The sequence below is a fragment of the Gigantopelta aegis genome, chromosome 1, assembly GCF_016097555.1.
Source record: "Gigantopelta aegis isolate Gae_Host chromosome 1, Gae_host_genome, whole genome shotgun sequence".
Taxonomy (NCBI): Eukaryota; Metazoa; Mollusca; class Gastropoda; order Neomphalida; family Peltospiridae; genus Gigantopelta; species Gigantopelta aegis.
In genome coordinates, this window is record NC_054699.1 from 5763677 (window position 1) to 5907855 (window position 144179).

At 38.1% G+C, this 144179-nt stretch overlaps 3 protein-coding genes and 1 long non-coding RNA gene across 5 annotated transcripts in view; 3 read left to right on the forward strand and 1 right to left on the reverse strand.

Moving 5' to 3' along the window:
* Window positions 1-6437, forward strand: part of LOC121386802 — a 7465-nt gene extending 1028 nt beyond the window's left edge. Inside the window, exon 3 of the long non-coding RNA XR_005959715.1 lies at window positions 5080-6437. This is a non-coding gene — a long non-coding RNA (uncharacterized LOC121386802). The remainder of the gene's footprint in view (window positions 1-5079) is intronic.
* A 3305-nt stretch (window positions 6438-9742) lies between these two features.
* On the forward strand, window positions 9743-109139 carry LOC121369795 (tyrosine-protein kinase SRK2-like). Its single transcript, XM_041494872.1, has 9 exons — window positions 9743-9842; window positions 86848-87259; window positions 91832-91935; window positions 93012-93176; window positions 94350-94514; window positions 96383-96642; window positions 98890-99043; window positions 100514-100645; window positions 101218-109139. The coding sequence occupies exons 2-9, from the start codon at window positions 86859-86861 to the stop codon at window positions 101388-101390; spliced, it is 1554 nt and encodes a 517-aa protein (XP_041350806.1). The 5' UTR covers window positions 9743-9842; window positions 86848-86858; the 3' UTR covers window positions 101391-109139.
* Window positions 109140-116592: 7453 nt separating this feature from the next.
* On the reverse strand, window positions 116593-124258 carry LOC121386861 (ragulator complex protein LAMTOR4-like). Its single transcript, XM_041517924.1, has 4 exons — window positions 124133-124258; window positions 123162-123245; window positions 119934-120051; window positions 116593-117493 (listed from the first exon to the last, which is right to left on the reverse strand). The coding sequence occupies exons 2-4, from the start codon at window positions 123237-123239 to the stop codon at window positions 117396-117398; spliced, it is 294 nt and encodes a 97-aa protein (XP_041373858.1). The 5' UTR covers window positions 123240-123245; window positions 124133-124258; the 3' UTR covers window positions 116593-117395.
* Window positions 124259-124467: 209 nt separating this feature from the next.
* LOC121369804 (UV radiation resistance-associated protein-like) overlaps window positions 124468-144179 on the forward strand; it is a 46328-nt gene continuing 26616 nt past the window's right edge. For both annotated transcript variants that reach the window (XR_005957654.1, XM_041494881.1), the window contains exons 1-10: window positions 124468-124622; window positions 127000-127120; window positions 128278-128312; window positions 129285-129348; window positions 133098-133195; window positions 134525-134635; window positions 136048-136151; window positions 138566-138671; window positions 141408-141534; window positions 142739-142823. Coding sequence is in view for 1 of the 2 variants with exons in the window: in XM_041494881.1 (XP_041350815.1) it covers window positions 124563-124622; window positions 127000-127120; window positions 128278-128312; window positions 129285-129348; window positions 133098-133195; window positions 134525-134635; window positions 136048-136151; window positions 138566-138671; window positions 141408-141534; window positions 142739-142823 (911 nt within the window). In the remaining variant the exon portion in view is untranslated. The remainder of the gene's footprint in view (window positions 124623-126999; window positions 127121-128277; window positions 128313-129284; window positions 129349-133097; window positions 133196-134524; window positions 134636-136047; window positions 136152-138565; window positions 138672-141407; window positions 141535-142738; window positions 142824-144179) is intronic.

Here is a 144179-nt window from a genome sequence, read left to right on the forward strand (position 1 = left end):
AAATCGTATTTGACAAAAAAACATGAAATATCCTCTCTATATATATATCCATCCCTTCACCTGTCGCTCCATTCATCCATCCATCCATACTCCACCCACCGTCCATCCATCCACCCACCCATCAATCTATATTTATCTACCTCATCTGTTACTATCTGTATGTCTGTGTGTCTACCTATCTGTTTTGCTACCTCACATGCCTACCTGCCTTGCTACCTCACATGCCTACCTGCCTACTAGCTAGCCCGAGTATTCACACTGTAAGAGAGTTAGACGGATATTAAAGGGACAGACCCTAGTTTCAGCCAATTGAAAATGCATACTAAGTTTAGTTAATCTACAAACCTGTAACACATTTGGATAAAGTTACAAATCAATGAAACATGAGTTTGTGACTTTGAAATGGTGAAATACCCTCTAAAAATAGACTAAAACTCGACTCCATAACTGTTACTTCTCAGACGCACGTGCGTTTTTAAAAATATGAGAAATGCATTAAATTTAGTGATATTAAAAACACCAGGATGATCAAAAACACTTCGAATGTACGGAATTGGGTAATATAAATGTAAAGTATGATTTCAGTTGTCAAAAACGGCTCCAATAGGAAAACAAATATGACTTAGTGTTTAAAAACTAGGGTTTGTCCCTTTAATGAAAGCGTCATAACCGTCGAAATGTCCGTCTAGCTGTCTCGGGCTACATACCTATTACGATATTACGACACAAGCTGACCGTTGTGGCGACCTATTACGATATTACGACACAAGCTGACCGTTGTGGCGTGCTATTACGATATTACGACACAAGCTGACCGTTGTGGCGACCTATTACGATATTACGACACAAGCTGACCGTTGTGGCGTGCTATTACGATATTACGACACAAGCTGACCGTTGTGGCGTGCTATTACATTATTACGACACAAGCTGACCGTTGTGGCGACCTATTGCGATATTACGACACAAGCTGACCGTTGTGGCGTGCTATTACGATATTACGACACAAGCTGACCGTTGTGGCGTGCTATTACGATATTACGACACAAGCTGACCGTTGTGGCGACCTATTACGAAATTACGACACAAGCTGACCGTTGTGGCGTGCTATTACGATATTACGACACAAGCTGACCGTTGTGGCGACCTATTACGATATTACGACACAAGCTGACCGTTGTGGCGTCCTATTACGATATTACGACACAAGCTGACCGTTGTGGCGACCTATTACGATATTACGACACAAGCTGACCGTTGTGGCGTGCTATTACGATATTACGACACAAGCTGACCGTTGTGGCGACCTGTTACGATATTACGACACAAGCTGACCGTTGTGGCGACCTATTACGATATTACGACACAAGCTGACCGTTGTGGCGACCTGTTACGATATTACGACACAAGCTGACCGTTGTGGCGTGCTATTACGATATTACGACACAAGCTGACCGTTGTGGCGACCTATTACGATATTACGACACAACTCACCGTTGTGGCGTGCTATTACGATATTACGACACAAGCTGACCGTTGTGGCGACCTATTACGATATTACGACACAAGCTGACCGTTGTGGCGTGCTATTACACTAGTGGAAAAGGATAAGTTATGGCGCACTGGCTGGAACAATAAGTGTACGAGACCGGGGGGGGGGGGGTTGTCCCTCTTCCTTCCCCACCCCCTCCCCCATAGTGCTGGAGCAAAATCTCAAATTCAGGCAAACATTATAGAGATTTTCGGGGGAAATGTGCCAACCAGAGACCTTTTTACCATGTATTTCGAGCATTCTACCCTCAAAATTAGTTGTAATCCATATAAAAATGCGTAGTGATTCGTTTGCAACACTATATAGCTGTTTGATAGTAATTACTACCAATATGAATAAATGATATCCAGATTCGGGCATTCTCGTTTAATTCGGGTAAAAACCAGCCTGCCCCCTATAAAAATGGGAGCCCGTACGTCTATCGCTGGAACCCTCTCCTGCCCCCCCCCCCCCCACCACCACCACACACACCTCGACTTTCACCTAGCCTACATATAATTATATTATTTACGGTGTCCAAGCACGATATGGCGGCTTTCTTATATTAACCCAGTATAATTATATATATGAGAGAGAGAGAGAGAGAGAGAGAGAGAGAGAGAGAGAGAGAGAGAGAGAGAGAGAGAGAGAGAGAGAGAGAGAGAGAGAGAGAGAGAGGGAGGTTGCCATGACGTTACTTTCTCAGACTCTATTAAAGTCTCGAGTCTAGACTCTAAGGGCCGATTTCATATGTCTAGGTTATCGGTGGGTTTTGGAAACATTATGGTTTAAACCTAGGTTAAACCCTGGGTCATGTTTACTGTGCATTTCACATGTCTGGTTTTCGGTAATCCTAGTTTAACACTGGGTTACAATTGTATTGCTTGTTTAAACCTGCCCTTGAGGTGGTTTTTCGCTGGGTTTGCTCAAAGTAACTTTTCTTCATGGATAATTGCGGCAGCAAAATCGTGTTTTACGTCAGTATTGCAGAGCCATGAAATGTGAACGTATTTTAGAGATCATTTGAAGCCACTACAGAAACAGTGGCGTAGCCGGGGGGGGGGGGGGGGGGGGGGGGCAGGGGGCCATGGCTCCCCCCAATCCCGGCAAAATTAGGGGTGATCAGTGGCGTACTCAATATCATTGTTTACTTGGCTGCCAGGTGCCCCCACCCCCCCCCACACAATACAAAATCCTGCCTACGCCACTGTACAGAAACGAATACAGGGTGGGGGTAGGGGGGTTCGACCCCCCTCCCCCTTTAGACAAGATGCCCTTTTGCCTAGGTTTTTTTTAGCACGACTGTATAATTAGATCCACCCCTTCACCATGTTCGTGGCGAATGAACAACAAAGTGCCTGAGATATATAGAGGATAATAAACGAGATACCAGTTATTATCAAAATTATGTCCCGAATCAAATCAGTTTTAGTTGTCGCGAGCTTTAGCGAGTGACAAATGAAAAATATTTCACTCGGGACATACATTGATAACAACTGGTACGGAGTTTGCTATTCTGTTTATTACCCCAACTATGTTTTCTCTAAACGCCTTTATTTTAGGCGCACATGCACGTACATGTAGGCTATAGAAACAATGTAAACCACTTTACACACTGTTCTGGGTATTGCTATAACTTTGCATTTCAATCACATTCACAGATAATTTTCAAAAACAAAAGTTATCGTTATTCTGCTAAAAATATAAATAATGATTTGCATTAAAATGACATTTTGTTATAACTTTAATATTAAAACAGTCGTGAACGCAAACTCATTAAAGTACATGACGTCATTTTGTGATGTTATATTTAGTACCGACAAAGTCATTGGTTTGTAAGCGCCAAATCACCCAGTAATATTATACGTCACAACACTGCATAATATTTCTCATTGAGAAAATACGGAAAATACTTTCCCTGTTATGAGTGGTCACTGGGTGTAATAAATATAGTTATTTATTAAATTAGTAAAAATAAAATTTTCTTCATGGTGTATGAACTGCACGAAAACAGGAAGTATTAGTAATGAAAGTTGATCGGTTACCACCGGTATCAAAGCAATAAACGTCTGTCATAGACTGCAGTCTTATAATGACATACTTTCGTGTTTGTCTCGTCTTAATAAAGGGGGAACAAGGCGGTACAGGCCCACAGTTTTGAAAATTTGACCATACGTTATCTCGGTGCCCTCAGGCGTACACGTTCCATGTTTTGTTTTTTAATATTATGTTAGAATTACAGGGAAATGCCAATAACAAAACGTTTATTCATATTTGCATTATTACCAACAGCTATGTAGGGTTCTGTAAGCATTTTTGCATTATTACCAACAGCTATGTAGGGTTCTGTAAGCATTTTTGCATTATTACCAACAGCTATGTAGGGTTCTGTAAGCATTTGACCTGGATTATAACTAATATTTTGAGTAAAATGATGGAAATACATGGTGAAACGTTTTCAGGCCAGCTCATTTTCCCAAATTTGTCCATCATTTTTGACAGAATGTGAAGGTTTGCTCCACATTTGGGTGTGTGTGTGTGTGTGTGTGTGTGTGTGTGTGTGTGTGTGTGTGTTAGCTAATCCTCCATCTCGAACGCGAATGCTAATAATATATCGGTAACGAGTTTCAACTACAAAGTGATGAAGTGTAAGCTATTCCTCGCTTATGTCCCTTTCCAAATTTACGGGTAACCCATGTAAAAAGCGTGGTTTTGTAAACACGGGTAAAACACACACATGTGAAATACACCACGGGTGTGTCTTGGTCAGGTTTTTCATTGTTTTACGTAAACCAGTGTTAAACCTAGGTTTTGATATAACCCGGTGTTTCGAAACCCAGACATATGAAATCGACCTTAAAAGTTTTATAAGAACCAGACCAGATCTCGACTACATAACCGTTAGTTCCCAGACGCACGTGCGTTTTTAAAAATATGAAAATGTATTTTGTGATATTAAAAACACCAGGATGACCAGAAACACTTCGGATATACGGAAATGGATAATCTAACCAACACAATATAAGTAATGTATGGTTTCAGTTATCAAAAACGGCTCTAATAGTGAAAAGTATGCCTTAGTGTTTAAAAACTAAAAAAATTACCAAATGTTTGACACCCAATAGCGGATGATTAATAAATCAATGTGCTCTAGTGATATCGTTAAACAAAACAAAGTTTAACTTTGAAAACTAATCGGTCACTGTAACGTTCAATTTCAGATACGTTTCATAGATTTTCTTTTATTAGTGTTAGTTTTTTTGTGTGTGCGTTTTTTCTTTTTCTTATCCATTCCGAGCCGATTTGTTTTTCTTGTTCCAACCAGTGCACCACAACTGGGCAAAAACCGTAGTATGTGCTTTCTTGTCTGTGGGAAAGTGAATATAAAAGATCCCTTGCTGCATTAGGAAAAATGTAGCGGGTTTCTTCTGATGACTACGAGTCAGAATGACAAAATGTTTGACATACAATAGCCGATGATTAATTAACCAATGTGCTCTAGTGGTGTCGTTAAATAACACAAACTTTATAACTTTCTTTTTCTGTAGAACTACCTGACAATGGGGTGTGGTTCTTCGGTGCCGGAAGAGCACTTTCGCCTACAAGCTTTTGACTATAGTGAATTTGACAAACAGCAGGAATCGGCGCATGAAGACGTCGACGTCAATCGCGTCGGCGACACCGTCGACAACGTCAGCACGAACGGAGAAGATCGTCAGACATCGGATCAGAAACAAGATTGATGACCACGTCAGTCAGTGGCGGATCACGGGGTGTGTGGAGAAGTGAGGGGTGGGGATGAAAGGTACAGTCGCCGACTGCTAAAACGAAAGATCATATTCTGAAGGAAACAACGCGCGAGACTTGTCGTATCTCACGTATAGGAGATTGATCTAAACACACAGATCCTGTTGGCTACTCCACGGCGATAACCTAAAGGTGAAAGCCACAGCATCCAATGAAATTTACACTACGGCAACTGATTTTTCTCTAACGTATAACTGAATAAACGCACGAATGCTCTGAAAATAAATAGTACAGTGGGAAAGACGTTTATTTTAAATCGTCTTGTTTTTTCACGATAGGTATGAAAGAGAAAACTACAAACTGTCTTTTTCAGTTACATCTGAACTGGATATAATATAGTGTCGAACTCACATTCACTCGTTAGATAAAGTTTTAAGAAACTTGATTAATACATCAGAGTCGTAGCTAGTGGTGTGTGTGTGTGTGGGGCAAGAGGTGCTCCCCCCAAAAAAACAAATCTGGTAAAAATAATAGAAACTTTTAAAAAATCCTCTTCTTAACGGTTTGATGAGTTTTAAGTATGTATCCTCCCTGAAATGGCTGCAAAATGGTATTTCAGTCTCTAGATTTCAAAATGTTCCTGGGGGCATGCCCCTGGATCCCCTAGTGTCTTGCGCCTTCCATGCCCGTTCATTTTTCGCTCCAGACAGTGCACCACGACTGATATGTGCTATCTTGTCTGTGGGATGGTTTATATAAAAGATCCCTTGCTGCTAATCGAAGAGAGTAGCCCATGAAGTAGCGACAGCGGGGTTCCTCCCTCAATATCTGTGTGGTCCTTAACCTTATGTCTTATGCCATATAACCGTAAATAAAATGTGCTGAATGCGTCGTTAAATAAAACATTTCCTTCCTTCCTTCTTCTTCCATGCCCGTTCATTCCAAGAGATCGTCTGTTCCCTCCACAAAAAAACCCTAGCTACGTTTGATGAGTTTTAAGTATGTATCCTCTCTGACATAGCTGCAAAATGGTATTTCAGAGTCTCTAGATTTCAACATTTTCCTGGGGGCATGCCCCCGGATCCCCTAGTGTCGTGCGTTTTCCATGCCCGTTCATTCGAAGCGTTCATCTGCCCCCTCCACAACAGAAATCCTAGCTACGGCCCTGTAAATCATAAAAAAAAAAGAGAGAAAGAAATGTTTTATTTAACGACACACATTTTATTTACAGTATATGGCATCAGACATATGGTTATGGACCACACAGATATTGAGAGAGGAAACCCACTGTCGCCACTTCATGGGCTACTCTTTTTCGAGTAGCAGCAAGGGATCTTTTATATGCACCATCCCATAGACAGCATACCACGACCTTTGATATACCAGTCATGGTGCACTGCCTGGTACAAAAAACAGCCCTATGGGCCCACTGACGGGAATCGATCCCAAACCGACCGTGCACCGAGCAAGCGCTATACTACTGGGCTATGTCCCGCACTTTGTAAACGATAAATGCTATTTAACGGCATAGTCGCTGATTCACCAGGATGTAAAAATTATAACACTGATGTGTTTAACGACACCAGTACATGAGACTGACTCGTCACAATCATACATTGTTCAAAAATATATACATAACGCCCACTCATCTGTACATGATTCAATGTAAATTTTACAAATCACAAATACTGTGGAGAAGAAAAGTTAGTTTGTTTTGTTTAACTACACCACAAGAGCACACTGATTTCTCAATCATCGGCTATTGGATGTCAAACATTTGGTATTCTGACATATAGTCTTAAGAGAGGAAACCCGCTACAGTTTCCTCTTAATAGCAAGGACTCTTATTCCATGCATCATCCCATAAAACAGCACACATCACAGCCTTTGATATACCAGTCGTGGTGCACTGGCTGTGACGAGAAATAGACAATGGGTCAATCGACAGACACTGATCCTAGACCAAAGACCTCTTTACCAAACTTAAAGTTCGTTAGAGCACATTGGATTGACTCTCACTCTTAGAGGAAACCAAATACATCTTTCCATTAGCAGCAAGAGATCTTTTATATGCACTCTCCAGTTGACAGGACAGCGCATGGGCGGATCCAGGAAATATTTTTAGGGGGGGGGACCAAAAAAGAAGGGCACATTGACTCGTCAAAAGGGCACCTTACTACAAGTTTTGATATTTACAATTAATATGAATTCCTACAGTTCTACGTCATAATATACTAGCAATAATGAAGTAAATTGGCGTCACTCGCGTTAGAACCTCAATGGGGCCCCATTGAGACTCAATAACACAGACACATATCTGCAAGCTTGCGCATGTACACGAAAATCTTGATTTCATTTATCTACAATATAATTATTGTTTACTTAAAAAAAAAAAAATTCTACAAACAAAAAGGGCACTTGGACATTTTGAGGGCACTTGAAAAATTTTTGGGGGGGACGCGTCCCCCTGGTCCCCCCCCTTGGATCCGCCCATGCAGCGCATACCATGGCCTTCGATATAGCAACAGAGGAATAGACAATGGGTCCAGATACATTTTCCCATTAGCAGCAAGGGATCGTTTATATGCACTCTCCAGTTGACAGGAAAGCACATACCATGGCCTTTGATATACCAGCCGAGGTATACACAATGGGTCCAGATACAGTTTTCCATTAGCAGCAAGGGATCGTTTATATGCACTCTCCAGTTGACAGGACAGCACATACCATGGCCTTTGATATACCAGCCGAGGTATACACAATGGGTCCAGATACAGTTTTCCATTAGCAGCAACATCTAATAGCCGATGATTAATAAATCAATGTGCTCTAGTGGTGTCGTTAAACAAAACCAACCATTAGCAGCAAGGGATCTTTTATATGCATTCTCCGGTTGACAGGACAGCGCATACCATGGCCTTCGATATACCAGCCGTAGGACTAGATCCAGCCTCCCTCCTCACCCAATAAAACAAGGTCTGTACAGATCTACCAGAATGATCATATATGTTTGAAACACGAGGGGCGAATCCACGAGTTTGTGAAAGTGGATTGGACATGGTAAGAATTCTTGGAACAGGTTTTTAAACAGTATTTTTCATCACGTCCGAAAAAAGAAGGGTAGGGGAGGGGACACGCGCCGATGTCAACATCCCGTCGACTAGTGTGGGCAAAATACCATTTCTGACTGAGTCTCAGTGTTATCGCGGTTGTTTTGCATTAACAACTTAACGCTTATCTCGAATCATGCAGCATGGGCCCCCAAAGAGATTCTTCTGGATCCGCCACTAGTATGTGTGACGTGTCTAAACGGTGATGAAAAAGAAAGAAATGTTTCATTTAACGACGCACTCAACACATTTTATTTACGGTTATGTGGCGTCAGACATATGGTTAAGGACCACACAGATTTTGAGAGGAAACCCGCTGTCGCCACTTCATGGGCTACTCTTTCCGATTAGCAGCAAGGGATCTTTTATTTGCGCTTACCACAGGCAGGATTGCACAAACCATGGCCTTTGGTGAACCAGTTATGGATCACTGGTCGGTGCAAGTGGTTTACACCTACCCATTGAGCCTTGCGGAGCACTCACTCAGGGTCTGGAGTCGGTATCTGGATTTAAAATCCCATATGCCTCGACTGGGATCCGAACCCAGCACCTACCAGTCTGTTGACCGATGGCCTAACCACGACGCCACTGAAGCCGGTAAACGGTGATGAATGCAGTTTATAGGGGGCCGAGTCATGCTGCCCTGAAAGCCATATTGGAATAAAATGTCTGCTTCACCATAAGGGGGGGGGGGGATTTTTTTTTATCCCCGACACCCCTCCCCTGCGCACGCCTATGAGACGAGATAATTGCCAGAGGCGGATCGGGGGGGGGGATTTTGCGACACTTATAATTTTATTATATATATTAATTTTAATTTTTTCTACGATCCCCTCCAAACATCCCCTCCTCATGTCATTGCCCCCCCCCCATAATGGATTTTCTGGATCTGCCACCGATTGTCAAACAAAACCCCAATACACCATCATTTGGTAACCCACTAATTGACAGACACACAGGCACACACACACCACATCCTCGCACGCACACGCATTGTGCACACACACGGGATGTTATGTTATGTAACTGCAGAACTCCCCCGTCTGTTTTACAGGATAACTTACTTGAAGTGGTTCATGTGCACGTGGGTTGGGCGGGGAGCAGCTATCGTCTTGTAATCGATACTCCAAATGAAACAATTATTTACACTTCAAAAACAAGTGAACTTTTATAAAAAAAAAATCAATACGAACTAATCCCATATATACACATCAGTCAAATATCAGTCAAATAAAAAATAATTATAAATTATATTGGCGAGCTTAACTTCGAAATGTGATATCCCCCAAACTTTTCGCGGGAAATCTTCGACAACGTCACATGGGGAAATCCCTCAAACTAATGACCCTGACCTCTACCTTTAATTTACATGGACATGTCCAAAGCACGAGCCATAATTTCCTGCCTGTCGAAATGCTCTATGTAGTTAATAACAGATATCAAGAACACCAGAGGTAAGGCGACTAGATTGTATGCTTTTTTATTCAAGCACCATTGTTTATGAGTATTTTTTTTTTACTCACGTCTGCTGAATACCCTGACGAATACACGTTCTTCTCGCTAGTGAATTATGTCAAATGCCAAAATGGCGTCTTCCACTTCCTGTCGTGTTGCTTACAGTTTTTATCTTCCTGTAAAACCCGTCCACCCGTTCACATTATTTTGTTTCTATTATAGCGTGATGATTATTTGTGTCAATATAATTCCAAAACGTTAAATTATTTCACAGACTTTATGCAATCTGCATGATTTTTTTTTTTTTAGTAGGCAAAAATAAAATACACATCAGCCACAGCAGGTGACAAAGTGGGTAGGCCTATAGGCTACTTAATAAATAGTAAAACACTGTAGTCTTCAATTGAATTATGGGTGTGTAAAGCCCATCCACTATTTTCAAATACATGTGCACATTATACACTACATATAAAGCTATTCTAATTCATAACTTCTTTTTATTTGAATATACATGTATGTATCGTACCGTCATACAATTTCGATCGACATGTTTTCGATACTTTCTTTATAACTGCATGTATCGCGAGATTATGCGAGATATTACGTCACTATTAGTCTGAACATAAACAACGAAGTGTCTTTTTTCCTCACAATATTAAAAATGCTTCAAGTCAAGCTGCCAACTTTATGTTTTAATTATAATACCATATATAGTGTGCATGTTATCGGTTTTTCGTAATGCAATATTTTGGTACTAATGAAATGCCTCACATAGCGAAATCCAGGTATTACAAATCCCTGCAAAGTTATCGTCTGCAACACTGACATCTGACCTGCCAAAGTTAGAGGATATACTACGTGATCATTACACTGAACAATAAAATTTATGGAAGGCTGGTTGGGTTACCTCTTATGTCATTCACAGCAAAGTTCTTTTAGATAATTTCTGCTGGGGGCATGTTTACATGTACATTTACATTTACTACAAACAAAGGTGGTTTAGTGGAATTAGATTTTTTGAAAATATAATTTTATAGTTCTGTATCTCTGTTAGAGTACTTAAGTTGACAATCTGAATTTTGGTGTCATTGATACGTATAACAAGAGGATTAGACATTAACCTATGACAAAAACATAATGTAAATATGTTTTAAGTGAACACTGTCTATTGGTCTGAAGATTATTCAATATTTTTTTACAAGTTACAAACATTTTATGATTTTATTTTCAAATGAAGATTTTGATGTAAATTATTAAACGGAGTATAGACCCTTCACTGCCATAACAAGGACAAAAATAGACAGCCAATGAAAGTATCGAAAACATATGACGTTTGTAAAAATATAGCAGTAACACCTGTACGACTCAGCAGCTAGTGTTTATGGAGGAAAACTTGGCGTTCATGGGAAATTATCACTTTTTTTCACAATAAACTAATGTGACTTGAGAAAGGTAAAATATTATTTATGTACGAAGTACTGTTTTTATTATAGTTTAATTTTTTGCTTATCGTATCGAAAACATATGACGCCAGGATACCATAATATTTATCGTCAACGTCCCTAACTGCGTTATGTAGCGACCACCAAGCAAAGGGCCGCAACTCTAAACGCTTTTTATCATGTCGCCAAAAACGCGACCCCGAATACCTACATGTCGATTACGGCTTACCAGTCATTAACGGCCGACTTAATCGTTAAAAATCGGTAGTGTTCGTAAACTAGAATGATGAATAAATTGGTTTACGTGAGTCTAGCATCTTAGTTGCAAATTAAAAGTGGTAAAATTATTTTTCCAAATATAGGTTATCAATTTGTAACCCTTTATCAGCCATAAACTCCATTTATATGTATATGTTATTATGTGCAGTATTTTAAAGAACCGATTTATGTCACTAACATAAATATAAACCACCGTAAGTAAAAGAATTGATTTATTAAAGTAATTATGATTGACCTGGTTTTTATATACCAAGGGACATAACTTTTGAATTTCTCGCCACTAATTTTAAATTGTTTCGTTCATAGCGCACACAGAATCTCAAACTTGCATACATATTGTTATTATAAACAAGACTGATTGATGCCAAAAATAAAATAAATAAATTGCAAACAAGATTTAATAAGCATAAATCATTTCCAGTCTAGATTTTGCCTAATATTTGACTAAATACAGTTATGGGCCAAAGGTTTTCAGTGTCACAGTGGTAAACCAAAAGTATAAATGTAATACATAAACATGACAATTTGGTATATTTATAATGTGAAAATGAAAGACAAGTATGTACTTAAACTATACATTAAAAAAAGGTATTGCAATTTGTTCACATATGAATATTTATAGTTCACATTTATTTACCTGTAAATTAATTTTCACCGACAGCCCATAATGACTCCATACTAACGTCTCAATGCTTTCTTTATGTCATATTAAAAATACTCTACACCAAATAATTGGTTCCCTACCCTGGGTTTCTGCTAGAGGGTACGCAGGTAGAGGGTACAATTACATGCATGTACTAAAAAATCTCGGAAATTAATGTATATGTTTTGTTTTAATTTTTTGATAGATTATAGTAAGATAATTGCTGTTTAAAATTTGTAAAATTGCATTAAATAAAATGGTCCAATAAAACATTTAAAATTCATAACTACCCAATATATGCCTTTGAATATATTTTGTTTTTATTACGTAACCTCGAATTATGTTCTGGCAGAAAGCCTGCTATCTTTGACAGAGGTTAAAACAATTGGTCGTCTAATTTTCGACTGTTACCATAAAGTAATATACTTAATCACTTTTGGCATCTAGCAATTTAAAGCAAATTTTACAATAGTTAGCACTTGGAATAAGCATCAAATATTATTTTGTTTTGTTTTACCTGTAATATATTTTACCTGTAATATATTTTCACCAGGACTTCCTTCTTTCTCCATGAATGATTAAAGAAAATAACACTGGATATATTGTAGTTATTTTTGTTTTATTCCAATATATAATAACAAATGTGTTTTATGTCAGTATGTGGAGCAAACTAGCTGATACAGTTGGTTTGAAATCATGATTACAAAATCCTAAAGATAAAAGGAACTGGCTCCTAACGTCAGCCTCTACATATTGTCCACATCTGTACCGGCCTGTAGGAATGATATTTGAAGTGTGTGTGTGTGGTGGGGGGGGGGGGGGGGGGGTATACAGTCTCTAGTGAGGGATACAAACTAGATTTTCATTTTTATATCATCTTTATTTATGTGGAGTAGTGAACATTTTAAACATACATTTTTGTCCTCAAGTGTGGGATGGAAAACAAGCCCCTAGGCCTGCCCCTCACACACCCACCCCACCCCACCCCATCCCAGTTCCTACGGGCCTGATGTATTTTATATTAATAAATACAAAGATTACACAATGATATTGTCTACAGGACATATCAGGTGATTGTCAGCATGTGACAACATTATAATATTTTCCAACATTTCTGTGTTTCTGTGCCCGGCTGTGGACAGTTTTGGCAGACGGGTAACACATTTGCTTAATAATTGAAAATACACAGTTTAACCAAACATATTAAAACTTGGAGGATAACTAGCTAAGATAACAAAAAAAAAAAAAAGTGCTAATTTTAGTTTTTTGTTAAAGTATTATATCTTGCTTTGGTGAGGAGGGGACGCTTTTTAGCAAATTTGCGAAATTGGCCTCTGGAATATCCATTGACGTGTCATGTTTACATCTATGCTGGACAAGATTTATGATGAAATGTTATTACATTTTGTGTGTTTTTCTTCTAATTAGGTCCATTTGCTTCAGTTTACATTATAAAAGTCATAAAAAAGTATGTTAAAAAAAATGCTTGTTGTATGCTACATTATGCTTCCAACTCTGTTCAGTTTGGTTTCTCATGCATGGTTCATGTAATCATCCAATTTGGGCAAGACTTCCGAACGTTCCAGCATTTAGTTCATTCAGGCTTAGGGTAAGGGTTAATGATATTATTAGCATGCATGCAGGAATGTTCAGAAGTCTTTCCCCAATTTGTTGTCGTCTGCTTGTGTTTCATTTGTAAGGTTTTTCTTCACATTTCAAGAAATTTGCATTAATAATAAAGTTCAGACAATCTAAACATAAAACTTTACAACCCCCTATAACCATTAATTTTATGAAGTCGTTTTTGTTTATTCCTGAAAATTACCGATATCGGGTTCACATGACTCGTAGAAATTGACTTAAAATGGAGGAAGATGTATTAATATTTGGTGTGTCAGACTTTCGTTTTTGAAAAACCCAGGTGTGCTAAAAATCGCACTCCTCCTCAAAATGCTTACGAGGGGGTGGAAATAATACTCCTCAAAATGCAGAAGAGGGAAAAATCGCACTCCTCAAAATAATCAGAATTTGAAGCAAGAGACCGAGAGGAATCGCACTCATGAACATGATTAAGATTGAGGAGTAATAGTTTCTAAATTAAATATCTTAAAGGTTAATATTTTGTGTTTTCAAAATAAATATCCTAATTTAACTAATGTGATGGTTGTTCTCAAAGATGAAGGAATGGGTCATTGCAGTCTTACACAAGAAAACCCCCCACCATGAATACAACATTTATCGATTTCTTATGTATTATATGCATATTATGTTGCATTAAAATTCTGAATCATGATAACCTGTTGACTATTTATGAATAAGGAATTGAAACTGATTTGTTTGTGCTTATTCTGTTTTATTTAAACAAGTACAATAATTTTATTTTTAATCGCAGAATGATATGATTTCTCCATGGACACAAACCTGTGTACTGAATGTAAAAGTGTAACAACCACATGGCACAGGGTTATCACATTTATCATAATTTCATAATATGCATGTTATGTACCTGCAAATTCTCTATTTTAAAAACATAATAATGTCATAACAGAGAAAATGTCAACATCTATTGTTTTCTACCCAAATATATCTTACTACAATTTTTATAAATATATATTTTTACAAACAGGATTAACTTTGATTATCGGTGTACTGTAGTTAACACGTCATTTATTATACTACTAACTCGAATCATAGCAACCCATCAAAAAAAAAAACCCAACCTAATGTAAATTTAGTTTTAAAATATACATGCTTTACACTAGCTAAATTCGAATTACTGAGTTACTGAATTAAATCGGTGTAGGTTTGTTTCAGGTGCCCGACAACCGATTACATGTACTAGGAATCTGACTCTACAAAGGTCAAAGTCCTTGGCTTTAAATCACGTGGCAGTATCGTGAAATAGAAAGTAGAAATATCTGGAGTATACATGTCGCTGTGCTATTAAAGAAAACAAAACCTGCTTTACTAAATTTGTTTTTTGTTGGTGTACGCGTTTAATGTGATATCAACATGTATTATAAACATTATACGCATCATAGAATTATTGGACAACGCACCTACCGTATTATGTTTTCTGTACGTGATCAAAACGACGACAGTGTAAAATATATTTTGTGATGTTACCTGCATTGTACGACATTAAAGACAACAAAACCGACAGGATCTTAATAATAAGTGAACTCCTAGCTGATTGGCTCAGTGTAAAGATTACCAACCAATCGTGTTTCAATTTATAAAAAGTATTCTAGGAAGTTCATTGTAAACAGAATGGAAAGGTTTTTGGCGTTGTGGATTGGATTCAATAAACAATTAAAATGAGAGTTAAAAAACAAAACAAATACAAGCGTGATTTGTTCAATTTAGGGGCGTTATTTCGCACCCGTCAGATTGAGTTGACGGGGTTTCACGGGCGTGATAGCGCTCGCACCTTTCAAAAACGAAAGTCTGGTGTGTGTCACATAATGTCGCACTTGCCAGATCAACAAGGCCAAATCAGTTAAGTTTTAAAATTTTTAAGCCCCCTGTTGTTAGAATTTGTTTCAATTATTAATTTTAATCTGCAAAAGATATGCTACATGTACATTTTTGTGCCTCTACTGTATTGAATAGTATTCATAATCCATTCATAACAATTGTAAATAATTTTGAGTGTATAAATTGTGTTAATTAATTAAGAATCAATTCATCAGAAATATAATTTTTTACAAACTATTCTCTGATATGAATGTAATGCCTATCCATATTGACATCAAGTGCTAATGATGGGTGTTGGTAAAATGTGGATGCTTGACAAACTGAAGTTTTCCTTTTTAAAAATATTAAACAAAGTGTTTGTTAATTGCATAGTTAAGAAACATATTTTTTTCATGTAATGACCTTTAAAATGGAAAATGACAAACTGCAAATGCTCGGTACAATACTTTTTACAATCGCATACACTTGAACGCAGTTAGAAAGGCTACACTCTTTCCTGTTTACTGGAGGGTGCTTCACTTTTATTTACTTGAATTGATTTGTTTTATGTTCACATTGTTGATTTTTTATTTAAACTGATTGCAATCTATTTTGTTTCACTTATTGTAGCTGAAAAATGTAGAATAGTATTTTTATAAATATCGTATCCCAGTTTTTGTCATTAAGTGAATGCAGTTTGGAACGTCAATGGTATATATTTACTCTTTTTCTGGCACACGGTCTGGTTTATCATTATAAGCACATCCAGTAATTCATCGAACTTGGTAACCCATGCTTATAACACCAATATGACCGCCGTGTACAACGTAGATAGCCAGTATATAGGTGATGGCCTCCATTGCTATTGAATTTATAGATTTGATATTTATACGCAATATCTAGCACAATGTATATAGGGTAATCGACAGGACCTAAGCATGAAACGATCCTTACGAAGTGTGGCATCACGTAAGTACAAAGAAGGCTGTCAGCAGTACAGATCAAATAAGGAGAAGTGATCAGAACGATGGGAAAATGTTAAAACAGCTGTATGTAATATTAATTATATTATAGATCAGGGCCCGTGCTTATAAAACTTTTAAAGTCCAAAATCAATCTGAAATGATGTCACATGCATGCAATTTGTATGGTGTTGCCATGACTATAGGGTGTATACTACCAAATCAAATCCCATAGACGACAGTAGTAACATATGTGGCTAAAACTCCTACCTGCAACGTATCAATCGACATAGACACCACGGATATAAATACTACCACCCCTCACCCTTAAAGTGAATCACAAAAAAGTGGGTGTCAAGCTGCTCATTTCTGAGATAACGGGTAGCGTCTATGACTACCCTAGTTCCGCACAAAATTTTAGTACTTTTTTTTACAGGTACCCCATACATGTTCCAAGCACAAGCCTACTTGACACAGTGGTACTAGATGAAATAAAATTGCACCCTATAACTTAGCACCCTATAAATATGTCAAAATGACAATAAAAATCAAGTTCTTTACACATTTGAGTTTTCAGAATTTCATACATGAAAAATTAACTATGTTAATGGAAACTAAAGACATTAACCCACTATTGACACATGCTATTTTTAATATAAAAATAAATTGGTTTTAAACTCTTAATTCAGGTTGCCTATATATAACACCATATTTAAGAGCAGTTGTATATGGCAAGTCTAATACCATGTAAAAAGAAATTATTGAAATATTTACAATATGAATTATAGGCGAAAACCAACTTTTCCTCAGTGCTAACTTTGATTCAAACTCCATTCAGAGCCATGTACAGTGATTAGTGTCAAGGTCAAGGTCATTGTGAACTTGTGTGGTCCAGTGACGGCTAATTAATCAACCAGTATAGTTAATTAAATAAAATCACAAAATCATAACATTTTTTATTATGCACTGAATATGTGCTATAGGGTGTATACTACCAAATCAAATCCCATAGACGACAATAGTAACATATGTGGCTGAAACTCCTACCTGCAAAGTATCAGTCGACATAGACACCAAGGATATAAATACTACCACCCCTCACCCTTAAAGTGAATCACAAAAAAGTGGGTGTCAAGCTGCTCATTTCTGAGATAACGGGTAGCGTCTATGACTACCCTAGTTCCGCACAAAATTTTAGTACTTTTTTTTACAGGTACCCCATACATGTTCCAAGCACAAGCCTACTTGACACAGTGGTACTAGATGAAATAAAATTGCATACTTTTTTTGTAGCCCAGATGAAACTAATTTTTTTTACAACCAACACACTCACATTTATAACCAATCACAGGACTTGTGGTGTTCACTTCTCTATTAAAAGTTGGGTGCACCTCGAACTTTGACCCAGCCGGAAGTTATTTAGTTTAGTACTACCTATACTGATAACATACATTTTTCAAAAAGTGTCCAGCTATGTGTTTTTATGACAACCAGGATCTAGTGTATTCTGACATAAAGTGACAGCCTCACTGAAACTGTTGTTTCTACAGTGCAACCTAATATAATGTACACCTCATAAGGCATATATATTGTATACAGTTTTGTACAAATGCAATATGTCATATTAAACAACAAAATGTTTTTAAAAAAACTCCTGAAGATATTTACTGTGAGTTGGGTGTGTGTACTCAGGTATATATGTAGAGACAACAAAGATAGTCAGAGTACCTCTACTCCTTTAAAGTATTCCATTAAAACACATGCACTTGACTGACCCCTAGATTAGGAGACCTGAACAGGTACATCAAAGAAATATCAGTATTAAAACAATACACTGTCTGAGGAAAGAAACACAATCATGACTGTACCTGTATGAAGTAATAACTTAATGTCCTGGACATTAGTGTTGGGAGGAAATCCTGTATGCAGGGTGTGGCCGTCTTCAAGTTACCAGATGTGGGAATTTCAAATCCATCGGCCATGCTGATTTTCATAATGAACCATCAAAACCATTGGGAGCCACCCATATTCCTGACTATATTTTATTTGTAGCCTACTGTAGTTGGAGCTTTTAATATTTGTGATATCTGGAATTATCATCCAGCTTTCACACATTTATTTTTGATTAATTACTGAAAAAAACTATTTTTAAATGACATAAATACCCGAACATCTATTTTATTGCATTCTTTTCTAATCCAGATCAATACAATATGTATATTGGATGTATTCCTACAATCAGTAATCAAGCATTTTATTTAGCTAGTAACATTGGGTAATACAGCTTTAACAATAAAATAAATTATCAACTTACTCCAAGGCAGATAATCAAATCTAAAAAAAATTGGTTCTGAATCCAGTATAAACCTAAAATGGTCTTCATGAGAGCAAACTAAGTGATTATTTAAAAAAATATTTGATCTGGAGATCTAAAGGTATCTTTAACAAGCTTATTGTTATGTACGTGTATTTAACTAAGAACAGAAGGCACAATAGTGACAACAAATTTAATTATGTCTTTGGTGAAGTTTTTCTTTAAATTTATTTTAAATTTTGCATAAAACTACAAATTTGTCTAAAATATAACTTAGCACCCTATAAATATGTCAAAATGACAATAAAAATCAAGTTCTTTACACATTTGAGTTTTCAGAATTTCATACATGAAAAATTAACTATGTTAATGGAAACTAAAGACATTAACCCACTATTGACACATGTTATTTTTAATATAAAAATAAATTGGTTTTAAACTCTTAATTCAGGTTGCCTATATATAACACCATATTTAAGAGCAGTTGTATATGGCAAGTCTAATACCATGTAAAAAGAAATTATTGAAATATTTACAGTATGAATTATAGGCGAAAACCAACTTTTCCTCAGTGCTAACTTTGATTCAAACTCCATTCAGAGCCATGTACAGTGATTAGTGTCAAGGTCAAGGTCATTGTGAACTTGTGTGGTCCAGTGACGGCTAATTAATCAACCAGTATAGTTAATTAAATAAAATCACAAAATCATAACATTTTTTATTATGCACTGAATATGTGCTATAGGGTGTATACTACCAAATCAAATCCCATAGACGACAATAGTAACATATGTGGCTGAAACTCCTACCTGCAAAGTATCAGTCGACATAGACGCCAAGGATATAAATACTACCACCCCTCACCCTTAAAGTGAATCACAAAAAAGTGGGTGTCAAGCTGCTCATTTCTGAGATAACGGGTAGCGTCTATGACTACCCTAGTTCCGCACAAAATTTTAGTACTTTTTTTTTACAGGTACCCCATACATGTTCCAAGCACAAGCCTACTTGACACAGTGGTACTAGATGAAATAAAATTGCATACTTTTTTTTAGCCCAGATGAAACTAATTTTTTTCACAACCAACACACTCACATTTATAACCAATCACAGGACTTGTGGTGTTCACTTCTCTATTAAAAGTTGGGTGCACCTCGAACTTTGACCCAGCCGGAAGTTATTTGGTTTAGTACTACCATTAGTGTCTCAGACTCTATTAAAATCTGGAGTCTAAACTCTAAAAGTTTTATAAGCACCAGGCCAGGTGTTGTTTATCATTAATTTATTAATATATCCAACACCATGTCAAACCAATGTAGATGAGTCCTTTCTGAGGGGTTTTAATTGTTTATCATTAATTTATTAATATATCCAACACCATGTGAAACCAATGTAGATGAGTCCTTTCTGAGGGGTTTTAATTGTTTATCCTAAAAGAAACCTTGCGGTAAATAATGTTCGAAATTAAAATGTTAAAAAAGAAGTTTTGGAATTTACCAAGATGAAGAACTTGGCACTACCTGAAAAATATTGCTGTCCTTGTTGTTTGAATTCCCCCCGATTCCAGCCAGTGCTTTGCGGCTGATATATATCAAAGCAGAGTTTGTCGGATTGTACAGAGGGTGAAATTATGTACCCTAAATTTTTTGTTATTAATGGATACATTTTAATAATCTAACTAAGAGAGCTGCTGTTTAAAATTAATCTAAGTACATGAAATTAGATGATTCAAACCAATTGCCTAGAGAGAGACTCTAATGATCTGTTTTGTTTTTATTATGTACTCTCAAATTGTGTTCTGGCAGAAAGCCTGCAAAGGCCGTGATATGTGCTGTCCTGTCTGGGAAAATGCATAATAAATGATCCCATGCTGCTAGTGGAAAAATGTAGTGGGTTTCCTTTGAAAATTCAGTGTTATCAAATTTTTCGCATCCAGTAAGACGGGTGGGATGTAGCCCAGTGGTAAAGCGCTCGCTTGATGGGCAATCGCAGTCCTCTACAAAGCAAGTTCAAATTTACTCTTCCCTGGCCAGTAAAGTATAATATTTTAGTCGCCAGACACTTATATTTAGTAGCCAGTTAATATATACTTGTAATTAAATCGATTCATCTGCCATTTTACGGCACATTACTGATGCACTAATTGTTATTAGGACTGCATTCGAATGAACTCGTGAAGAGGTGATTCCTAGTTGTTAAATAGTAATTACAAGTTACTGTTTGTGTCCGGTTCCACTAAAACAGTGAACGATCATTATAAAATTCCGTACCCAATAATTTTATTAGAAGAATTTAAGCGAATTACTATTTTAATGGCACTGCTAAGATACGCATTTAAATTTCAGTACTTATTAAAAGTTAAATAAAATCATTGTGATAATATCTACCAGGCTTCAACGTGTTACTAGTAGTTACCAATCGGCTACCTTACTTTTGATTTAAATAATATTTATTTTCGTCACATACTGCCTTGTAAATCTATAAATACTGTTTTGTAAATAGTTGTGTCTTTAAAGCCGTCTAAAGTCGAGTCATGAAAATAGAAACATGCTTTCATCCTCCACTGGTGAACATGACTAATTCCGATTTGATTAAAACAACATTCACAACTGGAGACATCGTTATCGTGGAGGGACGCGTTATCACGATAAGCACGAGACGATTGAAGCGCCGCATAACACATATATAAGTCGACATTTAAAATAATTAACGTTTGAGTTTCAAACAGACAAGTAAAGACACAGTGGCTCAACAATCTCATTTTAATACATAAATAAAACCTGGCTCTAAATGGGATAGGACCGACTTGGTCCAAAACTGAACTGGAGTCGAATTATTTTCAAAGGCTTGATATTCAAGTTAAGGGAGATAACATCATAACGAAGTACTGCTTCCCCATTAACGTCACCATGTTTACTCTTGAATACTGGAAAATTGTTACTCATAGTCCGATTAACATGTGTCAAACTTTTATTTTTCAAACAAACTACTGATAGAAAACATGTTTTATATGGAAGATAAATTGCTACTAGTCCGAATGTGATTTTATTTTTTAGACACCAGGGAATGTTTTTAATCGTCATGGCGAGTATTTTACTCGCTTTGTAGAGCATTGGGTCGGTCTGGGATCAATCCCTGTTGGTGGGCCCATTGGGCTATTTCTCGTTCCAGCCAGTGCACCACGACTGGTACATCAAAGGATCGTGGTATGTACTACCCTGTCTGTGGGATATATCCCTTGCTGCTAATCGAAAAGAGTAGCCCATGAAGTGGCAACAGCAGGTTTCCTCTCTCTATATCTGTGTGGGCCATAACCATATGTCTGACGCTATATAATCATAAATAAAATGTGTTGAGTGCGTCTTTAAATAAAACATTTCCTTCCTTCCTTACATAGCATGGCCTGTTACACTGGTAAGAACTGGAAAACGGAAAATGGATCCACTGAAAGGGTTTGATCCTTTGATCCAAACACCTTAGGAAAGCCGTTTAATATTAACTAAGGGACATAGATCATCCTGCCCATTTTACCGAATAAGATACAATTGTCTGGGTCCCCCCCCCCCCCCAATGTAAGCCTTGATATATTTTGTGGTCTAAACTGTAATTCAGGTAAAAAAAAAAAAAAAAAAAAAAATATATATGCTACATTGATTGTGAGTGAATGCACATAATGAAGATAACATGATGAGAATCGATATGTTTTCCATTAGCTCCTGTTGATAATCCTGGCAGCAGGTGAATGTTGATTTAGATAATAACCTTGGGAACTAATTAACCTACATACAGATACACCAACCATCGTTAGTTTTACAGCTGATGCCAAAATCCTTATTCTTATTTCCATACTTATATTGAATTAAGGTTGAAGTACACTTACCTGGGCAGACACCTCAGCTATCTGACAGTTTAGCTTAGTAGTTACCAAGTTGAGTATGTGCTTGTTTCAGGTTTGATAAATCATGGTATCGAGCACTCTACCCACTGAGCTAGAGCCCATCACCAGGTTTTATCAAAACGTGCATGTATTCAGCCATGTAATAGTCATAAACACAGACCTCTGGAAATTGTTACAACGATCGTTTCGTTTGTGCCGCAGTCATGCAAATCTAATTAGAGCGTAACCTATTTTCCGTTGACACATTAAATTTTGGACATTACAGTTATACATGGGACACATGGGACATTAGTTATACATGGACATAATGGGTTACGCAAGAAGATAATGGGGTACCTTAATTTATTTTTGCATAACTGATAAATGGTTTATACTCTAATATTCACTTCTCAACGACCTGAAACATACCTTTGTTTGACACTTACTTTAGCCAATTTTTTATATTATTTTTTAATTTATCACACTGGGGTGTGATTAAACATTCATTCATTCATTCATTCATTCATTCATTCAAGTTATGTACAGGATTAATTTGGTATTACATGTAGTTTGATTTGTGTATCGGGTGTATGTGTTGTAGCCCATTGGTAAAGCGTTCGTGTGATGCGTGGTCAGTTTAGGATTGATTCTCATTGGTGGGCACATTGGGCTATTTCTCACTCCAGCTATGCAGTGCACCACAACTGGTATATTAAAGGACGTGATATGTGCTATCCTGTCTGTGGGATAGTGCATGTAAAATATCCCTTGCTACTAATGGAAAAATATAGTGGATTTTCTATCTTAAGACTGTATGTCAGAATTACCAAATATTTCACATCCAGTAGCCAACGATAAAGAAATCAATGCGCTCTATACTAGCCTCTAGTGCTGTCGTTAAAGAAATCAATGTGCTCTATACTAGCCTCTATACTAGCCTCTAGTGGTATTGTTGAAGAAATCAATGCGCTCTATACTAGCCTCTATACTAGCCTCTAGTGGTGTCATTAAAGAAATCAATGTGCTCTATACTAGCATCTATACTAGCCTCTAGTGGTGTCGTTGAAGAAATCAATGCACTCTATACTAGCCTCTAGTGGTGTCATTGAAGAAATCAATGCGCTCTATACTAGCCTCTATACTAGCCTCTAGTGGTGTCGTTGAAGAAATCAATGCGCTCCATACTAGCCTCTAGTGGTGTCGTTGAAGAAATCAATGCGCTCTATACTAGCCTCTAGTGGTGTCGTTGAAGAAATCAATGCGCTCTATACTAGCCTCTAGCGGTGTCGTTGAAGAAATCAATGCGCTCTATACTAGCCTCTAGCGGTGTCGTTGAAGAAATCAATGCGCTCTATACTAGCCTCTATACTAGCCTCTAGTGGTGTGATTGAAGAAATCAGTGCGCTCTATACTAGCCTCTAGTGGTGTGATTGAAGAACTCAATGCGCTCTATACTAGCCTCTAGTGGTGTGGTTGAAGAAATCAATGCACTCTATACTAGCCTCTAGTGGTGTCGTTGAAGAAATCAATGCGCTCTATACTAGCCTCTATACTAGCCTCTAGTGGTGTGATTGAAGAAATCAATGCGCTCTATACTAGCCTCTAATGGTGTCGTTAAAGAAATCAATGCGCTCTATACTAGCCTCTAGTGGTGTCGTTAAAGAAATCAATGCGCTCTATACTAGCCTCTAGTGGTGTCGTTGAAGAAATCAATGCGCTCTATACTAGCCTCTATACTAGCCTCTAGTGGTGTGATTGAAGAAATCAATGCGCTCTATACTAGCCTCTAGTGGTGTGATTGAAGAAATCAATGCGCTCTATACTAGCCTCTAGTGGTGTCGTTAAAGAAATCAATGCGCTCTATACTAGCCTCTAGTGGTGTCGTTAAAGAAATCAATGCGCTCTATACTAGCCTCTAGCGGTGTCGTTAAAGAAATCAGTGCGCTCTATACTAGCCTCTAGCGGTGTCGTTAAAGAAATCAATGCGCTCTATACTAGCCTCTAGCGGTGTCGTTAAAGAAATCAATGCGCTCTATACTAGCCTCTAGCGGTGTCGTTGAAGAAATCAATGCGCTCTATACTAGCCTCTAGCGGTGTCGTTGAAGAAATCAATGCACTCTATACTAGCCTCTAGCGGTGTCGTTGAAGAAATCAATGCGCTCTATACTAGCTTCTAGCGGTGTCATTGAAGAAATCAGTGCGCTCTATACTAGCCTCTAGCGGTGTCGTTGAAGAAATCAATGCGCTCTATACTAGCCTCTAGCGGTGTCGTTGAAGAAATCAATGCGCTCTATACTAGCCTCTAGTGGTGTCGTTAAAGAAATCAATGTGCTCTATACTAGCCTCTATACTAGCCTCTAGTGGTGTCGTTAAAGAAATCAATGCACTCTATACTAGCCTCTAGTGGTGTCGTTGAAGAAATCAATGCGCTCTATACTAGCCTCTAGTGGTGTCGTTAAAGAAATCAATGTGCTCTATACTAGCCTCTAGTGGTGTCGTTAAAGAAATCAATACACTCTATACTAGCCTCTAGTGGTGTCATTAAAGACTATACTAGCCTCTAGTGGTGTCATTGAAGAAATCAATGCGCTCTATACTAGCCTCTAGTGGTGTCGTTAAAGAAATCAATGCGCTCTATACTAGCCTCTAGTGGTGTCGTTAAAGAAATCAATGCGCTCTATACTAGCCTCTAGTGGTGTGATTGAAGAAATCAATGCGCTCTATACTAGCCTCTAGTGGTGTCGTTAAAGAAATCAATGCGCTCTATACTAGCCTCTAGCGGTGTCGTTGAAGAAATCAATGCGCTCTATACTAGCCTCTAGCGGTGTCGTTGAAGAAATCAATGCGCTCTATACTAGCCTCTAGCGGTGTCGTTGAAGAAATCAATGCGCTCTATACTAGCCTCTAGCGGTGTCGTTGAAGAAATCAATGCGCTCTATACTAGCCTCTAGCGGTGTCGTTGAAGAAATCAGTGCGCTCTATACTAGCCTCTAGCGGTGTCGTTGAAGAAATCAATGCGCTCTATACTAGCCTCTAGCGGTGTCGTTGAAGAAATCAATGCGCTCCATACTAGCCTCTAGTGGTGTCGTTGAAGAAATCAGTGCGCTCTATACTAGCCTCTAGCAGTGTCGTTGAAGAAATCAATGCGCTCTATACTAGCCTCTAGCGGTGTCGTTGAAGAAATCAATGCGCTCTATACTAGCCTCTAGTGGTGTCGTTAAAGAAATCAATGTGCTCTATACTAGCCTCTATACTAGCCTCTAGTGGTGTCGTTAAAGAAATCAATGCACTCTATACTAGCCTCTAGTGGTGTCGTTGAAGAAATCAATGCGCTCTATACTAGCCTCTAGTGGTGTCGTTAAAGAAATCAATGTGCTCTATACTAGCCTCTAGTGGTGTCGTTAAAGAAATCAATGCACTCTATACTAGCCTCTAGTGGTGTCATTAAAGACTATACTAGCCTCTAGTGGTGTCATTGAAGAAATCAATGCGCTCTATACTAGCCTCTAGTGGTGTCGTTGAAGAACTCAATGCGCTCTATACTAGCCTCTAGTGGTGTCGTTGAAGAACTCAATGCACTCTATACTAGCCTCTAGTGGTGTCGTTAAAGAAATCAATGCACTCTATACTAGCCTCTAGTGGTGTCATTAAAGACTATACTAGCCTCTAGTGGTGTCATTGAAGAACTCAATGCGCTCTATACTAGCCTCTAGTGGTGTGGTTGAAGAAATCAATGCGCTCTATACTAACCTCTAGTGGTGTCGTTAAAGAAATCAATGCGCTCTATACTAGCCTCTAGTGCTGTGGTTGAAGAAATCAATGCGCTCTATACTAGCCTCTAGTGGTGTGGTTGAAGAAATCAATGCGCTCTATACTAGCCTCTATACTAGCCTCTAGTGGTGTGATTGAAGAAATCAATGCGCTCTATACTAGCCTCTAGTGGTGTCGTTAAAGAAATCAATGCGCTCTATACTAGCCTCTAGTGGTGTCGTTAAAGAAATCAATGCGCTCTATACTAGCCTCTAGCGGTGTCGTTGAAGAAATCAATGCGCTCTATACTAGCCTCTATACTAGCCTCTAGTGGTGTGATTGAAGAAATCAATGCGCTCTATACTAGCCTCTAGTGGTGTGATTGAAGAAATCAATGCGCTCTATACTAGCCTCTAGTGGTGTCGTTAAAGAAATCAATGCGCTCTATACTAGCCTCTAGTGGTGTCGTTAAAGAAATCAATGCGCTCTATACTAGCCTCTAGCGGTGTCGTTGAAGAAATCAATGCGCTCTATACTAGCCTCTAGCGGTGTCGTTGAAGAAATCAATGCGCTCTATACTAGCCTCTAGCGGTGTCGTTGAAGAAATCAATGCGCTCTATACTAGCCTCTAGCGGTGTCGTTGAAGAAATCAATGCGCTCTATACTAGCCTCTAGTGGTGTCGTTGAAGAAATCAATGCGCTCTATACTAGCCTCTAGTGGTGTCGTTAAAGAAATCAATGTGCTCTATACTAGCCTCTATACTAGCCTCTAGTGGTGTCGTTAAAGAAATCAATGCACTCTATACTAGCCTCTAGTGGTGTCGTTGAAGAAATCAATGCGCTATATACTAGCCTCTAGTGGTGTCGTTAAAGAAATCAATGCACTCTATACTAGCCTCTAGTGATGTCATTGAAGAAATCAATGCGCTCTATACTAGCCTCTAGTGGTGTCGTTGAAAAACTCAATGCGCTCTATACTAGCCTCTAGTGGTGTCGTTGAAGAAATCAATGCGCTCTATACTAGCCTCTAGTGGTGTCGTTGAAGAAATCAATGCGCTCTATACTAGCCTCTAGCGGTGTCGTTGAAGAAATCAATGCGCTCTATACTAGCCTCTAGCGGTGTCGTTGAAGAAATCAATGCGCTCTATACTAGCCTCTAGAGGTGTCATTGAAGAAATCAATGCACTCTATACTAGCCTCTAGCGGTGTCATTGAAGAAATCAATGCGCTCTATACTAGCCTCTAGCAGTGTCATTGAAGAAATCAATGCGCTCTATACTAGCCTCTAGTGGTGTCGTTAAAGAAATCAATGCGCTCTATACTGGCCTCTAGCGGTGTCGTTAAAGAAATCAATGTGCTAATGCGCTCTATACTGGCCTCTAGCGGTGTCGTTAAAGAAATCAATGTGCTAATGCGCTCTATACTGGCCTCTAGCGGTGTCGTTAAAGAAATCAATGTGCTAATGAGCTCTATACTAGCCTCTAGCGGTGTCGTTAAAGAAATCAATGTACTAATGTGCTCTATACTAGCCTCTAGCGGTGTCATTAAAGAAAACAAATTGTAACTTTTTTGTTTTCGTTTTTCTTTATCTTACTGTAGTGTGTTTAAATATTCATTTATTTGTTCATGTCGTGTAAAGGATTAATTTGGTAGGCATATTACATATATACATATATATATATATACTATAGCTTGACATAGTATCGGTGCCGTGTTGGTACAGTACTTGTATGTGTGTATTAAACACGACTACATATAGTGGTGAGTACTCACATGGCTAATGTTACCATTACTACTTGAAAATCCAGTCAATAGTTGTTAGTTGTCCAGACCTTTAATTAGATGGTTGCTACGGCAACGGTCTTGTGGTCAGTGTTGCTGGTGCAATGTTGGTACCTATTTTCATGCATGTGAGAAATGGATGCCAGCGATGTTGACTTGAGTGGTGAGATATACGAACCCACAGAGGAAGAATCTACAGGTATATCATGTGGTATATACTTTGTTAATTAGCCCACCTGTATGCATGACATAGGTGTACATGTATGCATGGATAGTGTGTGTATGTGTGTGTGTGTGTGTGATTATGTCAATTTATGTGTGGCTGCAGTATTGCAGATTTTCGTGGATGATAGTTGACACTATTTGGCACTGGCCTGAGTAGTGCAGTGGTTAAGCCATCGGACTACAGGCTGGTAGTTACAGGGTTTGCAGTTCTTAAGGGCTCAATGGGTAGGTGTAAGGCCACTACACCCTATTTTCTCTCACTAACCACTAACCAACTAAAAACTAACCCACTGTCCTGGACAGACAGCCCAGATAGCTGAGGTGTGTGCCCAGGACAGTATGCTTGAACCTTAATTGGATATAAGCACCTTAATTGGATATAAGCACCTTAATTGGATATAAGCATGAAAATAAGTTGAAATGAAATGACATTATTTTCTCCATCAGTCATACAGGTTGTAGCTTGATGGTATCAGGGATTGAAATTAACTGGGATCAAGAAAGCAATTGCCACTCAAAATACACTATATAATATGTAATAATCAGGTTCATGGGCAGCAGTTGATTGCTATCTTTAAGTATCAAGCAAAGCAGAATTTATATCAATACCTGTGAACTGTAAAAATATGCTGTTCAATTTTTAGCTTTTGCTTCAGGATTAAACTTTGAGACGCAAAGATTGGTTCCCCACTATATGAATTTTGAGCCTTACGTTTGAGTATATATATGGATGTCTTGTACTAATTACCTAGGTCATTCTCCACCAGGTGGGAATGGCAGGCAGAGTTTATGTGGGGTGGAGGGGGCTGAGCGAAATACCCTGATAGGCTAGTGAAATTTGCCAGATTCAAAAATGTTATTTATAAATGACTTTCAAGTCAAAATTGGTGGAATTTTAGGTAACCATATTAGTGATTTCCCTAGAAATTTGGCAAGGCATGGTAGACAACACACTTTTGGGGCATTTTCACCATTTTCGGGGCACTTGTTTTTCATTAAAAATACACAAAAATTAATTGAAATAAACATTAATGTAATTTATGTGCTTGCTTTAATAAATGAATGGCAAAAGATATAAAAGGCATATTTTATTAATTAATAATACCTTTTTGGGTGTTTTATAAAGGCAAGTTTAGAATTAATTAGTGAAAACGGCTTGTTTAATCTCAGGGCAGCATGCATGGTGTTGATTAAGGCAAGATGGTGCTAGCCTATTGAGGCCTGGTGCTGCACCATGCTAAAACAAGCTAGTGAAAACACTACATATAAATAGTATTTGACACATATATACATCTACTGTTGAAGATTACTGCACAATGGTTTTAAGGATTCCAAAATGGATCAAATCCTCTTTGAGACCATCTATCAAAATTATCAAATGTTTGACATGCAATAGCCGATGATTAATACATCAATGTGCTCTAGTGGTGTCGTTAAACAAAACAAACTTTAAACCAACTTTAGGTTTGTAATTTAAAAAAAAAGTTTTGTTAGCGACACAACTAGAGCACATTGATTTATTAATCATCACCTAGTTTTAACATATAGGTCTTAGAGAAAACCTGATTCATTTTTCAATTATTAGCAAAGGATCTTTTATATGCATCATCCCACAAACAGGACAGCACATACCACAGCCTTTAATATACCAGTCGTCGTGCATTGGCTGGAATGAGAAATATCCCAATGGGTTCACTGACGGGGATTGATCCTAGACCAACTGCCCATCAAGCGAGCGCTTTACCACTGGACTATGTCCCGCCTTTATTATGTCATGCATATCACAACCACCACCGGCCTCGGTGGCGTCGTGGCAGGCCATCGGTCTACAGGCTGGTAGGTACTGGGTTCGGATCCCAGTCGAGGCATGGGATTTTTGATCCAGATACCGACTCCAAACCCTGAGTGAGTGCTCCGCAAGGCTCAATGGGTAGGTGTAAACCACTTGCACCGACCAGTGATCCATAACTGGTTCAACAAAGGCCATGGTTTGTGCTATCCTGCCTGTGGGGAGCGCAAATAAAAGATCCCTTGCTGCCTGTCGTAAAAAAGAGTAGCCTATGTGGCGACAGCGGGTTTCCTCTAAAAAAAATGTGTGTGGTCCTTAACCATATGTCTGACGCCATATAACCGTAAATAAATAAAATGTGTTGAGTGCGTCGTTAAATAAAACACTTCTTTCTTTCTTTCTTTATCACAACCACCTTACAATAAACATATTTTAACAGCATAATGTGTTCTTAAGTCATTCATAATCATATGAAGTGCATTTTTCCTGTCATGAAATACAAGGTAATTGATACACTTGTTGCATACACGAGGCTGTAGATACATAGTTTTGAAACCCCCATTTGGCGGGTGATTTTTTTTACTTATTAAAAAAAAGAAGAAAGATTTCCTGTGGAGTTTCTAGTGGCTACAAATTGTTAAACTTAGTCTCCTTGATAACAGAGCCAGTATTGCGGCATGAATGCGAGTGTTTCCTGTTGCATTGTGATCCGCTGTCATTGATAAATTGTCGTGAAATGGGACCCAGTCAGTCCTGTCCTCTGATAGTACAACCCTATCGAAGTCTTGTTTCTTGATAAGTCGTAAAAATCATAAAGCATAAAATGTAGTGTTTTTTTTTCTTCTGTACACCTCATAAAGGCAGGATATATTGTGTGCATGGCTGTTTTTATGTCATTGAATTAAAGGTAAACCTCAGTTTATATGATGCAGTTTTCAATGACATGTCACCCATGCTTCTCCCACCCCCCACCCCATCCCCTTCAGTCCTTCACAAGTGAGGTGTGCGATTGCACTTGCATGCACTGGCACACATTAATCTAGTTACAGCCAGTGCACCACGACTAGTATATCAAAGGCCGTGGTATGTGCTATCCTATCTGGGATGGTGCATATAAAAGATCCCTTGCTACTAATTGTGAAAAATGTTGTAGGTTTCCTTTCTAAGACGCCATGATTCTGCCAGAAATAGATTTTTGGGAATGGCACTATGGAATTGAATGCAACCACAGTCAACAGAGGGTGTGTGGAGCCTCCCCCAGAAAGAAAATGGGTTAAGTTTAGGGTTAGGGTCAAGAAAATCATACAGTAACAATAGAGTAATTAATTTTTGTCAAATTGTGGGTTTTTTTTTTAAATACAACTGCATAAATATTTAGGTATGGTGTCATATCTGTTTTACCCTCTGTGCTCTAGTGGTGTCATTAAACAAAACAAACTTTAACCACTACACCACCCTAGGCTGTTCAGGATGAGTTCCCATCGCCGTGACTGTAGTGAGTAGCCGGTACATTAAAGCGGTGGAGTGAAGCATCTGGTGTTTGTTTATACTTCTTTTCTCTTTTTATATGCAATTAAGGCTCAAGCATGCTGTCCTGGGCTCACATTGAGAGCTAGCTGGATTGTCTGTCCAGGACAGAGGGTTAGAGGTTAGTTGTTAGTGAGGGAGATGTCGGTGTATAGTGGCCACATGACATTGAGTCATTAAAACTCTAGGTGGGAGCTGGTACTGGGATGAGAACCCAGAACCTGCCAGCCTTTAGTCTGATGGACTGAACCACTTCACCACCTAGGCTGGTCAGGATGAGTTCCCATGGCTGCGACTACATGTTACATACACACAGTGAGTAGCCAGTCCATTAAAGCGGCGGAGCGAATCCACTGGTGAACTGTGGCCGTTCAACGGTGTGTGAAGGAATGTCACAGTCCGTTTGACTATTCCCCAGTTCACTGCGTGACCTCTGATTTGTGTCAATGGTTGTGTGCTGTTGTGTGTGCGTGTTTCAAGTTCATCGCCAGGTGCTCTTATTCTGCTTGGCTTGACAGCCTGCCACAAGCCCCGCCACCGCAGTGTTAACCTCATCACGGTACAGGAGGGGTGGAGAATGCTGGCGGACATCTGAGCCGATTTAGGCTGGATTTTAACTAATTCACTATAGACAGAGGAAAACTAGCCATCCATGTACTTGTGTATTTAATTGAGGTGAAGATGTCATTGGCTGGATTTTAACAAATTCACAATAGATGGAGGAAAACTGGACATCCAGATATTTGTGTATTTAATTGAGGTACAGTGAGGTTAAGATGTCATAGGCTGGATTTTAACAAATTTTCTATAGATAAAGGACAACTGGACATCCAAGTACTTGTGTATTTAATTCAGGTGAAGATGTCAAAGGCTGGATTTTAACAAATTCTCTATAGATGGAGAACAACTGGACATCCAAATACTTGTGTATTTAATTGAGGACAGTGAAGTGAAGATGTCATGGACTATTGTTTTGGACACTTTACTGTAGATTGTTGTAACCTCATCAGTAAATTGGAGAATACTGGATACTTTAAATATTTTATTCTGGAGATTGGGGTAAAGCCTTCTTAGGCTGTGTTTTAGCCTCACCCACAGATTGGAGGATACTGGTGGCTTTGAGCATTTTATTCCAGACATTGAGGTGAAGGCTATACAATTTTCAGCTATATAAACCTTTGATGCTGAGATTTCGAGGAATTTATACACACCGTTTTTCAGAGTTAAACCCATACATGCGGCCATTTTGATGCATTTGAATCGACAATGTTAATATAATAATGTAAGTGATTTGAGCTTGGTGTAACTGACAGTAATAGTTAGACTATTTTTTGGAGATGTTTTGTTCATTTTCAACTTGCACCATTTAATATAAGCATCCGCTGGATCTTACTGAAGACTATGCCAGTGATTTGGGCCACCTTAAGGTATGTACAGTTGAACGTTACACTATATCACACAGGGCTCGAATTTAACAATTGTCCAAGCGGCAAATTGCCACAATGACCTATATGCCCTAATGCCCTGAACATTAAAGAGAGTATGATGCCAAACTGGCTGTGCCTTATTTTACATGGTACTAGCTGGCTGTGCCTTATTGTACGTGGTACTAACTGGTCGTGCCTTATTTTACGTGGTACTAACTGGCCGTGCCTTATTTTACATCGTATTAACTGGCCTTCATACTCCTCTCCTTCTCAATGTTGTTTTATTATGAAAACATGAAACCATTCACACTTCTTTATTATCAATTGGGGGGGGGGGGGGGGGGGGAAGGGGGCATAGCCCAGTGGTAAAGTGTTTGCTTGATACACGCGGTCTGTCTGGGATCAATCCCCGTCGGTGGACCCATTGGGCTATTTCTCGTTCCAGCTAGTGCTCCACAACTTGTGTAACAAAGGCCGTGGTATGTACTATCCTGCCTATGGGATGGTGCATATAAAAGATCTCTTGCTACTAAAGGAAAGGAGTAGCCAATGAAGTGGTGACAGCGGGTTTCCTCTCTCAATATCTGTGTGGTCCTTAACCATATGTCTGACGCCATGTAACCATAAATAAAATGTGTTGAGTGTGTTGTTACATAAAACATTTCATTCCTTATTATCAATGGGTGCTGTGGTTATAATAATGAAAGTTGCCTTACTGCCCTGTCTTCTGGCCATGATGCCCTAAAAACCATCTCCTTTAGTCAGATTCGAGGCCTGATCATAGTACCAAATTCAGCCACCAAGGACAGTTATGATGCTACTGTTTTATTACTATTTTCCCCCTTTTATGCTTGCTTAAACCATAGTGGACATTTTAATTGTATAACCCTACTTTTTAGGGTACACATAATACCTTTTTTCAATTCATGATACAATTTATTTTGAGCTGCTGTACAAGTATTACAAATTTTTTTTTTAGAACATATTGATAAACGTCTGTTGAATGTCAACCATTTTGTGATTGTAACATAGTCTTAGAAATGAAACCTGCTATATTGTTCCATTAGTAGTGAGGGATCTTTTATATGCACCATTCCACAGACAGGATAGCACACCACAGCATTTGTCATACCAGTCAAGGTGCGCTGGCTGGAACAAACAATAGCCCAATGGGTCCACCGATGGAGATGATCCTAGAAAGACTGCACATTAAGCAAACGCCCTATGACTAGGCTATAGCCCACCCTACCACTAGGCTACAGCCCACTTTACCACTAGGCTACAGACTGCCCTACCACTAGTCTACAGCCCGCCCTGCCACTAGGCTACGTCCCACCCTGCCACTAGGCTACGTCCCACCCTGCCACTAGGCTATGTCCCACCCTGCCACTAGGCTACGTCCCACCCTGCCACTAGGCTACGTCCCACCCTGCCACTAGGCTATGCCCCATCCCTGAGATTTAGCTTAGTTCATAGACTGCACACCTGAGGTGATTTGGTCATAGGTACGTTAAAACCGGTGTCAACCAGTGAGTGAGATTGAACCGACAACCTCAGGCACATGGTGTGAGTGATGTATATCACAATGGTGGTAGACTGTAGAACTCGGGTTCGTTTAAATACTGGTGTCATCCTCTGAGTAGGATTGAACAGAGAACCTCATGCACATGATGTGAGTGATGTATATTACAGTGGTGATAGACTGTAGAACTCAAGTATGTTAAAATATCGGTGTCATCCACTGAGTGGGATTGAACAGAGAACCTCAGGCACATGATGTGAGTGATGTATATCACAGTGGTGATTGGCTGTAGAACTCAAGTATGTTAAAATATCGGTGTCATCCACTGAGTGGGATTGAACAGAGAACCTCAGGCACATGATGTGAGTGATGTATATCACAGTGGTGATTGGCTGTAGAACTCAAGTATGTTAAAATATCGGTGTCATCCACTGAGTGGGATTGAACAGAGAACCTCAGGCACATGATGTGAGTGATGTATATCACAGTGGTGATTGGCTGTAGAACTCAAGTATGTTAAAATATCGGTGTCATCCACTGAGTGGGATTGAACAGAGAACCTCGGGCACATGATGTGAGTGATGTATATCACAGTGGTGATTGGCTGTAGAACTCAAGTATGTTAAAATATCGGTGTCATCCACTGAGTGGGATTGAACAGAGAACTTCAGGCACATGATGTGAGTGATGTATATTACAGTGGTGATAGATTGTAGAACTCGGGTATGTTTAAATACCGGTGCCATCCAGTGAGTGGGATTGAACCGAGAACCTCAGGCACATGATGTGAGTGATGTATATTACAGTGGTGTTAGACTGTAGAACTCGGGTACGTTTAAATACCGGTATCATCCACTGAGTAGGATTGAACCGAGAACCTCAGGCACATGATGTTAGTGATGTATATCACAGTGGTGATAGACTGTAGAACTCGGGTACATTTAAATACCGGTGTCATCCAGTGAGTGGGATTGAACCGAGAACCTCAGGCACATGATGTGAGTGATGTATATCACAGTGGTGATAGACTGTAGAACTCGGGTACGTTTAAATACCGGTGTCATCCAGTGAGTGGGATTGAACCGAGAACCTCAGGCACATGATGTGAGTGATATATATCACAGTGGTGGTAGACTGTAGAACTCAGGTACATTAAAATACCGGTGTCATCCACTGAGTAGGATTGAACAGAGAACCTCAGGCACATGTTGTGAGTGATGTATATCACAATGGTGATTGACTGTACAACTCAGGTACGTTAAAATACCGGTGTCATCCACTGAGTGGGATTGAACCTAGAACCTCAGGCACATGTTGTGAGTGATATATATCACAGTGGTGATTGACTGTACAGCTCAGGTATGTTAAAATACCGGTGTCAACCAGTGAGTCATGCCTGACAATAGTGTGAACTTTGGCGCATTAATTCACCAACCTCAATGGCATTCCATTGATGAATAACGTGCTGGTTCAGCCTATAAATGTATACGCTGAAGGAAAACCGTAGACGTAGACCAGTGGTAACGCGCTCGCTTGGTGCACGGTCGGTCTGGGATCGATCCTCGTCGGTGGGCCCATTGTTCTATTTCTCATTCCAGGCAGTGCACCACGACTGGTGTATCAAAAGTTGTGGTATGTGCTGTCCTGTCTGGGATGTTGCATATAAAAGATCTCTTGCTACTAATGGCAAAAGGTAGCAGGTTTCCTCTCTAAGACTATATGTTAAAATTACTAAATGTTTGACATCCAATGGATTACTGTACAATGGTTTTAAGGATCCCAAAATGGATCAAATCCCCATGGTTGATATAAAATGTTGCGGGTTTTCTCTTTAAGACTATTTGTCAAAATTACCAAATATTTGACATCCAATGGCCGATGATTAATAAATCAGTGTGCTCTAGTGGTGTCGTTGAACGAAACATTTTTTCTTTTCTTTCAATTATAATCAATCATTAGAACATCATTGTCAACATTTCATAATTAATATTAGCCTCAGTCAGTTTGACTGGATAGTAACCGAAGATTACTAAAACAATGTGCTCTAACACATTTTAAAAGGAAGGAAATGTTTTATTTAACGACGCACTCAACACATTTTATTTACGGTTATATGGTGTCGGACATATGGTTAGGACCACACAGATCTTGAGAGAGGAAAGCTGCTGTCGCCACTTCATGGGCAATTTTTTTCGATCAGCAGCAAGGGATCTTTTATATGCACCATCCCACAGACAGGATAGCACATACCACGGCCTTTGTTATATCAGTCATGGTGCACTGACTGGAGTGAGAAATAGCCCAATGGGCCCACTGACGGGGGTCGATCCCAAACTGACCGCGCATCAAGCTAGCACTTTACCACTGGGCTACATCTCCCCTCCCTCCCCCCCATATTTAAAAGTAAATGTTATGTACCGGTAATAATTATGCACTGACACAGTATAATACATATAGTAGAAGAGTAACCTGTTGTGACAGTGGATTTCTTGTCTCGCAAACAAGAGTCGAAATAACCATATGTTGGAGTTTAAAAATGTATGGTATACAGAGGTGTCTTCAGACTAACATTCCTTTCCTTTAAAAATGTGTCCCTGTCTGTCGGAATGTGCAAATAAAAAATGCATTAAGAAAGATGTAGCAGTTTCCCTCTCATGACTACGAGTCAGAATTACCAAATTACCAGTAGCCGATGATTGATTAATCATTTTGCTCTAGAGGTGTTGTTAAACAAAAGAAACAAACTTCGTCTTCTTTAAAAATGTGCTGAGATGACAGGATAGCACATACCATGGCCTTTGATGCACCAGTCGTGGTGCACTGGCTGGAGCGAGAAATCCAGAGGTGTCGTCAGACTAACATTCCTTTCTTTTAAAAATGTGCAGAGATGTTCATTGTTAAAAGAAATATATATATTTTTTTTGCTGCCATTTTGACCTTATCTCTCAATTTCCCCCCCCCCACCCCCCCCAATACTAAATTTGACGGAAAGATTTTTTTTTTTTTTTTTTTTTTTTTTTTTTTTAAATATCTAAATGAATACCTTTTTTTCTTTCTTTCTTTCTTCAAAGCATGCCACATTACTTCATTTATGGCCATTTTTAGGGTAAATGCTGCACAAACGGGGTTTCCTGGTGGTTTGAAAAAGTATCTTGTACCCGGTCACCTGGGTGTGGTACAGTGTTCTGTTTGACGGCTGCCTTTGCGCGTCTGCTTTATTGAGATTGATTCTGCCGATTCGTCAAGCAGACGTCATCATGGCAAGGACACCAGATGCTGTCACTGTGCTTGATAAATTGACACTTCTTTGATATTTTCGCTTTCTTTCTTTCTTTGGATCCTTTCCTTTTTTTTTTACCTTTTTTTTTGTTGCTATTGTTCTAAGCATTACCTGATAAGGACTGTTGTTTTCTACATTCCTGTCATTTCAGACATTAGTTAACGTGACAGTGTTTACCATATATATGTAGGTTGTTATTGCTATTTTGTATACCGTTATTGACTGTGATTAAAATAGGAACGGAATTTCTTGTTTTTGTGACACCTCTAATATTGGTGGCCTGGATTTTGTTTATTTAGAGGGGAGGGATTTATAGCTCAGTCGGTTGAGTGCTTGCCTGGGGCGCTTGTGTCGCAGGATTGAATCATCTCGGTGGATCCATTCAACTGGTTGGATTTTTTCTCGTTCCAACCAGTGTACCACATCTGGTGAATGGCCATGGTATGTGCTTTCCTGTCTGTGGAAATATGCATATAAAGGGAAAATGTAGCGGGTTTCCTCTGATGACTACGAGTCATAATTACCAAATGTTTGGCATCCAAGAGCCACAGACCCCAAAAATGTGTGACGTCCAAATTAGTGAGAGCAAAAACACAGAATTAAACAGTTTGTTTGAATGTCGTTGACAAACATTTATTTCTTCTTTAGGTACATAAAGATCTTTGTGACTGCCAACTGGTATATCTTATGTGTTTCATTACACTGTGGTTTTACATAATTATATAAATAATATTTTCATATACCGGTACTTACCATTTGTGACACACAATAGCCGATGTGTAGTTTTGTGCTGGGGTGTCGTTAAACATTCATTCATTCATTCCACTTAAGATATTTTAACGTTTGCTTACATATATTCATTCATTTATTCATTCATTCATTCATTCATTCATTATGTGTTACATTTGCATTTTTAAAATTGTGAACTCTTGTGGTCGTAATCCCTCAAACATTGCATGTAGTTTAATGTGTGCTTGTATCTTATCACATTAGATAGCATTTATCGTCAACTTATGCCTTATCACTGGCAAATTGTGATGGAGAATTTCACATCAACTTGTCATAGAAATTTTGATGTTTTTATCTCTTGCTAATCTTTACACTAATGTATGAAATTGTATTCAGTGTGAATTGGAAATATTCTACAAAGGTGTGGTCATGTCGACATGGTGGTTATAAATTTATGTATGCTCAGTACAAAAATTAGGACAAACAATTTGAAAAGTTTCTTTCTTACCTGCCCTGCCCTAAGGATAAAGACTCACATTCAGTTCAGTTTTTTGTTGGTATTTGCTTTTTTTGTTGCTTTTTTTTCTTTTCTTTTCCTTTTTTTGGTTTGTTTTTTTGGGCTAAAAACTATTTATTTTTGTCCTTTAAGCGCTTATGTTCAATGTGTGGATTTTCCAATGTCCTGAAAATTTATATAAAATAAAAATAATTAAAACAAAAAATTAAAATGTTTTGGCTAAAAACTATTTATTTTTGTCCTTTAAACATATGTGGGTTTACGATGTCCTATTTTTTTTTTTTTTTTTTTTTTTTTTTTAAATAAAATTACAATCTAGCATTTATTATAGCCTAAGCTCCACAGAATTTCTGTCACTTAGAAATGGTAATTATTAATTTTTTTACCTTTTTTTGTACATTAAATCGGCAGTTATATATCTAAACAAAACTGCAATGCTTCTATTTTTACTTTTAAAACTTAATTTTAATTTTTCCGGTGGACATGCCTACGTACACATCAATGTCATATTTCAGGTGTTCAGTATACACACACATGCAGCGAGCATTTCTATTTATTTCTAGTTTTGAAGAATTATTTCTTGTTTTGTCTGGAATGCCCGTTTTATTTGTGCCGAGACCGATGTCTGGTTAACGGTGCTAACTCGACAAGCCAGACCGTGTGTGTTGATGGTAAACAGATCTCCCACACATCTTTGCGTGCACACACACTGCCCAAACCGCAGCGTTAATCTGATAACCGAAACACCAACGATGACAAAGCCAAAGATGTTAATCTCATAACCGAACCGGGATGATGACACGGACCGCAGATGTTGTCCCGTTTGTCGTGGGATTGTCATACCACGGATAGTTGAGATTTAACCACAGGTTTAGATTCCCCCGAAGAACTCTTTCTAAACCCCTTGATTAACATAGCTCAAATCGCCAACTTGCTACTTTCGAAGACACTCAGAAATGGCCCTGGGTGTGGACTGCACATTATATAAAGATATGGGTGTGACACATAACTTGATTTTAAAGTGAGTGGGGATGGATGTGGATGTTAAAAGATCCACCCCCTCCCATTGATTGATTGATTGAAACATATTTTATTGCATATAATGTACAAATGGATTGGGCACAAATTATCTAACTTACGAGGCCCCCTCCCATTCCTCCTCCACCCTCCAAATTATAAATTGTTCAAAATTGTCCCATAAATTAAATACACCTTGTCTCCTCCCCCCCCCCCCCCCCCCCTCCCCACCAGAGACGGGCACATGCTGGATATTCCTGAATATTGGATATATAGGCACGTTAATACAGTTTCTCGAAAACCCCTCCAGGACAAATACCTAATGCTTGAACTTTAGTTACAGAGGATCACCATTCCATATCAAATCAATCAAAAACGGGGTAAAATTTTCATGACCACCTGCTATTTTGATGAAACTTTTCAAGCCAAACCTGACTTTTCCTTCCAAAAATACTAGTCATCAGTGTTGTTAACCCCATCTTGACGACCTCGTGACCTTCTGATGCTATTCTGAACACTGATATGTATTGTGAACAAGAAAGTGTATTTAGTGTGTCATTTTATTTGTTAAAATACTAGTCATCAGTGTTGTTAACCCCATCTTGACGACCTCGCGACCTTCTGATGCTATTCTGAACACTGATATGTATTGTGAACAAGAAAGTGTATTTAGTGTGTCATTTTATTTGTTAAAATACTAGTCATCAGTGTTGTTAACCCCATCTTGACGACCTCGCGACCTTCTGATGCTATTCTGAACACTGATATGTATTGTGAACAAGAAAGTGTATTTAGTGTGTCATTTTATTTGTTAAAATACTAGTCATCAGTGTTGTTAACCCCATCTTGACGACCTCGCGACCTTCTGATGCTATTCTGAACACTGATATGTATTGTGAACAAGAAAGTGTATTTAGTGTGTCATTTTATTTGTTAAAATACTAGTCATCAGTGTTGTTAACCCCATCTTGACGACCTCGCGACCTTCTGATGCTATTCTGAACACTGATATGTATTGTGAACAAGAAAGTGTATTTAGTGTGTCATTTTATTTGTTAAAATACTAGTCATCAGTGTTGTTAACCCTATCTTGACGACCTCGCGACCTTCTGATGCTATTCTGAACACTGATATGTATTGTGAACAAGAAAGTGTATTTAGTATGTCATTTTATTTGTTAAAATACTAGTCATCAGTGTTGTTAACCCCATCTTGACGACCTCGCGACCTTCTGATGCTATTCTGAACACTGATATGTATTGTGAACAAGAAAGTGTATTTAGTATGTCATTTTATTTGTTAAAATACTAGTCATCAGTGTTGTTAACCCCATCTTGACGACCTCGCGACCTTCTGATGCTATTCTGAACACTGATATGTATTGTGAACAAGAAAGTGTATTTAGTGTGTCATTTTATTTGTTAAAAGATTGTATTAGTCTGAAACATCTTACGATGGTAGTGAACTCGGGACAGTCCCTTTAGCTCTTTGTTTTCTTTTTGTTTTCTTCTCCTAATTAAAATAGTAAATTGCATAGACTTATTACCACCACCACCCCACCCCACCCCACCCCACTCCCCCACACCCCGTACACATCCCCCAAGAGGATGTGCCAAAACATTATTCCTTGAGATATAATTGTAAAAACTGATGAACAGTGTCAAATAAGAACTAACCAGCTTGCTTTTTTCCCAGGGTCACTATGCTAAAGTGAACTGGCCAGCAGGTGGCACTGTTGACAACGTTAATAAACATGAAGTGGAATCGACAAAGAGGTCACCTTTGCACCTGTACCCCGGACTAACACCCACAGGCTATTTAATAAGCAGACCGGTATTATTTATGATTCACCTGTCTGGTGGATATGTTTTCATTTCAAATAATGTTCAACAACATATTTGTTGTTTTTATTTTGTGGGCTGTATAGGGGTTAAAAAACATTTCTTCATCATAGTAGTGCCCTGTGATAATTTGAAGACAAGTTTCTTCAATTATTATGATTTTTTAAATGTGACCAGTGTTTCTGCAACAGGGTACGGAGGGTAAAAGTGTGTACCCTAAAATCTTGGATATTCATTAATACATTTTTACAATTTGTAGATAGATAATAGTAAGAGAATTACTGTTTAATATTTATCAAAGTATATGAAATGCAGTGTCTAATTTAAAACTGTCAAAGAAATAACCACTATAGTTGTCCCATCACAGTGTTTCTGCCAGAAAGAACTTTTTGAGTATGGCACTATGGAATTGAAGGCAACCACAGTCAACAGAGGGTATGGAGTTCCTCCCCCAAAAAGAAAATGGCTAATGTTTAGGGTTACGGTTAAGAAAATTATACAGTAATGACAGTATGCATCATACCCGTTTTACCCTCTGGCAGAAACCCTTTATCCTACAAATTTTTATTTAAAAAAAAAAAAAAAAAAATCAGTTTTGAAAAAAGGCATTCCCTGTGGGACGGACTATAGTAGGGTCACTTATCGGCTGTTCTGTTTTTCTTACATACATGTCCCCTCTAATTATATTCTGGCAGAAAGCCTGGCAATCTAATAGCCAAAAGTGTTTTATACTTCCTGATAAGTATAGGGTCAAAAGATTGAATTCAATTGATGATAGGTTTTCTTCCTGAAAATAATTTGAGAGTATGTAATAAAAAAACAGCTGCCAACCAGTGCACCACAACTGGACAAAAAGGCCGAAATATGTGCTTTCCTTTCTGTTGAAAAGTGCAAATAAAAGATCCCTTGCTGCATTAGGAAAAATGTGGTGGGTTTCCTCTGATGACTACAAGTCAGAATTACCAAAGGTTTGACATCCAATAGCTGATGATTAATTAATCAATGTGTTCCAGTGGTGTCGTTAAACAAAACAAACTTTTTTTTAAAAAGACAACTGATCCCACATCACAATTAGTGCCCCTACTAGGTGGTCATGGGTTTGAATTGTTTTAAAATTGGACACTGCATTTCATGCACTCTAAGGGATGCTGATCGAGTGGGTCCATTGCGCTATTTCTCACTCCAGTCAGTGCACCACGACTGGTACATCAAAGGCTGTGGTATGTGCTATCATGTCTATGGGATGGTGCATATAAAAGATCGAAAAGATTAGCCCATGGAGTGGCGACAGCGGGTTTCCTCTCTCAATATCTTTGTGGTCCTAAATTACCTACATGTATAACCAATAAATAAAATGTGTTGAGTACGTCATTAAATAAAGCATTTTTTTTAAAAAAAATTTCATGCACTCTAAAATATTTTTAACAGCAGTTCTCTTAATATATTATCTATCTAATAATTATAAAAATTAAAAAAACATTTTTTTTAAGATTTAAGGGTAGGTAATTTTATCCTCAGTACCCTGGCAGAAATCCTGATTAATTAAATATTCATTAATGCATAAATGTTGCATCATAAAATAAATTATTCATGTACATACTGCACTGGCATAGGAAGCGGGAGGCAAGAGGGGCATGTGCCCCCCCTCCCCCCACTTTTCAGATAATTTGCTTTATATTTGCTTTATAATAGTGTAAAAGTGTATAAATATTAAAGTGTGCCCCCCCCCCCCCCCCCTTTTGGCACCTTCCTATGCTCGTGTACTGCCTCATTATATAGTGCTAATAATATTTTCTGCTGATTCAGAATATTTTCTGATTTATATAACCATTCTCTTAACGAAGTGGCGACTTTGTTTCCAAGGGTTCACAGGAAACACTTGGTCATTTAAAACTGACTGTGGTCTGTGTGTGCCACTGTGTGTTCACAGTGTACAAAGGGCTATTTAATGAAGGGCCCGCTTGTAAATGTGACCAGCCCACTTCCTGTTTTCCTACTGCTATGACATTGGACAGTTGTTCCCCGATCTCAATTGATCACCGTGACACGAGCAAACACCCAAGGTATGGGCTCCGTAACCCTCATTCAGTGATTACCCCGCCAATTATGGGTCTTCTCAAGAGCTCTGTTTTCGTCTTTTTAAGACAGGAAGAAGAAAGAAAAACCTCTAAATTTCCCTTGTTGACTGCATTGTACATAAGAACACTGTAGGGCTTCCCTCTGTTTGATTACTCTGTGCTGTTGGCTATACCATCAATGTAACCTTGTTCAGTGATTTTCCCTCATGGCACCCCAGCAATTATAGTCCTTTTCAAGAGCTCTGTTTTTGTCCTATAAAACTGAAAGAAAATCCCCTTGTTGACTGCAAAGGCAAAATATAGCTACATTATACATAAGAATACTGTTTCATCACTGATTTTGGCTACACCATCACTATATCCATATTAGTGATTCTCGCCCACCCTTCCCCAGCAATTACAAGCCTTTTTAAGAGCTCTTGTTTTCGTCTTTTAAGACGGGAAGAAGAAAATGCCCTTGTTGACTGCAAAGGCAAAACATACATGCAGCTACATTATACACAAGAACACTGTACAGGGCTTTCCTTTGATTATTCTGTGCTTTTGGTTATTTTTTACCACCTCTGTAACCGCTGTAACCTTGTTCAGTGATTATAGGAGCGGGATGTAGCCCAGTGGTAAAGCGCTCGCTCGATTCGCGGTCGGTTTGAGATCGATCCCCGTCGGTGGGCCCATTGGGCTATTTCTCGTTCCAGCCAGTGCACCACGACTGGTATATCAAAGGCCATGGTATGTACTACCCTGTCTGTGGGATGGTGCATATAAAAGATCCCTTGCTGCTAATCAAAAAGAGTAGCTCATGAAGTGGTGACAGCGGGTTTCCTCTCGCAATATCTGTGTGGTCCTTAACCATATGTCTTGACGCCATATAACCGTAAGTAAAATGTGTTGAGTGCATCGTTAAATAAAACATTTCTTTCTTTCTTTCTTGTTCAGTGATTTTACCACCATTACCAAACACTCCCACTCCACCCAACAAATACAGTCCTTTTCAAGAGCTCTATTTTTGATAGAAAGATATAGCTACATTACGGTATACTAAGAATGTAGGGACTTTCTCTGTTTCATCACTGTGCTGTTGGATGTACCAGCACTGTGACCTTATTCACCGATTCAAACCTCTACCACCACCACCACCACCACCAACAGCCCCTCACTGTAACCTTATTCACTGATTCAACCCCCCACCCCCACCACCACCCCCCCCCCCCCCCCCCCCCCCCCCCCCCCCCCCCCCCTCCCAGTAATTACAGTCCTTTTCCCAGAGCTCTGCTTTTTGTTATTTTAAGACAAGAAAAAAGCCCCCTCATTGACTGAAAGGCAAAAGATAGTTACATAAGAAAATTGTGTGAGCCATCCCTTCTGTTGGCTCATGGTTTGCTGCTGGCTATATCAGGGAATCTTTTTTCTTTTTCTTTTTTTTTTTTTTTTTTTTTTTTTTTTTTTTTTATTATCTGACTTCCTAGCTTTTACAGCCTTCCCTGTTGAAGTGATTGTTACCTGTGATAGCCTGGCGAGAGAATCAACGAGAGAATCGCTAAGCTGGGCAGGAAGCTTGTGCTAGCTTTCGGCATCCGGTGTGTGCGGGCTGTTTGGAGGGAAACGTTTTGTATGGTTTACCTGCTCGCCACTGATTTTTACTACCTGGAGGAAAGCAGTCGATCTTCTTTTCAATTTCTCGGGTTATATATTGGTGCAGTTTTCTTCGTTGCTGTATGAATTGACACTGGCAGACTGTATAGTTTGGTGGAGTGTGGACAGAATTGCCAGAGATGATCATTATATTCATGGTGTTGAAAGTTTAGCACAAGTGTATTTTGACAAGATTTGACAGATTTACATCTTATGGCTATATACAGACTGAAGTGTACAGTGAATGAGGATTAATTCTTCTGATGCGATTTCCAGATGAATTGTTTTGAAAAAGATTTGTTAACTGTACAGTGTAAAACATACATCTGACGTCTACAGACTGAAGTGTACGGTGGTTGAACATTATTTCTTGTGATATACTGATTTCCAAACAAATTGTTTCAGAAAAGATTTTTTAACTGTACAGGATAAAATCTAAGTAACAGATACTCAAACACTTACATTTGTGTTTTAGGTAACAGTTATTAAAACACTTTGTATGAAATAGAAGAAATAAGAAGTAAAGCATAACCAAAGGCCATCTTGAAAATATATTCTATGTTGGAAAAAAATAACTGAAATGAAAGATATTTGAAGTGAATTATGTTACAGATAAAAAGATCCAGATATATTTATGTTTTTAGTGTGTGTTACATGATATATTCAGTTCTGGCTTGTTAATACTGTATTTAGTTCTTGAAGAACTGTATGTGGATACACAATCATCCACATTTGTTCTTAACTCTCTCTTCAGTACCACCAATTTGTTTTTCGGCTATCCAAGATTGTGCTGTACCTATAACTTCCTGTCGAGAAAGCCATGTTTTATCTTACCAGTTGTTCACTATTAGATAGTACGGGCACCGAGTTACGCAACACGAACAGAAAGTGGTTTCCATCAATGATCCCATTCCTAGAACATAAAGGTTTTATAAGTGAGGTGGTGATAACGTGACAGACGCACCAGTGAAACTCACAGACGGACAGACAGACACTCTTTGTGGTTGCTTTGTGTGTGTATATTATATATACTTCCGTTTGCCATGAGAGGAATGGATAACTTGACTCCAGGGATTAAGTTGTCTGGTATTCTTAAGGGTAAGATTTTAATACATTTATGGCATGCAGTAATCACATTTCCTGAATCCTAAGGGGATGGGGTGAAGGGGGTATGTGGACTGGATCTAGCTTTGTCAGACCAGTGCTAGAACTAAAGAATGTTTTACCTACATGTATAGCAATTTTCAAATGGTTTTGCCACAGGCAAAATGCTCAACAGCAGCAATTTTGAGTCTGTGTACAGCAATTTTAAACCAGTAATGTTTGCAACAAGTAAACAACAAAATTAAAAACCTAAAATTATGCCTTTTAACCATCAGCAAATAATTTTTATCTAGTGACAATTGCCGTTTGTAAAGCTCATTACAACTATGGCAAATACCTTCATGCAGTGAAGTTGTTACATGTACTTTTGAGCCCATCTCATCTGATATACTAGGATCATAAGATCGAAGCCCATCAGCAGAACCATTGGATTTGTTTCCTCATCCCAACCTTGCAGTTTCCCATGACTGATGAATATCAAAGCTTTTGTAGATGTATTTGTGGGAATGAGTGCTCTAGTGGTGTCATTAAACAAATCAACTTTATCCATTCAATTGACAAGCTTGAGTTGTACATGTATGTCAAACCATCTTGGTGGACTCATTTTCTGACTGGATTTTCCTGTCCTTTTATATGTATGTGCTGTTCTTTGCAGCTAGAGGAAAAATGTAGCAGGTTTTCTCTTAGACTGCATGTCAAAAATTACTAATGTTTGACATCCAATATTTAATGATAAATCAGTGTGCTCTAGTGGTGTTGTTAAGCAAAACAAACTCTTTAAAAGGACATTCCTGAGTTTGCTGCATTGTAAGATGTTTCCGAAAAATAAAATATTTCTACGATTAAACTTACATATTAAATATATGTTCTTGTTTAGAATATCTGTGTCTGTATATTCAATGTGTTTCTGGTCATCTTAATATTTGTAAGAAGCCAAACTGGATTTTGTTTTCAATAATTTCATACGTACGAAAAAAATATATATTAGAAAATAAAATGAAATACAGCTGGTAATATTTTATGCAGAAAAATATATTTAATATGTAATTACAATCGTTAAAAAAAGTCTGTTAGCAAACTCAGGAATGTCCCTTTAACGTTTCTTTCAATATATACATGTGTCTATGTCTCAAAATCACAACTGGTAAAAGGCTGTGGTATGTGCTTTCCTGTCTGTGGGAAAGTGCATATAAAAGATCCCTTGCTGCATTAAGAAAATGTAACGGGTTTCCTCTGTTGACTACAAGTCATAATTACCAAATGGTTGACATCCAGTAGCTGATCATTCATTAATCAATGTGCTCTAGTGGTGTCATTAAACAAAACAAACTTTACTATGTCTCAAAATTAACAAATGTTTGACATCCATATTAATCTTGAATCCGGGTTTCTGCGAGAGGATATGGAGGGTAAAATTACGTACCCTAAACAAATCTTGGAAATTAATGGATATATTTTTAGTTTTAAGATAGATGGTAATAAAAGATCTTCTCTCAAACCCATAATTAATCAATGTGCTCTAGTGGTGTCGTTAAACAAAACAAACTTCTTTTTTTCTTTGATTTTTAACTTTGTTTGATGCCCGTAGATATATATACACAAATATGTACCGACATCGGAATAGGAAGTCAGGGTTTTAATTATCTACTTTAATGTATATTTCTTAATTATTAAGTGATGTTCCAGACATACCGGCCTCGGTGGCGTCGTGGCAGGCCATCGGTCTACAGGCTGGTAGGTACTGGGTTCGGATCCCAGTCGAGGCATGGGATTTTTAATCCAGATACCGACTCCAAACCCTGAGTGAGTGCTCCGCAAGGCTCAATGGGTAGGTGTAAACCACTTGCACCGACCAGTGATCCATAACTGGTTCAACAAAGGCCATGGTTTGTGCTATCCTGCCTGTGGGAAGCGCAAATAAAAGATCCCTTGCTGCTAATCGGAAGAGTAGCCCATGTAATGGCGACAGCGGGTTTCCTCAAAATATGTGTGGTTCTTAACCATATGTCTGGCGCCATATAACGTAAATAAAATGTGTTGAGTGCGTCGTTAAATAAAACACTTCTTTGTTCCAGACATGATATGGATGAGAGGGGTTGAAGAAAATCTGAAGTATTTTAGCAGGAAAACATTTATATATGGGTCTCCTGGAATTAGACTAAAACAATTATAATCATTAAGGCCAGAAGGGCCAGTAGACGTTTTTCTTTTTTAATTCAGTTTTTGCTACAGGAGTTCTAAATTATTTTTAAAAAATTAAGAATAAATTTTGACCAGCTGGTTTTTGCAAATCTAAAAAATTGCTACACAATTTTAAAACATTAAATAGTAGATGCCAGCCAAGCCCTGTTGTGATGTCACTCGTCATTACGTAACTGGGTGTGTAGCTTCGAGTGTTTTTTCCAGAGAGGGCAAAAAATATTATCAATTATTAAGAATATATATATATATACAAATTGGCTTGTCAGTTCTTTTTGAAATTTGGTAGGACTGATATATATTGTAAATATGATATATAGGTACCAAAAGATAGCAAAATACGTGTTTTGCTCTTCAAAATATTGAAAACTATTCCCTGAAATATCTATTGGCCATTTGTTAATTTTGTTAAGTACATTTATTGTCCATGAAGCCAAATTGTTCAGTGCTGTCGTGTCGTCCCCCCCCCCCCCCCCATGCCTTACATCCACCATGTTCAATTCTGTCTCCCCTTGCCTCACCTCCATCATGTTCAATTCTGCCCCCCCCCCCCCCAAACACCTTGCCTCACCTCCACCATTTTCAATTCTGTACCCCCTTGCCTCACTTCCACCATATTCAATTCTGTATTCCCCTTGCCACACTTCCACCGTGTTCAATTCTGTCCCCCTCCCTTGCCTCACCTCCATCCTGTTCAATTCTGTTCCCCACCCCACCCCACCTCACCTCCACCCTCCTGTGATTGTTTGTGGAACAGCCCTGAAAGTTGAAAAACCTGAAAGGATTCCTGGACTTCCTGCCATTCAGCTTATTACCTGTGTGTTATGTTTGTTTATTTTCAAATTGAATTGCCCGTGAGCCAGGCGGGCCTCAAGTGCCTCCACTGTTTACCCTGATTCACAAGAATGGAGTAGCATTTCCTGTTTGTGCCACACAGTCAGGGGTTGCAATACACCAAATAATTTTGCAGTGGTTACAACTTACATATATATATAACTGATACAAAGGGCATATTAATTAATAAATTAATCATTGACGCAATAGATATAAAAAAAAGAAGAAATTTTGGAACCTAATTCAATGCCATTAGAAGCATGGAAGAACATTAAAAGTTTGTTTTATTTAATGACACCACTAGAGCACATTGATTTATTAATCATCAGCTATTGGATGTCAAGCGTATGATCATAGAGAGGAAACCTGCTAAACAAATTTATTAGTAGCAAGGGATCTTTTATATGCACCATCCCACAGACAAGATGGCACATACCACAGCCTTTGATATACCAGTCATGGTGCACTGGCTGGAACAAGAAATAACCCAATGGGCCCATGAACTGGAATCGATCCTAGACCGACCGTGCATCAAGGGAGCTCTTTACCACTGGGCCAGGAAGAACATTCAAATTGCAGGTCTGCGAACTGTTGAACATCGTCACTAGAGCACATTGATGTATTGATCATCAGCTATTGGAGGTCTCATTGTTAGAAGAAACCCTGCTACATTTTTTTTTCCATTAGCAGCAAGATATCTTTTATATGCTCTTCCCCACAGACTGGACATACCACACATTTTTGAGTTACCAGGTGTTGTGCACTGGTTGGAACATGGGGGTGGGGGTGGGTGGGGGGGGGGAATCAATAAGAGAATAGGTCCACTGAGGTGGTTTGATCCTACGATGTAAGCCCTTCCAGCGAGCACTCTACAGACTGAGCTAGATCCCGCCCCTATATTTCAATAAAAAGAAGTATGCATGCATCAAATTGACGTCATTAAGTCGAGAGAAATTCCACAGAGGCAGGAAGTGTGTGGTTCGTTGTAAACCGGGGCAGCATATAATTCTTATAAACTGGCATATAGTCAAGGTGTTCCTCAACACACTGCACTTCCCGCCGCTTGCTGTTGAGAAAATTATTGCCAAATTCCACAATTACCATCCTAAGGTGTTGGGTGGGGTGGGGGGAATTCATAAACGACGTTTGTGCTTGTCTTACATCAAAATTACCAAAATGTTTGACATCCAGTAGCCGATGATTAATTAATCAATGTGCTCTAGTGGTGTTGTTAAACAAAACAAACATTTTAGATTTATCCAAATGTGTTTCAGGTTTGTAGATTAAACAAACTTGGTGTCCATTGTCATGGGTTGAAACTACATGTGTGTTCTATAACTTTAACTCGTAGATGTTTAACAACACCACTAGAGCACATTGATTAATTAATCATCGGCTATTGGATGTCAAACATTTGGTATTTCTGACTCGTAGTCATCAGAGGAAACCGGCTACATTTTTCCATTAGTAGTAAAGGATCTCTTTTATATGCACTTTCCTACAGACAGGAAAGCATATACCACGGCCTTTGTCCAGTTGTGGTACACTGGTTGGAACGAGAGAAAAAACCAATCGGCTGAATGGATCCACCGAGATGGTTCGATTCTGTGATGCAAGCACCTCAAGTGAGCACTCAACCGACTGAGCTAAATCCTGACCTGTAATGATAATCAGTGCCAGTGTTTATAAAGCTTTGTATAGTCTAGATTTAACTCTCTAATGACATGCACACATAAAATTAATTTGAATGGCAATGTCATGGCCTTGATTAAAGCCTCAGACTCTATTAAAGTCTTGGGGGCAGGATTTAGCTCAGTCGGTTGAGTGCTTGCTCGAGGTGCTTGCATCATAGGCAGGGCCGTACCCTCCGGGGGGGGGGGGGGGGGCAGCTGCCCCCCCTGAGAATCTTGTCCTTTTTTCTTTTTTATATATATCTCCAGTAATAGCATAGAAATGTTTAATCTTTATAGTATGTTAAAAATTATTTATAAAATTTAGTGCCCCCCCATGGATTTTGGTCAGGGTACGGCCCTGATAGGATCGAACCACCTTGGTGGATCCATTCAGCTGATTTTTTTCTTCTCGTTCCAACCAGTGCACCACAACTGGACAAATGTCGTGATATATGCTTTCCTATCTGTGGGGAAAGTGCATATAAAAGATCCCTTGCTGCATTAGAAAAAATGTACCAGGTTTCCTCTGATGACTACAAGTCAGAATTACCAAATGTTTGATATCCAATAGCCGATGATTAATTAATCATTGTGCTCCAGTGGTGTCGTTAAACAAAACAAACAAACTTTCTATTAAAGTCTTAAGTCTAGCCTATAAAAGTTTTATATAGTATGGGAGCCAGGTGTGTTAAAAGTTTGCTGACAGCTGGCAACCTACAGGTACCCGCGGCTTTGACGCGAAAAGAAAGTAATCATTCATGCTCCATCATCTCCACACTGACCTGGAAAATTTGAGGAGTGTGGCAACTTGATCGCCTTGCAATAAAATGTTTAATAAACTTCATGTGGTTGCTGGTGGGACGAGATCTAGTTCAGTCGGTAGAGTGGTTGCCTGACGTTCTTTGGTCACAGGATCAAATCTCTCTGATGGACCCATTTTATGAAGAAAAAACCCAATTCAATGACCCAACCAAGGCTGTGTATGTATATGGGAAAGTGCATATAAAAGATCTCTTGCTGTTAATGGAAAAATGTAGCAGGTTTCCTCTGAAGACTACGAATCAAAATTACTAATTGTTTGACATCCAATATTTGGTGATAAATTGATCGATGTGCTCTAGTGGTGTCGTTAAACAAAACAAATTTTAACTTTGCGTAAAGTCTCAGGCTCTGTTAAAGTGTGGAAGTATGGAAGCCAGGTCTATTAATGTCGCGGGTTTCCTCTGAAGACTTCGAATCAAAATTACCAAGTGCTTGACATCCAATACTTGTTGATAAATTAATCGATGTCCTCTATAGTGGTGTAGTTAAACAAACCAAATTTCAACTTGATGTGATTGCTTGCCTATCACCATTTCAGGAGAGTGATCTTCAGTTTGCCATGACCTACTGGGCTATTTCTCGTTCCAGCCAGTGCTCCACGACTGGTATATCAAAGGCTATGGTACATGTACTTGTATATGTTATCCTGTCTTTGGGATGGTGCATATGAAAGATACCAAGCTGCTAATAGAAAAAATGTAGCAGGTTTCCTTTCTAAGACTACCAGGTGTATGTTCAAATTAGCAAATTAATCATAATGTTTGACATCCAATAGCCGATGATTAATGAATGTGCTCTAGTGCTGGTGGTAAATAAAACAAACTTGAACTTTGATTAATAATTTAACGTGCTCCCCCCCCCCCCCCCCCACCCTGCACCCTGCCCTGCCCCAGATTTGACGGATGATGATGTGGCGGGTTTTCTCTGTGACCAAAAATGTGACAGAATCATTTCGATTCCACCCTGAAGTTTTTACGAGATACTGATTTTTATGTGAAGTTTTAACATACTTAACTGTGATACTTGCACATTTGAACAGCTCTTTACACTGTGTTTTTAAATTTGAATTTAGAATTTTTATTGTATTGATGTTTATCATCAATTAACCTTTATATTTACCATTGTGTGACACCCAACAGCCGATATATTGTTGTGCTGTGGTGTTGCTAGACATTCATTCATTCATTCACTTTAGTTGTGGTTCGTTGAACAAAACAAACTGACTTTAATTATTATTTTCCTCATCAAGTGAACACTGTACTCTGTGTACCTGCTTGCCATTGGCTAGAAACGAGATCACTGCTTAAATATGTTTCCACTTGTAAAGAAATATTTACATGCAAGAGTCATATCTTTGGTATCCTAAAAGTCTGCGAGATGTAAAGACGTTTTATCTTTGACACAAATTCCTATCTACCTGCTCTTCCTCTGATTAAGATAAGCTATCCTTCCCCGGTAAGTGTCTTGATTAGCTACCTTGGCAGTCTACAGCTTCACCCGTCTTCTCACAGACCACACAGGAAATAGATATAATGTACTCTTCTAGGACTTATTGCAAAGTCAAAATTTGGATAACTGGAAAAGAGGTTATAACAATTCCCAAAGCAGTTTGCCTTACTCATAGATGATAGTTGGATGTGGGGTGCAACCCTAGTTAAGAAAATGTCTATGGAAAAAAATAATGCCATGGGGAAAACATTTTGCTGTGGATAATTAAAAACTTCACATTATTGTCAATTGCCATGGACAGGATTTCACTCAGTTGGAAGAGCATTTGTCTCAGGTGTTTATATCATAGGATTGAATCATGTTGGCGACACATTGTTAGTTTGTTTTGTTTAACAACTCCAGTATAGCATATTGATTTATTAATCATCAGCTATTGGATGTTCCAACATTTGGTAATTCTGACATACAGTCTTAGAGGAAACCTACATTTTACCACTTAGCAATGATCTTTTTATATGCACCAGCTCACAGACAGGATAACACATACCCTAGCCTTTGATAATACAAAGTCAAAATTTACATAACTGGAAAAGAGGTTATTCCAAAACAATTGTCTAGTGATTGTTTCTTAGAATTGTATCTTGTTTTGGCAACCCATTTGGGTTTTTTCATCCCAAGCAGTCTCCGATGTCTGGTACCATATACCAAAGGCTGTATAGTATGTGAAGTCTCATCTATGGGAAAATGCATGTAAAAGATGTCATCCTGCTAATGGACCGGCCTTGGTGGCATCGTGGTTAGGCCATCGGTCTACAGGCTGGTAGGTACTGGGTTCGGATCCCAGTCGAGGCATGGGATTTTTAATCCAGATACCGACTCCAAACCCTGAGTGAGTGCCCCGCAAGGCTCAATAGGTAGGTATAAACCACTTGCACCGACCATTGATCCATAACTGGTTCAACAAAGGCCATGGTTTGTGCTATCCTGCCTGTGGGAAGCGCAAATAAAAGATCCCTTGCTGCTAATCGGAAAGAGTAGCCCATGTAGTGGCGACAGCGGGTTTCCTCAAAAAATCTGTGTGGTCCTTAACCATATGTCTGACACCATATAACCATAAATAAAAATGTGTTGAGTGCGTCGTTAAATAAAACATTTCTTTCCATCCTGCTAATGGAAAAAATGTGTATGTAGCAGTGAAGTATGAAGGTGCCAATAAGTGTGGGGGGGGGAGGGGGGGCACACTTTTATATTTACACACTTTTACACTATTATAAAGCAAAATATCTGACTTCCTACGCCATTGTGTAGTGGGTTTTCTCTGCAGATTGTCCGAATTACCAAATGTTTAACATCCAGTAGCCGATGATTAACAAATCAGTGTGCTCTAGTGGTCTTGTTAATAAAAAATTTTTTAACCCATTTTGGTTTACATAAACTTTTTTGTTTTATTGAAAAATAATACATTGTTAGGTCTAATAGGTCTAAGTAACTTCTACACAAAGCTGATGTTTAAAAATTTAGTATGATTGTTATGCATCACACGTGAGGTCTTATTGTGCACTATATTTTACACAAACCTGATGTTTAAAAATTTAGTATGATTGTTATGCATCACGCGTGAGGTTTAATCATGCATTAAATTTTACACAAACGTGACATTTTAAAAATGTATTATGATTGTTCACTTCGGAAATGCCCAATATATAAAACAATTTGTGCACATCTTCAATTTGTGAAGCAAGTGATCAGTAAGACAGACTACTTGTACAAGTGGTGTGGTGCAGGGGTGGGGAAAAATAAAATTGTCAATCGGTCCCACTTGATATCGTCACTACCATGGGGGGGGGGGGGGGGGGGAGAGAAAGGAATTTAAATTTAAAAAAAACAAAAAAAAACAACGATATTTGCCAAATAGGTTTTTTAAAAATCATAGTGATATTTGTATAGTTTTATCTTGAATCATGAACACGAAACGATAAACATGAAAACATGAACATTTTTTAAAAATTAATCACATATCATATGATCAATAAAAACCCCCCACAAATTCTTGAAATTGTATATATTTTACATAATAGAATAAATACTATAAAAAAGGAATGAAAGTTTTAATTTTAATTCCCATATATGTATAAAAAGTACGAGTATTCAGTACTGTGTCCTGAAAATTAATAAAAGATGGCACCGTTGAAGTGTTTGACAGCCTGAGCTAGCACATGTTTAGACAGAGAGTAATAACGTCATCACTGATTGGATGAAATTTGACCTCTACTAGCTCTTGAGATAACAGTACATGTAGCTGTTCTGCTTACTCCCACTTGTTAAAAAAAAAAGGTGGAAAACTTTTGTTAATTTTAAAATCCTTTATAATTATTGGATACACTACATTGAACAGTCAACATTAAATACATTTATAGATTATTTCATTATATTTTATGCTATTTTAAGCAGTTTGTATTGCACAAAAGCCTCTTGCTTCAGACTAGGACATTTGACCCGACATAGCTCCGTACATAGGTGTTGACAGGTGTTGATTGTAACCAGTCGCAAATTCTGGGTCCTTTGTTTTAATTGGAGTGTAATACCTTGATGGCTCTCTAAACCAAGAATGGTGCTATCGTTAATGTCTGTGTAATCTCTTGACCGGCTCAGCGACTTTGACAAATGTCTAGCCTAGTGGCAGTCGATTGACACTACTGTAGGTCCGACTTCAGTGACTGGCGATATACTTAGGCAGACTTTAAAATCACAAACGCCTGAAACACCAGCCATATTGACCACTATTTATTTATTATTTTAAATCATGCACGAGATACCGATGTCTGGGCTGGCCGGACCACTTTACCCATAGGAATTTGTTCCAAAAATAGAAATGGACAGGTGTTTCGGACCGACAAGAATGACAAAAGTGGGACCGGCAAACGCGCGTTTTAAAAAAATAATTTCGGTTTCGGAAACCGGGAATTGGTCCCAGACCGGAAAAAAAGGGCTTTCCCCCACCCCTGGTGTGGTGTATTCTTGTGCAAACTAAGCGAAGACATGGTATGTGAAGTTCTGTATTTATTATATGTAGCCAGGATTTTATTTCTCAAATTTGACTTGACACCCACGGCTTTAACTTTGGGAATTTTAGTGTCATTATAATTGTGTTTTTTTAGGAATTTTCAGTTTCATTTTAAAAACTTAAAGTTAAAATTTCAATGAGTAATACTATATATACTTGTAATTTATTCAAGTTAATATATCGATTTGGCGTTGTGAAATGTTATGGGTGAGGGAAGGGGTGTTTGTCAAGTGTTCTGTTTCATTTTAAAACATATATCTTTATATATAGTAATACAAAAAGGAATTATTTACATTAGGATTGGAAAATTTTTAGTCCAAAATTGGGAATAAAAAATGACATAGCCTTTTGTGAATGGTGGGGCATGGTGCTGATTATCGGAGTCTAGAAACATAGGTACTAAAACCCTGATACCTCAATTTTTTTATTTATAAAAAGTGTCTTTAATTTAACTTGAAAACTACACTTTCTTAAATCTATGATCAATACTACTTTCATGATGGATTTACTGGAGTTCAAGGATTATACTGTCCACCAATCTTGTGTTTCAAATACAATATGACATGACGTAATTTGTAAATCATAATATAAGACTTAAGTAACAAAAAGGCGCTAGTTATTCCGGTGAAAATAAGAAGGGGTGGGGGGAGACAAGAAGTTTGTTTTGTTTAATGACACCACTAGAGCACATTGAATGTCAAACATTTATTAATTTTTGGTCAGAGAGAAAACCCATTACATCATCATCCATCAAATCAGAGGAAATCTGCTACATTTTACCATTAGCAGCAAGGGATCTTTTATATGCATTTTTACACAGACAGGAAAGCACATACCACAGCCTTTGACCAGTTGTTGTGCACTGGTTGGATGAAAATAAGAGAATTCCCCATTTAAAAATTTCGGTCCAGATTGCTCATACATATACATGTATGTGTGATACAAGATATATCACACAGTCTGAAAATGTCTTTATCACTGTATAGTAATTTTAGACTGACTAGGTATGTAATAAAGAGTATAAATGCTGACTAATTAAGCGTTTGTTAAGGGGTGGGTGACTGGTCTCTGGGTCTGGCTTGTTTACAGGATTCCTTCAAACTTGAGATTAGATTGAAAATTTGCCAGTTCTCCCTGGCATGATTAATGGCAGCTTTAATAACGTTGGGGCGGCATGCCCTTCCCTGATGGCAGGTTTATGGCTGTAGTCTTCTCATTGATAACAAGTTTGTTTTTATATACATCCATCTTAATTGATGGGTCATATATTCTTGAGCTTTATGTAGTCTTAAAGGGAAATATTAATGTGTGTTTGATCATTCATTCATTTCAACTTATTTTCGTTTTTATATCCAATTAAGGTTTAAGCATGTTTTCCTGGGCACACACATCAGTTATCTGAGCTGGCTGTACAGATTTATGAGACACAAGTCGGTGTAGTGGTCTTACACCTACCCATTGAGCCTTAAAACTTGCTCTGGGTGGGAGCCAGTACTGGGATGCAAACCCTATACCTACCAGTGTTGTGTCTGACGGCTTAACCGAGACACCACCGAGGCCGGTGTGTTTAATCATTACAATCTTTGCTGTTACTTCTGCCATATGAATACGGTGTCACAATTCTTAACTAACTAAATCCACCAGCTTTTCGGATAGATTTGGAGAGCGAAAACAAGTCTTCAATGAATAATAACCTTTACAAACGCTGTGTCATTTACTGCTGAATGAAAGTGTCACCACCCTGTGTGTGTATAAAGGGATTTGTTGTCCTTCCCTATCTCTCATTTACTCCTGTCGCAGCATTTATTACCAACACATTTCATTGAAACAAAACCCACATCTTATCCCCCATTCATGACTTTTTCTTTTCTCCCAGACTCTGCATTATCAGCGAGACTGACAGATTTTTCAGCTGTGTGCTAATTCCCACAAATCCTTCTGACAGGAAATGAATGTTTATTTGATAGCACCCCAGCACATTGTTTAATCGGCTTCTTTTGTTCAAGAAATGGTTATTTGTGAGACTTGATAAATGCAGAGAATGTTTTGTCCAGTGTCTTCTATTACAAGAAATATTATCTTCTATTTACTTTTCTTTTTTTTTAAATGTGTATCATATACATTTTTTTAGGGGGTGAGGGGGTATGTACATAATATGCCCTACATGCTTTTTCCAGTAGTAAACAGCTCACCTGATGTGCGGTCTGTCTAAAGTCGATTCCTGTGGGTGGGCCTGTTGGCCTGTTTCTCCTTCCAGCCAGTGCACTATATAGAGGATAATAACGAGTTACCAGTTATTATAAAATTTATGTCCCTCGTGAAATAATTTTCATTTGTCACTCAGCTCGTGACAACTGAAAATTATTTTAAGAGGGACATAAATTTTATAATAACTGGTACCGAGTTTGTTATTCTCACAATTTATTACCTCAGCTATTTTTTCTCTAAAAACCGTTATTTTTGACGCACATGCACGAAGGCCAACCTGTATAGAAACGATGTACCGGTAAACCACTTTACGCACTGTTCTGAGAATTACTATAGCTTTGTAATTTAATCACTTTTATAGATAATTTTCAAAAACAAAAGTTCTCTTTATTCTGCTACAAAATCTATAATGAATTGTATTAAAATGACATTTTGTTATAAATTTAACACCAAAAACAGACAGCTGTAAATGCAAACTCTTTAACCTACATGACGTCATTTTGTGTTTGTCAAATCGTGATGACGTCATATTTAGTACCGACAAGGTCACTGGTTTGTAAGCATCAAATTGTCCAATAGTATTGTTGGTTAGACCAATGCAGAATATTTCTCACTGAGAAAATATGGAAAATATTTTCCCTGTTATGAGTGACCACTGGGGTAATAAATATATATATATATATATATATGACTGGTATATATCAAAGTCTGTGGTATGTGGTAGGTTTCATACCGATGAATTAATATCAATAGACCACCCCAGATATCACTTTGTCAGAAGAGTTATGTTAAGAGTGCCCATTATAAGCCTGCTACAAACATCAATTGTTTTTGTCCTTTCACCGGTGTTTTTCCCCCATCGCTGGGCTATTTGGCTTATTTCTCATTCCAGCCAGTGCACTATGACTGGTATGTATATTAAAGGCTGTGGTATGTGCTATCCTGACTGGGATGCTCCATCTAAAAGATCTCTTGCTATTAATAGAAAAATGTAGCATGTTTCCTCTCTAAGACTACCAAGTATATGTCCAAATTAACAAATTAATCATATTATCATAATTGTTTGACATCTAATACATGTGTAGTTGATGATAAATAAATCAATGTGCTCTAGTGGTGTCATTAAACAAAAACAAACTTTTGACTTAACTGTCTGTAGGAAACAGATTCTTTGCTGCTAATGGAAAATGTTTAGCAGATTTCCTCTCTGAGACTATATGTCAGAATTGCCAAATGTTTTACCTCCAATAGCCGATAATTAATAAATCAATGTGCTCTAGTGATGAAATTAAATAAAAACAAACTGGGTTGGACTGGGGCGGAGTGTGGGTGGGGTAGGGAGAGATAGAATCCATTAAGTGTGTTTAATCCTGTGACCCTATCGGACCTCAGACGAGCTCTCCTGCACTTAGCTGTTATACACCCCGCCCCAGATTTGACGGATGATGAATTAGCCCCCCATTGTGGTGTAACACCCGGGTGGAATGTCAACGAATGGGACTCTTTGATAAACAAGTTGGCCACATGTATTACAGGATGTGCCATTCAGTTGCCAGGTGGGTAAGTGGACGTGTGGAGGAGATTGTATAATGGCCACTCCACTGGACACTTCACACATCGCGGGTCATGTAATAAACTAGCCCGTGTAAAGTAAAGTTTGTTTTATTTAATGACACCACTAGAGCACATTGATTTTGTATCTTATCATCGGCTATTGGACGTCAAACATATCATTCTGACTGGTTTTTTAGAGGAAACCCGCCGTCGCCACATAGGCTATTCTTTTTGACAGGCAGCAAAGGATCTATTATTTGCACTTCCCACAGGCAAGATAGCACAAACCATGGCCTTTCTTGAACCAGTTATGGATCACTGGTTGGTGCAAGTGGTTTACACCTACCCACTGAACCCTGCAGAACACTCACTCAGAGCTTGGAGTCGGTATCGGGATTAAAAATCCCATGCCTCGACTGGGATCCGAAACCCAGTACCTACCAGTCTGTAGACCGATAGCCTAATCACGACACCACCTAGGCCGGTTAGCCCGTGTAATAAACTAGCCTGGGTCATGTTATAAACTAGCTCGGGTCATGTAATAAACTAGTCCGTGTAATAAACTAGCCCTGGTCATACAATAAACTAGCCCTGGTCATGTAATAAACTAGTCCGTGTAATAAACTAGCCCTGGTCATACAATAAACTAGCCCTGGTCATGCAATAAACTAGCCCTGGTCATGCAATAAACTAGCCCTGGTCATGCAATAAACTAGCCCTGGTCATGCAATAAACTAGCCCTGGTCATGCAATAAACTAGCCCTGGTCATACAATAAACTAGCCCTGGTCATACAATAAACTAGCCCTGGTCATACAATAAACTAGCCCTGGTCATACAATAAACTAGCCAGGGTCATACAATAAACTAGCCAGGGTCATCCAATAAACTAGCCCTGGTCATGCAATAAACTAGCCCTGGTCATGCAATAAACTAGCCAGGGTCATGCAATAAACTAGCCAGGGTCATGCAATAAACTAGCCCTGGTCATGCAATAAACTAGCCAGGGTCATGCAATAAACTAGCCAGGGTCATGCAATAAACTAGCCAGGGTCATACAATAAACTAGCCAGGGTCATACAATAAACTAGCCAGGGTCATATAATAAACTAGCCAGGGTCATATAATAAACTAGCCAGGGGTCATACAATAAACTAGCCAGGGTCATACAATAAACTAGCCCTGGTCATGTAATAAACTAGCCAGGGTCATACAATAAACTAGCCCTGGTCATACAATAAACTAGCCCTGGTCATGTAATAAACTAGCCAGGGTCATGTAATAAACTAGCCAGGGTCATACAATAAACTAGCCAGGGTCATATAATGTAATAAACTAGCCCAGGTAGTGTTATAAACTAAACCTGAGTCCTGGAATAAACTAGCCTAGGTTGTGCAATAAACTAGCCCGGGTCATGCAATAAACTAGCCCGGGTCATGCAATAAACTAGCCCGGGTCATGCAATAAACTAGTCCAGGTCGTGCAATAAACTAGTACAGATCATGCAATAAACTAGCCCGGGTCGTGCAATAAACTAGTCCGGGTCGTGCAATAAACTAGCCCGGGTCATGCAATAAACTAACACGGGTCGTGCAATAATGATGCAGATGCTGAAGCACTTGTAAAACAAAAATAGGCTTTGTAAGTTTGGCCCTGTAAGTTTCCACTATAGAACTACTGAACAGTGTTTTTAGAGACCTATGGACCTTTAAAAGTCCTAACTGCTGAATACATGATGATTTAAAAGAAGACATCAGTGACTACAAACTGTGATCGGCTCATTTGAAAAGCGATCTTCCAACGAGACTCACTTGAAAGGGATACCTAGTCTTCACCTAAACCTCCATCATTCACCTAGGGTCGAGGGTCATGTGTACACAAGCGTGCGAGATTAAACTGATTGAAAAGTTGATGAAGTGTTTATTTAGATGGGAATTAATCCACTGGTTGTTGCGGAGCTTTCTTAATTGTCGGATCTGTACCATACCATCTTTCAGTAAATCTGTACATACCAGCTACCCTGGTGTACAGAACAACTTTAGCCTATTATTAGTTCCCTTCAGGACCCATGCTTATAGAGTCCAGACTCCATCTCTAATGATGTCGCAGGCATACAATTTGTATGGCAGTTGCCATGATGTTCAAGTCTCAATCTCTATTAGAGTCTTGAGTCTAGACTCTAAAAGTTTTATGAGCACCAGGTCTGGTCCAACTTGAGGGAACTATATATAGGTTTCATCTCTGTCCTTCTGTTGCTGTTTCCCACTTATAGTTTTCTGGATATGTTTGTAACAATATCTTGAGATATTGAGCTGAAATGTTGTGTATAGCTTTATCATATACTATTACAGATGAAGGTTGACTTTATCATATACTATTACAGATGAAGTTTGACTTTCATGACCATTTACCCATTTTGGACAGAGTTATGGTCCTTTGAACTTTGGATATAACAAAATTAGTTTTCTGGACTTAATTTGTTTAGGAGATATGAATTTTTTTATATTGTTTTAACAGTGTCCTCAGAATACTTTTTTTTAAAGTGGCAATCTCAACTATATCAGATTTTAAAATAATAGATCAACTTTATGTTCTTTCTGTGATGTTTCATTCTCCGATGTAAAAGAAATCTTAATGACAATCTAGGTCAGGTTCAAACACTTTGAAATGTTTGACGTAATATAACCATAAATGAAATGTGTTCAGTGTGTTGTTAAATAAAACATTTCTTTCTTTTTCCTTATTGCAAAAATGCTTGGGAAAATATCTTTGTTCATGAATACATGTATATCTATATCTATATATTGCAATTATAAATATGTTTTAAAACTCTTTTTTTTAACAGTCTATATTTTATGTTCTGAATGTGAATGACCTTGTTAAGGAAAATCAAATATACAAGGGCAATAAAACAGAGCATTGCCAATTTTGTTTTAAGATAACATCTTTTCATTGACACGACTGGAGAAGTTTTCTTTGATCTTTAAAAGAGAAAGCCTTAATGTTGCCAAACGAGAAAATTAATGTCTTTGCCCTTTTGACAAGGTACAAGTGGGTTTTTTTTTTAAATACAAGTACTCTGTCGTTATCTCCGGAAGTTATGACAAACTTCCTCAGTTTCTGCCATTTTATTGCAAAAGACGGCAGTATTTATTCGAAGATATATCCTAGTGCAATTAATTGATATATCTGACATCTGGTACTATATATTGGTAACACATGGTCTTCAATGTAGACCCGGGTCTAGCTCAGTTGGTAAAACACTCACCTGAGGAACTTGCATCATAGGATCGAATCCTATCAGTGGACCCATTCTCTGATTGGGTTTTTTTCCCCATCCCAAACAGTGCACGAATACTGGTATATCAAAGGTCATGGTATGTGCTACCCTATCTTGTGGGATGGTGTGTATAAAAGATACTAATGGAAAAATGTAGCTGGTTTCCTTTCTAAGACTATTATATCATAATTACCAAATGTTTGACATATCATAATTACCAAATGTTTGACATCCAATAGCCAGTGATAATAAATTTATCAGTGTGCTCTTGTGGGATCGATCCCCCGTCGGTGGGCCCATTGGGCTATTTCTCGTTCCAGCCAGTGCACCAGGACTGGTATATCAAAGGCTGTGGTATGTACTACCCTGTCTGTGGGATGATGCATATAAAAGATCCCTTGCTGCTAATCAGAAAGAGTAGCTCATGAAGTGGCGACAGCAAGTTTCTTCTCTCATTATCTGTGTGGTCCTTCACCATGTGTTTGACGCCATATAACCGTAAATAAAATGTGTTGAGTGCATCGTTAAATAAAACATGTCTTTCTTTCAGTGTGCTCTAGTGATGTTAAACAAAACAAAGATCATGTGTCTGAATTTAGACGAAAACAAGATGGTCATGATGACATATGGTGTAATTTTTTTTATTTTTTTTAAAGTGACTTTGAATATGTATCTGTTTTAAGTTTGCCATCTCTGAAGCCAGGTACACTTGCATGGCCAGGTCACAGTTGGTAATCTTGTTAAGTAAAGCACCTCAGTGGGCATTTGTTTAAATGTGACCTGTTTACTTAGGACTATTTGCCCACATTCTGCTGGTTGATGTAAAATTAGAACACCCTGCTGTTAAAGGATGGCAAACAGGATTACCACTGTAGCAGTTCTAATGCAGTGATCGGATAAACAAACACTCATACTGTTTCATCTTTAGATAGGTGGGTGGAGTGGGAAGTGTGTGGGTGAGGTTGGGGGAGGGGGGTTTGAGGAAATGTTAAAGTGAAAGTATAGATGTATACTACTCAAAAGAATTTAAGGGTCAAAAATTTATAACCAAATAAGTTTCAGAGTGTATTAGATTGATGATGTAAACTACACCAAAAATTTAATTTATTGTTCCATATTTACAAAAAACACACAAATAAACGTCACTGTATACAAGAAAGTCACATGACATGCTGTCAAAGTTGAAGGTTGTCAAACATGGATTTTACACATTAGAACATTCGTTTAATAGTGTGTGAATCCACCCCTGGCGCGAATACACTCGACACATCGTTGCCTCATGCTGGTGATCAGACATCTGAAGAACTCTTGGGGAATGGCCTGCCACTCTGCCATAAGAAGTTGACCCAGATCATGAAGGTTGGCCGGAGGGGCATGGTTATCCCGAACTCTCCTGCCTAATTCGTCCCAGGCGAATATGCTGGCCAATCCATCCTGGCGATACCTTGTTGTCTGAGAAAGTCCGTTACCACCCTGGCGCGGTGGGGTCTAGCATTGTCATCCTGCAGAACTACCCCGCCGCCAATCTGCTGAAGGCCTGGGAGAACCAACGGCCGGATAATCTCATTCAGATAGCGGATTCCATTCAGATTGCCATCCACCACATAGAGGGGGGTCCTGTGGTGGATAGAGATGCCGCCCCACACCATGACGCTGCCACCACCGAACCGGTGACGTTGTCTAACGTTAACGTCAGCGAAGCGCTCCCCAGGACGTCTGTAGACACGAACCCGACCGTCGTTGAACTGGAGACTAAACCTGGACTCATCAGTGAACATCACTCGACCCCACTGAACACGTTGCCACCGCAGATGAAGTGTGCACCAGTGACATCTGGCCGTTCTGTGACGTGGTAGGAGTGGTGGTCGAACAGCCTGGCGACGGCAGCGTAGATTATTGGCTCTCAGACGATTGCGTATGGTTTGATCAGACACTCGAGTTCCAGTCGCCGTCCGCAGATTGTCACGTAATCGGCGTGCAGTGGTTGTGCGTTGACGTAGAGCCATATTGGTGATGTAGCGGTCCTCTCTATTTGTAGTGCTTCGGGGTCTTCCCGAACGTGGACGATTTCGAACAGAATTCGTTGCTTGGTACCGTTGCCACAGTCGGCCAACGACACTCTGACTGACACCAAGTCTCAGAGCAACATTTCTTTGTGTATTGCCATCCTGAAGCCAAGCAATAGCCCTTCCTCGATCTTCGATAGTCAGTTGACGTCGTACCATTGTCGAATTTGGAGTGTGCACCGTTCACGAACGCAAGCTCCAATTATACGGAAATTCAGCATTAGGAACATGGAATACACATGCAAAGCGTGCAAATGAAGCGCTTTGTGAAAAAGCAAGTTATGGGCACTTAGCAGACCTTTCGCTTTCGCCCTAATTTACGTGCAAATGTAAGCATGTTTTTGCCATTAGAACTACTCGACAGTGTCATTGACAGTGGATTTTAATTCATTTATGGGTTGCTTAGACCCACTTTCGTCAAAATGGAACAATGCCATGCGTGACATTATGGTCTAGCTAATATAATTGACATTCAGAAAATAATGTCGAAAATATCGTCTGACCCTTAAATTCTTTTGAGTAGTATATATTTAATTCAGACTGGGGATCTTTTATGTGCACAGGGGCGGTACGTAGCCCAGAGGTCAAGTGCTCATCTGATGCACGGTCAGTCTGGGATCGATCCCCGTCTGTGGGCCCATTATGCTATTTCTCATTCCAGCCACTGCATGATGACTGGTATTTCAAAGGTCATGGTATGTGCTGTCTTGTCTGTGGGCCCATTATGCTATTTTTCATTCCAGCCACTGCATGACGACTGGTATATCAAGGGTCATGGTATGTGCTGTCTTGTCTGTGGGATAGTGCATAATATTTCTCATTCCATCCACTGCATGACGACTTGTATATCAAAAGTCATGGTATGTGCTGTCTTGTCTGTGGGATGGTGCATACTATTTTTCATTCCAGCCACTGCACGCCGACTTGTATATCAAAGGTCATGGTATGTGAAGTCTTGTCTGTGGGATGGTGCATATAAAAGATCTTTTGCTACCAATGAAAAAATGCAGTGTATTTCCTCTCTAAGACTATATGTCTATGTTAGAATTACCAAATGTTTGACATCCAGTAGCCAGTGATTAATAAATCAATGTTGCCTCTAGTGTTGTCGTTAAATTACACTTTGTAAAAATGTGCTGAGGTGTCCTTCAAGAAATATTTCTTTTCTTTTCTATTTTGCTGCCAAGGGAAGTGAACGTGTCTGTTTATCCCATAATAAAGATGTGGAAATAAAAAGCACAAGTTAGACTGAATTTCAGTCACTATCAGCACTGATGAAGGAAGGAAATATTTTATTTAATGATGCACTCAACACATTTTTTATTTACACTTATATGGCGTCCGACAACTGGTTAAGGACCACACAGATATAGAGGAAACCCGCTGTCGCCACTTCATGGGCTACTCTTTCCGATTACCAGCAAGGGATCTTTTATATGCATCATCCCACAGACAGGATAACACATACCACGACTTTTGTTACACCAGTTGTGGAACACTGGCTGGAATGAGAAATAGCCCAATCGGTCCACTGACAGGGATCGATCCTAGACCGACCACGTATCAAGCGAATGCTTTACCACTGGGCTACGTCCCACTGTATTGTAATGACTGCATAAAGTACACCAAGGTAACATGGATTGAATGTCCGTATTTACTGATGTGAGATTGAATGTCAGTGACACGGTTACCTTACTGACACTGTAGATGAGGGTTTTGGTTGCAGTCGCTCTTGTCTTGGTGGTGGTGTTGGGATCCCTTTTGTCTTATCAGTATGTACACACGTACAGTGTATGTTGTATACATGTGTATCGGTGTCACTTGGTGCATGTTTTTGTAGTGATCCGTCAAACTGGTCTGTTTTTTAACCTGCTCCAGGTTAACAAACTCCACTCCAGGATTATATTGCCAAGTTACTTTGACCTAAAGATAGTAGGTTGGAAATTTAATTTGTGCACATGTTCTTGGGAATGCACATGCACGTGCATGCAGATGCACACGCACACACAGATGGACAAACAAACAGGAACACAACACAAACATATGCACACACATGCACACAGAAACATACAGACACACACACGCTCACACAGACACAGACACACACACTAGAGCACATTGATTTATTAATCATTGGCCTTTTGATGTCAAATATTTGGTGATTTTGACAGTCTTAGAGAAGAAACCTGCTACAATTTTCCATTACTAGCAAGGGTCCTTTAATATGCATCATCACACAGACAGGACAGCACATACCACGGCCGTTGATATATACCAGTCATGGTGCTCTGGCTGGAACGACAAATAGCCCACTGGGCCCACCGACTGGGATCGATCCTGAACCGACCGCGCATCAAGGAAACCCTTTACCACTTAAAGTGATGCCTCTTAGTTTATCAGGCTTGGCATCCCAAGACTAGCCAGATACACATGTAGAGGAGCTACTTGGACAAGTTCTGATTTTTCACCCTTCGTTTCCACGCAGCATCTGTTCCTTTTGATTAAATCGACAATAAAAAAGCAACCAATCTCCATGTTGAACCAGCTGTGTCATTTTTAACATCTGTAATCTTGAAGATTGATTTACACGATAACAGGGAATGTTTGGAAACCATCTTGGAGCCTGTATGTACTGGTAAACTGGCACCAGAGGTTGATAGCATCTAAGAACCATTATTTACAAGTGTTCATGACAGTAAATGGTGGATAAAAATCTGTGAAACAAACCTATTATGGTATGTGCATGCACTGAATGCTTGATGGACATCTGTTAACCATGGGGCAGGACGTAGCCCAGTGGAAAAGCGCTTGTATGATGCTCGATCGGTCTGGGATCGATCCCCATCAGTGGGCTTATTGGGTTATTTCTCATCCCAGCCATTGCACTACAACTGGTATATTAAAGGGCTAGGTATGTGCTATCCTGCCTATGGGATGGTGCATATAAAAGATCCATAGCTACTAATAAGAAAAATGTAACGGGTTACATCTGTAAGATCAAATGTCAAAATTACCAAATATTTGACATCCAATAGCTAATGATTAATAACTGTGATCCAGTGGTATTGTTGAACAAAACAAGCTTTCACTTTTAAGTTTACAAAATCATGTAATGTTACTTAACGAAGGTGTAAACTTCTGACTGTAGTGTAGGCATTTACTTGACCTTTTAAAATGTGAATGTGAACTCTGTAACCCAGCTGTGCCCCAATTAATTGGCTGGGCAGCTAGTATACAGCCTGCTCCTAGACTGGTAGTACTACAAGGAGGACTGCTATGATTACATAGCTTTGGGCTCTTTCTCTGATGCTTCCAAAGACCGGAAGCTTTCTCAACTTGAACACTGCACCACCGCTACCACAGCATGGCTTGGATCACAGTGGTTCTGTCTTCACACTGGAAACCTGTGTTGATCTACTTGGCAAAATGTCCACGACCATTGCTGCCAGTTTTTAACAGCTCCTCCGAGGCCCATCTTTTTAAAACTGAAGCGGAGTTTTCCCAGGCGAGAGATTGAGAACCAGAGAGAGATAATATTTTTCAGTTTTTGAACGGTGATCACAGCTGTTTGCTTTGGTGGTTGCTGTGATGTAAGATTTCCCCATGCCTGGCTCTCTCCACACTGTAGATGTTGGCTGGCTCATTATGTAGAGGCTCATTCAAGCAGATGGTGGACAGAACTTCCAAAGCTTTTCTGAAATTCTGTTGAAGATTTTGTTGATGGGACGCACTCGTGTATTTCTCGGTGCAGTTGTTGTTTCACTTCCTCCACACTTTGCCAAGTCTTGTTCATCGTGATCGTCAATATAATTACACTGTACACACTGTTCCAAATACATTGTAAGAAAAATAACTTTGGAAACGTTTCTTTAACTCTTGTTGAAAAAAGAATGGTTGATTTTTGTGTCAGCTGTTGCAAAACTGGGTACACAGTTTAGGACGGTGATTTTATTTCTACCGAAAATGCACGAAGACATTCAAAGATTTAAGTGGAGTGACGAATTACTTAAAATTACTTATTTAAGATATCTGGAAACAAACTATACTGTACTGGATAGTTGATTATTGGATGTAACGCATGTGAAAAGTGATTATTTTATTATCCCATTCAGAGGCTGTGTTTTCTACGTTCGTTTTCTAGGTTGTGAAATTGTGTCGGAAGATGTTTTACTAAAGGCTTTATATTTTCGTTGGTTTTTGGAAAAACAGTTTACTGGTATGCACCCACATACAACTGGTTTTGAAAAGTCTTCAATGTGTATATCTAGGAATGTTATTATTGTCTCCATTCTCTGATCTCAAGTTGAAATTTAACACATTGCTGCTGACTTATTTTACTTACATAAAGTCTGCAAATTAATTAGAAAGAAAATTTCAAAACATTATTCAGAAAGTAAACTAGAATTGATTCTCCTGTGAAAACCATCATCTTTCATCTACAGTCATTCAGTCCATTCAGAGATTTATTTCTGTTCAAGGAAGATAAGTCTAAGAATTGAATTTCCTATTATCAGGAGATACATGTATATATATTTTCATTTTTTTTCCCTGGATCAAGTTGTTTTGTTATTTCCATCACTGAAGATTTCTAATTCCTGTTTTGAGATATGCCATGGTGGCAATAGTGAACATGTACGGATTTCTGTTTGGTAAAGTCAAGCGAAGACCGAAGACTAATTCTACAGCATCAGGTACATCATATACATGTTTAGTGTGCAGGGTTTCTGCCAGAGGGTACGGAGGGTAAAATTACGTACCCTAAAATCTTGGAAAATTAATGGAAACATTTTTATGATTTTTAGAATTGTTATAGTAAAAGAATATCTGTTTTCAATGTAAATGAAATGCAGTGTCCAATTCCAAAAGATTTCAAATCCATAACCACCGTATACATGTAGGATTTGTTTTGTTTTTATTACATGTATGTACCTTCAAATTATTTTCTGGCAAAAATCCTGGTATGTGTATATACATGTATTTGTAAAAAATATTTTCAAATTTGTGAGAAAATGATCCCTGTGTTTTAATATTCTGACTATAGTCAAGTATTTCTAACTTTACCCATTTGACCAATTAATAGATTTTTGTTTTTGTTCTGTTTAATTCAGTAGACATTGGAAGATAATATATGCCAGTAACTGGTATGGCCATTAATGTATTTATTAATTCTCCCCCTGCCCCCCTGCTTCTGACTCCTATAATCCTATATTAATAATATACTTACCTTGATTTTATTTATTGTATTATACTTTTTCTCCAATGAGTATTAAAGGAGTTACACTGTGATTTTACATAAATATATATAAATATTTTCATAGACTTACTATTTGTGACACCCAATAGCTGATGTGTATTTTTGTGCTGGGGTGTCGTTAAACATTCATTCATTCATACATACATACATACATACATACATACATACATACATACATACATACATACATACATACATACATACATACATACATTCATTCATTCATTCATTCATTCATTCATTCATTCATTCATTCATTCCCTGTTAGAAGCTTCTGACTGCTATGTGACGTCTTTTCTTATAATGTAATGGTATAAAAGTTGGAGAGCCCAGGGTCCCGTTCCACAAAGTGATCTTAGCCCTAAGATCAACTTAAATGCATAGCTACCTTATGCACTAAAGTGATCTTAGCCCTAAGATTAACTTAAATGCATAGCTACCCTATGCACTAAAGTGATCTTAGCCCTAAGATCAACTTAAATGCATAGCTACCTTATGCACTAAAGTGATCTTAGCCCTAAGATCAACTTAAATGCATAGCTACCTTATGCACTAAAGTGATCTTAGTGCTAAGATCGCTTCGTGGAATGGGGCCCAGACCAATTTGTTTTCTCAAAAAGGAAAATAGAGGTTTCACTTGTTGATCTCAATTCCTAAGGAATTTTTTATTTCGTAGATGCAGCATGAGTTTTCAACATTGTCACATTTTTTTTGTGGCCAAAAATAAAATAAAATATGTAGCCATGTCTTCTTGTCTGAGCTGATTGGGACTTAATAGCTGTATTATAAAATAAGTAGGGGTTTTGCACTTAAATCCCCACCTTTTCCCTCCCTAACTTTCCTCCTGTCTTGGATGAAAGGGCTGGCACAGGCCAAAACAAGTGCCCAAGACAGCCTTGTTTGAAAAAAAATATCTTGTTCTGATGTGCACATTTACATTAAATTTAAACTACCTGACTTGACTAGCACAAATATATTTTACCTTTAATAGGACGTGCTCGGTTTAATATAGAGAAATAGTTAGTAGTTTACAGGTTTTTTGATTGCAGTAATTTGGGCTTTTTGTCTCTTCCAAGTACACTGAGGTCTTTTTTAGTGTAGTGATGTTAATAAAAGCTTTTAAAGAGTTGTACATAACCAGAAATACATTCCAAGTTATTTTGATCCAATTACAGCTTAACATTCCATTGATTTTGAGGTTAGAATGTTTGTACTTATTTTGGGCACACTGCTTATTTTGGGAATGCTTATTTTGGGCACATCCTTAAATTTAATGCCTCAATTTTGGTGCAGTCTAAAGCCCTGGTTTATTTTCAATTGAAAAAAGAAAGAAAACAAGTTTGTTTTGTTTAATGACACCACTAGAGCACATTGATGTTTTTAATCATTCTTTTGGATGTCAAACATTTGGTAGTTTTTGACATTTTGTCTTAAAGAGGAAACCTGCTGGGGTTTTTTCCCCATTACTAACAAGGGATCTTTTATATGCATCATCCCACAGACAGGATAGCACATACTACAGCCTTTGATATATACCAGTCATGGTGCACTGGTTGGAACAAGAAATAGTCTAATGGGCCCACTGACAGGGATTGATCCCAGACCAACCATGCATCAGAGGAGCGCTTTTCCGCAAGTCACATAAAAAAAACCTCCACCTATTGTGGGATCATAAAAATCAAAACAAAGCCATCATACAAGGACTCCATCCATCTATTACGTTGGTCCCTCGCATGCCGAACTTCAAACAGGAATGTTATCTTCAAATTGAGCGTGCCGAGTTGCTCGCCCTAGACCCTGCTTTAACGGATGTACAGTTTTCCTCCATCCATTTCCATCCCATAAATTGTTTGACTAAATTACTCACAAGAAGCTTTGGTGCACACGTGGGTCAAACCGGAGCTAATTGGCCAATTTCCTTACTGGCTTCAGTAGTTAGGGAGTGTTCTGTTAAAGCTATTTTCTCCTCCAGCAGTGTTTCAGCTTATAATATACCCATTAGGAGGAACTATGTGACCCCTCTCCTTGTAGAGTACAAGACTATACCTGAATGAATGTTCGTCATTCATTGCTTTCTCAATTTGTTGTGCAAGTACCAAAGTATTTGTAACTAAAATGTCTTTAAATTTTTCAAAGTTCCAGACAGTGCTCCACAACTGGTTTAACAAAGGGCGAAGTATGTACTATCCTGTCTGTGGGATGGTGCATATAAAAGATCTAGGATCGATCCCCATCAGTGGACATATTGGGCTATTTCTTGTTCCAGCCAGTGCACCACGACTGGTACATCAAAGGCTGTGGTATGTGCTATCATGTCTGTGGTATGATGCATATAAAAAAGATCCCTTGCTGCTAATTGAAAAGAGTAGCCCATGAAGTGGCGACAGCGGGTTTTCTTCCTCAATATCTGTGTGGTCCTTAACCATATGTCCGATGCCATATACATGTAACCATAAATAAAATGTGTTGAGTGCATCGTTAAATAAACCATTTCCTTCCTTTTACTTTTTCTCTTTGAATACCTCATGACTGGTAGACATCAAAGGCCATGGCATGTGCTGTTCGGTGTGTTGAAAAGTGTATATAGAAGATCCTTTTCTGCTAGTGGAAGACAAATGTAGCTGGTTTCCTCTAAAACTGAGTGTCACAATTATCAGATGTTTGATATCCAAAAACTGATGATTAATCAGTGTGTTCTAGTGGGGTTGATCTCAAAATAAAATAAACGTTTAACTTTCTCTTGACCATACATTGAAACTGCCATATTTTAATTGTTACACCGCCACACCATATGTAGAGGACAGGTAGGCTAGTTTATAAATGTGCTGAGGTGTTGTTAAAAAAAAAAATTCTTTCCTTTTAGCTGGATGTATCAAGTTGAATATAAAACAATGTCATATACAGTGAAACCCCTGTAAACCGGACACCCCATGGACCAAATACAAATGTCTGCTATTAAGAGGGATTCAGTTTAGAGAGGTTAAGTTCTCTCCTGGTTTTTAAAAAGTGACTGTGTAAAATGTCCAGTTTTGAGGGAATTCTGGTTTACAGAATGTGCAGTCTTGAGAGTTTTCACTGTACATGGGAGTGGGATCCACACGTAGCTCAATTGGTAGAGCACTCGTCAAATCCCTTTGATGGATCCAGCGAGTTTCTTCACCGTCCCAACTAGAGACGTATGACTGGTGTTTATCAAATGCTGTGGTATGTGTTGTCATGTCATTGGGAAAGTGCTTGTGCTTTTTTTTTTTTTGCTGCTAATAAAAAATATAGCTGTGACCTAATTCACAAAGCTCTCTTAGGCTCTGCTAGACAACAAAGCATCCTCTTTGCAAGTCATTTAGCATTGCACTGCGAGATCGCAAAGTTGCAAGAGTTTAGTGAATTAGGCCCCTCACAAAGCTCTCTTAGGCTCTGCTAGACAACAAAGCATCCTCTTTGCAAGTCATTTAGCATTGCACTGCGAGATCGCAAAGTTGCAAGAGTTTAGTGAATTAGGCCCCTCACAAAGCTCTCTTAGGCTCTGCTAGACAACAAAGCATCCTCTTTGCAAGTCATTTAGCATTGCACTGCGAGATCGCAACGTTGCGAGAGTTTAGTGAATTAGGCCCCTCACAAAGCTCTCTTAGGCTCTGCTAGACAACAAAGCATCCTCTTTGCAAGTCATTTAGCATTGCACTGCGAGATCGCAACGTTGCGAGAGTTTAGTGAATTAGGCCCCTCACAAAGCTCTCTTAGGCTCTGCTAGACAACAAAGCATCCTCTTTGCAAGTCATTTAGCATTGCACTGCGAGATCGCAACGTTGCGAGAGTTTAGTGAATTAGGCCCCTCACAAAGCTCTCTTAGGCTCTGCTAGACAACAAAGCATCCTCTTTGCAAGTCATTTAGCATTGCACTGCGAGATCGCAACGTTGCGAGAGTTTAGTGAATTAGGCCCCTCACAAAGCTCTCTTAGGCTCTGCTAGACAACAAAGCATCCTCTTTGCAAGTCATTTAGCATTGCACTGCGAGATCGCAACGTTGCGAGAGTTTAGTGAATTAGGCCCCTCACAAAGCTCTCTTAGGCTCTGCTAGACAACAAAGCATCCTCTTTGCAAGTCATTTAGCATTGCACTGCGAGATCGCAACGTTGCGAGAGTTTAGTGAATTAGGCCCCTCACAAAGCTCTTTTAGGCTCTGCTAGACAACAAAGCATCCTCTTTGCAAGTCATTTAGTATTGCACTGTGAGATCGCAAAGTTGCAAGAGTTTAGTGAATTAGGCCCCTCACAAAGCTCTTTTAGGCTCTGCTAGACAACAAAGCATCCTCTTTGCAAGTCATTTAGTATTGCACTGCGAGATCGCAAAGTTGCAAGAGTTTAGTGAATTAGGCCCCTCACAAAGCTCTCTTAGGCTCTGCTAGACAACAAAGCATCCTCTTTGCAAGTCATTAAGCATTGCACTGCGAGATCGCAAAGTTGCAAGAGTTTAGTGAATTAGGCCCCTCATAAAGCTCTTTTAGGCTCTGCTAGACAACAAAGCATCCTCTTTGCAAGTCATTTAGCATTGCACTGCGAGATCGCAAAGTTGCGAGAGTTTAATGAATTAGACCCCAGGTTTCTAGTTTTAACTGTTTAGCCAGTTTTTCAGTTAGATGTAAAACATTTCCCATACAAAAGACGATATGCCAGTCTGTTTTTAACTATAGTTGGTTTCCCATATGAAGATACAAAACATTTCCCATACAAAAGACGATATGCCAGTATGTTTTTAACTGTAGCCGGTTTCCCATATGAAGATACAAAACATTTTCCATACAAAAATCAAGGTGCCAGTCTACTTTTAATTGTAGCTGGTTATTAATGAGAAGACACGATTCCAGTCTAGATTTAACTGTAGCCAGTTCTTAACTGGATCTAAAACATTTTCCATACGACAGACCAGATGCAAGTCTAGTTTGAACTGTAGCCGGTTTCTCAATTCTTGTGTAAAACATTTCCCATACAACAGACTAGATGCAAGTCTAGTTTGAGCTGTATCCCATTTCTCCTTTCTTATGTAAAACTTCCCCTACAAAAGACGGGATTTCAGTCTAGTTTCAACTGTACCCAGTTTCTCAACTGGATATAAAATATTTCCCATAAAACAGACAAGATGCAAGTCTAGTTTTAATTAGCTGGTTTCTCATTTCTTATGTCAAACCATTTCACTACAAAAGACGGGATTCCAGTCTAGTTTGAGCTGTAGCCAGTTTCTCAACTGGATGTAAAACATTTGCCCCATTCTCCAGCCTTTAGGCCAGGTGCCAGCACACTACCATTCATGTGGTTTGGATTTCCTGCCCATTTTGCCTCCATCTGAAGGTGACTGGGGGAGATACTAGCAGGATGCTGTCCATTCATCAAACAGCCAGTTCTCAGCTCCACATCTGTTAAAAATAGACACCGATAGCCACAGGTAGCTGGGATGTTCACCTCAAATATGTGATATATTCCTCTTAAGGTTGGGGGGGGGGGTGGGGGGGGTTGGGAGGGGGAGGCGAATGGCCTTGGTCGTTCAGTAGTTTGTCGTATATGGCCGTTACTATGTAATGTACAGCAGGTGAGCCATACCTTCAGCTCAAACACAGCCCTACCCCCCATCCCCTACCCACTACCCCCACTCCAGTACTGAATTAAGAAAACTGATTGGTGTTTATGAGCATTTGTCATGATGAATATCACTTTGAGAATGCAGGAAATTCCATTACAGGATATCTTTAGGGGGCGGTATGCATGTAGCCCAGTGGTAAAGCGTTCGCCTGATGCATGGTCAGTCAAGGATCGATCCCCATCAGTGGGCCTATTGGGCTATTTGTTGTTCCAGCCATTGCTAACTGCTAAGACTGAAATATTATGTCAAAAATTACCATATGTTTGACATCCAATAGCCGCCGATGATGATTAACAAATCAATGTGCTCTAGTGGTTTCATTAAACAAAAAACAAACTTTAACTTAACTTTACAGGACTTCTTTAGTTTGTAAGTTTTAAAAACAATTCTATACACCACCCAACCACACACCCCACACCCCTTAGAAATTCTGGCACTTTGTGCCCTTGATGTCGGTCAAAGTCGGTCGGTCGGTCAGTCAGTCAGTCAGTCAGTCAGTCAGTCAGTCAGTCAGTCAGTCAAAAGTCAATCAGTTAGCCCAGCAATGTTCATTTGTCTCCACTCTGCCTGTTAATTCATGGATTGTATTCACTGCACAATGGATAAACATCACTTGTCATTTGTAGCAGATAATAAATTACATATGAACCGGTGGGGCATGGAGGGTGTGACATAATGCGACATAATATGACAGTTACTACATCGCAGTGCACCTATTACAACGTGGCTGGAATTGTTGTCATGTTTGTATGTACAGTTCTAATGTGGCTTTCTTATCTGATTTTACTTGTCCGCACATTGCGGTCTCCCATAATGTATGGCAGCTGTGTGCATGTCAGTGAGTGATGTTGGTTGGGCATACACAGTAGGTCTGAATTTGATTTTCGGGCTTGTGAACAATTAGCACATGAAAAGGCCAGACTTGTGTGTCTGTTTGTGTATATATAGTGCACACAATACTTGGCAATGTCATTATGTGGACTGTTTGAAAATGTATGTCATTCCTTTTAAACAAAGCTATTTTTAAACAGGTCTCAACCTTGGGAATGTTGTGGCCCAGGTAGCTGTTATATGGTTAACAGGTAATTGTACTACAAGTACTGTTCCATTTTCATGTTTCTTCTTTTTCTTCTGCGTTCAGACACTGCTGGTTACGGCTCTTAATTTAGATCAGGATTTGTATGTTACTGATGAACTGTGTGGTGTTGGTCAGTTCACATTTGGTTCCCCATGGCTTGTCTCTGAAGTGCATCGGTATTGGCCAAGAGCATGTTTGATTTATTAGTACCCTTCTGGTCCAACCCCACCAGAGGGCATTATAGGTTTCATCACTATCCTTCTGTCCATCTGTCTGTCTGTCCATCTATCCCATGTATAATTTTTCAGATGTTTTCGGAGCAATGTCTCAAGATATTCAGCTGAAATGTTGTTTATCCTGTCATGTACAGTTACAGATTATATTTACCCATTTTTTTCTCACAGTTATTGCACTTGAAAACTTAGAAGATACCAAAATTTGTTGTGCCTATAGTAGTCTTAAGGATTGTCTGTTATTTCTTTTATGTTCATAAAGGTATGAAAAAAATATCGTCTTCAACTTGTGTGAATCGGCAAAGCCTTTCACACATAAGTTTGTTGATTATTTGTTTGGTTCATACTGGGATGAACATAAAAGAAATAAAAGATAATACTTATAATTAAATTTCAAACACCTAGACTAATGACACTAAAAAAACACTAAAAAAAACACACCCCAAAAAATAATGACACTAAAAGTTCATATTTTACTTTGAATTAATTTTTGGTTCTAAATAATAACACTCAGTATGACAAAACTATCATTGTAAAGTGATGTCATCAGATTTGAAGTTCCCTGCCAATGTTATTTTTACGTTCATCAAGAAATGAACAAACTCACGGCTGGACCAATCTAGGATGACTTAAATTGTAATTAATATAACGGAAATTTAATTATAATATGAAAAAAAAAAATTGTTTTGTTTAACAACACCACTAGAGCACACTGATTTATCAATCATCGGCTATTGGATGTCAGACATATGGTCAGTTTTGACACAGTCATAGAGGAAACCCGCTACATTTTTTCATTAGCAATGACAGTAGTGGTTTCACATACTGTGGCCCTTGATATACTCGTCATAGGACACTGGTTAGCACTGGGGGAGGACAGGAGGGACAGTCGGAGAATGGGTCTACTGACATCAGCACCTCAAGCGAGTGCTCTGCCAACTGAGCTAGACATGTTTGCTATACAGCTGTGTATTGAAGACTAAATAACCATAGTTTAAAAAGTGCTGATTGACATTAATCAAACAGTCCTTTCATTTCATATCATTTCATATCATTTTATTTTATTTCATTTCCATGCAAAGAAAGTAGAAAAACGTGTTGTGTAAATTCGTTAAAAAGCAAATACATTAATCCCAGCCTTTAAATCTGATGACACGACAAAGGCCATTGATGGCGACTTGCATTTACGTGGAAAACATTTTTATCATGCTTTAAATCTGAAGTCCTTCAGCCCTTGTGAGGATTTTGACATCCTTGCGGAGATTACAGCAATCTGTTTGTTGGAAGCTATTGAGCCATGTACTAGTCAAACCGCTGATTCATTGTGTTGTCTTGTATTAGTATGTGCTTGCGACGAATTCTGTATGTTCATCAAACCATAGGGGAAAAAAAAGAAAAAAAATCCCCACACTATTTCTAGAAATTTTGTTCGCTCATTTAATCCCTGACCTTTTTGACATTCTTTTATGGGTGGAACGTAGTCCAGTGGTAAAGTGCTTGCTGGATGCGCGGTACGTCTGGGATCATTCTTTATACAGCGAACATCTGTGCCCATGACAGGCGTGCACTAAAATGGCTTGCTCTGCATGTGCATGTTAATCCCACCATAGTTTTTTAAATGTATTATACTATTTCTTCTAGGAAATACTACTTTTTATACCTTTTTAATACTTTTTTCAAATGAAAATACTTTTTTAAAAACTTTTTTCTGCAAAAAATAACTTAAGAAATCCAATTTCAAATTTGACTATCATAAGATTTGTGCTTTGCTAGTCTTTTTTCAGGAGTGGTTTGTTCTTTGTTGAGTGTTTGTAGAGCTCTCTGATCCTGCTGTTCTCAGTGACCAAGTGACAGGGCACTGAAATATGCAGAACAGAGTGTTCTACAATCACAAATCCTCACATGGTACACACCATTCCTTGAGATTGGTCATAAGCAGCAAACATTAGTAGGACAAAGGTAGCGAATGTAATATGGTCACCTATCGGGGTAAGTTGATATCATTTCATTTCATTTTATTTCATTTCCATGCAAAGAAAGTAGAAAAATTATACTTTTTTTAGATCATTTTTATACTTTTTGGGGGGCAAGATTCCATACTTTGTTTTAAAAATCCAGAGTGGCAGCACTGCTATATCTCGCCCCAGCCAGCGCACCACAACTGGATTATCAAAGGTTGTGGTATGTGTTATCCTGTCTGTGAAATGATGCATATAAAAGATCCCTTGCTGCTAATGAAAACGTGTGGTTTCCTCTCTAGGACTATATGTCAAAATTACCAAATGTTTGACATCCAATTGTTGATGATTAAAAGTCAATATGCTCTAGTAGTTTGTCCAAATCTTTTTACTTGTACATTCTCGTTGAAAATGTTGGTAACTCTGAACATGCAGTCCTTTGTAACTGTATCAACAAACATCAGTGTTTCATCCTTGACCGGTTTTTATTAAGTACCCTTGAATTCTTTTCTGGCAGATAGCCTGCCTTTATAACTGTATCAACAAACACCAGTGTTTCATCATTTAGTATTGTAGTAAGCCGCATGTGTTACATAACCTTGGTATTTCACCCGTGTTATATATACATGTATGTCATACACTGTAACTTAATTTGGATGCTCGGTTTGCCTCATTAGGATGATACACTATACAGAGGATTAAGATCCTGCGGTCCGATTGCCGACATATATTTACAATGATGGATCATTTGTGCTACGTACAATGTAAAGGAATGATATCTAGAGCGTTATCGGCGTCGATGTAGAACTTTACATCTCACTAATTTGGGCGCAGCAGGGTTGGGGTTTTTGGTGTGTGTCTTAGTGCTGCAGTGATAAACCGGTATACTGGTATATCGCGATGTTTCATCAGCTCGATACGAACAGCGGTACAGTTTTGTGTATTGCGATTTTTACACGTTATTGTTTTCTTATATCTTATTTGATAGAAAACAGTCAGACAAACAAAAAACCCAGCATTTTATTAATTTTGGCACGAAATGGCAGCAATGATGCTTTTTGTCCTAGAAGATCTTATGAAAGTCGATATAGGTGGCCATCTAGTATTTGGAATCTTTGGCATTGTAATTGTATTTTCACGATTTTTTTCTGGACAAAATGTGTGTTTGGGGGGGGGGGGGGGGGGGATTTACCGGTAATTAAAGGTAGGAGAGTAATATGTGGTTTGTACTTCAGAGCCAGGAGAGGTCAAAGTCATACAACCAGCGACTAATATTGTGTGTGTGTGGGGGGGGGGGGGGGGGGGAGATTTACCAGTAATTAAAGATAGGAGAGTAATATGTGGTTTGGACTTCAGAGCCAGGAGAGGTCAAAGTCATACAACCAGCGACTAATATTGTGTGTGTTGGGGGGGGGGGGGGGGGGGGGGGGGGGATTTACCGGTAATCAAAGGTAGGAGAGTAATATGTGGTTTGGACTTCAGAGCCAGGAGAGGTCAAAGTCATACAACCAGCGACTAATATTGTGTGTGTGGGGTGGGGTGGGGGGGGGGGGGATTTACCAGTAATTAAAGGTAGGAGAGTAATATGTGGTTTGGACTGAGCCAGGAGAGGTCAAAGTCATACAACCAGCGACTAATATTGTGCACATATTGTGTAAAGTGAGACTTGATTAAAATATATGGGGTGGGACTTAGCCCAGTGGTAAAGCACTCGCTTAATGCGTGGTCGGTTTACGATTGATCTACATTGGTGGCCCATTGGGCTATTTCTCATTCCAGCCAGTGCACCACGATTGGTATATCAAAGGTCACTGTATGTGCTATCCTGTCTGTGGGATGGTACATATAAAAGATCCCTTGCTGCTAAACGAAAAGAGTAACCCATGAAGTGGCGACAGTGGGTTTCCTCTCTATATATATGTGTTCCTTAACCATATGTCTGATGCCATATAACCGTAAGTAATATGTGTTGAGTGCGTCATTAAATAAAACATTTCCTTCCTTCCTTTCAAAGCAGGCTAAAGTCATGGGATGTACCTGTACAGTGCAATCCAGATTTAATTCTGAAACGTGTGCCCAGGACATTATGCTTGAACCTCGAGTAGAGATAAATATAAATATTACGTGTATACTACATGTATGTGCCGTGTTAAAGTTAGTTACTTGAGAATATTTGGATTTTTTTGGGGTGGGTGGGAGCGAGTTGTGGGAATACCCACAATATTATTATAAATATGAAATAGAACTGAAAGAACATTGGGTGCTGTTTAAGTCACAGTTACCTGAAAACATTATTTTGGTGTTTTGGGTTTGTTTTTGTTATATTTTTTGGTGTTTTGGTTGTTGTTGGTTTTTTTGTTAATAATGTTTGGGGTTTTTTGGAGGGGGAATAGGTTGGGTAGGATGAATGCACTGCAGTATTACTCCAGTCTGGCTTCAAAGAAATCCTGGAATCGCTCAAGCAGAACCAGTTCATTCATGCCAGCTGGCATTTCACATCAACTAGTAACAAAATATTTCATGGGTTGTTGCTCGTGGAGGCTGTCTACCCAGTTTTATTGTGCTCCACGTACAATGCTACCTGTCATATTTGGACGTTTTCAAAGAAAGAGGTTGTTTTTTATCCTTAGCTGAATGAAATGCGGCTAAACCTGTGAATTTGCTATGGGCGAAATTATCCACAAAATATTTAGTGGCAGACAAAACCGTGAAAAGATGATTAAATCTTATTTTTGAAAGTACGGTATTCATAAGAGGCTGGTTAATACTGGCAATGTAATGTAGCTTCAGCAGAATGTTAGGATTGGTATGCAATTAGATTGGGATGTGTATTAGGATTGGTATGCAATTAGATTGGGATGTGTATTAGGATTGGTATGCAATTAGATTGGGATGTGTATTAGGATTGGTATGCAATTAGATTGGGATGTGTGTTAGGATTGGTATGAGGATGTGTATTAGGATTGGTATGCAATTAGATTGGGATGTTTATTAGGATTGGTATGCAGTTAGATTGGGATGTGTATTAGGATTGGTATGCAATTAGATAGGGATGTGTATTAGGATTGGTATGCAATTAGATTGGGATGTGTATTAGGATTGGTATGCAATTGGATTGGGATGTGTATTAGGATTAGTATGCAGTTAGATTGGGATGTGTATTAGGATTGGTATGCAATTAGATTGGGATGTGTATGATGTGTGGCTCATGTGGAACAGAATACATGTATAATATAATCTTTGTCATGGTTTGAAGGGTGGATTAAAGGTGGGGTGAAAGGTATGATTAGAGATGCAAATCATTAGAGCCATTGGGGTTTTTTTCCCTCTCCATTGCAACCATGGCTGGTATTTCAAAGGCTGTGGTATGTGCTGTCCTGTCTTGGGATTTGTATGTGGTTCATATTAAACAATACATACTAGTTTGAAGGGCGGATGAAGGATACGTGGGGTGAAGAGTGATTAGAAATAAAAATCATTGGAGCTATTATCTGATTGTCTCTGCCCCCCCACCCCCACCCTTTAACCAGCATATGACTGTTATATACATATATCAAAGACTGTGATATGTGCTGTCCTGTCTGTGGGAAAGGTCATATAAAAGATCTCTTAATGCTAATTGAAAAATGTGGTGGTTTTTTTAAGACATATAACAGACCTGACGTGAAAAAAGTTTTGGGAGTGATTAATTGCTCTCCTAAGATTATGGGTAGTCATTTATGGTTTATGGTATCGAATGTATAGTTAAGGACCACAGAAATAATTAGAGAACAAACCCACTGCAATCACACAATGGGCTACTCTTTCCGATTAGCAGCAAAGGATCTTTTGTATGCACCATTCCACAGACAGGACAGTACATATCACGGCCTTCAGTGTTCGAGATTAACGGTATCCCGATATCCCGGGGATACCAGACTTCAAGAACCCAGTATCCCACCGGGATACCATATAATACTAAATTCTCAGGTGGGATACCAGATTTTGAAATGTTAGTATCCAACTGGAATACTGCCCAAAATTTTTAATCTCGAACACTGGCTTTTGTTACACCAGTTGTGGAGCACTGGCTTGAAAGAGAGATAGCAAATGCTTTACAACTGTGCTACATCCTGCCCCATTCTTGAACAAGAAATAGCCCAATGGGCCCACTAACGGGGATGCATTCTCTGCTGACTATGCTTCAGGTGAGTGCTTTACAACTGGACTACGTCCATTCTTAAGGTTGAAAGAGAAATAGCCCAATGGGCCCACTAACGGGGATGCATTCTCTGCTGACTATGCTTCAGGTGAGTGCTTTACAACTGGACTACGTCCAATCCTAAGATTGAAAGAGAAATAGCCCAATGGGCGCTCGCACCGACGGGGATCAATTCTGTATTGACCGTGCATCAGGAGAGCGCACTACAACTGGACTACATCCCGCCCCTCTGATGTCTGGAATGCAAGAATGTTCATTTCACCCCAGCCACTTGTTGATTATTATATAAACTGCCTGGTCTGCACCGACTGCCACTTTCTGTCAGACCGGCAGTATGTGTTCTAAACTTGGCCTGCCACATTCTCACTTCTGTTTACCAGGTGCTAAAATTGTAAGTGGACTGTGTCATCTTGTGGGGCGAGATGTTGCCCAGTGGTAAAGCGCTCGCTTGATGCGCGGTCGGTTTGGGGTCGATCCTCGTCAGTGGGCCCATTGGACTGTTTCTCGCTCCAGCCAGTGCACCACGACTGGTACATCAAAGGCTGTGGTATGTGCTATCCTGTCTGGGATGGTGCATTTAAAAGATCCCTTGCTGCTAATCGAAAAGAGTAGCCCATGAAGTGGCGACAGCGGGTTTCCTCCCTCAATATCTGTGTGGTCCTTAACCATTTGTCCGATGCCATATAACCATAAATGAAATGTGTTGAGTGTGTCGTTAAATAAAACATTTCCTTCCGTGTCATCTTGTTAGTTACAAGAATTTGACTTGTTTCTTGTCTTTAATTATAATTGTAGGGTGTTTTGTTCACTGGTACACTTTGCATGTTAGAGTTTATTGGGATGACACGTAGTTTATTTAGTGATAGAGCATTTCTTTGAGGTGTGTTGCCTCATAGAATTATGTAACACCCCCCCCCCCCCCACACACACACACAAATATAGCTTTACCCTTGTTAATGGCTGCTTGCTGATACAGATATTCCAAGCCTGCATGGTATATTAATTGTGAATATTAGCACAGTAAGAAGGCATGTATCAGGGATGTAACAATGGAAAAGCAGGGGTGCAGAAATGGAAAATATTTCACTAGCCCGACATACCAAAACGAACAAAAATTTACTAACCCGCCAGTATTTCTACTTGTCCACCAACCTATAGAACAATATATTATTGTTTAACAACATTATAAGATACATTGTTTTCACTTCAAATGACAAAATGTTTGATAAAAAAACATTATTAAGGACACTTAATTGGTTGGCTAAGTGTTCAACATCCCATGGCAAACGAAATCAAGCCCCAAACCTTGATTGACAATTTAATACATTTTTTAATATTCTGGTAAAGACACAGTTTTTCACATTTCATTCATATAGATTTATAAAATCCAAGTGACATTCCGCAAGTATTTAACAGAACAATCTGTTCAAAATACACCAGTATCAAATTAAAAAAATAAATAAGCCATTTCTAGAAAGTATTGACCTTTGACCAGTTCTGTTTCCGGAATGTTGTGTTTGTGCAGTTCGGAACTCCGGAGTCGTTTATTGTCAATGTGATACATGTATTGCGTATTTCTTCAAAATTCTAAACTGTTTCTTTGAGTGGTTTGGAATTCTGACATGGATTTTGCAGATTTGATGAAAAGAAAAAAAATTCGGTCAGTCAGAAAAAGACAGATCGCCCCGCTCCGTCAAAGTAGCAGTTAAAATTAATTTAATTTTTTTAATTTGTAATAAAAAAGTTTAATTGAAAACAAAATTGGAGAAAACGTGGAATGTTTTAGTTTTTTCTCTTTTATAGATGCATCACCTGTCCTCAAGGGACTAGTTTCGAGGACAGGTGTTGTTGAAAAGAAATATTTATTGAGTGGTTTGGAATTCTGACATGGATTTATGCAGATTTGATGAAAAAAACAAAAAGCGGTCACAGTCAGAAAATGACAGATCACCCCTCTCTGTCAAACTAGCAGTTAAAATTAAATTAAAACTTTAATTTGTAAGTAAATTTTTTTTAAAGTTTAATTAAAAACGAAATTGGAGAAAACGTGGAATGTTTTTTCTTTTTTATAGATGCATCACCTGTCCTCAAGGGACTAGTTTCGAGGACAGGTGATGTTGAAAAGAAATATTTATTGAGTGGTTTGGAATTCTGACTTTATGCGGATTTGGTGGAGAAAAAACCCCCAGTCACAGTGAGAAAATGACAGATCACCCCACTCTTTCAAACTAGCAGTTAACATCAAATTTAAACTTTAATTTATAATGAAAATTTTAAAAAGTTTCTCTTGTGTTTTTTTTTTTGTCAGAATGGCTAACGATGGCCAAGTCGACGACGAAGCAAGGCTCTAACTGCGGCAGCCTGCGCGACAAGCTTCAGGAGGAATTCCTCTCGTGCAAGATCTGCCTGGAGCCGATCCGCCGGCCCAAGGCCCTGCCCTGCCTGCACAGCTTCTGTGAGCACTGCCTGCGGGACTATGTGCGCAGACACCCGGGGGACAAGCCCGGTTACTTCCCTTGTCCCATGTGTCGCAAGGAGACATTCATTCCCCAGGGCGGGGTCGAGGACTTCCAGGACAACTTCCTGCTGCTGAGTCTGTCCGACACGCTAGATGAAGACAACTGGGAACCCCCGGGAATCGCCCGGCTCAACCACCAGATGTCGCCGCCGAGGCATTTGTGTCCACCGTCACCACGAGAGTCGCATCTTAGAAGTTATGAGTAAGTAGTCTTTTGTTGCTTACATCCGACACCATATAACCGTAATTAAAAATGTGTTGAGTGCGTCGTTAAATAAAAAACATTTCCTCCCTTTCCTTTGTTGCTGACAGAACTAGCTCTGGGTGGTCAGAAACGTTCGCCAAATCATCTGTTTGAAAGTTTAAAAATTGCTAAAAGCCCAGGTATTTTCTAATAAAAAAACAATTATAACAAGGAATTTATTTGTCAAATTAAAATAAATTTAGCCAGTTGTTTTTAAAATTCGCAATTGCCGAACTTGGCGACTGCCAGAGCTAACCCTGGCTTAACTTTGTTTGATGCCCAAAGATCTACATATAGACAGAGATCTACATATAGACAGAGATCTACATATATACAGAGATCTACATATAGACATAGATCTACATATAGACAGAGATCTACATATAGACATAGATCTACATATAGACAGAGATCTACATATAGACAGAGATCTACATATATATAGACAGAGATCTACATATAGACATAGATCTACATATATACAGAGCTCGAAATAGGAAGTAAAATACATGGCCTGCTGGTTTTTTTAAAAGAAGCAGGCCTATTTAAGAAATGTGGCCTGCTAATAAGAAATCTGGCCGGCTGGAAGAAATGACTTCAAGGGGTAACAGGAGGGTTTGGGACAATGTGTGGGAAATTAGATCCTCTGAGCTGTATTTTAGCACATTATACATAGCAGAAGAGATCATTGTACATACATCCGTCTCTTAAATCAATGCAAGCTAGTGCACCACAACTGGTGTAACAAAGGCTGCGGTATGGTGCATATAAAAGATCCCTTGCTACTAATGGAAAACTGCAGTGGGTTTCCTCTCTGAGACTATATATCAAAATTTACAAATGGTTGACATCCAATAGCCAATTATTAATAAATCAATGTCCTCTAGTGGTGGTGTTAAACAAAACAAACTTCTGTACATGCATGTACATATGAAGAGTTCAGGCGCAAAATGCGATATCAACCATTTTCTTTCTAGTTTTTAGTTAAAGCCATTATTGTATGTCAGTAAGGGCTAATCGTAGGCCCGGTGATTTGCTGCAAAACGTGATTGATCCTTATCAAATTGTATTGGGTAAATACTGGAGTTTTTTTTTTTATCCAAACGCGATATACGCCAATTTAAAAAATCACTTTTACTGAAAATTAAAAATGGATATATCGCGTTTTGCACCTAAACTCTTCCTATATATACAGAATTACATGGCCGTACTGTCACAGCTGGTCACGGTAATAGAAGCACATAAGTACATATAAGATAGCAGATGAGATAACGGCCATGTTTTATTTCAGTTATCAGAAAATATGAGTAAGTACTTTATTTTATTGCCACATCTAATTTGTGAGAACCGTCATAAAAACCTTCACTCAGTTTTCTTTGGGGTTTTTGTAGGACATATTTCTGTGATCATATTTCTGAAATAATTTCGACATTTTTTTTTCTTTTCTAAAAACATTTGTTAAACCCAGAAACAACAAATTTGGAATTTCACCCAATTTTTGTGTACTTATGTTATTTTATTTTTATTTTGTTTGTGGGTTGGAATTTAGCTCAGTCGTTTGAGCACTTGCTTACGTCGCATGATGAAACCACCTTCGTGGATCCATTCCACTGATTGGGGGTTTTCTCATTCCAACCAGTGCACCCCACCTGGCTGTGGTATGTGCTTTCCTGTCTATGGGAAAGTGCATATAAAAGATCCCTTGCTGCTAATGATTTTTGTATTCTCGGGTTTCCTCTGACGACTACAAGTCATTATTACCAAATGTTTGACATCCAATAGCTGATGATTAATTAATTAATCAATGTGCTCTAGTGGTGTCATTAAACAAAACAAACTTTTAATTTTTTCGTTTTGCTTCTTTCTTTTTTTCTCTAGCACATCTTTCTGTGATCTTATTTAGGAAATAATTTCTACAGATTTAAAAATAAATAATTTAAAAAAAGTTTATTGACTCCATGAACAAATTTGGAATTTCACCCAATTTGTGTTTACTCGTTGTTGAGTATGTAGATTTTTTTTTATTTTTTTTTTCTCTTTGTTCTGCTGCACTTCTTCTTTCTTTGATCATATTTCGGAATATTTCTATGGATTTAAAAATATATATATTAACCCCAAAAACAAATTTGGAATTACACCCAGTTCCTGTGTATTTGAGTACAGCATGGAGAATTTGTTTTTTCTTTCTTTTTACATTTGTTTTTTTCTGCATCACATCTTTCTGTGATAATATGTCGAAAATAATTTATACAGATCTAAAAAAAAAAATTATTAACCCCAAAAAGAAATTTGGAATTTCACCCAGTGCCTGCATGTATATTTTCTTTTCTGTTTTTTTTTTGGGGGGGGGTGGGGGGGGTTTCTTTTCTCTTTTTCTTTTTTTCTGTGGCACATCTTTCTGTGATCATATTTCGGAAATAATTTCTACAGATTTGAAACACATGTTGTTGTCATCAGATGATGGGAACTGTGGGTGAGAGATAAGTCTGGTGAAAAAAATCTGTTTTAGTGCTGGCACAAGGAGAAAAAAAATCTCACGTAACACAAGCCTCCCACTGGGGCTGAGGGAAAATATGGCTTTAAAAAGCAGTCATTTCCAAGGAAATATGGCAAACAAATTGACAAGCTGGAGATAATAGGCAGACTTTAAGGCCCTGCTATCTGACCTTCATCAGATATGATATCAGTGTTCTTGTCTTCATGTGTTTTGGCTGGGCGAGATGTAGCTCAGTGGATAGAGTACTGGTCTGAAGTGTGAAGGGTCACAGGATTGATCTTCAATAGTAGAATGGAGGTTTTTTTTCCTTCTATTCTGCTATCTGACCTTCATCAGATATGATATCAATGTACTTGTCTTCATGTGTTTTGGCTGGGCGAGGTGTAGCTCAGTGGATAGAGTACTGGGGCCCTATTTTCGAAGCCATCTTAGCCTACGAAATCGTAAAATCATCGTAAGCTATGACGTCACTATGGCGTGTGCTGTAGTGACGTCACACCCTACGATGGTTTTACGATTTCGTAGGGCTAAGATGGCTTCGAAAATATGGGCCCTGGTCTGAAGTGTGAAGGGTCACAGGATTGATCTTCAATAGTAGAATGGAGGTTTTTTTTCCTTCTATTCTGCTATCTGACCTTCATCAGATATGATATCAATGTACTTGTCTTCATGTGTTTTGGCTGGGCGAGGTGTAGCTCAGTGGATAGAGTACTGGTCTGAAGTGTGAAGGGTCGCAGGATTGATCTTCAATAGTAGAATGGAGGGTTTTTTTCCTTCTATTCTGCTATTTGACCTTCATCAGATATGATATCAATGTAGTTGTCTTCGTGTGTTTTGGCTGGGCGAGATGTAGCTCAGTGGGTAAAGTACTGGTCTGGGATCGATCTTCCATAGTAGAATGGAAGATTTTTTTCCTTCTGTTCTGCTATCTGACCGTCATCAGATATGATATCAGTGTAGTTGTATTCATGTGTTTTGGCTGGGCAAGGTGTAGCTTGGTGGGTAGAGTACTCGTCTGGCAGAAACACTGAATGTAGATCTACAAATACATGTATATATGTATATGGCTCACCCTGCCCGTTGCCAAATTAGCCAGTTTTTATACAAACTGGCTGTAACATTTAGTGTTTGCCTAATAAAATCTTGTTTAAATTGGCCATTTAAAAATATTTTTCAAAGCAATATTCTCCATATCTGAAAATTATCTAAACTGAAATTATTCCTTATGTGAGCCCTGTGAATATAGATGGGTGTTTTTTTTAGAATAATATTCTGTAAACAGCAATATTTTGTGTTCGTTCAGCCTATTGGGCTATTTCTCGCCACAGCCAGTGCACCACATCTGGTATATCAAAACCCTTGGTATGTGCTATCCTATCTTTTGAGATGGTGCATATAAAAGATCCCTTGCGACTAATGGAAAAATGTAGAGGATATCCTCTTTATGACTGTCAAAATGACCATATGTTTGACATCCAGTAGTCGATGGGGGCGAGACGTAGCCCAGTGGTAAAGCGCTCGCATGATGTGCGGTCGGTTTGGGATCGATCCCCATCAGTGGGCCCATTGGGCTATTTCTTGCACCAGCCAGTGCACCTCGACTGGTACATCAAAGGCCGTGGTATGTGCTCTCCTGTTTATGGGTTGATGCAAATAAAAGACTCCTTGCTGCTAATCGAAAAGAGTAGCCCATGAAATGGCGACAGCGGGTTTCCTCTCTCAATATCTGTGTGGTCCTTAACCATATGTCCGACACCATATAACCGTAAATAAAATGTGTTGAGTGCGTCAATAAATAAACCATTTCTTTCTTTGTGTTCAAGGCAGGCCTTTATTTGAGTATTTACACTATCTGTTTGAGCTCGTATTGGTGTGACTGGCAACCGAAATGCTGCGACGTACTGTAGTCATAGTCGGCGTAGTGCGTCGTTAAATAAACCATTTCCTTTCTTCCTTCCAATAGCCCATGATTAATAAATTAATGTGCTCTAGTGATGTCGTTAAACAAAACAAACTTTTGTGTGTTCTTTCAGCTGGTATTTTGGTAAGGTGAGCAGGAATGCCTCGGAGGAGTGGCTGTTGTCACCTGGCTACACAAAGGGGACGTTCCTCGTTCGGCAGGGAGAGGCATCGCCAGGTGAGATCTTTCATTTACCTCTTTATATCAGTTTCTTACACACCATGCTTATTTTTGATAACACATAGTTGTTTACACACATGTGTGTTAACAATTTCAAGACAATCGACTGGCTGCTCCTAGGTGATGACCAGGTCACCAATGCCATACGTTCAATAAAAAAAACAGCACTTTGGAAATCGATTACACTGTGACGTATAGTTAACCTGGCAATCATGTGTCTGTGACGTGTAAGTCAGCTACAAGTGCAAAGGGTTGTAAATATCTATTAGTCGCTAAATTTGCTTAAAACCTGTTTTTTGAGGATATGTAAGAAATAGAATATTACAATTCGTGTCCATTAGATACCATTCATCTTACAACTTGTTTGTTTAAAAATGTATCAAACTCGCATTCACTCGTTAGATACATTTTAAAACAACCCGTTGTGAGATAAATGGTATCTAACGGCCACTCATGTATTATTCTCTATATTAATACACAATATTTCAGTGATCTGCTCCAAATTCACAGAAAACGTGTGTTCTTAACAGCAGTTTGGTCCTACTCATTTTAGCTTCTTTTTAGTCCCCTTACCAGTCCAACCAGAGGGGACTATAGTTTCCGGCTCCATCCGTCTGTCTCATATATACATATAGTTTTTTAGACTTTTTCACAATGACTCATACTGAGCTGAAATTTTGTATTTTGCTTTTCATTTACTGTTATAGACCAATTTTGACTGTTGTGGCAATTTACTCATTTTTGACAGTGTTATGGGCCTTGAATTTTGGAGATAGGAAAATTTGTCTATAGATATTTATGTACAAAAAATTATATAGTTTTATCATGTCAAGTTTGACTTATGGTGATTTACCCATTTTTCAAAGATATATGGCCCTTGAACTTGGGAGATAAAAACATTTGTTGTGCCTGGTTGGGGATGTGTGTTCTCAGAATGCTAGTTATAATTTTGTATTTGATTTTTAATAAAATCATGAACAGCTGTATGATACAATGTATATTCCACCATTGAAATATTTTATCTAAAAATAACATTTAAAAAAAAAAAAAAATCGCTCTCTTTCTTTTATCAGGAACGTACACTTTGTCAGTGCGAGACTGTGATGAATTACGAGGTTACCTGGTGAAACATTACAAAATCTACACACGGCGCTTTAAAGACTCTGAGAAGGAGTACTATTTTATAACAAACAAAAGAACTTTTCGATCCCTGCTCGATTTAGTGGCTCATTATCAAGGTAAGTTGTACAGGTAGCATGGAGATGTACTATAAGAACTTTTCGATCTCTGCTCGATTTAGTGGCTCATTATCAAGGTAAGTTGTACAGGTAGCATGGAGATGTACTATTTTATAACAAACAAAAGAACTTTTCGATCCCTGCTCGATTTAGTGGCTCATTATCAAGGTAAGTTGTACAGGTAGCATGGAGATGTACTATAAGAACTTTTCGATCTCTGCTCGATTTAGTGGCTCATTATCAAGGTAAGTTGTACAGGTAGCATGGAGATGTACTATTTTATAACAAACAAAAGAACTTTTCGATCCCTGCTCGATTTAGTGGCTCATTATCAAGGTAAGTTGTACAGGTAGCATGGAGATGTACTATAAGAACTTTTCGATCTCTGCTCGATTTAGTGGCTCATTATCAAGGTAAGTTGTACAGGTAGCATGGAGATGTACTATTTTATAATGAACAAAAGAACTTTTCGATCCCTGCTCGATTTAGTGGCTCATTATCAAGGTAAGTTGTACAGGTAGCATGGAGATGTACTATTTTATAATGAAGAAAAGAACTTTTCGATCCCTGCTCGATTTAGTGGCTCATTATCAAGGTAAGTTGTACAGGTAGCACAGAGACTTCTTGCAGATATAGCGAGCGGGACGTAGCTCAGTGGTAAAGCATTCACTTGATGCTCGATCGGTCTGGGATTGATCCCTGTCAGTGGGCTCATTCGGCTATTTCTCACTCTAGCCAGTGCATCAAAGGTTGTGGTATGTGCTGTCCTGTCTATGGGATGGTGCATATAAAAGATCCATTGCTGCTAATCGAAAAAGAGTAGCCTATGAAGTGGCAACAGCGGGTTTCCTCTCTGAATATCTGCGTGGTCCGACACCATATAACCGTTTATAAAATGTGTTGAGTGCGTCATTAAATAAAACATTTCCTTCCTTTCTTTAAACAAAAAAGCAAACTTTAATTTTGTATCTTTCTCTCCCATGATGGCAAATATAGGACTCCTTTTTTTTTAAATTATTATTATTATTATTATTTTGGGGGGTTAATAGACCCTACATGTAATTTTAATACTTAGAATCTTTTGTTGCAATCATGATTTAAATAGACTTAATTTATAATAATGACTACATATTTTGTATGTGATGTAGTACACTTGTTTATTTTTTTCCACAGATGTATGTGATGGGTTGTGTTGTAAGCTGACACAAGTTTGTTCTAAACCACGCTCGTTGTTATGGGCGATGGAGAGAGGGAAGAAGGATGAATATGCGTCCTCTAAAGACACGTTGTTTGTTATAAAGAGGTTGGGAAGCGGCCAGTTTGCAGAGGTTTGGCTAGGTCAGTAGAAACAGACAGAAAGATGGATTTTGTTCATTAAGAATTGGTTTTCATTTTTGGAAATGATTAGGCCATCGGTCTACAGGCTGGTAGGTAATGGGTTTGGATCCCAGTCGAGGCATGGGATTTTTAATCCAGATAGCAACTCCAAAACCTGAGTGAGTGCTCCGCAAAGGTTCAATGGGTAGGTGTAAACCACTTGCACCAACCAGTGATCCATAACTGGTTCAACAAAGGCCATGGTTTGTGCTATCCTGCCTGTGGATAGAGCAAATAAAAGATCCCTTGCTATTAATCAGAAAGACTAGCCTATGTAGTGGCGACAGTGGGTTTTACTCTCAAAATCTGTGTGGTCCTTAACCATATGTCTGATGCCATATAACCGTAAATAAAATGTGTTGAGTGCGTCATTAAATAAAACATTTCTTTCTATTGCTTAAATAATAAATTTGAGACTGTTTAAATTTTGATATATTTATCCCGAAATGAAATACGATTTTAATTGTTAGTTTAAAATAAACATAAACTTTTCTTTCAGTCTTAAATTGTGAACTACATATACAGGGCTCGAACTTAACGGCGGCACCGACAGCAATTGCCGTCGTTGAGATATAAATTGCCGTAGGTAGAGAGCATCACCGATGGCACTTTTGTGCTGTCGATAAAGCTCCTCAAAAATGGCAAAATGTTTACACCTCGTGTACATTATCTGCCAATATTTAACATTTGCACATTTAAAAGACGTCTACCTATAACAAGGTAGCCTTTCAGTCATGTTTATTTGCTGCATATGTCACAGCCGTCGGTGAACTGTTTCACCCAATGCATTTCTTTTAAAAATAGCCGTCAGAGACAAATTCTTAAGTTCGAGCCTTGCATATATATTCCAGAACATAATTTTTGTCATTTTATCAAAGGTTAAATGTTTTCAATGATATCGTACACTGAGAATCCAGTGGATATTATAACTGCAGAAAGTATGTAATTATTTCCTATAATATATTTTTAATAAAAAATAAAAAAAGGTTCTCCACCCTCCCCTCCCAAATAAAATGTTTATAGTTTAAAAAAAATATTATTACCCCCCACAAATGGTTTTAAAAATGGAAATGTTGGTGGTGTACCCTCATAGGTTTCGATCCCCATCGGTGGGCCCATTGGGATATTTCTCGCTCCAGCCAGTGCAACACGACTGGTACATCAAAGGCTGTGGTATGTGCTGTCCTGTCTGTGGGATGGTGCATATAAAAAATTCCTTACTGTTGGTCGAAGTCAGTAGCCCATAAAGTGGCAACAACAGCTTTCCTCCCTTAATATCTGTGTGGTTCTTAATCATATGTCTGATGCCATTATAACTGTAAATAAAATGTGTTGAGTGTGTCGTTAAATAAACCATTTCCTAATCCTCCTATAATATATATTTTTTTAAAAACAAACAAAAAAACCATTCCCCCCAAAAAATTAATTTTCACAAAGTTTTAAAAAATATTATTATACTCCCACAAATGATTTTTTAAATGGAAATGTTGGTGGTGTTTCATCATAGGTTTACCTCTAAAATTTAAGTTGTTCTTAAAACATTTTGCTAATTAATATTCTTCAAAACTTAGCAGCAACAGTAGAGAACATTTTGCTAATTAATATTCTTCAAAACTTAGCAGCAACAGTAGAGAACATTTTGCTAATTAATATTCTTCAAAACTTAGCAGCAACAGTAGAGAACATTTTGCTAATTAATATTCTTCAAAACTTAGCAGCAACAGTAGGGAACATTTTGCTAATTAATATTCTTCAAAACTTAGCAGCAACAGTAGAGAACATTTTGATTTCGTAAGAATAAAAAGTTGAAATTTCTTTTTGTTCTTCAGCAAAATGGAATTACTCGAAGGAGGTTGCAGTGAAAATGCAGAAACAGGATTGCGTATCAACGGCAGCATTTTTGGACGAAGCGCAGATACTAAAGACGTTACAGCACCCGAACATCATCCAACTGCTGGGCGTGTGCACAGAACAGGAACCCATCTACCTGATCACAGAGTACATGGTGAATGGTCGCCTGTCACTCTACCTGCGAGAGGGCAAAGGGAAGGATATCGCCGTTAGTCAACTCCTCTATATTGGTGCACAGGTAAGTGTATGAGTTGTGTTATGTGTTGTTATTGTACCGTGCCTGTTGAGGTTGGTTGGGGGTTGTAAAAGGGAAGGATATTGCTGTTAGTCAACTCCTCTATACTGGCGCACAGGTAAGTGTATGAAATGTATTATGTGTTATTGTACCTGTTGGAGGTGGAGTTGGGGTTGTAAAAGGAAAGATATTGCTGTTAGTCAACTCTCGTATATTTGTGCTCAAGTACGTGTATTAGAAGTAATGTTTTGTCTTTGTACTTGTGGGCAGTGCTGGAAATTAAGAATTTGTTTGCTTCAGAAATTTTGTAAAAGGTTTTTGCCTGAGGCAATATTGAGTCTGCCTACTGCAGTTTTAAACCATAAATTTTGCAACAAATAAACACACAATTAAAAACCAAACATTATTCCATCAACTGAGTTCAATCATTTTTGTTCGAACTTTACAACACGACCTGTATTAAAATGCTTCGTAATACAGTGCAACCCATTAAAAACCAGACCCTCTGTAGACCGGAATTCGCTCAAAACCGGACGTTTTACTTGGTCCCTTTGTAAATATCTGTGTAGAAGAGAACCTCTCTAAACCGGATACCTCTAAAAACCAGACTTTTTACTTGATCCCAAGGGTGTCTGGTTTAGAGGAGTCTCAATGTACTTCTTCAGGTGATTGTATAACACGGCTTCGACTTCATGTAATGTTTGCATTCGTGTAGTTCGCCATTTTGTAGCTGTCAAAGAGTTTTTAAAGTGATCATATACATAATAGCCATTTATGCAAAAGTGGTGCGTTTCAGACAAACACAAAAACTAAAAAGTTTTAATGAGTTTTTTGACAGTTGTGTCACCTTGGTGTCGATAGAAAAGCCTGGCTTCAGAGCGGGAAGATGATAATGTACAGATTGTTGTATTTGTGCTGTCTTAAATGGTTTGTGTCATTAGCATCGAGTACGACTAGATTTTAAAAACGTGCCACATGTCGGTCTGTACATGATTCTGTCATACGGGCGAGCAGTAGAACGGTTTTGAATGGTTTTCACCTGTAAACGACTTTTGTCATGCAACAGACAGTTTTACTTGCTTCCACACCTGACAAATACATTACCTGTAGGATACAAACATCACCTGTCAGGTAAAAGTGATACTTTCATCTGTTGTTAATTGGGATACGCAACAGTTACCTTTCCCCTTTAGGCTGTATTTCATGCATAATGTTTAGGCTAATATATTTTCTTCTTTTGAGAAATTATTAAAATGGGTTTTTCTAGCTCAGTCGATTGAGTATTCGCTTAAGGTGCTTGCGTTGCAGGATCAAATGACCTCAATGGATCCATTCAACTGATTGGGTTTTTTTTCTTCTTTCCAACCATTACACCACAACTAGTCAAAGGCCGTGGTATATGCTTTCCTGTCTGTGGGAAAGTGCATATAAAAGATCCCTTGCTGTATCAGTGTGATGTGTCTGAGCATGGCAAGATTGGAGAAGATATTGTCTATCGTAACTTATCTATTGTTATTTATCCCATAACAGTGTTTCTGCCAGAAAGACATTTTTTTTGGTTTATGGTGCTGTGAAATTGAATGCAAGCACAGACAACAGGGGGTGTGGAGAACCTTCCCCCAGACAGAAAATGGGTTAACTTTAGAGTTAGGGTTAAAAAAATCGGACAGTAATAATAAGAGTCATTAATTTTGTCAGAGAAGTTAACTTAAAAAAACACAGTCTGTAAAATAATTTGGGTACATGGCACCATACCCGTTTTACCTTCTGGCAGAAACCCTGAGAGTACATTAATTTAGTAATCATCGTCTATTGGATGTCAACCATTTGGTAATTTTGATATATGGTCTTAGAGAGGCATAACTGCAAAAATAACACTTGCCGTTTTCCTGTGTTCTGGGGGCAGGATGTAGCCCAGTGGTAAAGCGTTCGCTTGGGCCATTGGGCTATTTCTCGCTCCAGCCAGTGCACCATGACTGGTATATCAAAGGCCGTGGTATGTGCTATCCTGTCTGTGGGATGGTGCATATAAAAGCTTCCTTGCTGCTAATCAAAAAGAGTAGTCCATGAAGTGGCGACAGCGGGTTTCCTCTCTGAATATCTGTGTGGTCCTTAACCATATGTCCGACACCATATAACCGTAAATAAAATGTGTTGAGTGCGTTGTTAAATAAAACATTTCCTTCCTTCCTTCCTGTGTTCTGATGTTCATGTGCAGTCATGAATGTGGTGTTTGTTGTTTGTTGACAGATAGCCGATGCGATGGCATACATGGAGAAGGAGAAGTTTGTCCACAGAAACCTCGGAGCACGCAACATCCTGGTCGGGGACCACAACAAGGTCCGCATCGCAGGCTTCGGAATGACCAAGGCCATGGATGACCCTGATTTTAACTTTCGTAGAGGTAAGAACGCAAAAAAAAAAACCCAACTCATTTATCCTACAGCTTAACTATATTATCCATATCATAAACCCAGGGTTTCTACAATTTTATAAAAATCCACTAGCCCTGGTTAAAAATCCACTAGCCTTGGTTAAAAATCCACTAGCCTTGGTTAAAAATCCACTAGCCCTGGTTAAGAATCCACTAGCCCTGATTAAAAATCCAGTAGCCTTGGTTAAAAATCCACTAGCCCTGATTAAAAATCCACTAGCCATGGTTAAGAATCCACTAGCCCTGATTAAAATTCCACTAGCCCTGGTTAAAATTCCACTAGCCATGGTTAAAAGTCTACTAACCCTACTTCTGTGTCTTCTGTAAATTTTTACCAAAAATACTAGATAACACACCCCCCCCCCCCCCCCAAAAAAAAAAATATGTCCAAAGCATTTAATAATCACTATTAATAATTATTATTATGTAATTTGTAATATGTTTTATTTACAAGTGCAAATACTATTAACTATTCCAAATAAATTAATATATTTTATTTAGTGTACTATCAAAAAATGCAAACTGTCTGCAAAACAGGGTTGCTAATATACACATTTAAAAAAAAAAAAAAATAATAATAATAATAAAAAATATACACTTTATTTAATTGCCAAGTGCTATCCAATTTTTTGCAGGTAAATAAACCAAACTTTTTGTGAAGATTGATACATTGTTCAGATCAGTTTCATTACAAAATGTTAACATTATCAGCAATTGATGGAAACTAATTTGGTGTACTTGACTTGACTGGTTTTACAGGAGTTCACTACTCCTGTATTATGTAATATGTACAGTAAAATATTAACATTATATTTATTCCGTATTTGTTGAGGCTTGGGGTGGGACGTAGCCCAGTGGTACAGCGGTCGGTCTGTGATCGATCCCCATCGGTGGGCCCATTGGGCTATTTCTCGTTCCAGCCAGTGCACCACGACAGATATATCAAAGGTCATGGTATGTGCTATCATGTCTGTGGGATGGTGCATATAAAAGATCTCGTTACTAATGAAAAAAATGTAGCAAGTTTCCTCTCTATGACTGTGTCAAAAATGACCATATGTTTGACATCCAATAGCCGATGATTAATAAAACAGTGTGCTCTAGTGGTGTTGTTAAGCAAAACAAACATAAAACAAACCTTTGGTGAAGATATTAAATATATATATATTAACTTGTGCTCTAGTGGTGTCGTTAAACAAAAGAAACATTTGGTGAAGATATTGAATATATATCACTGGTGTAGGAAACGGGGGGGGGGGGGCAAGGGGGGTTTGTACCCCCCACTTTTCAGATATTTTGCTTTATATTTGCTTTATAATAGTGTAAAAGTGTGTAAATATAAAAGTGTGGTCCCCCCACTTTTTGGCACCTTCCTACGCTCGTGTATATTATAATTGTTATTATCTTTTGTTGTGTACATGTATGTACGTGATGTTGCAGGTCTGAAGATGGCTATCAAGTGGATGGCGCCAGAGGTTCTCCTCTACAACAAATACAGCACCCGCGCAGATATTTGGTCGTTCGGCATCGTGCTCATCGAGATATTCACGTATGGCAAGGAACCCTATGAAGGTAGAAGAGACATTCTTTGATCGGTGCTAACATCTCTTAGCTTTAATAGTTGTATACTCGATACTTTTTTATATACTCATTTAATTGCATCTAAGTATTTGGTAGGGTTGGACATAGCCCAGTCAGTACTAAGGGCTAATGATTTTCTCAAACATTTATCAAACACTGCCATATGTTAAACACAAACCAGTTTCTTTCAGAAATGTGAGAGCTACTTTTCCATTTCGTTTAAAAAATACAAAAACATGATGATCAATACTGTTGACCACACAAGGTTCATTTGCATGTTTTCACAGTTTCAAGTTTATGATGTGTGCCTTACATTATAAGTTATAACCAGTTTAGATTTGTTAGCATTGATTATAATTTTTGGCAGTTGCAAACAAAATTTTTCCTTCAGGAGCCTTGAACGGCCCCTGGACCCCTTGAGCGGCCCCTGAACCCCGGCCACAGTAAGCTTTTTTGTTCACATCTCTGTTCTTTACACTTCCCATGTTGTCTTTTGAGACGTAATATATACATATTTGACAACCATAACAAAACATACATGTTTTTTGTTTTATTCTTCTCAGGGATGCCCAGCAAGGAAGCGTTTGAAAGTGTCCAACAGGGCTACCGAATGCCGCGACCGGAGATGTGTCCCGTGGAAGTGTACGACGTCATTCTGACCGCGTGGAACACGAACGCTCACTCCCGGCCTTCCTTTGACTTCTTCAACACGTTTCTACACGACCTTGTCAGCTGATCAAGGTCACCGAGAGATGCTAGACAAAACTTGGGTTGGATAATACTTGATGCGGCTTCACCAGAAGCAGTTATACATGTGTGTGTCTCTGTGTGTGTGTGAAGGCACGGCGATAGTAAGAGAATTGTGTTTGTGAAGGCACGGTGACAGTAAGGGAATTGTGTTTGTGAAGGCACAGTGATAATAAGGGGATTGTGTTTGTGATGGCACAGCATTTGTGAAGCCATGGTCTTTGTGAAGGCATGGTGTTTGTGAAAGACTTCCGTGGATGAATCGGTTGTGGGAGTGTATTTGCCATCAACATTATCGATTATGTGAAAAAGATGCAGAAATTTAACCACTTGTTTGTGAAGGCCTGGTGTTGGTTGAGGATGGAGCAACAACAACAAAAAATCTTTACCTATATATACCATGTGGTTAGGTTTTAGCTCATCTTACATAGCTATCGCCTTCCGCCACATGCCACAAAATTGTATATGGAGTCATATGATGGGAATTACCTTGGAATCGAAGAATAAAGCAAAGCGGAAGAAAAACAGAAGCCATGACGGTTTATTCACCATCGACCATTGATGAAAATGTAGACGACTTAATGATACACATCATCAGAAATGTTTTGCTTGTGGATATCTTAATGTCACACATGTGGATATCATAATGTCACACATGTGGATATCTTAATATAATACTTGTGGATATCTTAATGTCACACATGTGGATATCTTAATGTCGTGCATGTGGATATCTTAATGTCACACATGTGGATATCTTAATATAATACTTGTGGATATCATAATGTTACGCATATGGGTATCTTAATGTAACATCTGGTCTGTCTATCCTGTTGTTAACAACAAAACCTCTGTAATTTACGGCCAGCGTTTATTTCTCTTTGTGTTCTGGTAATAGTTTACTTGTTCTGTGATAGTGGTGACGTCATACATAGCCGAAAGCCTGAATTCTGCCTGACAATGTCCTATTTTGTGATCACCAACTGCACACTGTTATTGTTTGTTCTGTGACCCGTCTGTTACATCGGTTTTATGCTTTTCTTTGACCCTGTCTGTTTAAAACCAGTTTCTTGCCTAGTAAGTTGGATCAGAATTTGCCCAAATGATGCCAAACACATTGCATAAGGAGGCATACAGCTTTAAATTTGATTGTCATTTTGAACGGGCTTCTTGCCTGTTCAAACCAGCCTCTTGCCTGTTCAAACCAGCCTCTTGCCTATATTACAGGTAAATTAGATCAGTGTTTGCCCAAGTCCTACCTACCATGTTTTGTAATGACCAGCATCCAATACCACTTGTCCTTTAACCTGTTAAAATTGGCTTCATGTCTAGTAAAGGTTGGTTGGTCCATAAGCCTTCATGCTTGTTCTGTAATTATGGGTGTCCATCACAGTCTGGTGTTGTGCTTAGTAAGGTAGATAAGCCAGGACTCGAAACGGCCTGTAGCCAGGTCCCCACATGTGACCAATGTCCTCTTTGGGCGACTTAAATATTTAAAACATAATGGCGTTAGTCGCCCAAATAATATCTTCTTTAGAGCTATAACATATGAGCCACTATTAATATTTGTATTCCACATTAAAATCTTGCTCGTGGTTCGCTTGCCATAATTTTTTATTATTTTGTGGGCGACATACTTTTTGGCGAGTTTCAAACCCTGAGACAAAAACATCAAGTCAAGCATGCTATGCATATTTTCATGATCATCTCGCAACTCGGAGTACAACGAATTGTGAAACCACAACTATTTTGGTAATCAAATTGCACCAATTGTTAATACACTGAATTTTATCTTGCCATGTTTTTTTTTTTAAATAATCGACTTGCAATGTACGACAAATGAAGCCACCATACATGTATGTTCTGTGCCCATGCTTATAAAACGTTTATCTAGAGTCCAGACTCAATCTGTAGTGGCGTCACACATATACAATTTGTATGGCGTTGTCGTGACATTACTGTCTCAGACTCTATTAGTCTCGAGTCTAGACTCTAAAAGTTTTATAAGCACCAGGCGTTATTGATTAGCAGAACCTTGTGTTACATACACCACACGTTCTTTGATTCTAGAGCTATTAACACGTTCATTAATTCCATGATATTGCCTATAGTAATGTTGGGATGTCTTGGGTCTTCTTTCTGTTTGTTTATTTTTCTAATACTAGGGATTGTGTTTGTATTTGTTCTTTTTGCTAAGGTTTATACACATAACATGTACACCATTTGGAAAGAAAGCTACTTTATGTGTTGTTTATTAACTGGACTTTTTATTTGGTTTTGTATCAGCCGAAATGAGTTGAAAAAAACAACTGAAATGACAGGGAGAATAACTGAACTGAATGAGAACTGAAATGACTACAAACACAACAGAAGTTACTGAAATGACAGCGAAACAGCTAAAGTGACTTAGAGAATAACTGACATGGCTGGCAGGAATGTAAAATGATTAGAACAAGTGCAAAGACTGGCATAATTACTGAAGTGACTTTAAAAACAACTGAAATAACCGGTAGGAAGCTGAAATGACTAGAACAAGTGCAGTTACTGAAGTGACTTAGAAAACAACTAAAATCCCTCTTATGAAGCTGAAATGACTGGCAGAATAACTGAAATGACTTGGAAAACAACTGAAATAACCGGTATGAAACTGAAATGACTAGAACAAGTGAAATGACGGGCAGAACAACTGAAATTCCAATTATGAAACTGAAATGACTGACAGAATAATTGAATTGACTTGGAAAACAACTGAAATTCCTGGTATGAAGCTGAAATGACTGGCTTGGAAAACAACTGAAATGACCAACAAAAAACTGAAATGACTTAAACAACTGAAAAGACTGGCAAAATAACTGAGATGACTTTGAAAACAACTGAAATAATTGGTATGAAACTGAAATGACTGGAACAACTGAAATGACCTGGATAATTACCCTGAAAGTCAGACAAAACTGGAGGAGGACGGCAAATTCATTTACAAGCTCACATACGCCAATACAAATTTCTCGCATTACAAATCTCTGTAGCAGAGAATTTGTGAAAAACAAAAATACCATGGAAACTTTGAATTGGAACGAATTGACAAATACAGAGTTCTCTCCCTTAGCAGGGTGTGCTTTGAAGAGAAAACAGACAGTTGACTGTATCTAGTGTAGAAAATTTCAGATGATTGAATTAAAATATGAATTTGGACAATGTATTGTGTTAATAACATTCTGTAAATGTGAAAACTTGTTGGTTTTTTAAATAATGTCAGCAGTTTGAGCTGTATATATTGTTCTATATACAAAGTGCTATATGTAAAGTTGGATTGAATGGTTTGTAGTTTTTTTGTTGTTGTCATGACAATATTTATTTAGCAGAACACACATCTTAAAATCTGTTAAGAGGTGAAGTCTGGTAAGAAAACGTTTTTTGCAGCATTATTGTCTTTATTTAAACTTAATAATATAAAAAAAATATTGTCACATATAAACGTTGAGAAAAGAATTAAAAATTGGCTCAAATAACTGCATGTTCTCCATTTTAACAGTAAGACTATTGTACTACATGTATATAGTAATGTAATTTCTAACACAAATGTAAGATGGTAGTACATGCACTAAAGACTTCTAAATAAACTTTAAAGTAATAACTTATGTACTAAAAACTTCTAAATAAACTTTAAATAAAGTAATAACTTTTGCTAGATAAACATTTAATTAACCGAGCATTAGAGATGAAAAACGTTGAATTTTTGCGAGATAATGGTTGCACTGTACCAAATAGAATAGTATTAGTTAATATATGCAGTTAAACATGCAATAATATATCAAGCAAACTATGACCTACAAAAATACAAATTACTACAACACCTGCTCCAAAGTATTAACTAGAACGTGGAACCTTTTACGGCTTATTTTCGTTATATAATGGATGCTGTTTTTACAACAGCCCTAGTAATTTCGCACAAAATTGTAGTTTATAGTTTTACAGAAACCCCATACATATTTCAAGCACAAGGTTACATGTATATGTACTTTACACAGTGGTTTCGGATAAAAAATCAGATTGCAAACGTTTATTACAGAGATAAAACTAATTCTTTTAACAACAAACACTGTGACATGTATTATCAATGGTAGGATTGGTAGTATTAATTATGCTTTCAAAAAGTTTAATGCCACTTGAAGAGTGTTTCTCTTCTTGTTAGTTTTTTTTAGAAAAACTCAAAGAACCCCAATACTTAATAAGACTCTACAAAGTTTTCCACAATACTTTTCATGTCTGAGATATAATTTTATATCTTTTTTTTAACTATGTGTGTCTCAAACCAATCATATACATGTACTTTGATAAATATTTATATTTGATATACATTGTATGACATTACAACTTAAAAATACAAAAACGTAAATGTTAGTATTGTATAATTATGGGTTTTTAGGAGGTTTGGGATTTTTTTTAATGAAACAATCTTTTTTTAACTACCTTTATGTCTCAAAGAAATCAAATACTTTGGTAAATATTTACTTTTGATATGACACTCCAACTTACAATTTGTATGCTTTATAGTAGTACCATGAAGGACTACCATCAGTACCAGCCCTCTTATAATTTTAAGAACAATTACGCAGATATTTTCAGTACAGTTTTGAATACACCATCTTTACATGAATTACTTTTGTATTCATTTAAATATCACAAAGGCTTTTTTATTTCTTTTTTCTTTTTTATAATACTAAATCCCTGTTTATACAAAGAATTGTGTTTTTCAGTTGGACTAGCAAATGTTATTAGTGTGCATCTTTTGGTTTTATATAAAAAGTTATTTTTTCATTCTTTTGCATGTGCATTATTAGAGTTTTTGAATCCAGCCTTTGAATTGTGTCCAGTCTTTACATTGACATCCTCAGCAACATGTAACTTAAATTTCAATAGTTACACTTCTTACGATAATGTAGTTTTGTCTTAATATTACTTTGGTGCTTTGCCAAAAGGTTTCCACTGCCTTTAAAGCTGGCTTCCCATAAAATATGTCGCAAGTCGCTGATAGATGCAGAATAAAGAAAATTGTTATTGGAACACAGTCTCAGATGGTCTTTATTGGACAGATCTTTCACAGATAGCATGTGACCGTGTTCCCATAAAATTGTTCTTTTGTCTGTGTGACCTGTTACATATTTTGTGGAAACCTGGCTTAATGTAGAGAGATATGTATATCCTAATTACATTGGTCTCTTACAAACTTTTAAACTGACATGTTTTTTTCTTCTTTTATATTACCTATATAACTTACAATGATGCTTGCATATTACTGGTACAAATGCATCTAAAATGATTCTTTTGAAGAAAAAAAACCGAAAAAAGAAGAAAAAAACACAATAATGGTGTTCATAGGGCTAGTTTTATCTCAGGTTTTTCATTACGGTTTCATTTGTAGCCTTTTTTTCATCATGTTTTAACATCAGCTCATTAATTGCATTGAATTGTCTCATTGGCACCTATATTTACAGTGGCACTAGTTTTATTCATATTCATAAAGATTGTTTTGTTTTATGACACCATTCATTAATCATTGGCTATTGGATGTCCACACTTTAAAGACGCGGACACCATTCATTAATCATTGGCTATTGGATGTCCACACTTTAAAGACGCGGACACCATTCATTAATCATTGGCTATTGGATGTCCACACTTTAAAGACGCGGACACCATTCATTAATCATTGGCTATTGGATGTCCACACTTTAAAGATGCGAACACCAATCATTAATCATTGGCTATTGGATGTCCACACTTTAAAGACGCGGACTATTTTCAACCCGTGAAAATGGACACTATGTTTCATTAATCAACAGAGCTGTAACACATATTTATACTGTTACATTAGAGTGAAACAAGAGTCTGTGATGTTGAAATAGGGAATTGCTCATTAAAAAGAGACTAGAGCTCGTCTCCATAACTGTTACTTCTCAGAGGTACATAATTTTTTTTTAAATATGAAAATTGCATTTCGTTGTATTAGGAACATGAGGATAACCAGAAATACTTCAGATGTATGGAAATGGATAGTCTAAATGATAAAATGTACGTAATTTCCGATTTATATTAACAAAAATGTCTCTAATTTAGTGTTTAAAAACTAGGATCAGTCACTTTAAGATATATCAAGTTTGGGACACCCCATATTAATGAACAAGATTTCTTGTTCTCAATGAAGGAATGTTAAAGACATATTATCATGGATTACAAAAATGGTTTTTGTCTTGTACTGGATTATTAAGGGCAGTTGGGACACTGAATATTACTTTCTGTCTTTCCTTTGTGAAGTAAAAAGATTGTTTTAGAAAAATGTACTAATTCATCTTGACATACACGCATTTGTAGATGTATCTCTCTAGAAACAACATGACTGTTTTCTGGTACAGTTACAATCATTGTGGCTTCTCCTGCCGGACATATAGGGGTGGGTATATTATGAGAATGTTTGTATATATCGCGATACGGGTTCCATGTGTCATGAAGCGTATCATAATACATCAAAACCTCTCAAAACAAGACCCTCTGTAAACTGGAATTCACAAAAAATAAAAATAATAACAAGTATCCTCGTTGCAAGTCATTTAGCATTGCACTGCGAGAGTTTAGTGAATTAGGCCCCAGGTCCCTTTGTAAGTACCAATGCAATTGAGAACCTCTCTAAACTGGACATAAACCCTAAAACCAGACATTTGACTTGGTCCTGCGTGTGGGTGTCTGGTTTAGAGGGGTTTCACTGTGTGTTAGTTTCGGCAGCATCGAGTGAATGAAGATTTTAACAGAAGAAAGAAAATATTATACATGTATGTGATACAAGTTGAGTTTTATTATTTAACACATTAAATATGTGGATCACTTCTGTGTAGTAAAGAACCATCTTTCATAATGTGAGGCCTTTTTTTCATATCTCTAAACAGTTACATGTAAAAAAACAAACACAAAAAAAAAGAGTTGAATTTAAGAGATTGGGTTTTTCGACTGACAAGGAACTTGAAGTATGGAAATTGGTTCAAATTGCGGTGTAGGGTGCATCGTAATGTGTATTATTTACTGTTTGAATCATAATATATATGGGTTTACCAATAATACCACTCATCCCTCAAACTAATTAAACCTTCGTTTATTCATCTGTATATAACTCATTACCACATTGATGCCCAACTTGTATATAATGCACTCTTGGTGTTCGTACGTAACAACAAATGATTTAAAACTTTTTAAAACCCACTGCCATTCTGATCATGTTTGAAAAATGTGTGTGTGTAGAAGTTACGAATATTTGTCTCTAATCAAATGATAATGTATCTAATCATGACTGAACAAGCACCATCTTTAATTGAGTCAGGAATTTTTTTGTTTTTTTGTTGTTGTTGGTTAGTGGGTTGGGGTTTGGTTGTTGGGTTTTTTTTTTGGGGGGGAGGTGTTTTTGTGGGGTGAGGAGTTAATGGCAAGTGAAGTACTGTTTAAGTTATAAATACAAATTACCAGGAGCAGATGCAGATTTTTCTAGGGTTGGAGTGCTAACTGCTATAATTAAAAAAGTCCATACATGTACAGTATTAACAAACAACAACTGAGGGATGAATTAACAAAGCCTGTTTATGTCTTACATGTAACTACATACATTTACAAGGATTAAACACCTGTTTGTCTGACATGTAACTACATACATTTACAAGGCTTAAACACCTGTTTATGTCTTGCATGTAACTACATACATTTACAAGGCTTAAACACCTGTTAATGTCTTACATACGTGTAACTACATACATTTACAAGGCTTAAACACCTGTTAATGTCTTACACGCGTGTAACTACATACATTTACAAGGCTTAAACACCTGTTAATGTCTTACACGCGTGTAACTACATACATTTACAAGGCTTAATCCTGTTAATGTCTTACACGCGTGTAACTACATACATTTACAAGGCTTAAACACCTATTTATGTCTTGCACGCGTGTAAATACATACATTTACAAGGCTTAAACACCTGTTTATGTCTTACATACATGTAACTACATGCATTTACAAGGCTTAAACACCTGTTTATGTCTTGCATGTAACTACATACATTTACAAGGCTTAAACACCTATTTATGTCTTGCATGTAACTACATACATTTACAAGGCTTAAACACCTGTTAATGTCTTGCATGCAACTACATACATTTACAAGGCTTAAACACCTGTTTATGTCTTGCATGTAACTACATACATTTACAAGGCTTAAACACCTGTGTTTAAGAAAAATAGGCTTCGTAAATTTTGCCTCGAATATTTGGGGTACTTTATGGTTGTTCCTACTACACAAGATGAATTTAATCATGGAGTCGTCAAATATCATTTACAGGGTATATTAAACTAAATATGTTGGCTTTTTTTTTCTTGTTCTTTGTGTACGAAAAATACTTACAAAGTGGAACAGTATTCACTTGCATAAAGTTGTGCATGATGATGCTTGATGCATAATTGATTAATTGTTGGCACATTTCAAAGATTTATGATACTAATGAATGTAAATGTGTACATACAAATTTTACATGTTTTGCTGAGAATGTTGAGAGAAGTTACCTATATATTATGTAGGTGGGTTTTTCATAGTAGGTGTACAAATTTATATGTAATTTAATTTAATATCATCACTGTAAGTACATACTTTTGTCGAGTTTTGTTGTTGTTCATCAGCATATCATTTCATATTTGTTTTGTTGTTGTTCATCAGCATATCATTTCATATTTGTTTTGTTTGCTGGTTTTTTTGTAACATAATATAACATTAAAGGTTGTAATGACACGTATGTGGTTACTTGTCTGTATAAAATACCACTGTCAAATGATGTCACAACTTGATGCAATGAGGTTTCTGATTGTGGTCTGTCTAACTAAATAACAACTGGAAATCAGTCTAGTAAGGGGAGATAATCATAACAAATTCTTGTAAATGTTTTATTTGACAATCATGAATTAAGGCTTATGGACAGCAATAAATTTAATAAGCAATTTATTTGGATAAAATGTGTTTTTTTGGTTTTTTTGCTTGTATGGTCACACTAAGTTATAAGTTCTAGATGTGACATTTATGGACATTTTGGCCAGTATATGATTAAGGGGATAAATGTCGAGTTCATTAAAATTATTTTTTATTACTTTTGGTGGTGGGGTGGGGTGGGGGGGGGGGGGGGGGGGGGGGGTCAAAATTGTTTAGTTTTTTTCGACACTGCCTCTGTGTATTATTCTTTGCGTATCTTGTTGATGTGAATAGCCTACATGTATTTATGTACATTTGATTTGATTTGCCGTTCTATGAATCTCTGTCCGGTCTGTTAAACGAATTTGACCTAAACCATTGTTCAACACATTTGTTTGTAGATATGCCGTTTGTTCTGTCAATGTATATTGTACTTAAATCAAGTGAAAATATAAAACTCTTATTGACACAAAATGGGCATTTTGTTTTCTTTATTGTACCAGGTCAGGTCATAGGTTTTAACATGCACATTCAGAACAAGCTGTGGTAGCACACGCCTGTCATGGGCGCAGGTATTGACTTTTGATGGTTCCTCCATCTAGGACAAGAAATTATTGTACCGTGTCTTCTTCAACATTTATACTTGGGTCACTCGGTACAGCGTTGTTGGAGGGACATAACCTAGCAGTAAAGTGCTCGCCTAATGCACGGTCGATCTAGGATCGATCCCCGTCGGTGGACCACAGAATGCCTGGATAAATTCTTCACATCTGTCAATTACATGGTTTCAACCATTCATTTCAACTTACTTTCAGGGCGGAATGTAGTTCAGTTGTACAGTACTCGCCTGATGTGCGATCCATCTCTGTCGATGGGCCCGTTGGGCTATTTCTCGTTCTATTTCGGTGCCCCACAACTGGTGTAACAGGCCGTGATATGTATTATCCTGTCTGTGGGATGCTGCATATAAAAGATCCATTGCTGCTAATCGTAAAGAATAGCTCACTGCGTAGTGAGCATGTTTCCTCTCAATATATGTGTGGTCTTTTACGAAATGTCTTGCGCAATACAACTGCAGTTAAAATGTGTTGAGTGCTTAGTTAAATAAAAACATTCCTTCCTTGTTGAATTAATTTATTGATTACAAAACTATTTATATATTCAAATTGGGAATTTTCAGTGTCACTTGCTTTTGGGAAGGGGTGTTATTTTTGGTACTACAGAATGCCTGGATAAATTCTTCACATCTGTCAATTGCATGGTTTCAACCATTCATTTCAACTTTCGTGCTTATATCCAGTAGAGGTTCAAGCACACTGTTCTGGGCAGACACCTCGGCTATCTGTCTAGGACAGTTGTTAATTGTTGAACTCACTCTGGGTGGAAGTTTGGTACCGGGCTGCGAACCCTGTACCTACCAGTGTTATATCCGATGGCTTAACCACAACACCACTTAGGCCAGTGCTGGTTCCAACCAATAGTGGGGTTCTATAGTGATTTTTCATGGGGGACTACGCTCTTGGGCCAGTGAAAACATTTGTATACTTCTAACCCTGAATGACACTGTATGGTACACCCATCTGCAGGGGGGTGGGACATAGCCCAGTGGTAAAATGCTTGCTTGATGCGTGGTCGGTCTAGGATTGATCTCCGTCGGTGGGCCCATTGGGCTATTTCTCGTTCCAGCCAGTGCACCACGACTGGTATATCAACAGCCATGGTATGTGCTACCCTGTCTGTGGGATGGTGCATATAAAAGGTCCCTTGCTGCTAATTGAAATGAGTAGCCCATGAAGTGGCGACAGGGGGTTTCCTCTATCAATATCTGTGGTCCTTAAAGGAAGGGACAATTAAGGCATTTGGCCTGGTATACATATTCAACGATATATAATGCACATTATTGCTTAATATCAACAAGTATAATCGTATCGTTAATTAATAAAACGGTTAAATGTGACGGCTATTATATTTAACGGGCGCAGCCATTTTGTACCATCTCAGTGAATACGCCCTCTAGCGAGCTGGTGGTTAGGTAACACTTAACGCGTAACATCAGGAATGAGCCTTAGAACTAGAGAAACACAATCTACCTGGTTTTTGCGGGATGATAAATAGTCATACATTGCAATGTTCTGTAATAATACACATCCCAGTAAGCCAGCAATAAGTATATCCAGCACTATATATATTATTTTTTAATACAAAATAAAATACCATTGTCAAAGTGGCTACACAACAAGTCGAAATAATTAACAATGTTTTGTTCATGCATTAACCTACGTACTGAAAGGATACACAGTGTGTTCTCTTAGTTAATTGGTCTATGCTGTTAGTTGCTTCTACCTGTGATTCCTGATTGGCAGGTGGGTATTTGATTGGTAACCAGACGAGCCAATTAATTGATGCCGTCTAGACACAAAAATACATACCGGTATTGTGGAATATTACCTGTTGCCCCTGTAAAATTATTGATTAAGTAGACTTTTCCATCTAAAATCACAGAACTGATCGATTACGTAGTCCCAAAGAAAATAAAATTATCACTTGGGTATCGTGGGTTGTCATTTTTGCTCCAACGTAGTATATCAATAGGCCTAATAGTGTACATTTTTCCTTTGGATTATTTAACAGAGAAAAATACTATAACCCCATTTTGTTTCGTTAATGCAACTTGAAATATATTTAGTTAAATAGTTTATTATATTATTACGTCATTTATACTGTTTTACAAGTCAGGTTGATAAAAGAGAAGCACCTTGTCAAAAATTACTGCTTTTGTTTACACAAGCTATCCCACCGGACGTCACAAAAACGAAACAAAATGGCTGCCCCCAGTTAGCAGAAATAATCATGGTTTTTCATCAACTCTAAAATTACGCGTTTTTCATTTGTTAAAGTGTCAGTATATGTTGGTGGTCCGGGTATGCATCTTTCCAACACATAAGGCTCTTGTTCAAGTTGACCCTACCTTTAACCATGTCCGACGCCATATAACTAAATAAAATGTGTCGAGTGTGTTGTTAAATAAAACATTTTCCATTTTCCTTATTTTGAATGGGTGCTGTTGCGTTATAAGGCTGGTAGGTACAGGGTTCGCAGCACAGTACCAGCTCCCACCCATAGTGAGTTTTAATGACATAATAGGTAGGTGTAAGACCACTACACCCTATTCTCTTACTAACAACTAACCCAGTGCCCTGGACAGACAGCCCAGATAGCTGTGTCCAGGACAGTGTGCTTCAACCTTAATTGGATATATCATGTGGGCTTAGTGTTTGCTTTGTTTTACAACACCACTAGAGCACATTGATTTGGTAATCATCGGCTATTGGATGTCATACATTTGGTAATTTCGACTTATAGTCAGAGAGGAAACCTGTAACATTTTCCATTTTTCCATTAGTAGCAAGTACCATGGCCTTTGATATACCAGTCATGGTGCACTGGCTGGAATGAGAAATAGCCCAATGGGCCCACCGACGGGAATGCCAAGTATTATTGCATACAGAACCATAGGAATTCACAATTTTAGTACAAAATAATTACTGATAAAGGGAAATAACAGACACATTGCAGTAACATTTTCTTTATTATCTCCCTTCATTACTTTAAAATATATATTTTGTTTGTTTATACTTTGTGAGAAATGGAACCAAACATCAAATAAAAACTTATTTGGTGCTAAAGGCAAAATTGTTCAGTCTGTGGACCCTTTTCCTCCGTCCCAAACAATGGTAAACCAAAGGCCCTGGTATGTACTGTCCTGTATATGGGAAAGTGCACGCAAAAAATCGCTTGCTGGTTTGTTGGTAGATATGAGACAGCAGGTTTCCGTTGTCAATAAAATGTTGAAATAACCATATTCTGTAGATCCTGAAATTAATGCATCCCAAAATTAATGCGAGTGATGGTGGACAGAATAAAATGTGACATCAAATTAATGCAAGTGGCCTCTCTATGAAATATTACTTTACAATAGCAAGTCTGTTTTTTTTGGGTTAAACCAGTGCTACAGGCATCATCAATGAGAGAAAGAAAGAAATGTTTTATTTAACGACGCACTCAACACATTTTATTTACGGTTATATGGCGTCAGACATATGGTTAAGGACCACAGATTTTGAGAGGAAACCTGCTGTCACCACTACATTGGCTACTCTTCCGATTGGCAGAAAGGGATCTTTTATTTGCGCTTCCCACAGGCAGGATAGCACAAACCATGGCCTTTGTTGAACCAGTTATGGATCACTGGTTGATGCAAGTGGTTTACACCTGCCCGTGGAGCACTCACTCAGGGTTTGGAGTCGGTATCTGGATTAAAAATTCCATGCCTCGACTGGGATCCGAACCCAGTACCTACCAGCCTGTAGATCGATGGCCTGCCACGACGCCACCGAGGCCGGTTTCATCAATGAGAGATCAACTCACCAACATGTCTGTGTACACATCAATTAACCTGTTTAGTCTCAAATGGACTATTGGCCAATTAGTCTATCTCGCCTATGATGAATTGTCCTCCAGTTGTTTTGTAAATGTATTAGAACCTTAATCTCCGTTTCTTTTAACAGTGTGTGACACATAGCTTGCTAGACTATTGCTGGACAAAACCGGCCTCGGTGGTGCAGTGGTTAAGCCATCAGACTACAGGCTGGTAGGTACAGGGTTCGCAACCCAGTACCGGCTCCAACCCAGAGCGAGTTCTTAAGGGCTTAATGGCCACTACTCTCTTCTTTTTCACTAACCACTGACAACTAACCCACTGACAGACAGCCCAGATAGCTGAGGTGTGTGCCCAAGACAGCATGCTTGAACCTTAATTGGATATAAGCACAAAAATTAGTTGAAATGAATAAATGCTGGACAAAGCATAGAAATGCATGTCGTATTATTAATGCAAATAACACAAACTCGCATTTTTAGCATTAATATGATTGCATTAATTTCAGGATCTACAGTATTACACACCAAACAGCCATAAAATAAAATGGGCTGAAGTGTCATTGAACAAATATTCCTTTGAACTCTCCTATCATCAAGGAAGGAAACAAATATTCGTTTGAACTCTCCTATCATCAAGGAAGGAAACAAATATTCGTTTGAACTCTCCTATCATCAAGGAAGGAAATGTTTTAACGATGCACTCAACACATTTTATTTACTGTTATATGACGTTGGACATATGGTTAAGGACCACACACATATTGAGAGAGGAAACCCGCTGTCGCCACTTCATGGGCTACTCTTTTTCAATGGGTCCACCGACGGGGATCGATCCCAGACCGACCATGCATCAAGCAAACACTTTACCACTGGGCTATGCCTCGCCCCTCTCCTATGATGAAAGCGAGACAAATGAAAAGAAGGAACAGATCAGTGATATATTCTAATAAATATAAATACGCATGTACAAAAGTATGGCATATATTAGCAAGTTAATGGAAGCCTTTGCTATACAATGCACAGGCAACAATATTAAATATGAGAAGACTACAAATAATATTTCTTACTTGATATATTTACATGTAGTGTACAATGTGAGTTCATTATCACAAGTATTACATTTTATAACTACTAACCAGCATATTCTAGGGTGGGGACATCAAATGAAATATCAAGTAACATACATATATTTGTGCAAGTCTAAATCTCTGGATATATATATATAGAGGATACTCCCTGAGTGTCTTGTGATATCATAATTTATCAGCACGAGTTGATAAAAGTATGAAATCCGAGGCTTGCTAAGGATTTTTATACTTTTATCAGTGAGTGCTGATAAATTATGATATCACAAGACATGGGGGGGTATTCTTTTTATCATCATTATCATTCTTTTCATTTGCGACAATTGTAAACAATGTCAGTAATGTGAGTTGAATGTCACTATATTTGGGAGTGGTAGACTTGTTAACTAGCCGAACGACAGTGGTTTAACATCAATAATGATAGGTTTAGCACTAAAACACACAGTGACATAAAAAAGAAGAAGCAATATCTCCTAGGAGAATACCGCAGGAGATATCGCAAATTATAGTGCCAGCGATATCTACTACAAAAGCCTTTAATGGATGATAATATATATATATATCACATAATATCTTACATTTCCAGTGCAATTAAAGTATGTGATATTTTTCAGATCACATAGTTTAAGAATTTGATAACTTTGTAAATTAGATGTAAATTAATCGAGGTCACGGCACTAGCTTTATTGACATTTAAGCAAACGTACAAGAGTGACACTTTATAATAATAGACGTATGCATTCATAGTCATGAAATAAAAACATTTCAATACCAATTTTACACTGATAGCTGTCCAGCGTTCAGAAAACAAAAAATGTTATGCACTAGTTTATTTTGATGTAAGGACATTCAAAATGACGTCATTAAGTTTGACATCACTTTCATTCAAAAAGACCCAAACAAAGAGAAGAAACTTGTAGCAAACCCACCAGGCATAAAATATTAAGTACACTGTCTCCCCTACACCCATGTCTTTATCAAGATATTTATGGTGGGGTGGAATATAGGTCAGTCGTCCAAGGTGCTTTGGTCGTAGGATCAAACCTCCTCAGTGGATCTATTCTCGGGCTGTATTTTCTCCCCAACCCCAACCAGTGCAACAGGACTAGATGAGCTGTCCTGTCTGGGAAAATCATTAACAAAAGATCCCTTGCTGTAATAAATTACGTGGCACAATGATTAGATGTTTGTCATCCAACAGCTAATAATTAATAAATCAATGTGCTCTAGTGATGTCATTAAACAAAATAAACTAACTTTTCCAAACTTGGCACCTTAAAGCTCTTGCCTTTTTTCTCATCATATAAAATACTTTTTGAACAAATATATACAATAACAATCTTTCACAGGCATTGCCCATCAACAGTTTCAAGAAAATGTCATTTACTGTATAATGACCAATGAGATCACTAGAAACAATGAGTGCAGTCTCTCAGCCAATCACGTGACCCGTAACATCACCTAGCCAGACATCACGTGACAACAGGTTCCTGGGTTACATACTGGCGTTTACAGATGTAGATCCTGTGATTGGAAACTGTTGCCATGTAAACCACATCGTCACAAATAACTGGAAGTAAAAATAATAAATAATTAAGATAATGATTCCTAGGTCAAGAAAACATTGAGACCAGCGAGATTAAAATAAGTTTCAAACCGATAAATGAATACCAAGAGACCACCCCAGATATCACATTGTGAGAAGAGAGAGATTTTAAGAGTGCCCATTATAAACATGTAAGTACTACAAGCATCAATTGTTTTTGTCGTTTCACTGGTGCTTTAAAGCAAGCAGTTTGTTCATATGTGGTAAATTCACAATTTTTACCTAATTTCATTTCACTACAAATTATTTTTGTGCTTATATCCAATTAAGGTTCAAGCACGCTGTTCAGGGCACACACCTCAGCTATCTGAGCTGTCTGTCCAGGACAGTGGGTTAGTAGTTAGTGGTTAGTGAGAGAGAAGAGGGTGTTGTGGTCTTACACCTACCCATTGAGTTGTTAAAACTCGCTCTGGGTGGGAGCCAATACCGGGCTGTGAACCTCAGCCGTATGTCCGATGGCTTAACCATGACACCACCGAAGCTGGTAATTACTATTAATGTTTGACATCCAACTTAAACTCTAGAAGGGGAGATAATTTAGTAAACACCACACTAGATCACTGCAGGTTCTACCAGCCTCATTGGCGCAGTGGTTAAATGCGCTCTCTCACAGATGGTTGACCTAATTATTGACCCAATAAGGTATTATATGACAATATATACATTTGATTTGTACCTAAAAGTACGTTATTGAACCATCTACATAACCACCATATCACACTTATCATTGATATTTTATTAAAATAATTATGGGTACAGTCCATAATTCTGACGTATTATTTTGAGTCACGTGACGGGCATTCCCCGAATAACTGCAGTGTCAAAACGATTTACCAAGCTCGTGTAACAAGAACGCTTGACTGTCCTCTGCGACGTAGGGTAAATAGAAAAAAATAACAACAATGAAAATAAGTTATTTAAAAATTAATAAAAACATGTACTGAATGATAATAAGCTTATACATTAATTTATTTTAGTAACAGAAGCATGTTAAACGTCGACAATCCGACTAGTTAGGCCTTTGCAATCTATAGGTAAATTTATCGTTAGTCGTACGCGAAAAACTCTAAACATCTGGATCATGAACACCTTCATTTTCCACTAGCCAAATATGCCATAACAGCTAACTTGGTATAGTAATTGTTACATTTTTAAAGAATACTCTGAACTAGACAGTGTTTATATACAATGTGACTATATATATAGGCTACTAGTAAAGCTGAGACCACTCCTGGGTCCCCCTCTAAATTTATGTAATGTTTCTTTAACAACCGCCCCCACCCACCCCACCCCACCGCAACGTGATTTTACCAACATATAATACATGTAATAATAATAATAATAATAATAATAATACACAATTATTATTCCTACTACTACTACTACTAATACTACTACTATAATTATTATTATTATTAGCCTACTACTACCTTTTTGGGGTGGAGGGGCGGTGTTTTATCTGGAGGAGTTTTGGCTATAAAAATGCAAGATTAACGTGTGTGCACACATGCACAAACAGCAGGCTGAACTTGTCCCTGCACGTAGAACTGGATTCAACTGGGTTAAGTAATAATCAGCCAACCTTTGGACGACGAAACATGCAACAGTACAGTTTCTTTTACGCTATACATTAAAACCAAAATACCACTTTGCGAACCAGTCAAAATAATTTGCACACGCGCCTAATACTAATAATAATAATAATAAATGGTGAGTTCATGTTCTGACTGTTTATTATTTTATTTCAGCGTATTCGTGGTTATTTTCGTCATGAAATAATATATTTTTCATTATTTGCCATGTATATAGCCAGCCCTCATTTGCCAAGTCTCTATATAAGGCGATCATTTATATAAAATCCCAAAATACATTATACGGTTGTCGTATATATAGTCTCATCACTACGAATCTGTTTTTCCATATTTTTTATGTCTCATCACAAGAAGAGTTCCAAATTTTAAAAATGAAGTGTATCATGGAATTCCCTCGATTGTAGTTCAATTAAAATGTTTTGGATCATACAATAACTAGGTTTGGTATTCCAAATTAATGTAAGTTTCATTTATAACGCATACTGAGAGAAATTAGGCCCACTAAATCCGTGATTGAGCTTTAAACCATCGGACTACAGGCTGGCAGGTACTGGGTTCGCAGACTGGTACAGACTCCAACCCAGAGCGAGTTTTAATGACTCAATGGGTAGGTGTAAGGCCACTACACCCTCTTCTCTCCGACTAACCACTAACCAACTAACAACTAATCCACTGTCCTGAACAGACAACCCAGATAGCAGAGGTGTGTGCACAGGACAGTGTGCTTGAACCATAATTGGATATAAGCACAAAAATAAGTTGAAATGAAATGAACTGCATGCTGTGAGTACCACATGGGAGGTCTAATTCACCTGATATTCTCCTGAACGTATCTCTCTTGTCGGCCGACAGTGGGATCTTGCTGGCCGTGTACACGAGTCGCGTCAGTTTGTTTGCCATCATCTCGTCATTCTCAAGCTCTCCGCCAGACTGTAATAGTTTTTAAAATTGAAGTTGTAACGTGATATAAAACAAGCACACTGCAATACACAAAGTCTCACCTAATTAACACTTGAAAGTTTTGCTTTTTTTTTTTTAACATCACCTCTAGAGCACATTGATTTATTAATCATTGGATATATTGGATGTCAAACATTAGGTAATTTTGACATATAGTCTTTGAGAAGAAGCCCGCTACATTTTTCTATTAGTAGCAAGGGATTTTTTATATGCACCACCCCACAGACAGGATAGCACATACCACGGCCTTTGATAAACAAAATATAATTAACACTTGAAGGAAATGTTTTTACTTAACGACACATTCAACACATTTTATTTACGGTTATATCATTAAGGACCACACAGATATCGAGAGAGGAAACCCACTGTCACCACTTCATGGGCTACTCTTTTCGATTAGCAACAAGGGATCTTTTATAGGCACCATCACAATGACAGGATAGTACATACCACAGCCTTTGTTACACCAATTATTTAGCACTGGCTGGAACGAGAAATAGCCCAATGGGTCCACCGACGGGGATCGATCCTAGACTGACCACGCCCTAATTAACACGAAGTCACAAACTAATCACATTCTGAGACAGGGCTAGCTCTGCTGCTTGCCAAATTTGCCAACTGCGAATTTTAAGAACAATTGGCAAATTTGTTTTAGTATAATTGATATTTTATTGGAAAATAGCTATGTGTTTTAAATTTTTAGATAATCTGATAAAAATGTCTGATCACCCAGAGCCTTGCTTTACCCGTGTACATACATATGTATCTAATACTATGAGATGCGAACATTGTCAACCACTGTATTACATGAATTACAGGCATTGAATAAGATGAGAATGATTATTCAGCAGGGCTAGTTCTGGCACTCGCCAAATATGCCAATTGCGAATTTCAAAAACTGGAGAATTTTATTTTCATTTGGTGAAATAATTTCATATAATAATTGATATTTTGATGCATAAGAACTGGGTTTCTGCAATTATTGAAGTTTAATAGATAATTTGGTGAAATTTTCTGCTGACCCAAACTAGCCCTGTTCAGGATACCACGAGATTACAACATGTCAAAGTAAATAACGGTACTTCATTACCTATACTAAAAGGCAAAAGTTATTGTGACACGCAAAAGACAAAGAAAATTGATGATACGTTTTAATGCCGTGTACGAAACATTATAACATGAAAAGAGATATGTCTGAAGGTATGGAAACGAGCAATACTCCATGAAAAGTGCGCACCTGCCATATGCAAATGAGCCACATCACTAGAGGGGGTCCAGAGCAAAGTTCACACAGTCAGTAGCAAGTGTGTCCACCTTGAGCACTGATACAGGCCTGGCAGGGTAGCACATCAACATTGTTCTGATTGAGATACTGCTGCACAACTCTAGCAATGTGTGTTCTGGCGTTATCATGTTGTAATGTCATCCCGGGGCTGTTCTGTTGCAAAAACGGTAACACAGTTGTTTGCAAGTTCATCTCGGTAGCTCACATCATTCAAATTGACTTCAATCACAATTTGGGTCCGGCCTCTGGCTGTAATTCCACCCCATATCATAACGCCACCACCTTCAAATCGATCCCCTTCAAGAACACATGGTATGATGTAACTTCACCTTGACGTCTGTAGACACGTCCTGCCATCAGATCTGTGGAGAAGGAAACGGGATTTATCAGTGAAGAGGACACGTCTCCAGTCACTTGCTATCCAAAGCAGGTGTTGTCTGCACTACTGGAAACGTCAACATCGATGTTCTGGCGTCAGGATTGGCCTTCTGGCTGTGTATCTTGCACAGATGCTGTAGATGCGTAAACGTCGTCAGACTGTCCTCACTGATACAACTCTGTTGCCAGGGATGGTATGGGCTGTGAGGGCTGCTGGCTGGAACCTGTTTAGCAGATGCGTGGTTCGGATCCATGTGTCTTGGCGAGGGTTGTCGCGGGTGGTCGGCCACTACGGGGACGGTCCCTGATCTGGTTGTTTTGTTGATATTGTTGCTGTAAGTGCCATATGGTGTTTCCGTGGATGTTGAATTGACGTGCGACGTCACGCTGCAAGGTCCCAGATTCAAGCATCCCTATGACTCGCCATCTGTCATTTTCACTGAGGCGAGGCGTGGCGTGACGAAATTGCACCAAACAGTTCACTAATGGTGTTTTCCAGACTGCTGGACTTCTGAAGGCTGCACAGAGTGGCAATGATTTGCGACTGAATGTCTGGCCTTTTATGGTGAACACTGGACAGGATTTCTCCCGAATATTCCATGTTTCTTGCACAAAGCATGCAATCCCTGTAACAACTGCTTGGTTGCATTTCTTCAAGCTGTTTCATGCACATTTTCTCTTGTTTACATCCATAAATCCATTCACAAATTTATTACTCCAAACAATCCATGTCACAATAACTTTTGCCTTTTAATATAATTTTTTATCAATTGTGTCCTGTTTAAATATAATTTACCCACACAAGTAACAGTACAATAACTCCTACAGCAGAGGACGAGGATGCCAGGTGGGTGCAAAGAAGTACACAAAGACTGCACCCGTGGAGGAAGTTGAGACAGGTAGGCGATGGTGTTGAAGACAGGGTTGGAGGAAACGGACAGAAAGGGTTGAAACCGATTGAAATCATGGGAGAAATTGGAAAGTTTTTTATATTAAGATAATGAGAATGGTAGGCAGAGGGTGATAAATGAGAAAGATGAATGAATGTGTGAGCCAGCTTTGGTGGGATTTGAACCAGTCGTTAGCTTGACTGTCCAGCTGTTATAATTTATGGTATTCTCCACATGGGTTATCAGGCACTAAGCTGATTTTGATACCTCAATTAATTACAATGTTCCAAATTATAAAAGTGCCATTTTTTTCGTCGGTAGTGATGTAGCCTATGACGGTTTTATGATATCGTAGTGCTAAAATACATGTATCTTCGGAAATCTGTAGCCTGGATACGACATTGCCTGTTTGGGTTTATTTTTTACTACAATCTCCCCTCAGGTATTTTAGGCTAGCTAGCTACAGCTCTGCAATAATTTTTTGGTTTTTGACATTTGATCCCTTAAAGACTTCTGTGACTTACACTAACTACAGCGCCATCTTCTGTGAGGACAAGGTATCCCAGAGAATCAGGAATCCGCTCCAACCCTTGTGCGGCCATTTATAACTGAAATACAATAAAAGTATACAGTAGTGATGTTTTCCCCTGCCGAGTCAGCTGTGAAAAACTGGTGTCAAGTATGGGTTTTTCAAACACTTGGGAAGTTTCAATAAATAACACTTTTCCATCACAGCACACAAATGTAAGGTACATGTCACATTCATAAGAATACAAATAAAGCAGATGGCACATCAAATGCAGATACAGACCATGCAATACTGTATTAATTTACTAGGGTTTTTAAATGATGGTAGTACTATAGTTCTTCCCACGGGGAATATCTTTTCTCATACTATGGAATTTACTACAAGTTATTTATTTCACAGCCAATTGTTTTCTAAATTGCACACAAAACTAGTATTTTTTTGTATTTTTTTTAAACACTATTTTTTTCTCACATCAAACCAAACTGAAATTATTTACAACAAAAAACAACAACCGATCTTTATAGGAGGATGGGACAATTAATTATAGGTCATTTATTTAAATACTTTAATATTATTAATATAATTGCAATGTTTACAAAAGGAACTTTTAGACCCACTTTACATTACCAAGTAATGTGATTCTGTGCATGATTTATGATAATCGTGTGCATTTCGCACCTGGAAATGTCCTTTTCTATATCCATTTTAACAAGCTTATTACCATAAATTTGTTTATGTTTTTGAAGCTACTTTTAAACTATTAGTAAATACTTCATGTATTGACATCACCAAACTGAACAATTTGTATGTATATTTCCTAATTTTGTGGTGGGGGTGGGGTCAATAATTCCCCTTACTCAGTTACCGTCTTGGAATTGGATTAAAAACAAAACTAAACTATCACTTAGAAACCCCATTTAATAATTTAGCTTGAGTAACTTGTTATACTTATTATAAATGTTATACCAGTTGAGCAATTAAATCTACTGTCAGCCCACGATATGAAGCTGTCGAACCAGAACGCAGTGTCACTGAATCTGAACCAAAAAAAAAAGCTTCTGCTACAGTTTTGTCACATGCCATGGATAGATTAATTCAAGTCTCATTTCCGCGAGACGTGAATCTTTAAATATCAAATTTAAATTGATATGAAAGACAAAAAGTAGTGGAAGTGAAATATATTTATTTACATTGTTCCTATGATGATTAATAACATAAACAAACTTATAAACTACTGAGAATTTAGCAATAAAACGCCTACTAATTTCAATGTCACGTGATAATAAAACGAGATTCAAGATGGAGGCAAAAGACACTTCCTACTTTTTACTTCTTGTTTGTATTTGATATTTCGTGTTTATTATTTTGCATTTTAACTTACACCCCTAAAAGCATTATGCCAACTGGTATGAAGTTCGTGCAGGTTAATAACCTGCATGATTTACCTACTTATCAGGTATGGAAATAATTATTTTTGTGTCGAGTTGTTATTTCTTAATTTTAGCCTACAGTCTACACTCAGTAACAGTCAGTTACAGTAACACTGCATAGGGTTTTGGCTGTCATATTTTGACCGTCCAAAGTAAACGTGATTGTTGTTGGTAGTCAAAGTTAATAGAGTAGAGACATAGTGTGCTGCTAATGCTGCTTTATTTTAACATAATAACATTAAAGGTGCTATTTCATAAGACTGAGTACAAACTTGTGCAATATTTCGCTATTTTTGTATTTGTTTACAAGAAATAAATAAATACAAATTAATCGATTCTATGTATAATAATTGCAAAAATAACTTGGGAATATAGAAATAGTAATTTGCTTATACAGTCCTCTCAGAATTGAAAATGTGCGAGACCCATTTATCGGTTGTCAAGACTTCCGAATGTGCCAGCATTCAGTTCATTCATGATTCAGGTGGTATAATTAATATTTGTTAGAATTAGGATGAAGTTAGGGTTAGTTATATACAATACCTTTTTAAACATTTTGTTCTGTAAAAGCTTATATTTCGTAATTCAGTATCACTATGTTTTGCCTTTGAAAAATTAGACATTTTGACTATTCTATGTTAAATGTCCTCCACAAGGGTGCATTTGGTAGAAATATAGCACAGAAGACACAATAAGGCATTATGAGACTAAAGGTTCTGTAGATGCTCAGTTTATTCTGTCAAAATACACCCTATGAGATTTATAAGTATTAAAATGCCATCTCACTTGCTGATCCACTGCGTGGCCGAATGGTTACAGTGCTTGGCTACAGTCCCGATGGTTTGGAGTTCGAATCCAGACCCTAGCACTACGTCGTTTGTAGTGTTTAATGCAATATCCACTTGATATTGTTAATCCAATACCCCAAAGGGTGGATACAGACAGAAATCATTCCCCACAAAAATCTGGCAAGTTGACTGAATACAGCTGTCAGAGACAGATGAATTGCACAAAGACAGAAAATTTGTCGACAACATCAATGAGAATGTTTGTTTCAACTGAATCTTGATTACAGACTCAGTCTCATTTGGTCTTAGATCACAGTTATCTTCCCATATTGTTGTTGGAAATCCAGAAATTTGTGCGTGCAAGTAGTCTGCTGTTTGACTGTGATTATTTTATGGCAGACAGCTTTGAAGTGGCAACTATTTGACTCAAGTTGACGGGAGAGCATATAGTTTGTAAACATGTGTAACTTCTTGACATTGAAGACTTGTTTGTGGTAATTCCGGCCCATGCAAAAGTAGTGCTTTTTGTGTAAAATGGGTGTACTCTGGCCAAGTTTACTGGGTGTGTTTGTTTAAACCAGTATCCTGGGAGAAAGAGCTGGACAACAGGGTATGTTTCCTCCATGCAGGCAAAGGTACATAAAAAAAATCCACGGGTCTGCTGATATTAATAAAAATGTTATAGCCACTAACGCTATATAGAAACATATAGCGTAATTAATTATGGTCTGTGGCCATTATACATGAGGACTCAATCTTTATAATTCAATTGTTGTGACCAAAACAAATCCTATACAAAGAAGGAGGGAATATTTTATTTAACCACACACTCAACGCATGATTTTAATTACTGTTATATGGCATCAGACATATGCTTAAAAAAAACATGGATAATGAGAGAGGAAACCTGCCGCCGCTATGTAATGGGCTACTCTTTCTGATAATTAGCAGCAAGGGATCTTTTGTATGCAGCATCTCACAGACAGGATAGTACATATCACAGCCTTTGTTACACCAGTTGTGGAGCACTGGCAATAATGAGAAATAGTCCAATTTGCTCACTGACAGGAATTGATCCTAGATTGCTTATCAAGCGAGCACTTTACAACTGAGCTATCCCCCCACCCCAAATCCTACACTGTAGATGACCTATGTGACAGAACCTGCTACACACATTTCTGTTAACATATGTACACCATGAATATATAAAAACTACCATCCTACATTTTTAAACTAAATCAGAAAATATTGGGTTTGCTGTTAGTTTCAGACATATATAGCAAGAAGAAATGGAGAGGTCGGGCACAAAATGCGATATAAACCATTTCCTTTCTTTTTTTAGTTAAAGCCATTATTGTATGTCAGTAAGGGCTCATCGTGATTTGTCGCAAAATGTGATTGATCCTTATGAAATTGTATTGGGTAAATCCCGTTTTTTTCATCAAAACGCGATATACGCCAATTAAAAAAGTAATTTTCACTGAAAATGAAAAATGGATATATCGCGTTTTGCGCCTAAACTCTTCAAATGATCTTACTATGTTTACTGAAGTTTACTTTATTTGCTAATTCACTTTTTTTTTTTTTTTACCCCCCCCCCTTTCTGTTTTTTCAGAAACGTTTGCGTCATCTGCGATGTTTAGCAGTAAGAAACCTATCCTGTGGAAGTTACCATGGCAAAGAGACTACCAGGATGCAGACTTATTTTACACTGCACAAGGATAACTTCACTAAGGGTATGAATTACTAATAAATGCATAAGCAGGGGATAATCTTCATTGGCATCGTATCATAAATAACTGTACTACTTTTCTTGTTCCAGATTCTACAATTCCAAAAGGCACAGTTTAAAATATCAGTATCCAAAGTTGGTTTTCTGTGAATGTAGTTTCAAAATTAAAAACATTATACTCGAATAATAAAATCTCTCATATCATTTTGATGAGACCAATCAGTTAATAACTCCTAAATGCAACTTGATGAGGAAACTATATTTGCAAAATAAAATAATTTTATAATGGATATTTGTACTATTAAATAAATTTTGTAATTTCATTGTATGGTGTTGGATAAGTGTATAAAGGTTAGGCAGAGTATCTTTATTGTTTGTTTGACATCAAATAGGGTCGAGACGTAGCCCAGTAGTAAAGCGCTCACTTGATGCGCAGTCGGTTTGGCATCAATCCCCGTCAGTGGGCCCATTGGGCTATTTCTCACTCCAGCCAGTGCACCACGAATGGTACATCAAAGGTCGTGTTATCCTGTCTATGGGATGGTGCATATAAAAGATCCTCGCTGCTAATTGAAAATAGTATTCCACGAAGTGACAACAGCAGGTTTCCTCTCAATATCTGTGTGGTCCTGTGTAATACCTGTAAAAAATTTAATTAATGATACTGTCATGTAATGTTATTGAACTGAAAAGATAAAGATAAAGTTTTTGTTTTCAGAGCACATTGATTTATTTATCATTGACTATTGGATGTCAAACATTTGGTAATTCTGACATATAGTCTTAGAGAGGAAACCTGCTACATTTCGCCAAATTATCTTTAAAAAATGCAAAATGTGTTATATTCCATTAAAATACCAGTTATTGTACATGAAATGTTTTCCCGCCAAATTAAAATAAAATTTGCAATCGTTCTTAAAATTTGCTAGTCCTGGTTCTTTTATACTCACCATCTTACAGATAGGGTAGCACATACCACGGCCTTTGATATACCAATCGGAGTGCATTGACTGGAAAGAAAAATAGCACAATGGGTCCACTGGCATTGATGGATCAAAGACCGACCGTGTATGAAGCGAGCGCTTTACCTCTTGGCTATGGCCGTCTCCCTGAGCTGAAAAGCTTATGTTTGCCTGATATATTTTTATGTTTATTTTACAGCATTCTACACAAGTGAGAAAATCACAGGATCTGTGGTATGTACATTGTGTGTAGCTCATCCGTAATGTTTTTTGTCCTACATCAGGTGTTGTGTTAGGGGATTTAAAAAAAAAATTCTTCAGAATCCCACTGAAATCATGAAAAAGATCAAATCTAGATATTTCGAGATTTCACATGATCTCATAATTATACATTTCCGACTGAAAATCTAGGATTTGTGGAAGCATAGAATCTTGCCGACTGAAAATCTAAGACTTGTGGAAGCATAGAATCTTTGCGACTCAAAATCTAGGCCTTGTGGAAGCATAGAATCTTGGAGACTCAAAATCTAGGACTTGTGGAAGCATAGAATCCTGCAGGAATTGCAACCTGGGCCTATATTTTCAAAACTATATTAAAGTTACGAAGTATAAAACCATTGTAAGCTATGACGTCACTATGGCATGTGCTGTAGTGACGTCATAGCCTAGGAATACGATGAATTTACAATTTCGTAGCACTAAGATAGCTTCGAAAATATGGGCCCTGGACGTATAAATGATGACATTTATTTTGTATGGGATAATAATCAAAGAATATTTGAATGTGTACACGTATTTCACAGTCACTAAATATATCAGCCTTTTAGATTCTGATGAAAGTGTTCCAGCATTTGATTATATAGTCATATATTTTAACATTTTCATCAAAATATATATGAAAGGTACATACATTTACATATATTGGCTGTTATATAAATTTGTGGGAAGTGCATGTAATATATTATTTGCTGCTACATTTTCATATAATTGGTATAACTTACACATATGTTTCAACGATTTTCTTTTCTTACTGTAGACCAGTTGTGATATGCTATACTTAACTTAATTAATAACACTAACAGTTGTAGTTTAAAATGTGTTGATATGTCATAAAAAATAACTTGATGTTAAATTTGTAGCCACTTCCTCCAAATATTGGTTTAGGCTTGCTAAGATGTTTTTTTTTTTTTTTTTTTTTTTTTTTAGAATCCGACCTGGAAAAGTTTCAACATCAGTCAGTATGAGAAAGACATTGATACGAAATCAACATGTATCCTTTATTTTTACGACTGAAGTCGAATGTAGCTCTGTGTTAGAATGCTCACCTTTGAATGTTGTAAACATTTCCTCATCCACCAGCAGATATGTAAATACCGCCATGCTGACCAGATTTTGCTGGTCAACATAACCAAGGGCTGGGAGATTGTTTTACTCTTGTCCCGACCACATTTTGCTGGTCAACATAACCAAGGGCTGGGAGATTGTTTTACTATTGTCCCGACCACATTTTGCTGGTCAACATAACCAAGGGCTGGGAGATTGTTTTACTCTTGTCCAGACCACATTTTGCTGGTCAACATAACCAAGGGCTGGGAGATTGTTTTACTATTGTCCCGACCACATTTTGCTGGTAACCATAACCAAGGGCTGGGAGATTGTTTTACTATTGTCCCGACCACATTTTGCTGGTAACCATAACCAAGGGCTGGGAGATTGTTTTACTCTTGTCCCGACCACATTTTGCTGGTCAACATAACCAACGGCTGGGAGATTGTTTTACTATTGTCCCGACCACATTTTGCTGGTCAACATAACCAAGGGCTGGGAGATTGTTTTACTATTGTCCCGACCACATTTTGCTGGTCAACATAACCAAGGGCTGGGAGATTGTTTTACTATTGTCCAGACCACATTTTGCTGGTCAACATAACCAAGGGCTGGGAGATTGTTTTACTCTTGTCCAGACCACATTTTGCTGGTCAACATAACCAAGGGCTGGGAGATTGTTTTACTCTTGTCCAGACCACATTTTGCTGGTCAACATAACCAAGGGCTGGGAGATTGTTTTACTATTGTCCCGACCACATTTTGCTGGTAACCATAACCAAGGGCTGGGAGATTGTTTTACTATTGTCCAGACCACATTTTGCTGGTAACCATAACCAAGGGCTGGGAGATTGTTTTACTATTGTCCAGACCACATTTTGCTGGTAACCATAACCAAGGGCTGGGAGATTGTTTTACTATTGTCCAGACCACATTTTGCTGGTCAACATAACCAAGGGCTGGGAGATTGTTTTACTCTTGTCCCGACCACATTTTGCTGGTCAACATAACCAAGGGCTGGGAGATTGTTTTACTATTGTCCCGACCACATTTTGCTGGTCAACATAACCAAGGGCTGGGAGATTGTTTTACTATTGTCCCGACCACATTTTGCTGGTAACCATAACCAAGGGCTGGGAGATTGTTTTACTATTGTCCCGACCACATTTTGCTGGTCAACATAACCAAGGGCTGGGAGATTGTTTTACTATTGTCCCGACCACATTTTGCTGGTCAACATAATCAAGGGCTGGGAGATTGTTTTACTATTGTCCCGACCACATTTTGCTGGTCAACATAACCAAGGGCTGGGAGATTGTTTTACTATTGTCCCGACCACATTTTGCTGGTAACCATAACCAAGGGCTGGGAGATTGTTTTACTATTGTCCCGACCACATTTTGCTGGTAACCATAACCAACGGCTGGGAGATTGTTTTACTATTGTCCCGACCACATTTTGCTGGTCAACATAACCAAGGGCTGGGAGATTGTTTTACTATTGTCCCGACCACATTTTGCTGGTCAACATAATCAAGGGCTGGGAGATTGTTTTACTATTGTCCCGACCACATTTTGCTGGTCAACATAACCAAGGGCTGGGAGATTGTTTTACTATTGTCCCGACCACATTTTGCTGGTCAACATAACCAAGGGCTGGGAGATTGTTTTACTATTGTCCCGACCACATTTTGCTGGTAACCATAACCAAGGGCTGGGAGATTGTTTTACTATTGTCCCGACCACATTTTGCTGGTAACCATAACCAACGGCTGGGAGATTGTTTTACTATTGTCCCGACCACATTTTGCTGGTCAACATAACCAAGGGCTGGGAGATTGTTTTACTATTGTCCCGACCACATTTTGCTGGTCAACATAATCAAGGGCTGGGAGATTGTTTTACTATTGTCCCGACCACATTTTGCTGGTCAACATAACCAAGGACTGGGAGATTGTTTTACTATTGTCCCGACCACATTTTGCTGGTCAACATAACCAAGGGCTGGGAGATTGTTTTACTATTGTCCCGACCACATTTTGCTGGTCAACATAATCAAGGGCTGGGAGATTGTTTTACTATTGTCCCGACCACATTTTGCTGGTCAACATAATCAAGGGCTGGGAGATTGTTTTACTATTGTCCAGACCACATTTTGCTGGTCAACATAACCAAGGGCTGGGAGATTGTTTTACTATTGTCCAGACCACATTTTGCTGGTCAACATAACCAAGGGCTGGGAGATTGTTTTACTATTGTCCCGATCACATTTTGCTGGTCAACATAACCAAGGGCTGGGAGATTGTTTTACTATTGTCCCGACCACATTTTGCTGGTCAACATAACCAAGGGCTGGGAGATTGTTTTACTCTTGTCCCGACCACATTTTGCTGGTCAACATAACCAAGGGCTGGGAGATTGTTTTACTCTTGTCCCGACCACATTTTGCTGGTCAACATAACCAAGGGCTGGGAGATTGTTTTACTATTGTCCCGACCACATTTTGCTGGTCAACATAACCAAGGGCTGGGAGATTGTTTTACTATTGTCCCGACCACATTTTGCTGGTCAACATAACCAAGGGCTGGGAGATTGTTTTACTATTGTCCCGACCACATTTTGCTGGTCAACATAACCAAGGGCTGGGAGATTGTTTTACTATTGTCCCGACCACATTTTGCTGGTCAACATAACCAAGGGCTGGGAGATTGTTTTACTATTGTCCCGACCACATTTTGCTGGTCAACATAACCAAGGGCTGGGAGATTGTTTTACTATTGTCCCGACCACATTTTGCTGGTCAACATAACCAAGGGCTGGGAGATTGTTTTTGCTGGTCAACATAACCAAGGGCTGGGAGATTGTTTTACTATTGTCCCGACCACATTTTGCTGGTCAACATAACCAAGGGCTGGGAGATTGTTTTATTCTTGTCCCGACCACATTTTGCTGGTCAATATAACCAAGGGCTGGGAGATTGTTTTTCTGTCGTCCCGTCAGTCCAGCAGTTATTTTACTTTTATATTCGCACATTGGTTCCAGTCAATCATGTTTGGCATGGCAGGTTTTTAGGCCCTCAGATTTCACAGAAACAATCGTTTCCGGTGTCATGTCGGTAAAATCATGGAACCGAAATTTCATTTTCCATGATCATTATAATCAAGTATGACAAGTGTGTGTATGTATATCTATATACATGTATATCTATCTATATATCTATCTATATATATATATATTATTTTTAAAAACAATCACAAAGCACAGAACTGAAAAAGTGTTTCCCATCAAAGTTGAAATCCTGTGGGATGGGTTTTGATTCGGGCTGGCAGAATTTGAAACTTACCAGATGGTAGCTTGCTTCTGAAGCGTTTGCCATGACTGGACAAATAAAGGTTATATACATTTACTCCACAAAAATGTGATGGGGGCATAGAATCAATCCTACTGTGGGACCATTGGATTATTTCCTAATTCAGTCAGTTAAAGGGTATTGGTATGTGCTGTCCTGTCTGTGGGAAAGAGTATATAAAAGACTCCATGTAGTCGAAGAGTGTTGTGTGATACAACAGCTTGCTGTGAATGTGTATGTTAAAACCTATGACCTGAACTGACCTGACCTGAATTGTGAAATGTTTGAATATGTAAAGCTTTGCTCTCACTTTATTTTTGGTGTAGTTTTCCTGAATGTCTTCAGTTATAGTCCTGCGGATCTGGGTAGGCGAGGATGTGGCCTTTAAACTGCTCATAGAACTTCAAGTCCACCTCACAGGACTTGTCTTCTTTGCTGAGAAGGTGGGTCACAACATAACTTTTTTGATAGTGCCTACTTGATACTATAATCCCTGTTGAGTGTTGTCAGCCAACATTCTAAAGTATTTTGTTTTTAATACTGTATATTAGGGAGCTCTATCAGATAGTGGAAATGGAGCTCTATCATATAATCGGTTATACCAGTTATTAGCATACATTTGACATGCAATTAAGTGGATTTGACTGTATATTAACTTGGCCTCTAATCAGAAAGAAGAACGATGATGACAAATCAACATATTTCGGTATCTTAGTTCTGGTGGAAGATTATAGCTGATTGGCTGTTGGGATGGTCAGAAGTCAGTTTAAGTATTTCTGAAAGAAAACAAAGAAAGGACTCAAAATGTTTTTCAACTTTGCTGCAAGATGAGTGACTTATACAAATTGCTCTGAAGCTTGTTCTTTTTTTTTTTGCTACATACAATTAACATCATCTTTTCCCCCCCTTTTTTTCAGTTACAAAAACAAAAGTCTTGAAAAAAATACCTGTCAACAGACCCACTATTAAAATACCTAAAACTAGTGTTTGTCCAGACCAAAAACAAATCATTGTTATTATTCATAACATGTTTTATGCCTAATTTCCAGGGACATAATTTAGCTTGCCTGTTTTTCTGGGGTTTTTTTTTTTCAGTAGGCCATATTTCTTGCTGAGTCTGTAGTTTTTCTCCCTGTTTCATCCAGTGCTCCAAGTCTGGTATATTCAAGGTTGTGGTAGGTGAGAAATCACATATAAAAGATCCCTTGTGTTTTATTTGCTTTTTCCTCCTCTCATAGTTCAGATCAGTTGGCAATACCAAGGTTGGGTAGTCTTGGTTTATTGTCTTACAGAAAAACCCCAGACAAATACTGTCACAGGTTTCTAAATTTAAGTTCTATTCAAACTATACATACATGTACATGTATATACTGATTGTTGTTATATGAGAAGAAGAAAAAAGATCCTTTGCTGGGGTTTTTTTGTGGGAATAGCCTGTGTGGTAGCAAAGGGTGTATTCTGTCACTGTTTCAACCACATGTCGAAATAACCACGTATTAGACACTAAGTTATTTTTTAAAATGTGCCGAGGTGTTATTTAACAGTTATAATTGGGAATAATTTGGATAGTTTCATATATGGCAACAATGAATGTCAATACACAGCCACGGTAGCTTGAATTTTTTTTTATGCTTATAAAATAACGATTTCCCAGGAGAATTTTTTTTCCCGCGTGAGACTTGATCAAATACCAGGAGTCTTCCCTCGGAATCTGGGAGGGTTGAGAGGTCTGCAGTTATTGCCTTCTGACACTGAAATATTTTTTGTTACAGCTTCAACAAGGTGGAGTGAAGTATACCCCAAACACTGTGATATTTGGAATGTTTGATAAATACTTCATCGCTCCCGAGTTACCCAACCAGGGACAGGCCACTGCATTGCAGGTATTCACCCTAACCTTTATATTCGACAGGTTTTCACTTTCTACAACTATTCTTTTATTACATATTTATAAGGATGTAGTTTTTAACTGGTCTCAGCTTTTTGGTTTTGTATATGAATTAATTTCCACAAAGTAGAAAAAATTGGATTGGAATTATTAAAGCATAGTAGAGAGTTTTAATATCTTTAGGACCATGAGAGGGTTTATTTTTAAATGGATATGTTTATTAAAATAATAGCATTTAGGTTATAAAATCCACTAGCCATGGGATCAGTTATTTAAAACATTTACTAGCCCTACTTTACTTTAAGTTAATACAATTTTGCTAAATAATAGTAATAATCAAATATGTCACCCAAAGAAGGAGATAGAGCTTAAAAACACTTAACATTGGGGGGTTGGGGTGGGGGCATTATATTCTGATAATTCATATTTACAAAATAGACTTACAGGGGAGCAGAAAGTACTTTCCCGCTGGCCAAATGCGAGTAAAAATTCTGACGGACGAGTTAAAAAATGCAACTACCAGTCCAATGGGTGATCTGTCATTTTGATTTTGTTTGCCGCGTGATGTTGATCACTTACCAGGTGTTCATAATAATGTTTTGTCAATATATCTATAGATATAATTTGAAGTGAAGACACTGTGTATTATAATATTATTAATAATATATTATTCTATAGACTGGCGGACTAGTAGAAATTATTGCCGGCTAGTAAATTTTAGTTGGTTCTGGTCCAGCAGGCTAGTGAAATATTTTCCTTTTTTTGCATTCCTGGACTTAACTGTAACATTTGACCCTCCCCCAAAAATCACTTGACATCTGGCATGGCAATGTAGTTATTTACTAGTCCAACATTAAATATCACTAGCGATGGGAGTGGGGATACCATGATCTAGAAGCCCTGGGTTTGAACTGCTTTACTTATTTGCATTGCTTTTCTAGGTGGGAAGTTCTGTGGGATTGATTGTTCTTGCAATTTTCATATGCTTGATAATATATGCCTTTATTACCCATATGGTTAAAAATATCTTGGTACATATCAAAGTGATATTTCCCACTGGGACGTTAACACTTTGATGTCACATGATGATGTCATCGATTGGTTTACTACAACTTTACATGAAGGTAAAAAAAATGAGTTGAGTGATTGATTATGGGTAATAAATAGGATATTAAACTCGCAACCATTTCACATCATGTATATGTCCCTCGTGAAATAATGTTCATTGTCACTCATTAAAGCTTGTGACAACTGAATATTATTCCACTTGGGATATAAACATGATACGAAATGGAAGCTTGTTTAATATTCTATAAATATGTTTTATGACCACATATTTGACACATAATCAAGTATATGGAGTATAGCTGTGGTTTATGTCAATAAAGGAGAACTTGTATTTTTCAGAAACTAAAGACCGAAGAAGACCTTAATCCACCAAAGAACAGCTTCGTTCTCAAATGCGATCAGTGCGCTGTGAGAAATTCATACTCGACAAGCTCTTTGTCACGGTAATACAGTCAAACCTGCTCTAGTGGCCACCTGTATTAAGATGCCATATTTTGATATTCCAAAATACTCATATATACCACGCCAAAACCATTTAACAATTTAGTACTACTACATATAGCTTATGGAATAAGAACCGTATGTTTTAGCATGACACTATATATATATAGTACACGGATACAAACTTCTAGGCAAGACAAACCTAGTATATAGAGGAATGAATGAATGTTTAACAACACCCCAGCACAAAAACTACATCGGCTATTGGGTGTCAAACTATGGTAATGCAAACAAATAAGGTGATGATCAACATCAATTTAAAAATTCAAAATTTAAATAAAAACAGTGTAAAGAACTGTACAAAAATACAAATATCACAGATAGATACAGACTTTTACTCAAAACTTCAATTTGTGCTGTATTGGCCATTCTCGAAGAGAATGTTACACCCCTGCACCACGGTGAGGTTACAGCACGTGCAGGGGTCGTATATAGAGGATTCGTCACAAGTGTTTTTTAACATGGAAAATATCAACCAAGTGTTAATGAGTATTTGTCATTTCAACTTATTTTCCTACTTACATCCAGTTAAGGTTCAAGCACGCTGTCCTGGCCACATACCTCGACTATCTGGGCTGTCTGTCCAGGCCAGTGGGTTAGTTGTTAGTGAGAGAGAAGAGGGTGTAGTGGCCTCACACCTACCACTTGAGCCCTTAGGAACTCGCTCTGAAGCCTAATTTGCAAAGCTCTCCTAGGCTCTGCTAGACAACAAAGCATCCTCTTTGCAAGTCTTTTAGCATTGCACTGCGACATCGCAAAGTTGAAAGAGTTTAGTGAATTAGGCCCCTGGTTTGGAGCCGGTACCGGGCTGCGAACTCTGTACCTACCAGCCTGTAGTCCGATGGCTTAACCGCAGGGCCACCGAGGCCGGTACAAGATTGATATTTTTCATGTTTAAAACGAAGAGTAGTGAATTCTATTTTTCCCATAACACATCTAAAATAACATTTTAATTTGATGTTTGGTATATCACAGTACTAAAGTTGCCTCCATCGGTAATATGACATCATTGCTATTGGCACAAAATTATTTATCGCTCAGATATACAGGATTTGTTTTGGCTTTGAAACAAATTACCTATTGACTGCAAAATATATTAACCCAGTTCATAATGGTAAATACCAAATGGGTTTATGACATGGATATATTATTATGCGTCTGGGCTAGCTCTGGGTGAGCAAAGATGTTCGCCAAATTGTCTATTAAACTCGACTGTTATTTTCTAAATTAATGTCAATCATTACGTGAAGACCGGCCTCGGTGGCGTCGTGGTTAAGCCATCGGTCTAAAGGCTGGTAGGTACTGGGTTCGGATCCCAGTCGAGGCATGGGTTTTTAATCCAGATACCGACTCCAAACCCTGAGTGAGTGCTCCGCAAGGCTCAATGGTTAGGTGTAAACCACTTGCACCAACCAGTGATCCATAACTGGTTGAACAAAGGCCATGGTTTATGCTATCCTGCCTGTGGGAAGCGCAAATAAAAGATCCCTTGCTGCTAATCGGAAAGATTAGTCCATGTAGTAGCGACAGCAGGTTTCCCCTCAAAATCTGTGTGGTCCTTAATCATATGTCTGACGCCATATAACCATAAATAAAATGTGTTGAGTGCGTCGTTAAATAAAACATTTCTTTCTTTCATTATGTGAAATTATTTTGCCAAATCAAAATAAAATTCACCAACTGCTTTCAAAAATTTGCAATTGGCAAAGTTGGCAAGTGTCAGAGTTAGACCAGAGTGTTAAGTTGTAGAATAATTTATTTTTTAAAGAAATTTTACATTTCCAATTTTTTTTAGGAAACACAAAATATTAATTTGACCTTTCTTCAATATTTAAGTATACTGACTGACAGACAAATAAAAAAAGCTTAAAAGATACCAAGTCAAACATATGGGGTTGAATTTACGAAGCCTGTTATTCTTAAATGCACATGCTTAAGCATTGTAAGTGTATGTAGTTACACGTGTGTGTGAGTCTAAAACAGGCTTAAGCATTGTAAGTGTATGTAGTTACACATGTGTGTGAGTCTAAAACAGGCTTAAGCATTGTAAGTGTATGTAGTTACACGTGTGTGTGAGTCTAAAACAGGCTTAAGCATTGTCAGTGTATGTAGTTACATGTGTGTGTGAGTCTAAAACAGGCTTAAGCATTGTAAGTGTATGTAGTTACATGTGTGTGTGAGTCTAAAACAGGCTTAAGCATTGTAAGTGTATGTAGTTACACGTGTGTGTGAGTCTAAAACAGGCTTTTGTAAATTCTGCCCATGATGTCTTAACTGCATTATTTTCTATTTTCTAGTATATGATTCAGTCTTCTGAATTAAAAAGTTACATTTTTATTTGTTCTGTTTACTTAAGAATTCACACCATCCTGAAAGCTACGAAGCAGACACAAGCCTCAGTTAACAGAGTGCATTGCTCAATTGAAGACTGTCTGCTTTCATCGCAGGAAATCACACAAAAGGTATCTTATTACAGGCCCTCAGATTTCATGGAAACGATTAGTAAAATCACGGAACCAAAATTTTGTTTCCCATGATTATTATATTGAGTACAACTATTCAACAAAAATAATATATATATATATATATGTATATAATATTTTTAAAAACCATTTCCGATGGGTTCCCATGATGACAAGGCACAGAACCGAAAAATTGTTTACCATGAAATTTGAAATCCTGTGGCCTGTTATTAGTCCTTTCGATTTTCATACTTATGTAAAATGTAGTTCAAGCACACAGTCTTGGGCACAGACCTCAGCTATCTGGACTGTGCTTTGGTCTTGATGGATCCATTCTCTGAATGGGGTTTTCTCACGAAATAAAAACAAGCAGACTGTCAAAAAGAAATAAAATTTCAGTTTATTTTCAGTTCAACTTATTTTCATGCTTATATCCAATTAAGTTTCAAACACGCTGTCGTAGGCACACACCACAGCTATCTGGGCTGTCTGTCCAGGACAGTGGGTTAGTTGTTGTTAGTTGTTAGTGAGAGAGAAGAGGGTGTAGTGGTCTTACACCAACCCATTGAGTCATTAAAACTCGCTCTGGCTGGGAGCCAGTACTGAGTTATCTGATGGCTTAACTATATGATGCCACCGAGGCCAGTAAATAAAAGAAATCAGGACTAAATATCTCTCTTAAACACTAAATTTTTTCATTTAAAGAGAGGCAATGACCATAGCAAAAGTTTTGTTGTGCCTATGATTTGTACATAACAGTGCTGCTTTCAAATCTAAAGGCCAGATATTTTCTAATCTTGGTGTTTATCTGTTATCTGCATAGGATGAGGTTTGTAGCTTTTTGTTGTTTTGGGGTGTGTGTTTTTTAACAATAAATACTTTGTATATTAATTTAATGTTTAATTATTGAAAATCTATTATTGGTGATTGGAAGTCTTTTTTTTCTGTTTCTTTTTACTTGTTGAAAGCCTTACTCCTTTGTGATGGAATGCTATGCATTGTATGCAGCAAACTTTCTTTGGAATTTGATACATTAACCTGACTTCTCACCAAATGAACCCATCACACCACTGCCACACCTACCCACCCCATGTCCATGGACTGGTCCACACATCCCATTAGCCAATCAAATGATTATAATCTTCAATTTTTTTGTTTCTAGGGGTAAAATTCTTCTGGTCACTACCTCTTTCTCAGTTTGCCTTTGCACTCACAGTCCAGACACCATTGCTGTTGCTTCCATTTTCTTCAGTTAGCTTTAATACAAACTAAAGGATTTTGATTCTTGCAAAATTGTGTTAAACAGGCCCTCTGATTTCATAGAAAAGATAGTTTGCAATACTGTGTCCGTAGGGTGTCGATAAAATCACGGAACTAAAATTAATTTCCCATGATTATTATATTGTGCACAACTATATATATATAAAAAAATTTTTAAAAACAAGGCACAGAATCGATGAAATTTGAAATCGTATGGTCTGTTAAAATTTGTTGAAGGGTATGATTTGAAAATAAAACCTATAATCTCTGTTTTCTGTATTTTCCATGTTTTTATTGGTGTATTCTGCATTCCATCTTTCTGTAGCCATCGTATCAGTAACCCAGATGGATTAATCATTACTTTCTGTATGTACACACTTTTGTTTTGTTGAAAAGACACTAAAATCCCGAAAGAGGAAATCCAATCCCTAGCAGTTAAGAAATGTCTACCATTAAAAACATTACGTGGAAAAAAAATCCTGTTGGTGGGCTCATTAGGCTATTTCTTTTTCCAGCCAGTGCTCCACAACTGGTGTAACAAAGGCTGTCGTATGTACTATCCTGTCTGTGGGATGGTGCACATAAAAGATCCCTTGCTGCTAATCGAAAAGAGTAGCCCATGAAGTGACGACAGCGGGTTTCCTCTCTCAATATCTGTGTGGTTCTTAAACATATGTCCAATGCCATAAAACCGTAAATAAAATGTGTTGAGTATGTCGTTAAATAAAAAATGCCCTGCCTTCTGACATGGGTTACAAGGCACAATGCTTAGTTCAGTAACCAAGAACTGCATGTACAGAGTTCTATATTACTACACTTTTAGCAGGAACCATTCTGTTTTCAAAATTTTTAGGAGCAACAGGCACATGTAGGAATTTTAGTTGGTGAGGGGTGAAGTCAACTGTAGGATCCAAAGTTTATTGTTTGGAGTAGAGTCGTGCTCCCCAAGAAAATATATTGAGAAAAACAAATTTTGCATGAGCAGGGAGGGGTTTTGTCCCTCGAAACCCACCCCCTGCACATGCCAGATTTGAAGATTGATTAGCCACTGTTTTTTATACATTTCCAGGGATGTACGAGCTACGCGTAAATGCACTTTTCCATTTCCTCTAAAAAAAACCAAAAAAACATAATATTCAATACTTTTGACCACACAAGGTTCATTTGCATGTTTTCACGGTTTCAAGTTTATGATGTGTGCCTTATATTATAAGTTATAACCAGTTTAGATTTGTCAGCATTTAATGCAATTTTTGGCAGGTCCAGGGGTTGCAAACAACAATTTTCCTTCAGAGACCCTTGAGTGGCCCCTGGACACTGGCCACAGTAAGCTTTTTTGTTCCAGCCCCTCTCACATCTCTGCGTTTTGCGATCTTTGAATCTTGTGTAGGGAATCATGAGGCTAGACTGAACAAATTGTTTGCTGTTTTAAAGGTTTATGCATAATTTGATTGTTTATCCTCTAACGTGTTTTAGCTACGCGAGCGTGAACAACTCCTGATGAAGGTTGGACAACTCCGGCAGGAATTGCGATGGCAGTCGATGAAGCGCCAGTGTGAAAGTGACACCGTCGGAAGAATTCATGCTTCCAATAACAAAAGAGGTAAAAACAAACCAGTAGTAATGCTGAACTGTTTATCTGAAAAAATATGTATTACCGAGGTTAATATTAATTATAAATTATTGGTAAAGATGTTCCAATGATTGATCATAATTGAAAGTTGATCGGTTGGTGAAAACCAATTATAATTGATGATTGATGATAAAATTCCTACTGTTCTGATGCCCATCACTAATTGTTTATCCCAAAAGAAGCAAATTAATTATGAATTGTTGATTTCATGGAATATCGCAGACTACAGTTTTCATTTATGACCTATCCATGGAATATTAGGAAAATAAAGAAACAAAAGAAAGAAATATTTGTTTAACGACATCTCACACATTTTAGACTTGCCATTTGGTGTCTTAACATTATAGTTATTTCAATAATTAGTCAAGATAGATTGAGAAGAAACCTGCTGCCACCACACAGGTTATGCCTACAAAAAAGCAGTAAGTGATTTTGTTTGTGTGCACTTTACCATAGACAGGACAGTACATACTACAACCTTTGATGCAACAGTGGGATGTGGGAAAATCCATTGATGATGATAAATCATGTGACCCACTGCATATCAAGTGAGCACTCTATCCACTGGGCTTCATTCTCTATCACCGGCCTCGGTGGTGTCGTGGTTAGGCTATCGGTCTACAGGCTGGTAGGTACTTGGTTCGGATCCCAGTTGAGGCATGGGATTTTTAATCCAGATACCGACTCCAAACCCTGAGTGAGTGCTCCACAAGGCTCAATGGGTAGGTGTAAACCACTTGCACCTACCAGTGATCCATAACTGGTTCAACAAAGGCCATGGTTTATGCTGTCCTGCCTGTGGGAAGAGCAAATAAAGATCCCTTGCTGCCTGTCGTAAAAGTAGCCTATGTGGCGACAGCGTGTTTCCTCTAAAAAAAACAGTGTCAGAATGACCATATGTTTGACGTCCAATAGCTGATGATACGATAAAAAATCAATGTGCTCTAGTGGCGTCGTTAAATAAAAACAAACTTTAACTTTACTTTCATTCTCTATCAAGTTGTCGATTGTAAAAGTATCATCCAACACTTTTGTTTAGTATGTATGTGGCCAGGTTTTGTTCAGTTTTGTTTAAAGCTAATTAATTAAAAGATTAAAGTGTGTTACAATGTGATGAGAACGTTTTGCTCTATCACTAAATGCATGTGGATATTGGTATGATTTTGTTTTGCAGAAAACACTTTGAAAGAAGAAGAAAAGACATTGGAGAAGTCAAGAAAATCATTGGATGAACACAGAAAGTCTTACGTGGATATTCGGTGGGTAAAATAAGGTTATTAGAAAGAAAAAAAAAAATTGTTTTGTTTAATGACACCACTAGAGCACATTGATTTATTAATCAGCAGCTATTGGATGTCATACACATGGTAATTTTGACTTAGTCATAGAGAGGAAACCTGCTACATTTTTTCTAATGGAGCAAGAGATCTATTATATACACTTACCCACAGACAGGATAACACATACCACGGTTGAGATTTTTAACTTGTGGTTTTAAAGAGAGACATTACTTTTATTAAAATAAGGTTATTGTAACAGTTGGTTCAGAGTGTGAGAAAGAAAAGCCTCATTTGTCACATATACTATTCATACTGGATGGCAGCAAGGGATCTTTTGTTTGCAATGTCACACAGATACCAGAGCCGGATCTATTGCGGGGGTGGGGGGTGGGGGGTGGGGGGTGGGGGGTGGGCAGGGGCCCAGGCCCCCCTAAATTTTGCGATAGTTATAATTTATTTATATATTAATTTTCATTTTTTTTACGATCTCCCACCAAACCTCCCCCAAAGTTCCCTTAGCATTCCACCTCATGTCACTGGGGGCCCCCTAAATGGTTTTTCTGGATCCACCACTGGATACATGTAGGACCGTAACACTTTCAAATTTCGGCAGGGCCAACAAACATAATAATACAGTTAGCTCCCCTAGGATATGAACAAGTGGATTATGCAAAAATTATGTGTGGGATGGATTAGTTTGTAGTTATATAAATCATTGTAAAGATAGCCAAACAAGTCATTTGCCAATATAACATTAATGCACCTTAGCAAATAGTCATTACCAGCCTGGGTGGCGTTGTGGTTAAGCCATCAGACATAAGACTGGTAGGTACAGGGTTCGCAGCCTGGTACCGGCTTCCACCCTGATCGAGCTTTACTGACTCGATGAGTAGGTGTAAGACCACTACACCCTCTTTTTTCACTAACCACTAACAACCAACCAACTAACAACTCACCCTCTGTCCTGGACAGACAGCCCAGATAGCTGAGGTGTGTGCCCAGGACAACATGCTTGAACCTTAATTGGATATAAGCATGGAAATAAGTTGAAATTTAATTAATTAGGGATTTTAATTCATAGTTATTTTTGTCTCTCGTTAATGAAGTGAAAAGGTGAGATTTTAGGTATTAGTTTTTCGACGACAATGGCGACAGCTCCAACTTCTACGTTTAGTTCAAAGTTAAAGTTTCATGTTTACCTCCATTTCTCACAAATTAAAAGTTCAACATCAAGAAAACTTGGTTTATGATTTCATCCATCAATGTTCATCTCAGTGCTTGTTTTTCAATTTAATTAGTTTTTTGTTAAAGGGACATTCCTGAGTTTGCTGCAAT

Coding starts and splice junctions, on each gene's coding strand:
- LOC121369795 (XM_041494872.1), top strand. CDS start 86,859: ATGGCCAAGTCGACGACGAAGCAAGGCTCTAACTGCGGCAGCCTGCGC. Junction 96,643..98,889: donor TCCTCTATATTGGTGCACAG/GTAAGTGTATGA, acceptor GTTTGTTGACAG/ATAGCCGATGCGATGGCATA. Junction 100,646..101,217: donor TGGCAAGGAACCCTATGAAG/GTAGAAGAGACA, acceptor TATTCTTCTCAG/GGATGCCCAGCAAGGAAGCG.
- LOC121386861 (XM_041517924.1), bottom strand. CDS start 123,239: ATGGCCGCACAAGGGTTGGAGCGGATTCCTGATTCTCTGGGATACCTT. Junction 120,052..123,161: donor AAGATGGCGCTGTAGTTAGT/GTAAGTCACAGA, acceptor AAACTATTACAG/TCTGGCGGAGAGCTTGAGAA. Junction 117,494..119,933: donor TACGTTCAGGAGAATATCAG/GTGAATTAGACC, acceptor TTTTACTTCCAG/TTATTTGTGACGATGTGGTT.